The sequence below is a fragment of the Plecotus auritus genome (genome assembly GCF_963455305.1).
Source record: "Plecotus auritus genome assembly, chromosome: 11".
NCBI lineage: Eukaryota > Metazoa > Chordata > Mammalia > Chiroptera > Vespertilionidae > Plecotus > Plecotus auritus.
In genome coordinates, this window is record NC_137777.1 from 37,297,752 (window position 1) to 37,402,750 (window position 104,999).

General features: G+C 41.0%; 1 protein-coding gene across 1 annotated transcript; it reads left to right on the forward strand.

The window, feature by feature from the left end:
- Positions 1 to 21,702: 21,702 nt before the first annotated feature.
- Positions 21,703 to 93,488, forward strand: DNAJC5B (DnaJ heat shock protein family (Hsp40) member C5 beta). Its single transcript, XM_080646403.1, has 6 exons — positions 21,703 to 21,831; positions 54,562 to 54,681; positions 59,440 to 59,567; positions 83,520 to 83,733; positions 87,001 to 87,172; positions 92,191 to 93,488. The coding sequence occupies exons 3-6, from the start codon at positions 59,449 to 59,451 to the stop codon at positions 92,283 to 92,285; spliced, it is 600 nt and encodes a 199-aa protein (XP_080502529.1). The 5' UTR covers positions 21,703 to 21,831; positions 54,562 to 54,681; positions 59,440 to 59,448; the 3' UTR covers positions 92,286 to 93,488.
- Positions 93,489 to 104,999: the final 11,511 nt, after the last annotated feature.

Genomic DNA, 104,999 nt, shown 5'->3' on the forward strand with positions numbered 1-104,999 from the left:
CAATATTCTTTCCTCATTTACTTCATGGCTCATGTGTTCTGGAATGTTCTTAGTTTCCTGTGTGGCTCATGTGTTCACTTCCTGTTTGTCTCTGCTCAAATGTCATCACGGCACGGAGGCCTTGTCCTGACTTCCCATCTAAAATAATACCCGCCCCCCTCCAGATCTTTTGCCTTTGCCTCATTTCCTCCTCACCTGGCAGATCATATACTCATGGGTCCATTTCTGTCTCCTCCCACTAGAATTTGGAAGCTTCATGCGAGAACACCTTTATTTTCTTCACTACCAATCCTCACTCCCTGGAATGGTGCCTGATAGGTGCTCAGAAATATTCAATGAATGAACGATTGAATGTAGAAACTTAAATATGCACTTCTAAATCTGATGCTTAAAATGACATTTCTCAATCAGTAATTCAGTTCAGCTAGGTAACTGTTACTGTTAGACTACACAAGAAATTATGAAAGGAAATAGCTTTACTGTTTTTAATTTTATTGCATTTATCAACAAACTAAGCTTATATTTATAAACATTGTGACCCAGGGGTATATTTTCTTCACTTTTATTTACCCTTTTGATCCTCATTAATCTATTCAAAAATATGTTACTTCTTACTCAGCAATATTTTCTCCACAGGCTAAATAAGACAGAACATCTGCTTCCTAGATGTATATAATGAATCATAAAAATACACACCCAGGTCAGGTATAGCAAAAGCAGAGATCTTCAAACACACTAACATTTAACCTTTAAATGGATCTTTCTAGTAGGTTTTTGACAACCTGATAGCCAAAGTAGACTTATGAATTAATCTTTCTAAAGCCACCCACTAATCATTCATAAATAATTCTATTAAAAATATTTTTTTTCTCAGATCTAATAGAAAGTCCTAAGACAACACCATGAGAAAGAATACATCAAATGTGGGAATCTGTCATATTATATATTAGACACTAGATTCTAATCTTGGGATTTTTTTCTAAGCTCACAAAGTATACATGCACTTGTCACTCATGGGAGGATGATGATCAAAATAGATATAAAAGGTTATAAACAAAGATCAGAATAATAAAGAGGGGGCAGGGCAGGGGAGATGACAATGGTGATCCAGAATGTCCAGAGAAAGTTGTGTGGGTCATTGAACAATGATCGGGTCCATAGGTTAAGCCACCCAAACAAGATTTACACTTTATTCTTTAGTTATTGAAACATAAGGCAGAATCTCCTGCTGCTCACTCTCAGGTAAGAACTGTTACTAAAGCTTCTACAGAGAAGCCCCAAGGCCTCTTCCTCTCTTACCAGAAGCGAGATATAACAAATAGAACCCTGGTCTGGAGTCAGAAAACCACCCCCCTGGCCTTAGGAAAGTAACTCAACTTCTCTGACCCCCAGTTTCCTCATCTGTTAAATAGAGATGATAATAATGTTATATCATAAGGCGTTGTAATATTAAATGAGATAATATACATACATAAGTCTAAGCTCCAGACTGGTGAGTTAGTAAGTACTCAATAAGTTAATGTTAATGACTACTTTACATTTTTTCTGCACCCTCACTCTTTCTCTTTGCTCCCACTCTTTTCCTTTGTTTTTCCCTCACCACAGAACCCAATTGTAATGATTACTTGTAAATATTTATTGAGCATCAATCAACCACCATTAAATAATAGTTCAGAAGAGTCAATACACATGTAAAGATTTACTAAGCAATTATCAGAAGCAACAGGCTGAGAGACGCTGTGTACTTGGTCCCTGCCCAGTGGGTAAACAATCACGCAATGCAACAGTCTGGGGCAACACTGCCATTGAATTGCTGATGGTGGCTGTCCTTCCTGGAGAGTAAAGACCTGCAATGTTGGGTCCGAGGCTCCTGGTAAATGCTTCTAAGAGTGGGAGGTGGAAGGGGGCTCATTTCCCAGCCTCCTAGAGTCCCTGAGCTCAGGGGAGCAGGCTCTGTGAACTCTGGGGCAACGACTCTCTCAGGGCTGTTTCTGAGAAGTGGGCATATCTAGAAGAAGGCTGTGTCCTCCCAGAGATGTCCAGCTCAACTACAGCTAGACAGGGAGTTGCGAAAGCGGTTCATGAAACCCCCTCTCTGCTCTTTCCCTGCTCTTACCTTTGTCCTGGGCAGTCTGCTCCCCACTCTTACCACACCTTTAAAATTATACTTAGTCATTCTGAAATTCTTACAGTTTCCCGAAGGAGCCTTGTCTTCTCTGCTTCATTTATTAATGACCGAGGAAGCAGCTGTTTAATAATTTTCTTGACTTATCTCTTATTTATCAAGGCCCACCCAGCTCAGGTGCCACCTCTGGGCAGTCTTCCTTCATCCCCATCCTTACAAGGTGCCCATGTGTTCCCATGGCCTCAGTGCTCGTGGCCCTCGTCAGTCAGTACATAACTGCGACGACCTCCCACTCTCCTAGAAGTGCCTTGAGAGAAGAAGCCAGACTAAATAATCTCTGTGTCCTTGCCTTAACACAGTACAGTGCCTGATGCTTAGAAAGTGCTTAGCAAATGTTGGTGGAACAAATCATTAAGATTCTCCACTGCTAGACTCTCTGCTCTGTAAGTATGCTGTTGACTGCTCTCCCCCAAAAGTTCTTAAAATAGTGTTAAAAATTGCACACTTTCACCTGTCTTCTTGGGTTGACTAGATTAATGCCTATTTGGCAATGGAAGTTTGTAAGGAGACTTAAGTTCCTTGGAGGTAAGGGGTCTGTATATTTTATTTTTATTTTTAGGGTCCATGTATATTTTAAAAATTCACTGAAGACTTTGACCTGTGGTTACTGCTACATCCTTTCGTTCTTTTTAAAAAAATATATATTTTTATTGATTTCAGAGAGGGAGTGGGAGAGAGAGATAGAAATATTAATGATGAGAGAGAATCATTGATTGGCTGCCTCCTGCCTGCGCTGACCGGGAATTGAACTGTGACCTGTATCATAGGTTGATGCTCAACCACTGACCCACGCTGGCCGGGTGCCACACTTTTCTTGTATGCTGCTTATAGAGAATACAAGTACCCTGAACTACTTAGTGAAATGGCATAATTTTTAAATGACTAAAAATGATCATATATTATCCCACATTTTTGTCAGATGAAATAAAAGAGATATTCTGGGAGAGAAAAACACACACACAAAAACACCACCCCAAAAGGAAAACTAACCATTAATTTATTCACATACTAGTTCTCTCTACCCTTCAACAAGGGAGAACCACGTTTGTAAAAAAAGAGTGTAGACTGCCAAATGTTTCTTTTTTCTTTCCTGAGATAATATGTCCAGATATCACATGCCACATTGCTAGAGGCAGCAATTACAGAAGATGAGTAGGATACAGAAGCAGAAATTAATCCAACAAAAGAATATTCACTGGGCATCAGTGGCTGCTCCATTTGACTTCTGAGAAAGGGAGTCCTTGCTGAGTAATAGTAATGGTTTATTGAATACAAAACACTTCCTCTCAAATATGGCTCTACGATGTCACTTAATTTTCTTCAAAATAAACTCTTCCACCTACCTGTGCTTTAGGGTGCCCTTGGCATTGATGACTGGCCTTCCATGCATGACAACAGGTAGATCTGAGGAATTCCAAGTCTGACCTTCTTTCCAACAATATCATCACCTAGGATTTGTCAAATAAAATGGAGGAGAAAGGCTTTAAAAGCTTGAATTTTCTGGGAAAACTTCAAATAGGAGCATAAAAAATGCAATGAAAACAGAGCTGTTCAAATGCTTCTTGCATCCCCTGAGACATGTCCAAGAAAATGTCCTAAAAATCCTATATAATAAAAGCCCTGCCACCGAAACAGTGGACGACCAGAACGACCACAAAGACCAGAATGACCGTGGCCCCTTGCCCCAGGTGGCCCGCCCCCCAGCGGGGACCCCCGCCCTGATTGGGGCCCCCATCAGGGCAGGCTGGCCAGTCCCCACCTGTGCACTGGGCCTCTATCTATAATAATAAAAGGGTAATATGTTAATTAGACCGAACGTCTTCCAGATATCATTCCGGACGTCCTTGCTGACAAAGTCGGGGCCCGGGGAAAGCTGGCTGGGGTCCTGGGTGCCTGCAGGCAGCCAGAGGAAGGAAGCCCGGGTCCCGGGTGCCGGAGGGAAGCCAGTGCCAGCAGCCAGGGGAAGGAAGGCCTACTCTTGCACAAATTTTCGTGCATCAGGCCTCTAGTAGAAATATAAAACCCTACCCCGCCACCACTCCAGCCCAACCCACCAAAGGCTCCTGAAACCACAAAATTAGATCACTGATTCAGGCTAGCAGTTCAAAGTGTAAAGCCTCATTCACACGTGAGGAATTTGCACATTTCTCCTTCCCCTTGGACTCCAGGTCTCAGAGGAGGCATGCACGGTGTGGACATGCAAATGAAAGCTCAGAGAAGTCATGCTTTTGGGGTCCTGTGGTGCATCCAGGTGGAGACAAACTGATCACCAACAGCCAAGCACCAGTCTCTGTCCCTTCCTCATCTCCCGGCCTCAGCTCCAGACAGGCACTCCCCGTGGCAGGATACAAGGAGAGCCCCGTCTTGAATCTTCACAGAGACCAGACGGAAATGCTCAGGAGGCCAAGATAATGGAAACCTAAGGACCCAAAAGCTGGGGCCCATGCCGCCAGGGCCTGCTCAGCACAAGGCCAAGGGGAGCTCGGACCAAGTTCTGGTCCAATTCCTAACCCGGTCGCGACCTGCCATCCTGAGGCCGCAGCATGCGCTGGAGTGTGTAATAGTGGGTGGCGCTCTGGAGGCGGAGGGCTCACCCTAACCCCTGGGCACCAGGGACTCTCCGCCTGCGAGCCCTTCCCCCAGGCCCTCAGCCCCAACTGTGCCAGCAAAGCCCCTTTGCTGGGGTGGGATCGCAGGGGGAAGGCCGGGGGAGGAGTGGCTGGCCCGGAGCCTCTGCTGTGGCTGTTTGCACACATGTAATTAGCTCTAATTATCCAGGACTTTCAGTTCACTGACTCCGGGCCTGGGAGCTGCACCCGGGGTGGGCCCTTCTCACTGGACTGGGAAGCTCTATCCCTGTCCACAGCACCTTGTGTCATGTGTCTGTCTTGCCCTGTGCATCTCTCTCCCTGTTCCTTGCCCCCTGATCCTGTTTACTCATTCCCCATGTCTCACTGGGCCTTTTGTCTCTGTCTCTTATCAGATCTCTGCCTGTGGAGAACACCCCTGCTGAAGAACACACACCAACAGAATCCACCTTTTCAATAAAAAACGACAAGTGGGAAACAGAGTGAATTAAAAAGCATTAACTTAAAAACAATCCATGTGTCTGAAAATGCGTTCCAAAAGGCAGCTTTCCCCGGGCCCCGGCTTTCCCCGGGGGTGGCAGGGGCGGGGCATGTTAACCACACGTTCTGGAGCCTCAGACACAAAGTGCAGGGGGCTCAGCACCTCGCTATAGACCCCTCCCACTATCCACCTGGGATGGCAGGGTCTGGGGAAGGGACTTAGTCTATATTCACTCTCACGGACCCCCACCTGATTCCGTAGACCCTTTCCCTTGTTCTGGTATCTGCTGGTCCCTCTTACTCCACCAGTACCTCCAAACCTTCCTATGCTGACCCCAACTCTCCTTCTGCAACAGCCCTCCACCCCCACACAGATTTCACCCTCTCCCTCCCCCACCCCCCAGTCTGCTACCCCATACTTCTTCCTGCCCTGCCCTGCCCCACCTCCATTCTTCCCTCCTGCCCCAGACCACTCAGCAACCCTGGCTCCAGGAGAAATGGTTAGAACAAAGCTTTCCTTAGCCAGAAGAGACTCTCCAGGGAGCTGCATGCAGAAAGGCGCTCCCAGTCCTGTACCTTCAACTGCTCTGTCCTGCCAGATGCCAATCAGAAATTGTGTCTCTGGAGGCTGCTGTCCTTTGAAGCCCCTCATCAGGAGAAAACTCCCCCCGCCCAAAAAAAAAGTTCACCCCGCTGCCTCCCTTATCACTTTCAGCAACCCTCCTTTGCCCCTTTCCCTGATCTCTGGGTCAGTTTTGACCTAATTAATTAGATTTTTATTAGGCCTGGTTTATTTCCTCCGGCCACCAGACAAGATCTATTCCATTACTGGTACACAAAAATAGAGGGGGGGCAGAGCAGGGCAGGAAGAAGTATGGGGTAGCAGACTGGGGGGGGTGGGGGAGGGAGAGGGTGAAATCTGTGTGGGGATGGAGGGCTGTTGCAGAAGGAGAGTTGGGGTCAGCATAGGCAGGTTTGGAGGTACCGGGTGAACACTTTTAAAGAGGGTTTTAAAAAAATGCTAGTTATGATGATGATGACCAGGAAACAAAAATATGCAAATCCACCCCACAGTGGAACAACCAGAATGACTGCTCAACCAGTAACTATGAGGTGCACTGACCACCTCTCAGTCCCTCCCCCTGGCTGGCAGGCTCTGATCCCCCGATGGCAAACGGGGAACCAGGGTTGGGTGGCGGTGGGGGGCAGGGCTGGCTGCTGGTAGCCGGGGAAGATGGCCCTGATCACAGGCCAGGCCTAGGGACTGCACCCGCGCACGAATTTCATGCACCGGGCCTCTAGTGTCACCATATAGAGAGAGGACATTATCACTATCAGCAAAGAAACTTCCAAAGTACAAGAAGAGCTTTGACCAGCTAGGAGGTGGTATGATTGTTGTGAAAAAAGATATGGGCTTTGTAGTAACAGACCAGGTTCAACTCCTGCTCTCTCATTTAGTAGTGGTGTAACTTTGGGCAAATCAATTTTGTGAAGCCTATCTTTCCAACTTTTATTTGGATTTCTGACAGCCTCATGATTTTATTGCTCATTCATTAAAGTAATTAATAAATGCTTATTTATTAAGCAATTACTAGAAACTAGATACCATGCTGGGTACTAGAAATTCAACAATAAGGTACAATGGTTTCCCTCAAAGATTTGTTTCATTGTCTAGGAGCAGAGATAGTTGAATAAATAAAATAATTGCAGTGCATTGTGATAAATGCTTTGATACTGGTAAGTTCAAGGTAGTATGAAGGAGAAAGTGATCAGGTCCACTTAGGACAATCAAGGAAGGCTTTGAAGAAGAGATACAGTTTAGGCATGATTTAAAATGTGTTTTTATTGGCTTTTAGAGAGAGAGGAAGGAAGAGGGAAAGAGAGATAGAAACATTGATCTGCTGGGCCTCCTGCACACCCCCGACTAGGGATCGGCCCACAACCTGGGCATATGTCCTGACCAGGAATCAAACTGGCGACCTCTAGGTGCATGATCTGCTGCTCAACCAATTGAGCCACACAGGCTGAGCTTAAGCATCATTTAAATGTTTAACAGACAAGCAGAGGTGGTGAATGAAAAGATGTGCAAAAAACAACAACCAGAATGCTCAATGGCATGACATGGAAATTAGCTACTTCAAGAGTTCAGACACATCAAGTGGCTCAGCATGTCATTTTGAATGAACACGTAGACCATGGCAATACTTCTTAAGACCCCCATCTCTTCCCATTTCCCTCTCATCACAAACTGCTCCTTTAGTCCTCCTACCCATCCTGAAAAGCCTGCCCCCAATTTTAGCCCCCACATCTACTGCTCCTATCTCCTTTCCACTTCCTTCTTATTCTACATCATAATGTGGATGAAAAAGAGGTCACATACTAAACCTGACTAACTCAGGGAAGCCCATATGGCGGGCCTTACAAACTTAGAGACCTAAAGTGACCACATAGGATTGTCTGAAATTAAAATTTCCTAATAAAAGTGAGTCCTGGCAGGTAGTCATGTCCTAGGCCTAGGCCACTATCTTCCTTGACAAAGGTCAATATTTACCTTAACTGAGCCTGTCTATTGTCTTTTTGCATCCATAATAGCCTACCTTTGGAATGTTAGGGTAATTTCAGGCCATAATTTCCCACCAGAGCAGAAGACCACAGAACCCCTCATTGTTATTGTTATCATTATTGTGTTGTTAACTGTTTTTTTTTTAATAAATCTTTATTCAGATTATTACAATTATTTCTCCTTTTTCCCCCCATAGCTCCCCTCCACCCAGTTCCCACCCCACCTTCTGCCCTTACCTCCCCCCCACTGTCCTCATCCATAGGTGTATGATTTTTGTCCAGTCTCTTCCTGAACACCCCCATACCCCTTTCCCCCTGAGAATTATCAGTCCACTCCCTTTCTATGCCCCTGATTCTATTATATTCAACAGATTATTCTGTTCCTCAGGTTTTTAATTCACTTGATTTTTAGGTTCACTTGTTGATAGATATGTATTTGTTGTTCATAATTTTTATCTTTACTTTTTTCTTCTTCCTCTTCTTTAAGAATACCTTTCAGCATTTCATATAATACTGGTTTGGTGGTGATGAACTCCTTCAGCTTTTTCTTATCTGTGAAGCTCTTTATCTGCCCTTCAATTCTGAATGATAGCTTTGCTGGGTAGAGTAATCTTGGTTGTAGGTTCTTGCTATTCATCACATTGAAAATTTCTTGCCACTCCTGTCTGGCCTGCATAGTTTCTGTTGAGAAATCAGCTGACAATTGTATGGGTGCTCCCTTGTAGGTAACTAACTGTTTTTCTCTTGCTGCTTTTAATATTCTCTCTTTGTCTTTTGCTCTTGGCATTTTAATTATGATGTGTCTTGGTGTGGTCCTCTTTGGATTCCTTTTGTTTGGGGTTCTGTGGGCTTCCTGGACTTGTAAGTCTATTTCTTTCACCAGGCGGGGGAAGTTTTCGGTCATTATTTCTTCAAATAGGTTTTCAGTATCTTGCTCTCTCTCTTCTTCTGGCACCCCCATAATTCTGATGTTGGTACGCTTGAAGTTGTCCCAGAGTCTTCTTACACTATCTTCAACTTTTTGGATTTTTTTTTTTTTGCTTTTTGCTTTTTCAGTTGAGTGTTTTTTGCTTCTTTGTATTTCAATTCTTTGACTTGATTTTTGTGTTCCTCTAGTCTGTTTTTGGGTCTCTGTATAATATTTTTTATTTCAGTCAGTGTATGTTTAATTTCTAGTTGGTCCTTTTTCATATCTTCAAGGGTCTCGTTATATTTATCGGCCTTTTCTAGGATATTCTTGAAAAGCCTTATAACCGTGGTTTTGAATTCTATATCCAGTCATTTGTTTTCCTCCATTTCTTTCGTTTGTGATCTGATTCTTTGACGCCGCATTTTCACTGCTTCCCTGAGTTGGTAAGGTAGATTTGTGTGCTAGGTTTCCAATATGGCCCAGTGGGTCTGCCTCCCCAGTTAACCTGAGGTGGACACTGTTGGTGCACCCCTTTGTGGACTGTGTGTACAGCCTTGTTGTAATTAAGTCTTGATTGTTGTTGGTATCACTGGGAAGAATTGACCTCCAGGCCAGTTGGCTGTAAGGATCAGCTGTGTCTATGCTGGGAGAAGTTCGGTGCTGGAGATAGCCTTATACGATTAAACTTGCCAAATTGCAATAGCCTCTGTGCTCAGCTTGGATGGGGTGGAGTCTCAGGGTGGAGCACACAGTCTTGGCTTCCAGTCAGCCTTGCCCTTGTGCGCGTGCACGCCTGCAGACCTCTGCCTTCCCCAGCTCCCGAGTCTCTGCCCGAGAGTCCAGACTCTCCCCACAAGAGCGAGGGTCCCCAGGGGCTCGCCTGGAACTGGGGTTCACTGCAGTCAGAACTGGGGCTCAGTGCAGTCAGGAGCCTCTGACTCCCTTCCACTAGGGAAAGGCTGTGGCAACCTCCGCAGCCTTTGTGCGCACTGGCATGCGCGCGCCTTCAGACTTCTGCTTTCCCCAGCTCCCGAGTCTCCGCCAGAGAGTCCAGACTCCCCCCATAAGAGCGTGGGTCCCCAGGGGCTTGCCCGGAACTGGGGTTCAGTGCAGTCAGAACTGGGTTTCGGTGTGATTGGGGGCTTCCTTCCCCCTTCCGCCAGAGAAAGTCAGCCAGGCTCTTAGCCGCCCTTCCTCTCTGCGTGCACAAAGACCCTTTGCCGTACCTCCAATTCTCTGTGAGCTTTTCTCTTTCCTTCCATTTGTAGAATTTTCACTCAGCTAGCTTTCCTGTGGTTCTGGATGGTGTCCGTTCTGTCTTTTAGTTGTAGTTTTGAAATTGTGCGAGGCAGCAGTTTAGGTGCTTACCTATGCCGCCATCTTGGTTTCTCTCGTCTTGTTAACTGTTAACTATCCTATCCCCACCTATGTAAAAGAACTATGTGTCTATTCATTTTACTTTTTATCCAATCCCAGAGATTTCCTAACTTTGCTTTCTCCCACCTTCCTAATCTATCACCAATGGATTTCATGTAACCCCCTTATACCTCCTCCTTTAATTCTAGTGTACAAAATAAGGTGCAAAACTACCATCCGCTGCAGTGTTTTCTCAATCAGTTGAGATGTTGCTTCCCGGGATTTGTCATCAGTTTGGCTCAAATAAACTCATAAAAATTATCTACAGGTTTGGATGTTTTCTTACATTGACAATAAAATCCCCAAAGATAAGTCTGGTAAGCAGGAAGAGGATTCTCTGGAGGGTGAAGGGGGAGAAGAAATGAAACCTGCACAGTCAGGATCCTTTTAGAGGCCAGGCGGAAGGGAAAGGTTGGAAAGACTCATGTATTAATAATTTTGTTTTTGTTACAGTAGACTCAAAAGCCAGGCAGATCATCTAAATAAGTCATGCGTGCAAAGAGGGTTAGCAGAAAGTACAGATCCTTGTTCCAGGGAGTGAGATGGAAACAAAACAAGAAAAGAAGGTTCTAAGTAGTGGGTGAAACATTGCCTAGAGAAGTTCCCTGGGCTGCAGGGAACCACTGTGCAACCTGTATAGGTTCTAGTGCTCTCTGGCACAGGGAGAAATGAGCCATTAAAGGTTCTGGTAAGGCATGGACATCGTTGGAAGAAGGTATAGAGTGAGAAGGAAACAAGAGTCAGAAGCTTAGGTAGTAGGTCAAAGGAGAAAGTTAATGAAGGATTCTGATGAGACTGCCAGGAAGTGGAAGAGAGCCAGGTGTATGTGATGTCCTGGAAATCAGGAGGCATTTTTCAAGGAGATAGTCAGTGTCAAATGTCCCGTAATCATCAAATTGATAAAGAATAAAAAGTATCCATTGAGTCTGGTAATTAGGAGATCACTGGTAATTTTAACAAAAGCATCTTTAGCGATAAGGGCAAAAGCAAACTGCAATGTGCTCATAGAAAGTACCTCTCTCAGATGGGCTGTGAATATTAAATGAAGTAGTGTATTACCATATGGGAAGCACCTGACACAGTGCCAGGAACACTTTTAAAGAGGGTTTTAAAAAACACTAGTTATTATGATGATGACTTGGCAAACACAGGTTGAGCCTACATCTAGTTGACTCCCTGGCCTGACTCTTAACCAACAACTTGGTCAAGAACTGTAGTTACTGTTCTGAGTTCTATCACTAAATTCAATGTGACCTCGAGGTCACAACCTCTAAGTGCCCTTGTTTCCTTTTTGTAAAATGACAGGCTATGCACCAAATGATTTTTTAAATAAACTTTCCCAGCTCTGATGATCTCCGGGTCAGTTTTGACCTAATTAATTAGATTTTTATTCGGCCTGGTTTATTTCCTCTGGCCACCAGAGAAGATCTATCCCATTCCTGGTACATTCGAAACTGCTCCCACACAAACGGCCTTGTAATGACTGAGTGGTTTATGGTCTGAGAATGCAACCTATGTTTAATATTAACCTGAGCAAAGCATTCCTGTTATTTAAGTCAGTAGTTATAGAGCTTCTGCTCTGTCCCAGGCTACAGGCCATGGGGAATATAAAAAAGCATTATATCTGATCCTTGCCCTGAGGGAGACATCTAAAAATCCAGATACTACTATAAGGGATTATATAATGAAGTCTAAGCACTACAGGAGTTGAAAGAAAGGGACAATAAGAACATTTGAAGCAAGACATGAGAAAGAAGCTAAATCTTCAGCTCTTGCTATTTGTCATGAATTCCACAATTAAATGGGTGAGATTTGGGGCGCTATCTAAAATGCTGCTTGTCTTTGTTGGCACAAATGATGGAAAAGCAGATGCTCATAACTTCAGACTTTCCTTCCTATTCTCCCTGGGGTGTTCTTGTAAGGATGAATGGACAACAGGTGCACTACCTTGCACACATTTACCCATGTATACTTGCAGACAGCATGACAATCCCCATCATCCATACATTTGGGGACTCCCCACAGGAGATTAAATTCCTTTAAGGTGAGGTTCCTGCTCCTTTTGTCCATTGCATAAATATTTATGAAATAAATAAAAGAAATCGCCGAAACCGGTTTGGCTCAGTGGATAGAACGTCGGCCTGCGGACTGAAGGATCCCGGGTTCGATTCCGGTCAAGGGCATGTACCTTGGTTGCGGGCACATCCCCAGTGGGGGGTGTGCAGGAGGCGGCTGATCGATGTTTCTCTCTCATCGATGTTTCTAGCTCTCTATCTCTCTCCCTTTCTCTCTGTAAAAAATCAATAAAATATATTTTTTTTTTTAAAAAAAGAAATCATCGCCCTCCAGAATATAGGAGAAATAAAGGAAGTTTCCTTAACTGAAACTTTCAATGGCATTAAAACCTTAAAAATAGTGATGCTTATACTTTGGAAATTCTTTGATTTTCAATGTCAACCCAATCTGACTCCCTGATCTCACTCTCTGCAGAATGCTGCTTAAGCCCCACTGGCAGGGCTTCTTATCCAAAGAGCCATTGATAGAACCACTGCCAAAGACTTGCTGGAGCTGGACAAAAAACCAGTGGGTGTGGGTAGAAGAAAAGTTATGCTTGAATGAGAAGCAAACACCAGAAGAATTAATCTTACAAGCTCACCTTTGAGATCAGATAAAGACAGCTTTACTTCTTAAAGACAATATTCATTTCTATCAGTTCAATAAACTGCTCTTAGCAACACTGATAGTCATCTGTAATGGGCAGAAACAAAGAAGCCCTCTTAACAGTAAAATTTAAATTGTTTACTTATCTTACTTCAATTTATTGCCTCTTTCATGATGGTCTTTAGCTAAATGAGTCTAAAAAAATACTTGTTTATGTGTGTAAACAAGCCAGAAATTCTCAAGACTGTGGTCTAATGAAAGCAAATAAACAGGGTTTACAAAATAATTCAGTACACTGAAAGAGGCAGTGTTTGGGACATAAATTTAGATTTCTATAAACAAGAAATTAATAATCATAAGTCAAAATTCATAAGGATCACTAAAAGGACTAGAAGTGGAAAAATATCCTCCAGATTCAGAAACATCTCCTAGTCAATTGCAAAAAATAATTCTGTCTATGAATTATTACCATTTACTAGAGGCCCCATGCATGAAATTCGTGCACAGGGCCGAGGGGGGGGGGGGAAGGGGGGGGCGGTTGGTGTGTGTGTGTGTCCCTCAGCCCAGCCTGTACCATCTCCAATCTGGGACATCCCTCTCACAATCCAGGACTGCTGGCTACCACCGCTTGCCTGCCTGCCTGATTGCCCCTAACCGCTTCTGCCTGCCAGCCTGATCACCCCCTAACCACTCCCATGCCAGCCGGATCGACGCCTAACTGCTCCCCTACTGGCCCGATTGCCCCCAACTGCCCTCCCCTGCAGGCCTGATCGCCCCCAACTACCCTCCCCTGCCAGCCCAGTCGCCCAAACTGCCCTCTCCTGCCGGCCTGATCACCCCTAACTGCCCTCCCCTGCCAGCCCAGTCGCCCAAATTGCCCTCTCCTGCCAGCCTGATCACCCCTAACTGCCCTCCCCTGCTGCCCTGGTTGCCCCTAACTGCCCTCCCCTGCTGGCCATCTTGTGGCGGCCATCTTTTGACCACATGGGGGTGGCCATCTTGTGTGAGGGCGTGACAGTCAATTTGCATATTACCTCTTTATTATATAGGATATTCCAACATGTTTTTGCAAATGTTTACTGAGTTTCAACTATGTCCAATGAATAGTTCTCAAAACATATCCATCCAAAAATGCAATCAGACATTACACATTTATCAAGGACCGGGTAATGTAACAACAGTTATTATTGCCTGTCCAGCCTCTATATACTGCCCCTTCTTCTGTTAAGGACACCTGAATTTGCCTTTAGGGAGCCATTCTCCCCTACTCCACACCATGTGTTTCTATGGGACTAACACCACTCTTCTAGCTCCAAGGAAATTCAGGTGATCATGACCAGCTCAGTTTTTCTTTGGCCACAGTGATTGATTTAGAGATGGGCATAAATATAGACTAAAAAGGAGATTGGTTTGGCAATATAAGGCAGACCAATGAGACTAAATTCTGTATTTTTGTTAGAAAAACTTGGGCAAGAGGAGCTCTTTTCCCATCGATTGCAAGCTGTAAGGGTGATGAACTCAGACCCTGTTTAGAAAGACACTAACACAGAGAATGGAGAGTGACACCAAGTCTCAATGAAGGGGCTGGGTATTTGCCCCCAGATCTTCCTTCTTCTCCTCTCTACCTGCTGACTAAGAATGGACTCTAGTAACCTATCTTCCCCTCTGGCTTCCAGGTGGGAATACTGTCATATCAGACACATCAGATTACTTATTCCCCAATCCCTTCCCATGGGGTCTCCTTCAGCCTGATTGTCTCTCTACTGAAGGCTACAGTTCCTGTCAGGGGACTGCTGCCACAACTCTTTGTCTTCAGGTTTCAATAACCACTCTTGCTTCGCTCCTTCATGCCTAGAGATGGTGACAGTGTCCCAGTTACTTGCTCTGGTATTTCAGTATCCCTTGTAATCTTCCTGAACTCTGCCCTTATTATTGTAAATAGCCTTCTTAAAAACCTAGTTAGATGGCATCATCCATTTCCTGCCAGGACCCTGACAGATAAATTGACTTGAGTTCTGGATCCAGACATGCTTAATGATAGTGATACTTCTAACTTTTCAGTTACTTGAGCCAATAAATCCCCTTTTTCTTAAAGGCTGTTTGAACTTGGTTTTCTGCCACTTATAAGAGAGTTCTAATATAGTTTGTTAGGTTCTTTTGACCACATAGGCTTGCACAAGGCACTCTTAAAAAGGAAGGGGCACTATTATAAACTGAATTGGACCCCTCAAAGTCATATGTTGAAGTCCTAACCCTCTCAATATCTCAAAATGTGATTATATTTGGAGATAGGGTCTTTAAAGAGGTAATTAGGTTAAAATGAGGTAATTAGCATGAAGCCTAATCCAATCTAACTGCTATCTTTATAAAAGGAGATTAGGACACAGGCATGACAGTGGAAAGACATGGTGGGGACACAGGGAGAAGATATTCAACTATGAGCCAGGAAGAAACCAACCCTGCCAATACCTTGATATCAGACTTCTAGCCTTTAGAATTGGGAGAAATAAATTTCTGTTGTTTAAGCCACTTAGTCTGTGATACATTGTTGTAGGAGGTACCCATAAACTAGAACTGGGAAAGATACTGCTAGAGGCCAATGATAGTCTCCAGCCTTCTGAGCCAGCCTGGTCTATTAACTATGGCATCTGTGTCTCTGTAAATTGGTTCCATTCACCTTTATTACTCACTGGCCAGTCCTACTGTATTTCCCAATCCAAACTAATTGTCTTGGCTAACTACCATTGATACTATTGGGGCGAGACCTTTGCACGAACCCACCTTACGGGTTTCTAGCCAGCAATGGATAAGCTGCCTTTGGATCATATGCCTGGTCTGGTTCCACCAGTGGCTGTCAGGTATAGGAAACAATTACATGCTGGTTCTTTGCACAGAGTGGTGGGAGGGTCAGTTTCAGGGAGACAGAGAGGCTGGACACAGCTGGCACTTGACAAGCCCAGCATTTGGTCTCCTGGGCTGTGGCAATAATAATTACATGGAAACCTCAATACCAACACATATTGCTCAGATTTGGCTTCAATTTTTACGACTGTAGCCAATTCCTCATTTCAGTCACTCAGCACACATTCTTGACCTTGAGTTTTATGAGAGATCCCAGAATCCTTACACGAACCACACTGTTTTGCTTGAGTAAGCTTGATGTATTTGTTACTTGAAAGCAAAACAAAAAAAGCCTTGATTAAAATCATTTCAATAGGGAACAGCAATTTTGTTCCAGAAAGAGGGGTCTGTATATGAGTAAACATGGCTTTTATGGACTTGTCCTAACAATGCTATCAGCTTGGTGATCATGCTAGCTCCCTGCACCTCTTCATGAACAATACAAGAAACGGAAGGAATGCTAAAGAAAGTCTTCCACCTCCCAGTAGTGCTGCCAGAGAATCTTAAGAAGGTATCTCAGGAGGTCATCTACTCCGCCTCAGACAGGAACTGTTTTCTTTCAGTTTCAGAAATCCTAAAGGAGTGAATTATTTCCAATTTCCTGACTTCTCTTTCTTTATGTACTTCTCATACCACAGAGACAGGTTCTAGTGGCCGCAGGCCTTAGAGTTCACTATTTGTGGAGCTAATATCATGTATCCGGTAGTTTGATTACCTTTCTGTCAGTAGGCATTTCCCCATTTGGGGACGTCTGGCTTGGGGCAGGGATACGTTGGCCTGGGGCAAGGGCAATCTTGTGGGGCACTCGGGCTTTCAGGCTACTCTGCTGCCCACAGGCCTGTCCAGCAGAGTGTCCAGCCATTTCACTTGCATCCAGGAGCCTGGAGGTATGGGAGTCTGAGTGGGTGGGGGAAGCTTGACCCTTTACTGAATTTGAATATTTGGAGGCAAAAGGGGACACACATAGAAAGCCACCTTTTATTTACTAGATGCAAAGTATAAAAACACTGAAAGATTTAAGTCAAGAGAGCCACGAGATCAAATTTTCACCCCAGAAAGAACATTCTGGGTCAATTTGAAGTAGAGTAGCTTGGAGATGGGTAGGCTAGAGGTAGAGCCAGTCTTGAAAGCTGGTGCAGGAAGCCAAGCTAGAGGTGAGGATGACCTGAAGGAACTGGAACTAGTAGGGATGAGGAGAGGAGGGCACTGAGAAAAATGTAGGGGCTACAGGCAAGGTTAGGGCCTGCTGTCCAGTACCCCAGAAGGAGCAGTACAAAGGTACATCTGGCTTTGATATTGAGGAATGAGATGGGACGGTCAGGACCATGCCCAAGCAATTCTGCCTTCACTTCTTCACTCTGCCCGAGGCTAGGAAAGAACTTGGAGACCTATCAGGTAATTGTAAATTCCCTAAAAAGGCAAGAGGATCATCCCCCTTAGAAGAAAGTGGTGAAAGAGAACTCATCTGCAGCAGAGGTAGCAGGGCCAGAAGGAGAAAAATCTGGAGTTGGACACAGCTCGTGAAGAGCAAGACAGCGGCCCACAGGGAGTGCTGAGGAGCTTTCAGGAGTGAAGCTGAAAAGTCTTTGCACACCCTCAGAAATTAGGTATTGACGAAACCCAGCCCTGCTGTTTTTTTGTTTTGTTTTGTTTTGTTTTTTAGGGTAAGGAGCTACTTAAGGGAGATGAAAGGAGGGATTACAACTGTGAGTGGCAGCACAGTTTAAAAAAATTTTCCCCAACCATATTTGCATCCTTCCCTTCCTACTCCCCCTACATTTTAGTGACCATCCGAATGACAAATAATGAAGGCCAGCCCTTTCTAAGGTGAGGTAGATTATAGCATTTGCTCTCTCTCTTACCTCCATTGACTGGGTCTGACTGTGTGACTGACTCTGGCCAATAAAATGTGAGCAAAAGCTTAAATTGTGCTTGTGCGATTTGGCCTGGCCTTTTGCATTCCTGCCCTCTGCCCTAAAAAGAGCCTTCTCCATCCACCTGGGCCCTGCCTGGAATGAGAGCAGAGAAGCAGAACTGAACTACCTGCAGGCTGCAGCAGAGCCACTGTGGGCAGCTGCAGGCCCACGGGCAAGATGTCTTTGTTTTATTGGTCACCGAGATTTGGTGATTGTTTATTACACAGCATTAGCAAAGCAAAAGCTGACTAACAGGAATTGGTTCCTAAAAATGTGGTGCTGCTGTGATGGAAACTTAAAATATGCATCCTTGGTCTTGGAACTGAATAGCAGGCAGCAAGAAAATGTTGGAGACTAGAAAAATGATGATCCATGCTCTCTAGTAGCAGATATTTGGTAAAACTGTCATCTGTGATAATTTGAAGACAAAAATATATGTAATAAGGTATGATTCTGGTGACGAGATTTCAAGACAGACTGTTACCAGCATGAGTTGGCTACTGATTTTGTTACAGTTTTTCAGTAAACAACTGGCCTGCTTGCAGGCAGGGATGAAAGAGTAAAGAGTGACTCCAGAAATCCCGGGACTTGCAAATTTGAAAAATAGAACTGTTTCTCATCTTTAAATAGAAAAAGAAGAAATTAAGAAATGCTTAAGGCCACAAAAGCTGGTTAAGATGCTAAATAAGATCCGGTCTCAGGACAAAGATCAAATAAAAACTATCACCATATTCTTAGGTAAACCCTTGAAAGGATCAAGGTGGCACCCAGTATATTTTTTAATCTGGACAAAATGGCACATGAAAAAAGAGAGAGAGAGAGAGAGAGAGAGAGAGAGAGAGAGAGAGAGAGAGAGAGAGACTAGGTTCTACAAAGCCTGATAAGCTCTAACTACTTGTAATTAAGTTTAGAGAGAGGGAGACATGACTTAAAAATTATTGTGAATTTGGTTCTTGTCTCATTGTCTAACTGAATCACAAAGTTTTTAAAAAATCATTTTAAAGATAAATTTAAATCACAAAGTACCCTGGTCTGAAATAAAAGAGACTGTGACATTTTTTCCCCCTAAATGAGACTGTGACTCTTTGTGCCATAAAAAAATGATCTTAGGATAATAATAATGTATCAATATTGTTCATGAATTGTGACAAATGTACCACACTAATTTAATGTTTTTAATAATGGAAACCAGGTATTGGGTATATGAGAACACTTGAACTATCTTAGCAACTTTTGTGTAAATCTAAAATTATTCTTAATCAAAATTTTGTTTAAACAAAGAAAGAAACCTTAGCATCCCCAATATTCTGCCATCAGTAGCAGGATGAGAAAGCTGCTCACTGCTAGGGAGAACATATTCTCCTTCAGATATGGCCAGAAAGAATAATGGGAAATTATCTCCCAGAAGGTGAAGCCAAGGGCCACGAGAACAGTTGTAAGAAGATGTATTCCAGGGAACAGAACTGGAGCCTGGCCAAGGGAATCTACCTCAAAGTTGGGGATTTGGCAATATTTGCCCAGGAAGATTTCAGAATTTCTACAGACCAGTGACTACTTCCCCTGCTGCAATGGACTGTTTATTTTTGTTATCTCTGGTCTACTAAGGTTTATTAAGTGGGGAAATATTCCGCAAGTACTCATTTCTGTCTTCCCTTCCTCACCTATATGAAGAGTTTCTTACCCTCTCCATGGATGTTGAGGCTGGCCATATGAGTTGTCTTGGCCAATGAATGTGAGCAAAAGCTTTGAATGTGCTTGCACGATTTGACTTGACCTCTCAGGCTTTTGCATTCCTACCCTCTACCCAAAGAAGAGTTTGGCTCAGGAGCCCCTGTTCTTTCAACCTGGGTCCCAGAATGAAAGAATCATGGAACGTTCCTGAAACTGACCACAGCTAGGAGCAGGGCTGCTGCAGTTGCCCAGTCAACCCATAGGTATGATGTAAATGCTTTGTTATTGCAAACCATTGAGAATTTTTGGTACACAGCAAAAGATCATTAATATATCTGGCAAAGTTGCCCAATGAACCGAGGAATGACTCTGGATGGGATTTGAGGTGAGGGGTGGGTGAAGGAGAAAGTGCCAGGGCCCTTCCAAATAGTGATTGGCTCTATCTCCAAAATCAGGTTAGAGTATTTCAAACATCACATTCACAAGAGATACTAGAAATGTTCTCCAATGAATACAGTCCAGAATGTTATATAAACTTCAATAGTTTGTGATACTATTAAAACACACACAACAATTATAGTCCCAAACAAGGGCCAGTAATAAACTCCTTGGGAATGAGATTAAGATATGAAATACTAATGAATATTAGAACCTCTTAGATCATTTTAATGCAGAATACACAAATCTTAATGATACAATCTCAACTATGCTTTTTTGATAAATATCTTGAAGGCAATTATTAAAACAGATATCCAAGACAAAAATTAACTTCTATATTTATAGAACAAGATTAAAAAATAACTTGTTTATTTTTTGAGCCATAAGTTTGCACCTTGTTAAGACAAATATAGGTAGAATCAAAATTCTTTTATAGCAAACTTATTTGAGTTCACCAACAATGGCTTAATACTAATATATTTATTTTTTCTGATATAAACTTTATTACGTAATTTCATGCTAAGCAAGATTTGATACAGCAAATTACCAACATAACAAAATAAATCAGACTTACCCACAGAGTTTAAGGGGAACAGACCCATGTTCAATGACTGAAAACTATTTTAACAGGTTTTACTTATCTGAAAGACAATTTGAAAATGACATTTATTTTTTCACTTTTCCTGGCATTAACTAGGGACAATCTTGCCACAGACTACTTTACAAAGCTACAAGGAAGGAATACTCAACTTGATGTTCATGTGAAATATAATTACCCGCTTTTCTTCCTTTACAACATGTACTCCATAGACAGGATGACAAGCCAAGAAGTACATAATACACTGCCTGTCATTAATAATAAGTATGCTCTTTAGAAATTTATTTCACAATAACACTTGCTGAAACTATCCTTTGCTTGCTTTTTTGACTATTATAAATATTATAGCACCTCAACAAGTATTGCCTATTTCAAATCAAAGATAGAAATAGAAATTTATTGAATGAATGGACCAGGTACCATCATATATAAGAATTGTAAATTTTTTAAAATAAGGATTTTTAATATGTTTTTTTATTGATTTTTTTTTTTGAGAGAGAGAACGAGGAAGGGAGAGGAAGAGAGAAAAATATCAATGTGAGAGAGAAATATTGATCAGTTGCCTCTTGCACGCGCCCCAACCAGGGTTAACCCTGCAACCTGGGCATGTGCCCTGGCTGGGAATTGAACCTGTGACCTTCTGGTGCATAGGATCTTTCGGTGAATGTGACAACCAACTGAGCACACTGGCCAGGGCAGTATTGTAAATTTTAACATTTATAAAGTTTCATCTCTGCCCATGACCCTTAGGTGGTTACCCTGGTAGGCTCAGGGTTTCTATGCCAGTAGTGTAGACAGATGCAGGGCATCCATCTTGCCCTTAAGAATTATCACACATCCTTCAAGGCTTTGCACAAAGGTCACCTGCTGAATGAAGTCTTTCTTGAGTCTCCCAAGCATAAGTGATCTTTTCCCCCTTTAAATCCATAGAGCTAATAGTTAAAAGCACTGTACAGATGAGGAAACTGGGGAGGATTTGTATTCAGAATTTAACTCCAGAAATGGTTAAGACTTGGTTTGCATTTGAATTGTATATTGAACTCAGTTGGGAGTTCCTTCAGGTAGAGGAAAAATGCAGAGGGGAGCCATTCCAAAGTGAAAGGGAAAGTAATCAGAGATAGCTTAGTAGAAATGAAAAGCTGGGAGTTCAGTGGTTTCAAGGAAACATGCTGATTACACAGATCTCATGAGGAGGGAAAACTGTTAAAACCTTGTATCTTTATGATTCCCAAGCCCAGGTATGCCAGAAACACAGCTGGTGGGTAACCAGGAGTCCAGGCCCATCTGACTCTGAATTGCACATACTCTGTTTCCAGATGTCCTGGCAATGGCATTAGAATGAGAAAAGTCACATGATAATACTGTAAACAGTCTCTGAGGCAGGGACGCGAGTGGTTTGGTAGCTCTGAAAGAAGTCATGAGAGCATTTGGAAGTGATGCCATGAAGGGGTTATAATATACTATCAAGTCTGGGCACTTTGGATCCTCCTTGTCTTGCTTTGGAGGTAGGCACTGTGGCTTGAAAGAAAATTTAGTACATTATTCTTTCCAATAGCTTAGCTTGGAAAAGGAGGAAAGAGAACTGAAAGTAGCTGTATTGGCAGAGGGTCGGGGGTTAAAGGAGGTTTTGTATTTTTATAAATAGAAAGGACTTGAAACTGTTTTAATTTTGAGAAGAGAGGCTGTGGTAGAAATTAGCTAAAGTGGATGGTTAAAAGAGCAAGATCCTTAAACTAGCAGTATTGAGTGGGGCTCAGGGCAGAAAGGGAGGTATTAGCTGAAGGAAGGCATTAAGAGAGGGCATAGATGTGGATGCATTCAGAGTGCTGTGGGGTTGAAGTTGGGAGAGGTAGTATTTAATAACTTCAGAGTTTTTTTGCAGAGGAGATAAAGCTCCCTGCTAAGAGTGAAAGGGAAACAGGAAAGAGAGAGGGCTTCAGGAGACTGGAGAAAGTTTATAGAATGTACAGTGGACAATGGGACATCTGCCTTGTGATGGGGGCACAGTGGAGGTTGGAGACCATTTGTAGTAGAAGCAGTCTGAACGGTGCTGTGAGTTTCTTTAGCTGTGATAACTACTTGGGGTAAAGAAAGGGGAAAAGATTTATCCAGGGCTCAGCTGTTGCTGGGAGAGCTCAACAGGACAATGGAGCGAGGCATCTGAGGTGTGCCTGAGAGGGTGGCTGATAGGATGATGGCATCTTAGCTAAACAGGGGAAATGTGTATGGTCAACGGAATGCAGTCCTTTCTAAGGTTCAAAGAGCAGTTTTAATAGGAAATGGTGGGTTTGGAAGGACAGGAAGAGATGGTCAGAACAACTGGAATTAAAATTTTTAGAACTGGATGATATAACAAGACCTGATGGATCTGGAGTCAGCAAAGTTAAGTTGAAGAACTCTGAAGTTATTGGACTGGATCACCCATAAGATCATGAAAGCCACCTGTGACAATGGTAGGCAATAAGGTGTTAAAAATGACTTTTCCTTAATTTTAAAAAAGGTTTAATTGAAGTCTAATATAGTCTACCTTTATTTTTTAAAATTATACACTATTTTTTAAGATAAATTTTAGGTTTATAAAAAATTGAGCAAAAAGTCAGGAGTTCCCATATAATCTTTATTTTAACTATCTTATAATGTGTGTGGTTTAATCGTATGCTTTCTCAAAGCCTTGGGAGTAAATTACAATAAATGTCTAGCTTGACTGCCTTTTGTAGCACTAGCATTGTGACTTGATTAGGATCATGGATAATAAACTCTAACCCAGCAGTGCCTAAGAATTTCTTCTCACTTCTCACTCTCATCATCAGCTTTGTCAAAAAGTACCTGTCCTTTCACTCATTTCATATGCTGTCCACTTCATGAAGCTTTCTCTGATTGCCACATTAGGATGCCAGTTCTCTCTCTTTTAATATCTTATAGAACTTTGATAATAATTCTTTTATGATACATATACACTGCCTTCCAGTAGAGATTTTTTTGGTATTTTATTTATACAACATTAGGCTCTAAGCTCTCTGAGGACAATGTCTCTAGCACCTGGCATAGTGCCTTGCACATGGTAGGTTTACAATCAACATTTGTGGAAGTAAATGAAATATGAAGTGAAAATTCCAACTTCACAAAGGAGGTAAGCTAGGATATAAATATCCCTTCTTTCAACAAAGGGACTGTCTTCATGTTTTGATAATTTATTAGTTTCTTTAATGCATTTAATATGTAATTTATAAAATTTCAACTAAACTAGGAATAGTTCTGTTCCAAAATTTTAGTTAAACTAGGAAGTTTCTTTGCAAAAAATAAAGTACATGTATGTAACCACTTACTTTGGATTACCTGAAACAAATCTTGCTTTCATGTTCTTGTTAACACCAATGGTCTTTGTTCAGACCTTTCACTTTCTCTTGTTTATTTGTACTCCTCCCAGAAACCCTCACCCAGTTTTTAAGCCCAAACATATTACCTTCTCTGATGTAGGGGAAGGTATAAGTTATTTAGCTCATTCTGTCTGGGGTAGAGAGAGCACAACCTCTGGAGTCAAACATTTCTCAGGTTCAATCTTATCTCATTCACTCACTAGTATAGAGCTCAAGGAGGACTGTACTTCTCTGAACTATATCCTTACAGGTCAAATGGTATTAACTCACAAGACAGTGGTGAGGACAATATAATGTATGTCAAGTACCTAACCACAAAGCTCAATAAATATGTTCCATTATTCCTGCAACATGATTGTGTCAGCCTCTGTCATTGGTATAAGAAATAGAAAAATTTTCTGACAAGGTAGCTTGGTGGGAAAGTTAGAGCAGTATGAGTCTTTGGGAATGTAGATCTTCACAATATGTCTTACGTTTGCTTTAAAGCATTTTCAAAAGACCAGGCAGTCACATCCAAACAGAATTACACAAATGTAATACAACATCTATAGGTTTTTATTTTCTAAAATGTTTGTGTTACTGGTCCTATATAGAACTTTCTATTCTTCAGAGACGAGCCACATTTCAAAAGCGGTCCTCTGGGAATCACCTTACAGGATCTAAACCAAGAAGTCCCTGAGACTAATTACAATACAGCATAAAACATCTTTGCTAATGACTTGAGCATTGTATTTCTTGAATCTGTAATCACTTATTATTTTAACCTTTCAAAGCCAATAATTTTAAAGCATTCAACTCAAACTACTTTCATTGGGCTAGAAATGCTTTATTGCAGCTTGGCCGATATTTACTTGTACTAATGTCATTAGCGCAACTTAAAGATGAATTATGCTGGGGTATACAGCACTACCTTTGTTTTGAGAAAATACTATCATTTTATGAGTACATGAAGTGTGTCTCATGGGAACAAACATTAGCAACAAATATCCTTCTGATTCTCCAGGAATGCTTACATTTCTATTAAGCATAAGTAGTTTGTCTTGGAAAAAGGCCTGGATTTAGATTTACTTTTCCAGGATCATGTTGAAATCTCATAACATCCTTTGGAGAAGAGTCCAGCTCCAGTCACTAAGGCTGAATTAAAATCTCTAGCCCACAGTCTGTGCATATCCCTTACCTATCCCATAGCCTTAGCTTCTGGTAACCATTGTTATGTTAACACTCGTGTTCAGTGGGTCATTGAAATCAAATTAATGCAGTCATTTGAAAAGTCAGACATCAATTGTGTTCATTCATCAACATTCTCACATATAAAAGGTACGAAATAAAGGCAAAGTGATTCTGTTTAACTTGGAGAGTCCTGAATGGATGGACATAGATAGATTGCAAGTATTTTAGTGGGAAAATAAAACTATTTGTGAAATAAAATCCCAATTAAAGAAAATAAAAAGACAAAGTAAGAACAAAATTCCCTCATATGAAACTTCTTTCTGACTTTTTCATAGGTGAAGACACAGGATCCCAAACTGCATTTCCTGGGGATTTGGAAATGCTTTTAGATTCTCCCAAGTTTCTTGGGCTGAGGGCAGGTGTTCTCAATGATCTCAACCAGCAGCCCCATCTTTAACATTATGTCTTGGGCCTTCCCAGACCCCCAGAACCAGAAGCTTGAGGGTGGGCCAGCAATCTGTGTTTTAACAAGCGCTCCAGCCACTGATGTTCTGCTCTGAAGTTTGGAAACCCGTGTCCTATAGCAATTGTTCTCAAACCTTCCAGTGCAGCAAAATCCCCTGCAGGGTTTGCTTAAGCATGAAATCCAGTGGCAGTAAATCCAGGGATTTGTGTGGGAACCTACATTAATTATTTTTAAAGAAAAATGAGTGGTTCTGGTGTAGGTGGTTTGTAAACCACAATTTGAGAGATTTCTGGCTTTAAGTTTGACAAAACTTTTATTCCCCCTCCCCCTGCCTCAAAATTCCCTTCCACAACTGAGCAGAAGCCTTTGAACTCTAACTTCCAAATATCTATAACTTTCATTTAGCCTTAAGAATGCCTGCATATGGTGGTATTCCCTCATCCCATTGCCAGAGGGACCAGAAACCTCTGTGGGATCCAGCTGTGAGGCTTTGCCCACCTCATCCAACAGGTATGGCACATGTTTCATTCCAGAAACTTATGCTGTAGGACAGTGGTCGGCAAACTCATTAGTCAACAGAACCAAATATCAACAGTACAATGACTGAAATTTCTTTTTGAGAGCCGAAAACCAACTTCTGCGCATGGGCACGAAGTTTCAATCGCACTGTATGTGCGTACCCACACGTGGTATTTTGTGGAAAAGCCACACTCAAGGGGTCAAAGAGCCGCATGTGGCTCGCAAGCCGCAGTTTGCCGACCACTGCTGTAGGAGAAATGATGCAATCCATACATCAGCAGAATATAAAGGATTAAGCCGAAACCGGTTTGGCTCAGTGGATAGAGCGTCGGCCTGCGGATTGAGGGGTCCCGGGTTCGATTCCGGTCGGGGGCATGTACCTTGGTTGCAGGCACATCCCCAGTGGGAGGTGTGCAGGAGGCAGCTGATCGATGTTTCTCTCTCATCGATGTTTCTGGCTCTCTGTCCCTCTCCCTTCCTCTCTGTAAAATATCAATAAAATATATTTAAAAAACAAAACAAAACAAAACAAAAATAAATAAAGGATTAAGTCCATGGTCAGCCAAGATAAAACACAAGAGAATCTAATTTTTTCATGAGATGCTAGCTGGAGATAAATCACTTTGGGAAAAGGGAACTTGATCCTTGAATATCTTGCTATGAGAATGCTCTGTTCCAAGCAAGGTGACTTTTAAAAAAAGTTTTGGGAATTATTTCTTTAATCCATGGGTACTAGTAAAAATATTAATGAAAGTAGGGAAATTGTTGGTTTGTTTTATGCTTCTTTTAAAAAATATTTTTATTGATTTCAGAGAGGAAGAGAGAGATAGAAACATCAATAATGAGAGAGAATCATTGATCGGCTGCCTCCTGCACATCCCCCATGGGGGATCAAGCCTGAAACCTGGGCATGTGCCCTCAACTGGAATCGAACCTGGCCAGGACCCTTCAGTCTGCAGGCCGATGCTCTATCCACTGAGCCAAACCAGCTAGGGCTGTTTTATGCTTCTTCTAATGAATTTCTGCTTGCTCTATAGGTCTTTCCACTTTGTGTGGTAGGAGGAATAGGTATGGTAATAAATATTTTTGGATACCAAATAAATAAAAAGAAAGATGCATCCTGAATACTGGCCTCACACTATGCTATCTAGCTAGTTAGAATATACAAATCTATTATTATTATACAGGGTGAGGCAAAAGTAGGTTTACGGTTGTTTGGATGGAAAATAATACAATCCTATCTAATGAGGGGATATGCTAATTGATTGCCCCGCCCTCAAAGATGGAGGCACCCACAGCCAATAAGGAGAGAATATGCTAATTGACTGTCACACCCTCAAAGATGGAGGTGCCCACAGCCAATAAGGAGGGAATATACTAATTGACTGCCACACCCTCAAAGATGGTGGCGCCCACAGCCACAAGATGGCTGGCAGGGCAGGACAGTTGTGGGCGATCAGGCCAGCAGGGGAGGGCAGTTGGGGGGACCAGGCCTGCAGGGGAAGGCAGTTGAGGGGGATCAGGCCAGCAGGGAGGGCAGTTGGGGGTGACTGGGCCTGCAGGGGAGGGCAGTTGGGGGGGACCAGGTCTGTAGGGGAGGGCAGTTAGGAGCAACCAGGCCGGCAGGGGAGGGCAGTTAGGGGCGACTGGGCCGACATGGGAGGGCAGTTGGGGGCAACCGGGCCAGCAGGGGAGGGCAGTTGGGGTTGACTGGGCCATCAGGGGAGGGCAGTTGGGGGCAATCGGGCCGGTAGGGGAGCAGTAGGCATTGATCAGACTGGCAGGGGAGTGGTTAGGGGGTGATCAGGCTGGCAGGCAGAAGCTGTTAGGGGCAATCAGGCAGGCAGGCAGGTGAGCAGTTGGGAGCTAGCAGTCTGGGATTGTGGGAGGGATCGGGCCTAAACCGGTAGTTGGACATCCCCTGAGGGGTCTCAGATTGGAGAGGGTGCAGGCTGGGCTGAGGGACCCCCCCCTCCCAGTGTACTGGGCCTCTAGTAAATAATAATACAAAAATAAATTCTATGTTTCACATACTTACAACTATATTTCACATACTCACCCTGTATTTCTGTTTCAACTAAAGAACTGATATTCATTATATTTACAAGTATAGTCCTTTCCATATTTTTGTTTTTTCACTTTATTAGATTTTTAACAGCAAAAACAATAATGCTTGTTAAAGAAGTCAAACACTACAGAGATGTATATATGAACATAAATGTTCTATATCTCCCTCCAGTTTTATCTCCTAAGTATATGTACTTCAAGTAGCCCTTAGCTTAAGAACAATACATGTCTATTGCAAAACATTTAGAAAAGGTAGATAGGCAAAATAAGTGAATCATACTCCTGATATAGTCTCCCATTCTGATGTGACCACTGTTAATATTTTGGAGTAGATCTTTCAAAATTTCTCCAATATGTGTATTTTTTTAAAAAAATGATACCTACTTTTTTGCAATTTTTCTTTTTTGTTCACTAATATCTTGTGGTCATTCTTCTATATCATTAAAACGGAAACTCTTGTTATTTCCTAAAGCATGATATTTGATATGTGCCACAGTTGATGCATGAGCTGATTTTTTTTAGTGTTACATGAACACATTTTAAACATTTTTAATAGTTACTTTTTTGAGTAATTGAAAAAATATAACTAGTACATCAAACCTGTAATTTTATAGATACTCTTGCTTGTAACAAGGCTAGAGAAGATAGCATTGTGACAGCCAACTTTATCAAGAATGTGCAGATTACAGTGATACCCTCAGGCACGCCTGTGAATGTCTCAGATAACTTCTTGGAATTGCTGAGTGGTGCTCAACCTTATGAGACCTAGTGTTCCCTTTTAATGACTAAGTTTTAATTTCGCTTGTCATAGATGGCCTGTACATAATTTAATAAAAACTAGTCTAATGGACAAAAGGAGAAACAAAAGAAAATAATTTATATAAAAGAATATGCATTTCAATGAGTTAAATGCTTGGGCTTGACTACCATGGAGGACACAATGGGCTATTTGTCGAGAATGTGAAGCTGTAAGTACAGGTGACTTTCATGGTAACTCAAATACTGCCAGCAGCATGGCCATTGGTAATGTTGATTTTCCAAAATCAACAATGGACAATTTTTGATAAAGTTCTGAACAAAATAAAGTATGGTTTTCCCTGATGTACAAAGCAGTTGAATTTCTAGAAAAATCTGCATATATTAAAGCTGTGCAAAAATTTTGCATTTACATGTTAAATGGATTTAGGTCTGGCTCAGTAGGTTTTTCACCTTCTTGGATTTTCTGTAAGACATTTAAAATCACTTGGAATTACTAGTTAATTTCTGGTCACTTGGGACCATGCCTGGCATCAAAGGCTGTCTACTATCTCTGGCCCCTGTCCAGCAAAGCCATTAGTACCTCCACCCCCGCCTCCATTATTGCAAGAACCAAAAACACCCACAAGTTTCTGAATGCTTCCTAGGCAGTGCACAGTTCCTGAGAACCATTAGCGAAAATCAGGGTGGGTTAATATAGATTCTCCTATACTAACTGTCTATACGACAGCTGTGCTCTTTTTTAAAAAACTTTAATTTTTTATATATTGATTTGAGGGAGAGGGAGAGAGAGAGAGAGAGAGAGAGAGAGAGAGAGAGAGAGAGAGAGAGAGAGATGCATTCATTGGTTGATTCTTGTATGTGCCCTGACCAGAGATTGAACCACAACCTTGGCGTATGGAGCCAATGCTCCAGCCAACTGAGCTACAGGACCAGGGCAGCTATGTTCTTTTCTAAGGTACATCAAAGAGTCACTTTTGGAAGTTGACAATTATTTAGTATACAGATATGTATAAATATACAAAACTGAGATTTGGAATCAGACACACATTTCTTTTCCTTATTGAGACTGTAGTATATCAGTAATGAAAAAAAAGATTTTTTTATGCAGAAAGGTAAAGTTTGTGAGAGAAATAAAGGGCATTAATTGCAAATTGATTAAATCAGTCCTGTTTTTTGCTAGGTATCAGGACCAAATCAAAGCATTAATAGCATTACTTTGTTTTCTTTATATTTATTTTTTATGGTTATCTGACACTTAAGGTAATTATACTGTATTTCCACTTATCTATATATATATAAAAGCCTAATATGCAAATTGTCCTTTCTGGAGTTCAACTGGGAGACCGGGAGTTTGATTGCTCGCTGCGATGTGCACTGACCACCAGGGGGTGGTGCGGGATGAAGGAAGGCCCCAGCCAGCAGCCAGCAGCTGAAAGGAAGGCCCTGATAGGCCCTGATCACTGGCCAGCCCTAGGGACCCTACCCATGCATGAATTTTGTGCACCGGGCCTCTAGTATAGTGATAAAAAGTACCTTTTAATACCCTTTTATTATTATTGTTGTTGATTTTAGAGAGGGAGGAAAAAGACACATTGATTGGTTGCCTCCCGTATGCTCCCTGACCAGGGTTCCAACCAAAAGCCTGGGTATGTGCCCTGATGGGGAATCAGACCCCTGACCTTGTGGTGCACCAGATGACGCTCCAACCAACAGAGTCGCACCAGCCAGGGTTCAATACTCTTATTTCAATAAAATGTATAAGTTGCCCAGCCAGTGTGGCTCAGTGGTTAAGTGTAGACTATGAACCAGGAGGTCACGGTTCCATTCCGTGCCTGGGTTTTGAGCTCAAGCTCCGATAGGGAGTGTGCAGGAGGCAGCCAATCAATAATTCTCTCTCATCATTGATGATTCTCTCTCTGTCTCTCCCTCTCCTTTCTTCTCTGAAATAAATAAAAATATATTTAAAAAATAGTTTAATAAAATGTACAAGTTTATTTAAAAGAAAATGTTAAGTAGATATTGGTATAGATGGCAATATTCCAAAGATGGCATATAAATGATTAATAGAAAACCTCATCTATAACATTATTCTCGTGAGTTAAACATAATTCATTTTACCACTCTTCTAATGTTGAGCTTTTAACTTGTTTTCTATTATAAACAATGCTTCAAAGAATGTCTTATAGCTAAATATTGTTCCTATTCCATGACAATTCCCTTAGGAGAATTCACAGATGTGGAATTGTCAGCATAAGGGCAATGATTATACTAATAAGTTTTGAAATTAGTGTTCATTAACTATTTCTCTAAGTTTTTATGATGACATTTAGGAGGTCAGTAAAACAGTATTTATGACCCATGGGAATAATTTCTCCTTTGTTACTCAAAGGTTGCTTAATGCAATTGACTTTAATTGTGTTTTGGGGCCAAATGACAATTCCTCCCATCCTGGGGAAGCCCTGTGGTAGGGAAAATGCTTGGTTGGGAGATCTGGTTTGTAGTTAATATGACCCTTTCCACTTAATTAGCTTTGTGATCATGTGCAAGTCACAACCTCTCTAAGCTAATTTTCTCACACATAAAATTGCACTAAAAAAATAGTTTACCTCACTGAGCTGTGGTGATTAAATGAAATGATATATGTAAATATGGCTTGTAAATGCTAAAGCATGATATAAAATGTTAGTTGTTGGCATTATAAAAGTGCAATGTGTGTTCCCCTCTTGAGAGATTCTGAAAGCTCAATTCCCTGGCTTGACAGATACAAGTCATCTCATGCAATGCAGATAATTTTTAATACCATATGGGGATAGTGTCTAGAAAAGGTGAAGGGTCTGAAAGAAGAAAACTAAATTCCAGTGAGAATATTTCTTTACTGATTGTTCCTTCCCATTCCCTGCTCAACAAATACTAGAACCTGATATGGCACTCTAGTCAACACTAATCCTGGGCTTTTGAGCTTTGTTCCTTACTTGTTTTGTCAAATCTCATTGAAAACATTGGTTATGCAGAAGTCACATTACTTGTTAAAGTGGAATTGATCTGGTGGCTTGGAATTTCTGAGTTAGGGCTAGGACCAGAGATAGAGATTCCTGGCACCTATAAATCACTGGAAAAACTAAAGATTTTCACTGAGACTGTTCTCTTCCCATAATGCAAATTATTTGAATGGTGGGTTCAGGTAAAAATCATCTCATCAGCTGCCTACCAGAAAACTGGTGTTGACAAAACCCAGAGAGTTGAGCCCAGTGTGAATGTATAGTATGTTCAAGAAGGGTCCAAACACTGAGGGCATAATGGTTTTAGATTTAGCTCTGCCACTTAACCACCTGAGGCCTCAATTTCTTCATCTGTAAAATAAGGGAGATGAACCAGAATCTAGTCACCAGGTCTCCACAGTAAGATTCTAGAATTCTCGGGGTCAGTTTAGAAATTAGGAGGTTGACCTTCCAACCTCCCACCATGAATGGGAGAGGAGTGCAACAGCCAGAGGCTGTCAGCTGGGCCTTTGGGAGGAGCAAGGATTGTATCTGTGACATCACAATATCCAGCCCAGGCTCTACCTGACTACTGAGAAGACGGCAACAGGGGGTTCAGCTATTGGTATATTAGAGGTGAAACTGTACCTGACAGAGTTAGAAGGAATCAGCAAACCATGCCTCCAGTTCAGGTACGTGCCGTTTGCTAAGCTGAGAACAGAAATACCTGGTGTCTAAAGGAACAGGAGGAGAGGACCACAGTGTGAGTGTGTCTCTAGGTTTAGGAATAACAGTACATGCACAGAGATTGTGCACCAGATACTTAGGGTAATGTAAACATTCCACATAAGCAGGCCAAAGGTCAAAGGCAGTCCCACCAGAAGCAGAGCTGGGACATGTCCTTCTAACAGCCAGACTTCTTGTCATGATGCCAGACCACAAAGACATTTCCAAGACTGTTAGCCCTTTATGTCCTCTCCCCAACCACTGGGAAAATGCAAAAGGCACTGGCATCTAAAGAGATTAGTGTAAAGTTGCTTTCTAAAGTAGTCCATATTTATTGCTTAGTGATGTTTATTCCTTTATCAGTATGATTTTCTTTTAATAATTCTCCCCAGAATGACAGAGAAGAATAAACTAAACAAAAAATAAGTTAACTAAAAGAAGTGTTCTAATAGAAGACAGTACCAAAAAATACAAACAAAAGTAATAAAAGAAGGAAACAAAATTTATTAAGGGTTAGCAACTGAGATTGATTCAAAAGTCTGGTTTTGAAATTTCAAGGCATAAAAGGCAAAAGGCCACCCCCTATAAACAGTGAAAGAGAAGGGCCTTATGGTTGAGAAGTAATAAAACAGTGCAGCTGGAACCAACTCCAGCTCCTCCTCCTATAAGAAACTTACACCAGTGAAATCATCGCTGGGGATGTGGACAGTTCTGTTTTCTTTACCTTGCCTTGGGGTTTTGGCGTCTAAAGTATTTGTTTCTTCCTGGAGTCTTAGAGTCCTGAGAGGCTCCAAGTGACGGCAAATAGCTGTTCTGTTTACCAGTAGGGCGGAGCGCGGGGTGGGTGCCAGGCCCTGACTCATCTCCACTGGCCTCCCTCGGGTCTCAGCACACTGCGACCCCAAAGCCCAGTACAAGGCTCAGGAAGCACGCTCAGATTTGCTTGCAAGATCTGAGTTTATTGCCACACTCCTTCAGTGGAAGCAGCAGTCCAATGTTCTGACAGGTAGATTAGTTATCCACAGGGGACCTCAGCAGCAATGGACAATGGAGGGGCACCTAATCTCTACCCAAAGGACACAGTTTTAACACTCTTTGGCCTCTAGCACATCAGGAGTAAATATATCTCAAGAGTAAGGCCAATACTCTTACACTATAAAAGTAGAATAACCCAAAGCACGTAAATAAATCCAGAGGTCTGGATAAAAACAAAATGTACTTGCACACTAACTCTAGCACATAGTCAACTTCTAGCTAGAAAAACCTCCATGATTTTCACAATTAGATTATGATCAAACCTCTTAAGTCCTTGAAAATTAAAACCTCATTGGTCCAGGTTTTAGACTTTTCTTTTATAAGTCATTAAAAACTAAGTTTAGGTTTACCCTAAAATAATAAAATGCAGAATGTCCTAACTCATCTACATTTATATGTGTTGACTATAATGTTCTCTGACCATTGTGTTAGTCATGTATCACAGAAGTTTAGAGTTGCAGGAGAACTAAGAAATCATCCATTCCAACATCCTCATTTCCAGAAGAGGAACCAATACAGAGAGGTTAAGTGTCTCCACAGATCATTGAGCTGACTAGAACTGGCTTGGAGACTAAAGCTTAAGTCCTCTCACTGTCCACCTGGCGGCCTTTCCAATTCTCCCTGCTCTGAATTCATGCTGAATGAAGTTTCTGATTTGTATTTTAGTTATTTTAATTTCCAAGTTAGAATTTTCTAAGATGAGGAAGGAACCCTCACTTTGTCTCCTTGATGTGGTTATTGGTAAATTCAGACACTATTCACCAAAGCTCTCCTAGCCTCCACATAGTCTCCACAGTTCTAAACTTTGATTAAGGTCAGGAAAAGGCACTCAAGACCCTATCCACAAGGCTGATATAGCAATAAAAATAAATCCAGGGAAACTGACAGGCTACTATGACTTGAGGTCTGAATAGAAGTAGTCGATGGTGGGGGGGTGGGGGAAGCATTTATACAATTAATGAGCTTTTGCTTTATAATAAATATATAGTCTTCCTTTGGCATTGCCTTTTCTGGTTTTGGTAGATAACTTTGTTTACATGTATGTGTGTACAGTCTGTGATATGTGGGGCAGGCATGGGGCCATTATACCATCCATGGTAATTGACCTATTACCTAATATGTCTCCTATATAAGCATTCCCTGATTTATCCCATAAATTAATACTTTATTTGGAATTAACTTGGTAATTTAGGAGCTGCCTTAGATGTATCCAGGGTTTGTTTTATGTAGAGCAATATATGTCTTGCATCTCCAATTAATCCGTAAGTGTGAGCCTGGGCACTCCCTGGATAGAGATACTCAGAGCATTCTCTGATTGAATTTATTGCAAATATATTAATATTAGCCTAAGGTCCCCAAATCTTAAAGAAAATGAAATGAAATTAAGAATTGTTGAATACACGGATAGACCTTATTTATATATCCAAATATCTGAATATTTTGTAGGCCACTAGATACTTTTTTTTAGCCAACTAAAAAGTGCATATCTTGTAAGGATCTTCCATATGTTGCTGGTTTTCTACACAGATTGTCTTTAATAAAAGAGATTTATGAAATGATTACCAACAGGAAAGGATATTCAATCATGGCAAGGGTTTAAACAGGACTATAGCAACATCTTTCAGCTTCCATATTAATTTCAAAAGTTGTGTAATATATTGAGTAATTTTGCATTTACGACAGCATAAAACTGCAAGAGAAAGCTGATTGCAAAAAATGGAGGGATAAAATGAGCTTTAGTTTCAGATTCTTCATTGTGGATTTTGAATTCTTAAATCTCTGTAGTAAACTGAAACACAGGTATGCAAGTGAAATTTTGAAATGTTTTCTGTCAAGTTATCTGATAAGATGCATTTTGACAAGTATCATTTAACAGCTTTGAAAGAACAAAAACTAAAAGAAAGCTACCTCTTCAGAGATCCTGAGATATTTGATTCTTTCTCTTGCTGCCACCACCTGGGGTGTCTTGGCATCTGGCCATACCTGGATTTCTGACACATGCAGGACACTCCCCTTTGTCCCAGCCCAGCCCCCATGCCCAGTCTCCCAAGAATTGTGCAATGAGGCCTTTGTAACCCAAGGCCTGTGAAGTCTGGAAAGGAATGTGATCCAGAGCCAACACGCTACCAGGGCTGAGACGGAGCTCTCCTGCTGTTTACCCTGCGCCTGGGGAACCTCAGAGGACAGAGTGCACTAAAAGGAGCAGGAATGGAGCCCTTGGCAGGATCGTGAAGCAGATACTCTAGTGCCTTTTCCCTTTGTCTTTGCCAACCTCCAGAGGCGTGCTTCATGCTGCTCCTGAGAGTAGACTCGGATTTACTTTTGAGTCACTTCCTCTGCCATTCCTCTTTTGAAAGCTGAGTCGTAGGTCCCATTCTTTCAATGCCTCTGAACAGAGTGAAGGGTGATCCTAATGGAGGTGGGGGGAGAGGAGGGTGTTCCATATTAAATAGTGATGTTGATGGTAGAGTGCCCGAAACTGGTGGCAGGACAGCTGGAGAGATCTCTATGTGATATTCATAGGCCTATTGGTATTTGTCAATCGACAACACAAAACCAGCTTCCTTCCTCTTCACCCTACCTCCCCCACAGACATCATGACAAATCCACAGTCGGGCCACCGGCAACACCTGGGCTTGTCCCACCTCTTCTGCCAGGAATTATGCCCAAACATCACGAAGGCCACACAAGTGGACCTCTAACTAAAAGGAAGCACTAAAAAGAAATGGAAGACAACCCTCAGTCTTGCCATTTGAGCACTGTTTAAGACAACTGAGTATAATTAATGGTAAATGACAAGTTCTTTATTTTATCAATATTGCTTATCAACAAAAGGTGGTCCCAGGAAAACAGACTTTTTAGCCAGTTGAGAAGACAACTCACTTGGTAATTAGAATGCCAGTATTCTCCTCCTTTCAAGCATATTTAAAATGCTTTAAAGTCATCATTATTAGAAGAGGTAGAAAGCACTTTTTATGTTAGAATACGTTCCTTTATATGTTAGAAACTGATACCATCTCACTCCTCTAACCAACACATTACCCCCTGTTGTTCTCTGTTCTTTCAAAGAAGTTACTTTCCTGACTCTGTCTCTTCCCCCAAATGAATTCAGTGTCAGTTTCAATCTCATTTATATTCTTTGAAAACATAATATGGACCACACACTCTGACAACAACAAAATGAAATGTGTGGCATCAATTGGGCTCCCTAAGAATTTAGTTAGGCACACAAGAAATACACCTGTGAATAATTCAAAAGCAAAGAAAGAACTGCACAACTACTGAAAAATGTTTGCACTGTGGATTTCAAAGTATCCCAGGGCTCAGGGCCCAGCAGAGGCGAAACTGTCTCAAGTGCTCAGGGTGCTCATCGTGGCAGAGTTGGGACTTGAGAGGACTCTTGAAAGAAGAGAAACAGAATAGTGACTGACACCAGCATGGGGAGAAAAAACAAGTTCTAGTGCAACAGGTCTTCTCCCACTCACAGACCTTATGTCCATCATCCCTGTGCTTTTACAACCCCTTCTTTGCACGCAAGGCAAACAATTCACATGGCTTCTTTGGGATGTGGAAAACAGGAGTCATGGAAACACGAGGAAGGATGAGGCTAACTCTAACAGGTGGTTTCTGATTTTAATTATGGTCATGGGCTTCCTGACCTGATACCCTAAAGTCAACATGTTCCACACCTAATTAATTCTCTTCCTGCAACCTGCTCTTTCTTTGGACTCTACTCTCAGCCAATGACCTCAGCATGTTCACAGTTATTCTAGCTAGAATCACGACTCATCTCTGATCCCAGGGTCTCTCCTCTGCATTTGCTCATCAAGCCCAGGGCTTTATATATCCACATTTCTTTTGAATCCATTGCTCCCTGCCAGTTCTGCATGCTGCTGCTGCTGCCCTGGGCCAGGCTCTCATCAGCTCCCCAACTGCATTCCACTTCACTCTGTTGATCTCATCCTTCTAAAATAAGTACTAGACATTGTCACTCGCCAGTTCAAAATCAGTTTTCCCATTGTTTGAAAAATGAGGACTGAACTACTTATATTGGCTTTTGAGTTCTTTCACCTTCTCCAGCTTTGCTTGGCCACTCCTCCCCTCTGCCTCTCATTCTTCCAGTCTTCTCTTGCTTATTGACCAGATAGGTCCCTCCACTTTCCACTCTCTTGCCTGCCCAGCACTTTCTTGCCTCTATGGTCTTACTCATGCAAGAGTTGAATTCCTGCATGATTCCTCTTCAAAGGGAAGATAGCTTTCCTCATCCATTATTTATGATTTTCTCATGACATTCTTATTATTTATGACCCTTTTAATATATATATATATAATTGATTTTAGAGAGGAAGGGAGAGGGAGAGAGATAGAAACATCAATGATGAGAGAAAATCATTGATCAGCTGCCTCCTGCATGCCCCCAATGGGGGATTGAGCCCACAACCCAGGCATGTGCCCTTTCAGGGAATTGAACCATGACCTCCTGGTTCATAGGTCGACACTCAAACACTGAGCTACACCAGAGTGGCTGAAGGAGTGAGCCAGGTGGGTTTGGAAGACCAGAGAGAAGGAGGTAGAAGAATAGCAGGTGCAAAGACTTGGAGGAAAGATGGTGTGTTGAAGGAACCAACAAAAGCAAAGCTAGAATAGTGTAGAGTGGAAGGAATTGGAAAGAGATGGCACAGAGAAAGAGGCAGAAGCTGGCCCTGATAAGTTGCTGGGATTTTAGCTCAAGATCCATGGACAGCTTTAAAGAGTTATACTCAGGGGAGTAGCAGGATACTATTTGCATTTTAAGAGAATGTAGTGTATGGAGAACAGATGGAAGTGGAGAAAAATGGGAGAAGGAGGCAGGCAGTGTAAACCAAAGAAATGATGATCTTGGTCTAAGGTAGTTACGGTAGGGGGCGGGGGGCGGGGCGGGGAGGGGAGAAAGGAAGGCAATAGAAGTTAGAGGGCTTTAGAAAGGAGAGTTGATTTGGCCTGGTTGATGGACCAGGCATGGGTCAAACAGAGAAGAAATGAAGATAGACATATTTCTGGCTGGGCACAGAAATGATACTGTATAGATGCCATATCACTTCCCACTAATTGCAGCTTAGGAAACTGGACTTGGACTGATAGGAAACAGGAGGCAACAAGGACTTCTTGGCTTAGGTAAATCTAATTTTTGAAAGTGCAAACTGGAAGTGGTGTGGAGAATGGCTGCAAGGAGAAGACTGGTCTCAGATGGATGCCAAAGTGATGGGATAAGGTGGGTGTTAAATGCTGACAGGGCACAGCTGCTCAAAGTAGAGGGCCCCTCCCAGCACTGGTGATCCTGCCCCAAGCATCCTAATATATAAAAACCCTGGGTCGTAATGACCAGTAACAACTGGAGGCTGACCAACAGGAAGTCAGTGCTGGCCCTGCCCCCAAGCAAGCAGTAAGGGGCAATCAGGCAGGCAGGCAGAGTGATAAGGGGTGATCAGGTACCCAGGCCAGTGGTTAGGGGTGATCAGGTAGGCAGGCAAGCAGTTAGGGGTGATCAGGTAGGCAGACGGCCCCTCACCAGGCTGGCCCCACCCCCAAGCAAGTGGTTAGGGGCAATCAGGCAGGCAGGCAGAGTGATTAGGCGTGATCAGGTAGGCAGACAGCCTCTCGCAGGGCTGGCCCTGCCCCCCAGCAAAGAAAGAGGGGGGCCCAGGCCAGCCAAGCCATTGCACCCCAGCCTGTCACCTGCAGAGGGAGACCACTGGTGGCAGGGGAGGGGGGGGCAGTGCTGCACAGATGGCAAGCAGTGGCAGTGGCGGGGGGTGGGGCCAGCTGCCTGAAGCCTGGGGAAGGAAAGCCACAATAGATCCTGATCTCAGATCAGGCCTAGGGACCCTACCCACGGGGTCCCAGATTGTGAGAGGGTGCAGGCTGGGCTGAGGGACCCCCCCGAGTGCACGAATTTTCATGCACTGGGCCTCTAGTAGTTTAATAAAAGAGAAGTATTTTAATTGAAGAGTTGTATGGGCATGTATTAAAAAAAATTTAAGTAGTATAAAATGTTATGCTCTGAGAAACAATGCATCCCAGTCCTGGGCTTTTTCTTCCCTGGAACTTTGCATTTTATATACTCTCCAGAAATTTTCTACGTACACAAAAATGTGAGAACATGTATTATGTACACGCTCTCTCTGTCTGTGTGTATCCACTTTCTTTTTTATGAGGTTACTATACACACTCGTATGCCTTGTTATTTTTTAACTGTGAAACTGTATTAAGCCATTTTATATCAGCTCATGTACATCTATTTCATTACCTTTGATGTCTACCATGAATATACACAGACAGTTGTCTCACAAGCCCCCTATTGATGAATATTTAAGTCAAACATGGTTTTAAAGTCTCTTGTCTGTCCTCATTCCTGCCCCCTCTCCTCAGCTCTTGATGTGCTTGCTGCTTTAAACCACTCATGGTCTCACTCAGGGTGACTTTCTCCTTCCACCTTTTCACACAAATCTCTTTTCAGATCAGCAGTAAGAGGACTCCCCCTGCAGCCACAAGAATTTAGCACATCCTACCACTTTTCTTCTACCTGGGAGTCATCTGTGATGGTGGCAGGTATTTGGCTTATCAGATTCATATTCCACCAATCTCTTCTCTAAATTTGTAAAATGTGCTTTGAAAGTCCTGTACTTTTCCAGCCACACCAAGGGTGTTCTAAATTCTAAAATGTCACAGCTCACTGCCAATCAGTGACTAGTTCTTTGCAAGTAAGAACTAAGCTCAGATTTTTCCTGCTTCTCAGAGATGGAACTTTCAATAAGGCTGATCAAGAGCTCCTCAGATGCTTTGCTTTCTGAGGACGTGTCAGTTGATATGAGGCCTGAATCTCATTTGTTAAAGTCACCAGGGTTCCTAGGTGTTCAACAGACTTTGGTGAACAGACATCTGTTCCTGTAAGTATTGTTCCTGATAGTCTTCCTACTGTCTTTTTCTAAGAATTGTTGGACATTTTATCTTCTATTACCTTTCATAGTTTGGGCCTATCCTTTCTCCCCAACTCAGATTTTCGCTGAAAGCCTTGATTAGGAGATAAATCTCCTGCCTGCCAAGTCATTGATGGATCTCAAAGGCCTCATGGCATTCCTTGCAAGGTGTCTATTGTCTGGTAGCCAAGGTCATCAGGAGAAAACCAAATTGTGTTCTTTGACAGCATCCCCAGCTAGCTTCCTTTATTTTCCTGTCTTGAAGTCTGTACAAAAAGAGAAAATATTCCCTAGGGCCTTATGTTCTTTTCCCACCTGGAACAAAGTCAATGAACATACAGTTTCTTTTTATTGCATATTTCCTTTCCATATAAATCAATTTAAGGCCCTTCATGTCATCAGGAAGTAGTACATCTCCAGACTGACCAATCACAGTAGAAGTGCTCTGTCCTTCCCTGTCACTTCTGCTCTCTTCCACCATGCCTCAGGGAGATACAGGTTTATGTTATACTCTGTATGATGTTTGCATAATGAGAAAAACACATAATGATGCATTTCTCTGAACGTATCCCCATTGGTAAGTGGTGTATAACTACTTGCAGTAGGGTTGGTTTTTTTGTTTTATTCAGGCCATCAACTGATTAGGTGGAGAGTAATCTGCTTTATTCAGTCTCCTAATTCAAATGTTTATCTCATCCTAAAACACCTTTACAGACACACCCAGAATAATGTTTGACCAAATATCTAGGCACTCCATGCCTAGTCAAGTGGACACATAACATGAACCATCACACCAATATCACCAACAGGCCTAGTAATAATCTCTAATTGCCACAAAGACCCATGTGGAAAGTACTTTTATTCCCATTTCTCTAGATATTTATTTAACAAGTGTTTGTATATTTTAGAGATGAGAAACCAAGGTTTAGAGAGTTGAAATAACTTGCAGCACAGCTAGTAAATGGCAGAACCAGGATTCTAGTCTAGGTTTAAACGACTTCATCTGGCATTCTTCATCTGTGTAATCACTGCCTCTCTGCACTGGTGCTGTTATCCCCACAGATCCTGAGGCTCCATGCTTGAGGTGGGACAGGTCTGAAGGCATTATCTGTTGGTCAAAGCTCAATGGCAGTAGTGGGGAAGGGGGCTCATTTTTATCGTCACTTGTATGAACATATTGGACTTGAGTGCAACTTAGAGCTACTAGGAAGGTTCTGCTTTCCTTTGCCTTTGAGGCAATCCATAGAATATTAATAGTTCCTACCCTTTATTGAAAGCTATGTGCTTATGCTTTGCAAAGATGATCACTTACTGTTCACAATGACCCTATGTTCTTCCCACCACCCCACTCTGTTGTGGGCGGGGCAGGATAAGAGAGCCACCATGGGCTCTCAAGGGTGGGTACTGTGAGACATCCCTCTTAGCCAGGGATGAGCCACCAGGAACACCCCATATTCCTTTAAATGTCTCCATGGGGCAGACTAATCCTGTTCCATCCCTCCCCCAAATCTTCCCATAAAGCCAGTTTAAAATGTGCATGAATCAATAATTCTGCAGGTGTGTGCTGTCTGCTGATTCACCCAAGAAACAGGCCCGGGCTTTCCCTTCACTTGGTTTGCTCCTCATGCCTGACAGGTCACTGCTCCTCACTATCCATCCCCAATAGCCCTTTCTGGAAATGCTGTCCAGTTGAAAACTCAAACGCACTGTAAGTCCCGAGATCAATCTTATTTCAAGGAGACTCCTCTTACCCTCTTCCTACAGCACTCTCTGGGGTGCTTCCTGGGAGTCTGCTTGTGACAATCTAAGCAGTCTTTCCACTATTGCTGAGTTAGCTTTGGCCACAGCAAACCTTTTGTCTCAAAGAGGAGGAATCTGAGACTCAGGAGGGTGTGTCTTATTTAAGTTCACAGTTAAAAGTCAAGTAATCCATTTCCCAGGACCCCCTGGTGTACCCTATAGATATCAATTCTGATGGAGTGGGGGTTGGGCAGCCTCAGGTTTGACACTGGGTGGAGGAAGGCTCAAGGACAGCATGTCTCCAAGGCAGTGCTTGAGGGGCAGACTGCACCAAATGACAAGGAAGGTCAGCACCTCTTTCACATCTGCCGCACATACAGTGATGTACAATGATGTAGGTGCAGCACAAAGTAAAGTATTGGTAGAGAAATTGGGATAGGAAGTCATTTTCTATGAACAGAAGCAGATTCCCTTTGGTCTGCATGCTTCACCAGAAGGCTGGGGAAGGAGCTGAGATTCCTATCTGTCTGGAACTACCACGAGTGACTCACTATGGCCCCCATTCCCAATGGAAGTGGCTTTGGCATGTATCATGTATTTCTAGAAAATCAGTTCATCTTTAAGTTCCCTTGGACAAAGCATCCACTTTATTGCTTGACCTGAGATTCCTGGGATTGTGAGATCTATGTTCCTACCCAGACTCCACCACCCAGTGGATTCTCCATGGCACTTTTGTAAGCAAACGGGAGTGCATTAAGGATCTGTGGGATGATGTTTCCAGGTCAGACCCCTAGTTTGGCTCCTTCTGTCTCCTCTCTCTGGTGTTGTTTCCAGAGCCTGTGAACCAGGTGACAGGAGCTAAGGGTGAATGGGCCTTATTTCAGCCAAGGCTTTGAGAACACTCTATCGGATAAAAATTTACACAGGGAAACAATCACTGGTGGCAAGTTTCAAAAGAAAGGAAGGTAAAACTTCTTACTGCTTTCAAGATTATTCTACTTCTTAATTTTTTAAACATAAAGGGTAAGTGACTTTCAGGTACTTTGAGAGCAATAAGACCATTGTTGAGAAGGCAGCACACTCTAGAGGTGGATAAAGAATTTGGAAGATACCCAGAGACACAGGTGTTAGTTCTGGCTGCCAAGGACTTGTTGGTGCCTTTGGACAAAGCATCCACTTTATTGCTTGACCTGAGATTCCTGGAATTGGGAGATGTATGTTCCTACCCAGGCTCTGTTAGTAACTGTCTGATGTTGACATGAAACTCTCTGAGCCTCAGTTTCTTGGTTTGTAAAATGGGAATAACAACACTTTCTCTGTCTACCTGTCCCAGTTGTTGTATAGGCCAAACAAACCTATGTGAAAACACATTGTTAACATTAGAGTGCTCTGTATTTTTTCCTGTGATGTAGGACATACTAGTAATGTCTTTGGCTGAAAGTGAGGCACAAGATTGGTGGAGAATGGTAAAAGAACTAAGGTCCTCCTGAGACACACAGAAAGCCACAAGGCTGAGTTGCAGCTGGGACTGGAGACCATGGGTCTGTGGTGGCAACATTCACCACACCAGTAGATGTACAAGTGAATGTTGGCTGGGGTGGTGAAAGGAATTAGGGGTATTGACAAGGGAATGGTTACAATGGTGACCCTGGCGTCAACAGGGAAAGGGTTGAAGAAAGGGGCGCAGCTGATAGATTTGGGGAGCTGACAAGTGTTAGTGAGATGTAAATGCCACGTGTGCAATGGAGTTAGCTGAGGAAGTAGGCAATGGTGGGTATGAGGCTGGGGTTGAAAGTTTGAGAGCTGGAGGACATCTAGATATCTGAGTAGGACAAGGAGCCGTGAGGGAGGGGGTACTGGCTGGGAGGAGCACCCGGGAGTTGAAGGGCCCCAGGTTGGTGACAGGAGTTGGAATTAAGAGAATGAGAGCTGAGTGCTAGGGCCCTGAGAGAATATGGGTGAGTTATCAGACTTGGGGATAGCTACAGGGAGGACAAGGAACCTGTGGATGGAGGTGGATGGAGGAACATCGAAGGTGGGGGGTTAGCTGAGTGTCTGTAAAAGTTGAGAGGAGCATAATGCTGATGCTGCTTCAGGGCAAGAGTGGCCCAGAAAACAGAAAGGCCCAGAGGCATGCTCAGATTTAAAATTTGATAAGAATCACATAAAAAATAAGTAATTTTACATATATATGATCAAAAGTTATAGGGGCATTTTGGCCTCAATATGCAAATATATAAAAATTTTAATAGGTAACTCATTTTAGTCATTGATATTTTTAATATAACAGGCCCAATGGCATGCCAGTTAGTACCAGTGGATGAGGGCCACACATTGTTAAATTTTCTGGAATTTTGCAAGCTAGGTGTCATGTTAGTAGCTTGAAATAAGCCTGGGAAGAAATAGTTAGAGCATGAAAATCTTCAAACTAGGGCCTTTCCTCCCCTGGAAATCTGGTGGTTAAACATTTCCCAGCACACAACTGAATAGGCCTAAATATAACCTCTGCCTGACTTTGCAGTCCTGTTGTTGTGAGTTTAATTGTGTCACCAACAGTGGTAATCCTAACCCTTGGTACCTGTGAATGTGACCTTATTTGGAAAAGGACTTTTGCAGATGTTACTCAGGTGTAAATTTAGATGAGGTTGCACTGTAGTAGGGTGGGCCCTTAAGCCAATATGACTGGTGTCTTTGTAAGAAGAGGAGACAGAGGAAGGACACCATGTGAAGACACAGATGCAGGGGGAATGCCATGGTGATGGAGGCAGAGACTGAGGTACATACGCCAAGGATTGCAGCAATCCCAGAAGCCAAGAGGAAGTCATGAATCAGAGTCTCCCTCCGAGCTGCCAGAGGAACCAACCCTGCTGACACCTTGATTTTAGACTTCAACCCCCAGAACTGAGAGAGAATCCACTTCAGCTGTTTTACGTCGCCCGGTTCGTGCCACCTTGTTACAGCAGTGCTAGGAAACCGATATCCTGTCATGCCAGTGTCAAATTTGGGCATGAGGCAAGTGGAAGTTCCCCAATGTGAACTGTAAGGGGGAGCTCCCTGTTCCCTGAGCTCTGGCTCCCAGAAACCTTCCCTCCTACCTCCTCTAGCTCGGATATTCTATAATCTATATCGTCTGACCCTTCCTGTAGGCTGCCTTGTAGTGTGGGTTATGCTTTTAAGTGTAGACATGTGGCCTCCTCTTCTAGGTGGTGGCCAGAGGTTATAAACTCAGCTGCCTCATGGGTCAAGGTTGCTGAGTGGGATGCCAGGGGAACCATTTCAGACTGGAATGTGTGTCTGCCTTTAAATAAAATACTTTCTCCAGCCTGCTGGCCAGAGAAAACCCGATGAAGACCTGTTGTTTTGGGACCTCTGAATGTACCCAGAGAGAGGGGACATCTTTTGGCCTTTGCCTGCCTCCAACAGAAGCTAACGAACATTCATTACTATTTGTGAATTTGCTGCTTAGATCTCTCGGGTCTTGTCCTGCCCAGCCAATGAGTGAATGGGTCTGAGACCTTAGAAGCTCAACAATTGCCCAAAGTTTCTTTTCAAATAAAAGCTTCAAAAGAGATTTTTGTAAGGTTATATTTTATATCCCCCACTGACTCGACACTATTGCAAAACTTCAGCTTCAGAAGAATGCAACAAGAGGGCGGAGCCCCTTCTAGGCAAAGCTTGCCCTACCCTAATGTTTCAGTGAGTGTTTTTCTTGGCAATTCTTGGAATCTCAGGTGGCTGAGAGAGGGAGGTGTCAGGGACACTAGAGGGTGATTTGGGGTAAGGAGTATTTCCAAGTTGAAACTCCTGTTTACAGTTCATTTCTTTTTGAACACCAGAGGGCAATGCAGACCTACTGAATAGCTGACTACCTTGCTTTAAACTTGAAATCCTGGGAATCAGTATTTTCTTTTTCTTTTTTTTAATGTGAGAACCAATACTGAATTGAATATTTGTTCGTTGGACTATGTATTTTGCTCAGGCATATAAGAAAGTTACAGAGAAGGCTATTGAGACCACTTGGATGTCCAAGCTCTGGGGCCTGGAGCTGGGAGACCCATAGAAAGGTGCTGGGCAAGGTTGCAGCTTCCTCTGTGGGGAAGCTCTTGTCACTCATCCTCTCACTCCACCCTGAGACTTTCTAGTTCTGGTCGGCTCTGTGGGAAGATTTGGACTGTGTCCAAGGTAAGAGCTACTTTGTGTTAGGATCCAGCTTGTTACTCCCAGGGCCATTTTACTAGTAAATTGGTTCCATGAGATTATTCTACTTAGTGTCTGGAAGTGAGGCCTGGCCCTGAGCAAATGAAGGTCAAGAGAATGCATAGGTCCTAATGGTTATTATGGGCAGTGCTGGGGCTCTGGTGATGGTGGCCAGCTGACCAGGCTGTGTGTCTGTGGTCATGGACCAGCTCCTTCCAACACACTCTGACCGTGAGGAGAGTTCCACAGAATGTTCATGGTTTCTGGAGAATTAAGGAAAACTGTACATTCATCAAAGAATCTGGAAGGAGCAGAAGTAGAGCAGTTGGGAATATCTACGGGAATCTCAACAGTGGTGAGGGCCCTGGGAAGGGGAGACTGGGCTTGGCTTTGGAGCTCTGAGGCCTGTGGACAGGTGCCCCCTGGGCAGCAGGGATGAGACACCACTAGCATCAGAGCCCATCTAATTCTGTATGTCCAGAACTCTTGTGTGTGCAGTTGTAGAAGAATCTGCACCCTACTATGCGACTCACTTGGAAAGGGGCCTGTCCACCTTCTTCCCCTGGGAGAGGCGGCTCAGTGTTAGCCATGTGGCTCTGGGGACCAGCCAGTGGAATTCAGCAGAGAGCAAGACTGTTCTTTCCAATAGCGAGTTGTCAGCAACAAAGCACCCACTTATTACACAAGATAGAAAAAGGTCTTGAAGAACAAAAGCACTGCTAAAGAATTGACTACTATTTAGTGGCCCCAATGGTTCATCTGAACATGAAAACTGATAAAATGAGGGAGAATGTATATCTATAATAAAGGCACAAGGTCACTGTCATCTGACAACTAGGTTGAAATGCACCACTGAGAAGATCTGTGGACACTAGAAATTGGTGCAGGGCCATGGTCTGCATGGTGCAGTGGGCCCAGAAGGCAGACAGGACTTCCCTGCTCCCTAGGTCTGTGACCATTGTTGGGGCTGTTTGGCCATGTACACGAATAAGATAGGATTCTCTTTGTCATATACAATTCTATTGCTCAATTCAGCCTTTTTATTTAACAAGGATATAAAAGAACAGGATTTGCAGGCAGAACACTTAGATTGGACTCCCGTTCCAGCTTTTACTTCTCATTATCCATGTTCATGCTTAGGGAAGTCACATGACAACACTTAGTCAGTTATCTCTTTCTTAAAATGGGCATTGAGTACCAAACAATGTATACATGTGAAAATACTTGGGAAATTACCAAGTGTGATATAAGGACAGTTATTAATTTCTAGAGGGCATCCTTAGCATTTCCTTCTCTCAAATATTTGTCCATTACTTGGGCTGAGTGAAGCTTCATTTGAAAGGGGGCTTAATTAGAGTTAAGATAAAGATATATTTTTAGTCTAGTCTTACTACTACTAAAAAGCCAAATAAAAAGGAATGAGAACTAGTTTGGCTTCTGTGCACTCTACAATTTGTAGGCTGGTTAGCCACATTCAAATAACAATTTGCAGAACAATCACTGTTTATATTGGAAACACTACTGAAAGAACTTTGTCTTGAGCAAAAGTTTTTCTCTTCTATCTTTTTTAGCTACTTAACATAAGAGACATCTTGGGCTAATGTGAAAAGGGAATAACTATTGGCAAAGTCAAGGATCAAGGTTTTGTTTATAGACATTTTGTCAAATAAACACATCTGTTGGACCTGAAGCCTCCTTGGTTTATTACAGCAATTGTTTACTGTGAGTAAGCATCGAGGTGCTTAAATTTCACATCTGTGAAATACATATTACGTTTCCTAGCAGGAGAGAAGACTCAGTCAATATTTTTTCAGTAACACAGGTCTCATTCAGAGTTCTGTTTAATCAAATAGATATTGTCCTTGACACTGAACTACACGCTGGGCCTCATTAATGAACGTGCCTATTGGTAGTTCCTTGTTTAAAGCCATCACTCCATTTTTTTTTTTTCTTGAGCTTTAACACACACACCATCTGGTGCAGATTGATAAGGGAGTACAGCAGGCAGCAGTTCCCTGGAATGAGACTGTCAACTCCTGAAGCAAAGCTCTCTGATGCATTCTAAACTCACTGCCACTGTCAAGATTCATCCCCAGCTGCTCTGCTCCTGCTCCTTCCAGGCCCTTTGGTGAGCTGGACACAGCTTTCCTGATTGCTCCAGAAACCATGAACATTCTGCCAGACTATCCTCACTATCAGAAGGTGTAGATTCCTCCTCTGCAAAATCAGGATGTGGAAGTACCAACCTTATACTTTTGTAGGTTTTCAATGAAATAATCCAGTTACATGTTAGTTACTATTATCATCATTATCACCATCTCTGAATCCCTCACAACCCCCAGCATAGCGTCCTGCACTATGATAACAAGGGAGCAATTACCATTCACTGGATCCCATTCACTGATGAATTATACATTTGGAATGAAACTGATTAGATTGCACTTTCAATTTCTTTTTTAAAAAATCTATTGATTTCAAAGAGAAAAAGAGAGGGATATAATGACGAGAGAGAATCATTGATCTGCTGCCTTCTGCACTCCCTCACCTCTTTCCCCCCTCTTCCTACCAACACACACATACACTGGGGAGTGAGCCCAAAACCCAGGCATGTGCCCTGACTGGGAATCGAACCATGACCTCCTGGCTCATAGGTCGAGGATCAACCACTTATGCTAAAAGTGCAATTTCTTAAAGCACTTTTAGCATACCATGTTCTGATTTGGTGTGTGTGTGTGGGGGGGGGGGGGTGCGGTGCGGGGAAGAGGTACAGAGAGAGTAACTACTAACAATTGTTCAAACCACAACCCTAGAGAACAATCGTTAGATCTGTGCTTACAAAAGTTCCAAGTATCATTCTTGGTACACTGTACTAGACATTTGACAAAAGGTCTGAGAGATAAAGAGTTCCTATTTTATTGTTGGGGCTGTTTGGCCATGTACACGAATAAGATAGGATTGCAGAAAAGACACAGGCTTACAGTGACTTGCCTAGAGTCTAAGAAACAGGCATGTTGTTTTTGGATATTCCTTCTTCAGTTAAACTATGTGAAGCCAAATTTTATTTTGTGTTTAATCACATGGGAGCCATTATCTTCAGTAAATGTTTTCTTAGGACATCCAGGCAATGGAAAATTCCTCCAGAGGGCTGCTTAGTCGGCAGGTGTTTTCCATGTTACTTAACTGAAGAGCTCTCTGCTCGTCAGATGGAGTGAATAAGGGAAGTGGTTATCAGTGGCTCTCAACCCAGCAGCTCTTTAGAACTGCTCAGAGCCTAAAAAGTATCTGAGCCTGGCCCCACTCTGCAAAATTTTGCTTTGGGATAATCTGGCCAGGCATCAAAATTCCTAAAATCTTTTTTAAGTGACCCTAAGAAGTGTTTCCATCTAGTTCTTTCCCCTCAGCCTTCTGTGATTCTATGCTTTCTCCATATTTATAGATTCAGGCACATTAAAATTCCATCCTCCTTGTAATCTTCCTCAATAGGGACATTTTTTTAACTTCAGAAAATTATGAAACCTAATAGGAATTAACAAATTTGCTCTTCTGAAATATAAACACTTGATTTTATAGAAGAATTGCCAGGATTGTTCTGTAGTTACGTCTGAGATGCCATCGGAGTGGTTACCAAAAGCCTCTTAATTGTACAAAATCAAAGCTATAACCTGTCTGTCTTCTTTCTAAATTCATTTAACAGAATAAAGCTTTCCCAGATGATTCTTCCTTTTGAAATTTACAAAGTGATGGCCTGAATTCCATGTATTATTATAATAATACTAGAAGCCCAATGCACGAAATTCATGCAAGAGAAGGCCTTCCTTCCCCTGGCTGCGGGAACCGGCTTCCCTCTGGCACCTGGGACCCAGGCTTCCCTCGCAGCCCCAGCTTCCTCCGGAAGGTCGTCAGGTCTAATTAGCATATTACACTTTTATTATTATAGATAAACAATGTGGAGGGGTAATAGTAATAATGAGAGCAATAATAATGTCTTCGTTCATTGTGTTGGGCTGTTTAGATTAGGATTTCCTTTTGGGGCCATGTGCACTTGCACATCACATGTTCATAATGAGTAGTGTTTGCATCTGCTAAGATAGGAAGTTTACATTAAAGACTATGTACCCTAATGTTTATGATAGATTATTTTGGTTGAATATTCAAACTTGTCTAGCACCTGCTGCAGATTCTGTGCTCATACTTACCATTACTTATAATAACCCTAACCCTGTACGATAATTGAGACAGGTATATACAGTGTCTCTAGGAGCACCCTAGAGCAGTGGTCGGCAAACTCATTAGTCAACAGAGCGGCAAACCGTGGCTCATGAGCTGCATGTGGCTCACGAGCCGCAGTTTGCCGACCACTGCCCTAGAGCAATACTGAATAAAGGAATAGTGCAGATTCCATAAATAGAATATACCAGAGAAATTAGCATGTAACACACTTCATCCTCCCCCATCCCTCACCCCCACACCATTCTCTCTCCAATTTTCTACCTCACAGAAAGGCCACTTGGTTTCAATCTTGCAATATCTTCTAAGTCAGCCTCTTCAAATCCGAATGACTTAATTGGCAATGCTTTTACAATATATTTAGTGCATTTTGCTTTAGGGAATTATTTATGGGCTTACCATCAGTTATTTCCTTTTACAAACATCATTGAAGCTCACCACTTCTGGAAAGCCTCACCTGTTTAAGTGGAATATGATCCCATTAACCTCTGGCTGTATCTTCAGAGGATATATCAGAAGTCATAGTTGTATAGGCATATGCTGCCATCCTATGCACTATGTATGAAAGCACGTCAGCACGTCTCTTTTATTTCTCTAATTTTAGCACAAGGGCCATTGAACATGCTCTTTCACTTGCCTAGAATATATTTGATTCTACCAGCAACCTCAACATTTAATTCTTTTCATATCCCTGCTTGGTTATTTCTGTTCTGGGAGGCTTTTTCTGATCTCCCTTGTTCCACTGATTTGCATGGCCTTGTCGCATCTCTCCAAAGTATCACTTTTATATTTATTTGAGTAATCATTTCATTAATATCTCTCTCTCTTGGTAGGCTGTAACTCTGTGACCCACAAATCCAGAATCTGTGGTTGGTCTTGTTTACTAGTATATTTCTAGCATTTAGCCCCTGGATCCTAGTAGGTGACTAATTGTTGAACGACTAGATAAATAAGAAACTGTTTGCTCTTTGAAACATAGCTACAGTTCTACTTCACCTATGAGTTTTGCAATACTTAAAGAAATTTCGAAACTCGTTTTTTCAATATTTTAAAAATTAAAAGTAATGATTTAAGGAGAAAGTTAATTGTGCAAAATAATGAATTTTACTAAATAATTTATTACACTGAATTTGAAAAACTGTAATTTAAAAAAAGTCACCCTTAATCTCATCATATTAACCCATCAACTACTTTTATTTTATCAAAGGACATTGTCCTAAAGCTGCAGCGATTCTGGAACTTAGATTTAAATGTCTTTAGTTTCCTCCCCTCCCCCTAATTCTCTGCATGACAAAGGGCTGCTTCCTAAACTCTGGCTGGAAATCGGGATCTATGAGAAATAGCCTTTTGTTCCTTTATACTGTATCTAAAAACAAAGCAAAACAAAACAAAACAGTGCCATCTAGAGATCAGAGTGCTAAAATGTTCACACAAAATAGCCCCAGGCTAGGTGTCAAGCTAAGCAGCACCTTTCAACTCTGCTGAGCTTCAGGAGCCAGAAAGACCCACTGTGCCAAATTCAGGAGTAACACCTGACTCAGTTGATTTAAGACGTTTTCTGTCCGTAGGATCTTACCTGAAATCACAGAAACTATTCTCTCGTTTTTGCGTATGAGAGTTGGGTATTGTTTTAACAAGAGATCCCTTAATTCTTTAAAACCACCTCAGTCACCTTGACTAAAATGTGGGTAATTGTGACTCAGTTCTTATTGACTAAGATTAGGATAAAATGTTCAGATATAAAAATAGTTGAATTATATACTGAGCAATTACAGTTTCCTCCTTATTAATGTTACATGGTCTTTCCAGTAACTTTAAAGCAAATGATTATTTCTAGCCCTAGACCTAAAGAAAATAAAATCTAGAAGAACCTACTTTGACCCCGAATAGCAAAAGCAATCTTGAGAAAGAGTAACAATGCTGGAGGCATCATGCTCCCTGATTTCAAACTATATTGCAAAGCTATAATAATCATAACATATAGTATTGGCATTAAAAACAATACTATAAAGATGAAAGAGACACAAAGATGAAAGAGAATAGAGAGACCAGACATAAAGCCACACTTGTGTGGCCTATTAATTTATGACAAGGGAACCAGGAATATACAGTGGAGAAAGAACGGTCTCTTCAATAAATGATGTTAGGAAAACTGACAGCCACATGTGAAAGAATGGAACTGGATTCCTGTCTGAAACCAGATACAATAATCAACTCAAAATGGATTTAAATGTAAAAACTGAAACCATAAAATGCATAGAAGAAAAGACAGGCAGTAAGCTCCTTGACATTAGTCTTGGCAATGATATTTTGGATTTGACACTAAAAACAAAGGCAAGTAAAGCAAAAATTATCATGTAGGACTACATCAAATTAAAAAAATCCTGCACATCAAATAAAACCATCAACAAAATGAAAAGGCAACATACCAAATGGAAGAAAATATTTGCAAATCACATATCTGATAAAGGATTAATATCCCCAAAATACAAAGACCTCATACAACTCAACAGCAAAAAACCCCAAACAATCAGATTTAAAAATGGGCAGACAATCTGAATAGATATTTCTTCAAAGAAGACATACAGATGTCTAACAGGTACATTAAAAGATGCTCAATATTACTAATCATCAGGTAAATGCAAATCAAATCCATAATGAGATATTACCTCACACCTGTTAAAATGGCTATTATAAAAAAGGTAAGAAATAACAAGGGCTGGTAAGGATGTAGAGAAAACATAACCCTCTGTGCACTGTTGGTGGGATTGCAAATGGGCCTAGCCACTCTGGAAAACAGTATGAAGGTTCCTCTAAATACTAAGAATAGAACTATCATATGATCCAACAATTCCACTTCTGGGTATTTATCTGAAACAACCACAACAAATGAACAAAAAGGAAACACAAATTCTCAAAGATATATGCACCCCTATGTTCATTGCAGCATTATTTACAATAGCCAAGAAATGGGAATAACCTGTGTCCATCAATGGATGAACAGATAAAGAGAATGTGACACACACACACATACACACACACACTCACACACACTCACACTGGGGTCTCATTTGGCTATTAAAAAAAAAAGGAAATCTTGACATTTATGACAGCATGGATGGACCTTGATGGCATTATGCTAAGTGACATCAGACAGAGAAAGACAAATAACATATAATCTCTTTTATATGTTGAACTAGAGGCCCGGTGCATGAAATTCATGCATGGGTAGGGTCCCTAGGCCTGGCTGGTGATCAGGGCTGATAGCGGCCTTCCGGCTGCTGGCTGGGGCCTCCCTTCCCCAGCTGCTGGATGCTGGCCAGGGCCCCCTGGTGGTCAGTACACGTCATAGTGAGCGAAAGAACTCCAGGTCTCCCAGTTGAACTCCTGCGGGGACACCTTGCATATTAGCCTTTTATATACATAGATAAGGAAAATAAACCTAACCAAAACAGAACTCATAGATATAGAGAACAGATTGGCAGAGATGAGGGTTTGGGATTGGTCAAAATGGATGAAAGGGGTCAAAAGGTATAAACTTCCAGTTGTAAAATAAGTCATGGGGATGTAATATACAGCATGGTGCCTATAGTTAATACTGTATTGCACATTTGAAAGTTGCTAAGAGAATAGATCTTAAAAGTTCTCATCACAAGGAAAAATTTTGGTAACTATGTAAGGTGATGGATGTTAATTACACTTATTGTGGTGATCATTTAGCAATATATACAAAAATCAATCATTATGTTGTACATCTGAAACTAATATGTTTTGTTAATTATATCTCAATAAAAATATTATAAGAATTCACTTTGCATGTCAGGAGATTAGCATATTTTCTTAATTTAAAGTTCTGGTGAAAATCTGGTGGCAGGTCCATTGTAGCATTTGGTTAAACCAAGTACCAGCTGACTAATGAAGAAAATAGAGGTAGCATTATTTTGGGATCACTAGATGCCTTGTAATGGCAACCTTTATGGTCATGCATGTTTTATTCTCTCTTTGTTATGTTTTCCAGAGGGATAACCAATTGGCTGATAGAGTAACAAATGAAAAGTAACTTGACTCCATTGACCTGCTTAACTCCATATGGGAACGATGGGAAGGAGCAACTGTTTGCTTTGAAACAGTGGAACAGGTATGGAACAGCTCCTTTCAGTTTTGCCTTCTTTTATTTCTTTGCACATCTATTTCCAGACCAGTTAAAAACGTCACGTTGTTCCTGATTGAGAACACAGGATCGGAGTTATAGGAACAGGTACTGTGCGTATTGTAACATTTCTGAGTTGTGTGTCTTGAGGTTGCTGTTTATATAAGTACCAGTGCAATTAAGAGAGAATTATTTTTCAATAGTAAATAAGAAATCATGCGAGGGATAATTATTATTTTAAAACAGAATTAGCAGTTTGAATGTGTGTTTAGCTTTAAGATACACAATTTGAATAAGGAGATTTTGCTCCAATAAATAGAGTCCTATGGAGGAATTATGGAAGTAATAACAGAATAGTAGAGCATGTTGGTTTCCCCAATCCAAGCCATCAAAAGTGTTTTTGCTGTGTTTAATGATTATCTCCCCTGACCATTTTCCTTTTCTCAATTATGAAGGGACCCTGCCAAGAAAAGCATTGTTTGATTTTTTTCCCATTTTTCAGAATTCACATAATAGATATAGATTAAGCTTCTTTTACTGTGAAAGGAACATTTCAAGTGAACATAAAGAATTTAGAACAGCATTTGTAGAACCTTTAAAATATGCGTTTATTTTGAATTAGATACCTATCATCATCAGTGTGCTGAATCTTCTTTCAATTATACCTATAAGGGACAGGGTAGCTGTATATGGTTTGGTAGTGACTATATAGTAATCAATGCTTTAAGAAATTATGATGAATTCGTAATGCAGCTAGAACTTATTTAAGTCCAGAAGATTAAGTATCAAGTACTGGCTGATCAAGATTAAATTAATAACTGCATGACAACATTTTTTACTCCATTGGATAGCTTATGGATGAGAGACTATGAATAAATAATAATGACTTGAATTTTGCATAGGAATATTAGAATTCAAAGGTTACAGAAAAAGAATTCATAAAATTATATTTTATATAAGGAGTTAAATAAGGGTATGATTCCATTATTTAAGGTTATTTAAGGAGAGCTTTTAGGGAATGTTTTCACTATTACTCTGTAGTTTGTATGTTCTCAGAGCATAATATATTTTTACACATTAAAACAACTAAGGGTTTCAATGTATTACTCTATTGAATTTGAAACTAAATGTTGTTTATATCAATAATATATGAAGAGTCTGGTTTCTAGCTCAGCAAGGAAACAGAGAAAGTAGAGGTTGTTGCTGTTGGATGTGCAGAGAGCAACCTTGCAGTCTTTTTGGTTGCTTTATGTTTCAGTTTGTAGTTAGCCAACCACTAACCACACTGACTAACTTTAATTAAAGACATTTATCTGTCTGAAAGGAAATCTTTGGGGAATAAGGTAAAGAAGGTGATACATAGAATAAAAAATTTCCAAATTCCCTATAACAACCCATTCTGAATATTATTCAACCCACATCACAGAGCAAGTCAGTTATCATATTTCACTTAGGTACAGATTACAATGTGATTAGATTTATAATTGAAGAGATGATTTGAAAAAAATGCATAAACCAAAGGAATAGCCAGTTATGATGTCTTTTCTGGTGTGAGTTTTCATGTATGAAATTATTTGAGAGATGCAATCTGCCGTCCTTTTTTCCATTGGGAAGAGGAGTGTGTAGAGGGATGGCCGTAGGACAGGGAAGGATAAAACCCAGGCTGTTTCCAGTACTATTCTCTGGAAATGGTAGCCCCCAACTGATCCCATCTCTGTTGTTCCACACCTGAAATAACTTTGAAGGAGGCAGCCTTAGAAAAAAAAAATGTTCCAGTCAAACTGTCAAAATGTCCCTCTTCTTTCAACCCCCAAACCAGAAAATCTTCTTTTATTCAATTACCCAACAGACATTTATTGCATACTTAATAGGTGCCAGGCACAATGCCAGGACTCAAAGCTGAATCCCTGTCCTCCAGAAGATTCCTTCTTGTTCAGTTTGCCCTCTATACTTAGTACTAGTTTAACCCTGAACACTAGTTTCATTATTGGCTCTCAGTTTTGCATCCCATATTAATTTACAATCTCCCTAAAGACCAGGCCTGCACTACAGATTTTGAAAAATAAGTAATTGAATTGTCTGCTGTGGGTGTTAACATAATATGTTTAGCAGATTATCTTCAATACTATGTACATCTTTTTCCTGGATTAGTGACAGCAACACCCAAATATGAAGGAATCAAAGCTGGTCATAGAGTAGGATGCTCTCAAAGTGAAGATTGTGTATGTCTGTGCCTTGTTAAAATTGATTTTAGGACTATCAGTTGATTTTTGGGAACCCTGATATCTGTCTTATTTCATGATACAGACGAAGAGTGAATACATTTTCCCCTCAAATTACAACTTCCTTTTGAATGCTGAATATAGAGAAAAATAGATAAAGCAAAGGTTACTATTTGCCATACTTTTCTTCTTAGTGCTCTTGACTAGCTATCTATACACTTTCTTTATGGAAGCATGTTGACCCAAATTTATCTCTGCTCCTTTTTTAAAAAAATGTATTTTTATTGATTTCAAAGAGGAAAGGAGAGGGAGGAGAGAGAGAAACATCTATGATGAGAGAGAATCATTGATCGGCATGCCCCACACTGGAGATTGAGCCCGCAACCCGGGTATGCACCCCTACTGGGAATCACTGCTCCTTTTATCCATACTAGTAATGTCTACCCAATACATCTGAATCTGTTTGGTTTGAATCTCTTAGTATACCCTTGTAATTTCCCCCAAAGTATTCATCCCCAAATATCTAGAAGTCACATTCAATTTAAGGGAAGAGTACGTGCAGTGATTTAAGAAAAAAATCTACAATTATCCTGGTAAGTTTTATGTTATATTTTACCATAAAAGCAAAACATCAACAACAGCAACAGAAAAACACACACACATAAAAACTACTTGGATTGTCCGCTCCTCTGACCACAAGTTCCTTGAAAATCATCATTCATATCTTGCTTGGCTTTGGTCCTTGTGTAGCAGGTGTTATCAGTGAATGAATGTGAATGAATGACTATAGCAGGGCCCAGAATGTGGTGTCAGGGATATGGAGACACTCATGCTCAACTTGGGAAATCTATAGAAATAGTGGTGGCAGCAGCAGAGCCCAACGGGTACGTCCCAGTGTCAGGTGGGCTTGGTGGGAGCCAACTTTCCAGCTCTGCTCCCAGCAGGCTAATAACCAAACCAACACAGGCAAGAGCAGAGCTTTCCCAATGTTGCCTGGCAGATCAGGATGGTTTTAGAGGCCCCTGAGACTCCAGACTCAGTGAACATTGTACAGTGAGTGGCATTAAGTACAATCACTATGATTTTTAACCATCATCACTGTATTTTTCCAGAACTCTTTAATTATCCCAAAAAAGAAACTCCGTACCTAGTAAGCAATAACTCCCCATTCCCCACTCCCCTTCAGCCCCTGGTAACCTCTATTTTACTTTCTGTCTCTATGAATTTGCCTATTCAAGTTATCTCATATTAGAGAAACCATACAATATTTGTTCTTTTGTGACTGGGTTAGCATATTTCACTTAGCATAATGTTCAAGGTTCATCCATAATGTAGCATGTGTCAGAATTCCATTTCTTTTTATCACAGAAAAATATCCCATTGTATGTACCCACCACATTTTCATTAATCTCTTTATGAACATTTGGGTTGATTCCACCTTTTAGCTTTTATGAATAATTCTGCTATGAACAATGGTGTTCATTTTTGTTTAATATATTAATTGATTTAATTCTTGTGTTTAGGCTCAGTTTTTATCTTTATTTTTAGTAGTTTCCAATTTTTCTATAATAAGTAAATTATTTACAGATAGGGAAAGTCATGTAGCTGGGTCATGGCAAGGCCAACATTCCAACTCAGAGGGTCTGACTACAGTGCACTCTCTGATTTATACACTGTGCCGCCTTTAATAAAAATATTTACATTTTCCTTTGAACCTACTATATTCTGGGTACATCAAATGCATTATTTCTAAATCCTTAAGATATCTGTATGATGTCTTTTTTATCCTTATATTAGGTGAAGACATTAAGGCTTGGAGAGGTTAAGTGGTGGATGAAGGAATGCCCCTAGGTGTGCTTGCTACTCTGCCTGGCCCTTCCTAGAGCCAGAACATAGCAGGAAGATGGTTCCTTGGGACTTGGGATAGCACAACTCTTTCTGGATAGACTTCAGGGAAAGGAGCTATTCCAGGGGCAGAACCCATGAGTACTGTGGGGCCTCTGGTATCACATAGCTGCCCAGAAGTTCTACCCTGGCTCCCAGATAAGGCCAGGATTTTTTCCTTAATACTTACAAAAAGATGTTTCTGTAAACTCTTGCCCTATGTTAGGCCAATAGGTCAAGGCAAAATGGATGATTATTTCCATTTTTGGCTAACTTTGGAAAGCAGACAAAGAAGGAGTTCTACAAGTTCTACAGATTTATTTAAAAAGAAATCTACACATGCCTTATCTATGAGGATTGTTTCTCAATAATTCTGAATTAGTTGAATACTTATATGACATCTTGTTTCTATTTTGCCATATGGACAAAGCCATATTCCCTTTGCATAGCTGCCTGCAGCCTTTCATACTGACTTAAGTTCTCCTTTTGGCAATCCTAACCCTTTACTCCCCTCGTTTTGCAGCTGGTATAAAAATATACTTCAGGTTGTCATTTTGCAAAAGGTCAGAAATGAACTATCTTCCTTTTAGGATCCAGTATGCATAACCTTCATGGCTATTTACCCCTTTTGGTTTTACAGCTGGAGAAGATGGCATGTAACGTCCCTAACCAAAGACAGCGGACTATGTCAACCTCTGGAGAAGCTCTGTATGAAATTCTTGGTCTGCATAAGGGAGCATCAAATGAAGAAATTAAGAAAACCTACAGGTACAGAGGCAGTTCAATGATGACATTTTCTGTACTACTAGAGATAGTTATTTTGTGATTGGTAAGGGCCTTCAATTAAAGATATTTGCTCTCTGCTAAGACCAGGTAATCTCAGTTTGGGAGCTCATGTTCCCTGTTCCATAAAAACAGGCAGTTAGGAATAGAGAGGCAGACATTGATTTTATGAAAGAACTGTCTCATGATGCTGGGCCTTAGGAAAGGGCAGCCTATGTTCTAAGCCTACAATGAGAGAGGTAGGGGTGAGAGAAGCGGGGGTGGGGGTGGGGAGAGGAAGAAAGGAAGGGAAAGAGAGAAGGAGGAGGAAGAGGAGGAGGAGGAAGAGAAAGAGAAGGAGGAGGAGGAGGAGGAGGAGGGGGGATGGAGAGAGAGATCTCACTGTGAATGAATAGGAGTTGTGATTAAGCCCATCACCCATATAATATTGTTTCAACAAATTTTTTTCTTTTTAAAGGGGGGTTTGTTGCTGTACTGTATGCTATACTTTTTAACTCTTCAGTTTTGGTCTTTCATATCTGATCTAGTTTCAGGTTAGCTATTTTTGGGAAAATGTGAAATACCTTTTTATTTAAACCTCCAAGGATTTTTTTAAAAAAGGATTGAGTACAAAAATAATTTACTTATTACAGAAAAATTGGAACTACTAAAAATAAAAATAACATACATCCATAATTCTCTCTAATGATAATTATCATTGATATTTTTTCCTTCTATTTTTTTTCCTGTTTAGATATTTTAAACTTAAATTGGATTAATCTATATTCTCTTTCACTTTAACAAGGTCCTATCATAAAATTATACTGGTGTTATTAAATATTTTGATTTTTAATGATATGGATATTCTCTAATTACTTTGTTAGCTATTTTTAAAAACATGTACATTCTTTTAATTTTTCCCTAGAGTTAATTTCCTTGTACATAAAACATGAGGTACATATTCAATTATGTCCTTACTTATTGAGGAATAAAGTTGTGCTGTTAGAAAGAAAAATTAATCAAAATATAAATGAAAGTTTATTTTTAATCAATTAATTCTTATTTGGCCTTGAATTAGGTTTTTAAAACTTACGGGTTTTTTTTGATGTATGCAAGTTTAGAATTTTTTTTAAAAATATTTTATTGATATTTTACAGAGAGGAAGGAAGAGGGATAGAGAGTTAGAAACATCGATGAGAGAGAAACATCGATCAGCTGCCTCCTGCACACCTCCCACTGGGGATGTGCCCGCAACCAAGGTACATGCCCTTGACCGGAATCGAACCTGGGTCCTTTCAGTCCGCAGGCTGATGCTCTATCCACTGAGCCAAACCGGTTTCGGCACAAGTTTAGAATTTTTAAGTAGATAAATTTGTTAGTGATTTAGTGTATGGATTTTATTTTATCTGTCATGGTTAAAAAGCCTTCCCAATTACAATATTATAAAAATACTAAAGGCCTGGTGCATGAAATTTGTGCATGGGTAGGGTCCCTAGGCCTGGCCAGTGATCAGGGCTGATCGGGCCTTCCTTCCCCTGGCTGCTGGCCGAGGCCTTCCTTAGTTCTGCGCCACCTCCTGGTGGTCATTGCTTGTCATAGCGGGCGGTCGAACTCCCGAGGGGACAATTTGTATATTAGCCTTTTATTATATAGGATTAACTCATTTCTTCTAGTACATTTATGATTTTACATTTTTTATATTAAATCTTTGGTCAATTTGGAGTTAACATAAGGAATGAAGGTCTGATTTCACATTTATTTTTTCCTAAATCACTAGCCTACCAAAATTTATTGAATTCTCTATTTTTATCTATTGATGGAAAAATTCTTTAGCTTTGTATTGGAACCTTCACTATGTGGTAAACTGTAGGACCCAAAAGGCCTTCAAGGAGCATGTGTTGAAGAATAAGTGACAATGGAGGAAATTGCCATTTGAATCCAAACAGTTTTGTGAAAATGGTAAAGTTTGACCAAAGTCCGTATCAATTTTCCAGCTTATATTTCACTTAAGGTAGTGGGGAGAGAAAGAGTCTTTGCCATTTTATTGTGTCCTAGAGCTATCCAGGTGTGTGCCTGGGAGCTGCTCAGCCCTATGCCTGGATATCCTTGGATGAGGGCCACTAAACTTGACTTTTAAGGCTTTGGTGCTGAGACATTGTGCGGGGGGTGGGAGTTGGGAATTAAAGTAATTGTATTATAAGCTTAATATCTACAAAGATTCTCTCCAAAGTGAGAAAAAAAGTGATGTCTAACTACCTTGTAAGTTTTAAAATCCACTTTACAAATGTGACTTTTAATTGCCTTTATTAATTTTGTAAGCTAAAATTTCAGGTCATATCCTAATTAAGGCACTAATTATGCCGAACTATTTGCAAGTTTAATAATTACAACCTAAAGTCTTTTCATGTAGTCAACATCTTCCTATTAATTTTGTTTTAATGTCATACAAATACTATTTTTTCAGCTGATTAGGGTACTAGCATGCTGCCCAAAGCATCTGCTTCTATCTAAATTACACATTTGTATTCTGGAAGTTATTCAAAGTGTATGAGCAGGCTGAAAAACTACTCATAATATCATTGTTATATTCAGGGATCTGAATTAAAGCAGTCAAAATGTAGTGAAATTAAAAGTCAGTGAAATTTAATAAAATTACCAACTGTTGAATCCATATGCTGCTTGACCTCTGTTGTAATCCTTGGTTGTGCTCTTGAAAACAAGGCTGAGTTAGAAGACATTTTTTTTCTTCATTTACATTTTATTTTTATTTTAGAATAGATAATATATTCACCTGATTAAAATGAGATCAAACAAACAGGTATACAAAAAATCTCCCTCATACATCAGATCTCCAAGTTCTCTCTCAGGGGAAAGCAATTCCTTGTGTATCCTTCTAGAGAGATCATCTACCTATATAAGCGTATATCCAGACTTTCTCATCTGGGCAAGACAGTACATGTTTGTCTCTCTCTGATCTTCCCTGCTAAACATGACTAAAAAGCCTTAGAAATAATGCAAGAGACAAGTAAAAGAGAACCCTGAAAGGTAGAAAGAGAAGATTAATTGGTTAGGGACCACAAGCTAGAAACTGCACGTTAAATCCAGAGTAGCTGCCAATTAAAATAAAAAATATATAAATAGGAATCAGAGTCTCTTAATACAACAGCCAAAATGTCCACATGAATATCACTCATTGTACCAAAACCCAAGAAAATCACAAGTTACATGAGAAAAGATAATCATCTGACTTCCACAATGAGATGAATCAGATATTGGACTTACCTGGTGAGTATTTTAAAGTAACTATAATAAAAAAGATTCAGCAAGCAATTACAAATTCTCTTGAAACAAATGAAAAAAAAAATAGAAAGTTCACCAAAGAAATAGAAATTATAAAAAAAGAACCAAGTGGAAATTATAGAACTGAAAAATAGCAGAAATGCTATAACAAACTAGAAGAGCTCTGTAGTAGAGGGAGCTGACTGAGGATAGAATCAGCGAAGTTGAGGACAGATCGATGGAACTTGGCCAGGCTGAACAACAGAGAGAAAATAAACTGAAAATAAACAACAGAGTCTCAGGAACCTGTATGGCTATAACAAAAGATCCAACATGTATAGCATTAGAGTCCTAAAAGGGAAAGAAAGAGAATGGGATCAAAAGAGTGTTCAGAAAAATGACTAAAAATTCCCCGAGCTTGGCAAAATCTATAAACCTATAGATCAAGAAGCTGAGTGAACCATAAATAGGATAAATCTAGAGAAATCCATGCCAAGACACATCATAATTAAACTTCTGAAAACTAAAGACAAAGAAAACACCTCAAAAGCAGACAGAGAAATAACACATTATTTATGAGGGAACATCAATTCAAATAATAGCAGATTTTTCATCTGAAACAACAGAGGCCAAAAAGAAGTGACACAACATTTTTCAAGTGTTAAAAATAAAGAGCTGTCAACTCTGAATTCTGTATTTGGTGATACTATATTTCAGAAATTAAGGGAAAATAAAAGTATTCTCAGATAAAGAAAGAAAACGATGAAGAAAGGAATCTTGGATCATCAGGAAGGGAGAAAGGAAAATGAAGAATGCAGAAATATGGATAAATAAAATAGATTATCCTCCTCATGAGTTTTCTAAATTACATATGATGATTAGTATAAAAATTATAACATTATCTGATACTCAAGACAATTATATCTAAAATTGAGGAGGATAATGAGACCCAAATGGGAGTCAAGTTTCTGCACTTTACTCAAATTGGTAAAACAATATCAGTAAACTGTGATATAAATATGAAAATTTTATTCAAGTAACCTACAGGAAGACAAGGGAAATGGAGGAGTGAGAAACAGAGGACACAAACAGAAAACAAATAATAAAATGATAGACTTAAGCCCTGACATAGTAAGTATATTAAAGGTAAATGGTCTAAACATATATTATATTTTCCTTCCTTGTTATACAAATGGTGGTGTACTATAACTCCTATCCTGTACTTTTCATTGTTCTCTTAACAATATACCTTGGAGATCATTCTCAGGAATGATCAGTTCATAAAAAGTTTCATTCTTTTCATATTGCAACATCATGTACCATAACAAAGATGTCCAATGATTTAATCAGTTCCCTGTTGATAAATATTTAGATTGTTTTAAATCAAGTCTTCCTTTTAAAACCAACTTAGAGCTTCTCAGGAAAACCCCATGGTCCCAGAAAAGTAGATAGAGATAGGGAGAGGGAAACTATCTTTGTTCTGCCCACTTCCCAGTTTTTGCTCTGCCCCTATTCCAAATTCCTGGAGCAATGATCTAATCCCAGCTGGGCCAGATGCTCAGCCAAGTCTAGCTGGCTCTGACTAGAGAACTGGAATCACAAATACCCACTACCTTAGCAAGGACTGTAGGATCCAACTCTGTGGGAAGAAAAAGGGGCAATGTTCTCTAAGCGTGGGTATAGAGTTGGGAAGGAAATTACCAATATTTCTAGTTCTTTATTCCCTTAAACATTCACATAAATAGTAGCCTCATAGACCTAGCTCAGCCCCTTCTTATGTTTATTTATAAGTCTTTATCATAAAATCTTTCTCTGAGTAAAGCATCTATTTTTCATATGTCATCTTTTTTTCTGCAACAGTACAACCATGTTTCATTTGTTAGCTGATAAATAGGAGTCCCCAGCTACCTCAGAGGGCTGCTGGGAGGAGTGACAAGAGGAAGGCTTCTGTATCAATCCATTATGTACTGAAGCTCTTGTCTCACTGAGATTTTTGTAAAGATAAATGAGATCATTTTTTCTCAAAGTGTGTGGAGCTCTTTGTGGAAGACTACAATAAAAATACCAGGTACAATTATGAATGGATAGATATCCTCATCATCCTTAAAAGTCTATTATTATCCTGCCATTTGCTGCTACTGTTCAAAAACCATTTATCCAGCATAAAGTGACGTTTTGCTCCATGTCAAAAGTGCCATATCATAGGGTGAGACTCATGGTGTGAGTCTCATCCATGGCCTTCATTATGGAATAAATCTGCCTTTCACATTGTACAGCATAATCATTCCAAGGAGCTTAAAGTTTAAGGCTCATTTAATCCAATTTTTTCATGGCTGGGTCACACCACTTAATCATAACAGTGTTTGCATGAGATAAGCAAATATTTTCCCCTATTCTCCCACTGCCTAAAAGTCTTTACTCCCCCTTTTCATGCTGTCTGAAGGAGACTCATTTTAGTTAATCAAATACACCTGGAAAGGCTAAGCGGTTACTTATCTTGCACATATTTGCTGTAACTTTAAACTGGCATGTTTCCCTCTTTTACCTAATTTAAGTAGTCTCTCTGAGGCAACAGGAATTTGCATTAGGAAGCTGGGGAGGAAGGGGAGGGAGGAGGAGAGAGACACTAGTGAATGGTGGGACAACTGGTGAGAGGGTTGGTTGGTGAAATAAGAGACTTAAAGCTTGTTCTCTAATCCCCAATACCAGGCTTTGGGCCTTTTCAAGTGAGTCAAGAACTTGAGTTCCCTGTAAAGTCTTCACCACCAAGTCCTTTTAGGAGTCTCCCCTGGGAAAGTCTCCCAGGATCCAGGAATGAGTTCATCCTCATGTAGCAGTGTTGTTCCAACAAACCAAGTTTCCACCCTGTGAATGATACTGCTTTCATTCACTCAGTGGGCGTGTCCATGGTCACTGCAGGCACAACTCGGCATGCTAGGCTCTGCTGCTGCAGCTCCGCTGGTTCTCAGCTGGGCAGGGCTGCTCTGCTGCTATTTTGTGCCACCCCACCAGGCCCGGCAGGGATAGCAGGTTTCCTTGCTAAATAGTCGGTGACCAAGTCTTCAAATTACTCTTCCAGGCCAAGAAGCCACCTATGCTATTTATCTGGAGACTTGAGGGAATCACCAGTGCCTGCTGGTCTGTGCACCACTAAGAGGTAGAGGCTGCATATAGGGGATAGCTCCCTCCTTCTTGGGATACCTTCTGTTAGAGCCTCCAGGGAGTGTCAAAGTTTGAGAGAAAAGCTCCTTCCATCTTTTCTTATAGGTCTCTTTCTAAAGGACCCAAACACGTGCTCAGAGGTGAGTCAGAGACCAGCAGTAATGACTCTATACTTAGACTCTCCATGCTCTCTGATCCATAAAGCTTTGCTCCTAGGTCAAGCTCATTATGCTTGGCTCTTTCTTTCCCGAGATGGCATTCTTTTCAAGGAGTCTCTGCCATCCCCAGATAGGCTTCCATCAGGCTGCCCAATGGTTCATCAGATATACCCAGCTGTGGCTGCCCCATCAGGGTATATGACATGGATTTCTTTTTGGAGGGCTCTTCAGGCTTGGGGGACTTCTGGGAGGCTGCCTCTAGGCCTCCAAGCATGCCTTGATGTGCTCAAACTCCCAGCCATGAACAGTAGTCTGAACTGGCTCAAAGATGCATCCACCTCCATACCATAGCTCTATAACAAACAAGGCTACCTCTTCTGTATTCTCCTTAGTAACTTGAATGAGGTAAATAAAGTTTGCTGCTCAGCAAGTACTTTAGGTGTGTGATTAGATCCTTTTTTTCTTGATATTGACTGGTACATAAAAATCCTTCAGTCCAAAGTCAGTAGATGTTGATCTATACCTCATATTGCTACCTGATTATAGCAGAAGCTAAGAACGATGATGAGAGCATTTAGCAGCCCCTAGTATGTCTAGAATCTCTCAAAATCATTAATGGCTTTCTAGCAGCAAGTTCTGTTCATTATTCAACAAATATTTATTGAGCACCTACTATGTGCTAGGCAAACAGACAAAATCCCTGCACTCCTGAAGCCTATATTCTGGGCTGGGGGAGTAGGGAAGCTTAATAATAAGTAAATAAGTAAAACATACAGTCTATCAGATGTTGTAAGTGCTGTGCAGAAAAGCAAAGCAGGTAGGAGGTGCTGGGAGTGGTGCTGGAAGTTACACAATCTCTTCAAGGTGTTTCACATAGATTTTAACACCAAAATCCCTTGGTTGCAGTGAATTCTAAGTATAAAGTAGAAGTTAAAAGCACAGGGTATGAATTCAGAAAAATCTGGATTTAAATCCCATCTTAGACTCACTTTCTTCAAAATACAGATAATGTACTGAGCTCAGAGGACTGCTGAGGATTAAATGAGATGATACATGTAAAGTATTTAGCCAAGGTCTGGCACATGGGTACTGGGTGATACAAAGAATACTTAAGAAGTCATACAAAAAATACATAAGAAGTAATAGAGAGAAACCAAGATGGCGGCATAGGTAAGCACCTAAACCGCTGCCTAGCACAATTTCAAAACTACAACTAAAAGACAGAACGGACACCATCCAGAACCACAGGAAAGCTGGCTGAGTGAAAATTCTACAACTAGAAGGAAAGAGAAAAGCTCACAGAGAATTGGTGGTACGGCAAAGGGTCTTTGTGCGTGCAGAGAGGAAAGGCAGCTGAGAGCCTGGCTGACTTTCTCTGGCGGAAGGGGGAAGGAAGCCCCCGATCGCACTGAACCCCAGTTCTGACTGCACTGAACCCCAGTTCCGGGCGAGACCCTGGGGACCCACACTCTTACGGGGGGAGTCTGGACTCTCCGGCGGAGACTTGGGAGCCTGGGAAGGCAGAGGTCTGAAGGCGCACGTGCGCGCAAGGGCAAGGCTGACTGGAAGCCAAGACTGTCTGCTCCACCCTGAGACTCCACCCCATCCAAGCTGAGCACAGAGGCTATTGCAATTTGGCAAGTCTAATCCTATAAGGCTGTCTCCATCACTGAACTTCTCCCAGCATAGACACAGCTGATCCTTACAGCCAACTGGCCTGGAGGTCAATTCCTCCCAGTGATACCAACAACAATCAAGACTTAATTACAACAAGGCTGTACACACAGTCCACAAAGGGGTGCACCAACAGTGTCCACCTCAGGTTAACTGGGGAGGCAGACCCACTGGGCCATATTGGAAACCTAGCATACAAATCTACCTTACCAACTCAGGGAAGCAGTGAAAATGCGGTGTCAAAGAAACAGATCACAAACGAAAGAAATGGAGGAAAACAAACGACTGGATATAGAATTCAAAACCACGGTTATAAGGCTTTTCAAGAATATCCTAGAAAAGGTCGATAAATATAATGAGACCCTTGAAGATATGAAAAGGACCAACTAGAAATTAAACATACACTGAATGAAATAAAAAATATTATACAGAGACCCAAAAACAGACTAGAGGAACACAAAAATCAAGTCAAAGAATTGAAATACAAAGAAGCAAAAAACACTCAACCGAAAAAGCAAAAAGCAAAAAAAAAATCCAAAAAGTTGAAGATAGTGTAAGAAGCCTCTGGGACAACTTCAAGCGTACCAACATCAGAATTATGGGGGTGCCAGAAGAAGAGAGAGAGCAAGATACTGAAAACCTATTTGAAGAAATAATGACCGAAAACTTCCCCCACCTGTTGAAAGAAATAGACTTACAAGTCCAGAAAGCGCACAGAACCCCAAACAAAAGGAATCCAAAGAGGACCACACCAAGACACATCATAATTAAAATGCCAAGAGCAAAAGACAAAGAGAGAATATTAAAAGCAGCAAGAGAAAAACAGTTAGTTACCTACAAGGGAGCACCCATACGACTGTCAGCTGATTTCTCAACAGAAACTATGCAGGCCAGACGGGAGTGGCAAGAAATTTTCAATGTGATGAATAGCAAGAACCTACAACCAAGATTACTCTACCCAGCAAAGCTATCATTCAGAATTGAAGAGCAGATAAAGAGCTTCACAGATAAGAAAAAGCTAAAGGAGTTCATCACCACCAAACCAGTATTATATGAAATGCTGAAAGGTATTCTTAAAGAAGAGGAAGAAGAAAAAAGTAAAGATAAAAATTATGAACAACAAATACATATCTATCAGCAAGTGAACCTAAAAATCAAGGGAATTAAAAACCTGAGGAACAGAATAATCTGGTGAATATAATAGAATCAGGGGCATAGAAAGGGAGTGGACTGATAATTCTCAGGGGGAAAGGGGTATGGGGGGTTCCTGAAGAGACTGGACAAAAATCATACACCTGTGGATGAGGACAGTGGGGGGGAGGTAAGGGCAGAAGGTGGTGTGGGAACTGGGTGAAGGGGAGCTATGGGGGGAAAAAGGAGAAACAATTGTAATAATCTGAATAAAGATTTATTAAAAAAAAAAAAGAAGTAATAGAAATATCCCTGTAGAATGGCATTCTTCAAACTAGTTAGGGCCTGGGTGCAAGGAAACTGTTTTAGGAGTATGTGTATGTGTGTGTGTGTGTGTGTGGTGGTGGGGGGGATATTTAGATTTCTGTGACATTTAAATTCCATTGCATACATTTAAAAGGGTATTAAAACTGTTTTATTTTAACATGCCAATGTTTGTACTATGCTGAAAATTTTGTACTCTTTGCATCTGTTTATTCTCATAAAAAAAATTTAGATACTGCCCTGGCTGGTGTCTCAGTGGTTAGAGTGTCAGCCCACACACTGAAGGGTTGCAGGTAAGGGCATATATCTGGGTTGCAAGTTCAATTTCTGGCCCCAGTTGGGGTGCATGTGGAGGGAGGAAACCAATCAATGTGTCTCTTTCATGTCGATGTTTCTTTCTCTCTCTCTCTCTTTCTCTCTCACTTTCCCTTCCTCCTTTTCTCCCGTCCTCCCTCTCTCTCTAAATATCAAAGGGAAAAATATCTTCGGGTAAACATTAACAAATAAACAAACACAAAAATTAGATAACAAGTTTAGAATGTGGAGAGAATGGTCTTTCAAAATTTTAAGGGGGATATAAGCAAAAAGTTAGAATCAGAGAGGGAATGCAGGAGAGAGGGAAGGAGGGACCCAAACATTACACCCAAAATGATTACAAGGGGTTGGGGGAAGGAGGCCTTTGGGGGCCTTCTTTGAGGCCCTCCATGTGCTCCATGGCCCACAGTGATGTCCAATCCGAGCATCAGAGAGGTTTTAGTTCCTTCCTTTCCTGCCTCTCCCACTCCATCAGTTCTCTGAGGGAAGGCACTGTGCTTTGTCTTCCTCACACTTCCACCCCTAGCACCATGCTAATGTTACCAAATATAAGAATAAATTGGTCAGTAAATAGATTTTTGCCTCTGTTTTTCTCTCTTTGATTATATTCTCAGTTTCTTCAGGATCATTCTCAAAGGTTTTGTCACCTCGCTGGATATGGAGTCATTTACTGACCCAGTAAATAGAGAGGGCAGACTAGCAAGGAAAGGCAATGGTTTCAGTCTGGGACCTGCTCACTTTGTACGGTTGTGGGACCTTCCAGTAGAAGTAGTTAGTGGATTAGTAAGGGAAAACTAGAAAATACAGCCAGTTATGCAATTTGGAGAATTTGAATCTTGAGTATTCAAAATCTCATGTGTAACTTCAATGTTAGTTTTTATTTACACTGATATGTACATTGTTGAAGTTAGATAAGAACAAGGAATTGGATGCCTAAAAGGGAGGCTGACTGCTTTCCCTTGGTACAAGAAACTAACAAAATGCTGACCTACTTTCTGAATGAGATCTAACTCTCCCTTAACATATCAGAGACCATAAAATCAGAGTGAACTAGTTTTATACATCAGCACCTGGATCTCTGTGCCTCATGGATGAGCTTAATTTCTCCTTGTTGGCAAGGTCCCAAATATCCTTGTATAGAGCAGCAGTAATTAAATTGATTCTTCTATTCTATTTCATTCAATTTCACCTGGAACTTTCTGAAATTCATCTTCCATCTCTAAAGAGGTGAGTTGCCTCAGAGTAGACAAAAGTGAGTCAAAAGTCATTTTCACAAGGAGCAGGAAGGAGTGTCATTTCCATAGTGATTTGTGGCAACCCCAAGCGGTGGTGCTTTTACCCATCTTTATTAGCAATTACAGGTCATAACAGAGGCTGATGATGAATAAAGTGTAAATGTCAGGGGAATACATAGCTAATAGAAGAATGGTAAATATTTACAAGGCAAGATGATGATTCAAGCTCACAAGATAAACTGAAATTAATCTCTATCAAGCACTAATTTGTTTCCTGAATTCTAAAATCTTCCACTAAGAACAAGAGAATGAGACTAAGTCAGAGTTATTTTCCAGCTCTTGCATACCCTGCCTTCTCCCATGGCAAATTTTCCGCTTGATATTCTTATTTCTTCATGCAACTTCAACTTCATTGTTCCTGGGCACAAGAATCGTAATGATCAATGACTTTTTTTTTTCACTCATTTACTCAATACCTATTTAGTATTGAATACTTATTCATATTATACCTATCCATATCTATAGCTTGTACCATTTAAAGAGCTTATCTTATAGAAAGTTAGATTTAGTAAGGTTTAAAAGATACCTACTGAAAGATAAGCCAAATAAAGGAGTCAGTTGTGGATGCAGTAGATTAACTTGAGCATAGGATTCATATTAATCATTTAAATGAAAGTTAATGCTTCATTCAATCATTCATTCCTGTCCCAGACTCCATGCTAGGTTCTGGGAATACAATTATAAGTAAACCCTGGTTACTGATCTCATGTAACTTGAGGTCTAGTGGAGGAAACAGAAATTAATCAAATGATGACAAAAAATGAGTGCCTAATTACAGATGAGATACAGTGCCCCGGAGGAAAAAGCATGGTTTCACCAGAGTATATAGCAAAGACAGCTGATCTGGACTAGGGATTAGAGAAGTCTTCCCCAAGAAAGTAAATGCAGTCTTAATTTTAGTACAGTTTACACCAACTTATATCAAAGGCAATAAAATAAAAGCCACAAGGACAAATCACATTCCAACATACTAGTATATGTAATGCTTACTATGTGCCAGGCACTATGCTTGGTGATTTGTAGTCATTGTTATACTAGAGGCCCAGTGCATGAAATTCGTGCATGGGGGATGTGCCCCTCAGCCCAGCCTGCACCCTCTCCAATCTGGGACCCTTTGAGGGATGTCCGACTGCCCGTTTAGGCCTGATCCCAGTAGGATTGAGCCTAAACGGGCAGTTGGACATTCCACTCACAATCCAGGACTGCTGGCTCCCAACTGCTTGCCTGCCTGCCTGCCTGATTGCCCCTAACCGCTTCTGCCTGCCAGCCTGATCACCCCCTAACCACTTTCTGACAGCCTGATTGCTGCCTAAGTGCTCCCCTGCCAGCCTGTTTGCCCCTAACTGCCCTCCGCTGCAGGCCTGGTCACCCTTAACTGCCCTCCCCTGCAGGCCTGGTCACCCCTAACTGCTCTCCCCTGCAGGCCTGGTCCCTCCCCAACTGCTCTCCCCTGCAGGCCTGGGTCCCCCCCAACTGCCCTTCCCTGCAGGCCCGGTCACCCCCAACTTCCCTCCTCTGCTGACCTGGTCACCCCTAACTGCCCTCCCCTGCAGGCTTGATTGCCCACAACTGCCTTCCCTTGCAGGCTTGGTCCCTCCCAACTGCCCTCCCCTGCTGGCCATCTTGTGGTGGCCATCTTGTGTCCACATGGGGGCATCCATCTTTGACCACATAGGGGCAGCCATCTTGTGTGTTGGAGTGATGGTTAATTTGCATATTACTCTTTTATTAGACAGAATAGAGGCCTGGTGCGTGGGCCAGCTGGTTTGCCCTGAAGGGTGTCCCGGATCAGGGTGGGGGTTCCCTTGGGGTGTGAGGCGGCCTGGGTGAGGGGCCTGTGGTGATTTGCAGGCTGGCCACACCCCTGGCAACCCAAGTGGAGGCCTCGGTACCTGGGGTTTATTTATCTTCTATAATTGAAACTTCATAGCCTTGAGTGGAGGCCTGGGCCCGCTAGGGTGTGCGGAAAGCTTGGCTTCCTCCATTGCCAGGGAAACCCAAGCCTCCTGCTCGCTCTGTGGCTGCAGCCATCTGGATTGGGTTAATTTACATACTCGCTCCTGATTGGCTGGCGGGGTGGCTTGTGGGTATAGCGGAGTGATGGTTAATTTGCATATTACTCTTTTATTAGATAGGATTTGATTCTCATATTTCTGTATTATAGGTACTTTTATTGTCTTCATTTTACACTTTAAGAAACAGGTTTAGAAATGTAGGTTAAGTAGCTGTCACACACAGTAAGTACTAGCACTTGGGTTGCTTTTCTCCAGAGCCCACTGCTCTTAACAATAACATTTCTGAGTTTAAAACAACTGCCATGAATCCAAAGTATTCAAAGGCCAGAACCTGAGTGATGGGCAATATTGAAGGATGATGCAAAGGTGAATGTCTGAGAAGCCTGGAGATGAAATTCAGGGTTCTTAGTTCCAGGCTGGGATTTAAATACAGAAGTAGAGAAAGGATCCAGAATGAGCACCAAGCTTTAAGTTCCAGACAGTGTGAGGCAGTGGGTTCACTCTCAGCACACCTAGGGAATGACTGCACATACCACGTAATGTGACATCTTTCCTTGCATTGAGATAGACATGGATTCTGGTATCTACTAGCAAAGTTCATATTATACATCTAATGGTTAAAATAGTTAGATCCACAAGGGAGTCCTTATAAGTCCTAAGGTAATTAATGCACCTCTTGCAGCAATACTAACTACTAAACCGAACTGCTTCTTTTTTTTTTTTTAATATATTTTATTGATATTTTTACAGAGAGGAAGGGAGAGGGATAGAGAGCTAGAAACATCGATGAGAGAGAAACATCGATCAGCTGCCTCCTGCACACCTCCCACTGGGGATGTGCCCGCAACCAAGGTACATGCCCTTGACCGGAATCAAACCCGGGATCCTTCAGTCCGCAGGCCGACGCTCTATCCACTGAGCCAAACCGGTTTCGGCCCGAACTGCTTCTTAAGTCATCTTTTGATTTAAAAAAATCATGGCTTTACTCAGCAAATGTTACTTGCCATATCCTATACCTTTAGCTATGCCTGATGGACTTGGTGTTTAATAACTAGTTGGTGAATAAATGCATGTATGAAAACATAAATGAATAAATCAGTGAGAAAAAGCAATGCTTCCTGGGTGCATTAGCAATGGGGGTCAAACCAAATAATCTAATACACCCATAAGGAAATTATGTGAACATAAATTTGAAAGCAAGAATATGAAGATACAATACTGTTTGACCTCAATGAAAATTGTTATACCTATTGCATACCTGTTATATCTTAAGTCTGCTTTATATCTATCAGTAATCTTAAAACAAAAGCATTTATAATAAAAAAAGGTGTAATATGCTAATTAGATTGATGTCCTTCCAGAGTCCCTCCTGATGAAGCCGGGGCTGCAAGGGAAGCCCGGGTCCTGGGTGCCAGAGGGAAGCATGTGCCGGCAACCAGGGGAAGGAAGGCCTAGTAAATAATAAGAGTATACTTTCAAAGGGATATGTTTCTATAAATTTTAATACATTTTAGTGAAATTGATATAGATATTAAAACTATTGATAGGTAGTAATATCAGTGAAAATGATGGCATAAGAAACTCTAAATTTCTGATCCTTTATAAAAGCTTCTAAATTTCTGAAAAAAAGCTGTCAGAATAAACCTTTTCAGAATCTGGGGAAACTAACCAACTATAAGACATAGTTGAAAGAAATTGAAGAAGACACAAACAGAAAGATATTCCATGCTCATGGATTGAAATAATTAATATTGTTAAAATGTCCATATTGCCCAAAGCAATCTATAGATTCAATGCAATCTCTATCAAATTCCAAAAGCACTTTTCACAGAAATAGAACAAAGAATCCTAAAACAGGTATGGAACCACAAAAGATCCTGACTAACCAAAGCAATATTGAGAAAGAAGAACAAAGCTGGAGGCAACATGATCCTTGACTTCATACCTTATTATGAAGCTATAGTAATCAAAACAATATGGTATTAGCAGAAAAACAGACATACAGATCAATGAAGAGAGCCCAGAAGTAAAACTGCTTGTATAGTTCAATTAATTTATGAAAAAGGAGCCAGGAATGTACAATGGGGAAAGGACAGTTTCTTTAATAAATGGAACAGCCACATGCAAAAAAATGAACTGGACCACTATCTTACATCATACACAAATTACTTCAAAATGGATTAAAGACTTGAATGTAAGAGCTGAAACCATAAAATTACAAGATGGAAAAATAAGTGGTAGGCTCCTTGACATCAGTTTTGGCGATAATTTTTTTTTTATTTGACACCAACAGCAAGACAACTAAAGCAAAAATAAACAAGTGGGACTATATCAAACTACAATGTTTCTGCAAAGCAAAGAACACCATCAACTAAATGAAAAGGCAACTTACTGAATGGGAGAAAATATTTGCAAGCCATATATCTGGTAATAATTTAATATCAGATATATAATACATATAACTCAATAGCAAAAAAACAAAACCCAAAACCCATCTGATTAAAAAATGGGCGAAGAATCTGAATAAACATGGTTTTCCAAAAAAGACATATAGCTGGTACATGAGGTGCTCAATATCACTAATCATCAGGTAAATAATAATAGCAAGTGGCATTTTAACTTTTCAAAAGTTTAAGTATTTTTAACTCTCATATTAAAAACATACTCAAGCATAATGCCTCATAAAGTCAAGTAAAAATCTGGGATTATTTGCCAGGAATCATTGAAGTACATTGGAGTCACTGTCTTGACCACCACTAGAGGTCAGCACTTGACTCTCAATGTGTTTCTACATGATGGAAAAGACCAATTCTCTGAAACAGATCACCATTTATGGTTCCTATTGTTATCTCATGCAGTCTGTCTTGAATAACCAATGTGACTGTGGTTCCAAGACAACACCCAATTTCCGGGGTGAGATTATCAGATATTCCAACTGTAAATTTGAAGAAATCATACGACCGTGTAATGTGCCTTCAGGGGGCCCTTTGCTTTTGGTATGATTCAATTACTTGAGTTGTACATTATGGTATCAGGTATTCAGAAATAATTTTGTAGCAGAGGTAGTACTGGCATCATTATTTGTTATTTAAATTCTATTCTGTCCCTTGACTCTACACTAATCCTGGACCAGTGGATCCTGCTTCCTTGAGCCCCATTAATACTCTCGTTTCAGCTCTCAGTAGCATACTGCTTTTTTTTTTTTTTAGAGCTTTTTGTAGGGAGTGAAACTGTACTGGGTACAAACACATGAAATGTTTGTAGGGGGTTTGAAAGACTTGAGGGCTGATCAAGGGAAAAGATGTGATCAAGAAAGCTAGTAACACACAACATGCTTTATTGAGTGGTGCTTCCACAGGATCACAGGAGAGGGGAAGCCCCTCACAGAATGAGACCTTTCAGAGACTAACAGCATAGGGACACACTCAGAATAGGAAACGGGCAAAGACACTCCCAACAGAAGGAGAAGGTGGGAAGGAAACACTATCTAGGTAATGTCACTCAGAAGCTTAGTGAGAAGTCTTGAAGTCAGAGAGCTCCAGTGGGCCATGGCACCTTGAGTCTTATAACCACATGGTTGTATCTTATCAATGGCCAGCAGCTGTAGGGTGAGGTCTTGCAATATATAAAGCAGGCAGGCTCTAAAAAGCTAACAATCTTCTTGTTTGGGTTATTTTTAAAATACTTGAATGTATAAAAATTGGAGTTTGACACCAGTAGGCTTTTGAACTAATGGGTCTTAGCCTGCAATAAAGAAGTAAATAAAGGCCTGGCTGGTGTGGCTCAGTTGGTTAGAGCATTATCCCATGTACTGAAGGTTGCAGGTTTGATTCCTGGTCAGTGCACATACCTAGGTTGTGGGCTCTATCCCCAGGTGGGGCCCCTATGAGCCACAACCAATCAATGTATCTCTCTCAATTGATGTTTCTACCTCTCTCCCTTTAAAAAGGAAACAAATGAACAACATAGGGGTCAACATAGAGGTGCTTGGCTCATTTATATAACAGTGGTATGAAGTTTTTTGCGCAGTTTATATTTGAAAGGAGAAAACATAAACATAAAAAGTAAGCAGAAGTTTCTGAATTAAGACTTTCTGAGTATTACTGGCTAGGTAATTTGTGCCAGTTCTCCCTTCTGCTGAGAACAACTAGAAAAACTAAAAGGAAAGGAAAGTTCTATTTCTAAATATACATCTTAAAATCATTTGAGAGTAAAGAATTACTGCTGACTAGGTCAAAATATGGGAGAAAAGAAGCTGAGAGGCTGAGCAGGACTCTACAAAGGGGGGAAAGTTTTGGACCCTAGTCTAACAAGAATGGAAATCTTGCAATTCTATTTAGACTCCCAAGTGCGGCACCCCAGGAGAAAGGGCAGCAAGGAAGTAAACCATCTGTGGTTGACAATGACTTTAGTGAGCCTCCCAAACTATGCCCTCTGGTATTCATGTCTTTGTGGAGCCCTTTTGAATCTGGCTGGTTCTCTGAGCTGATTTAACGAATAGAATGTGGCAGAAGTGGTATTTTACTAAAACTTTGAAAGGTCTAGCAGCTTCTACTTTTGCAATCTGGCTTAAGCTAGCCACTGAAAAAATATGACTACCCTGAGACCATCATGTTGTGAGGCACCTCTCCTAGCCATGTGGAGAAGCAAGTCCCCAGCCCACAGCCCCAGCTGAACTCTAGCTGCAGCCAACACCACTTCCCAGCAGGTCAGCAAGGCCACCTTGGAAGCAGATCCTTCATCTCCAATTGAGCAGTCCTGGCCAAAGCCAGATAGAGCAAGGAAAGTGTCCCCACCAAGTCCAACCCAATTACAACACTGTAGGCAAATAAGTAAAATGCTTGTTGCTTTAAGCTACTAAATTTTACTGTAGCTTTATTACACATACATAGATCATGGAAACACCAGGATTGCATGGATTGTAACCAAACTTTGAGCCATTGGTTGACCAAGAAAATCTCAATCCCTAATATGGATTAAAATGATCCCAATTTTGTAAGTGTGTCCAGACTTCTGAAAGTAGGAAATAAAAATGCTGTCTGGTATAAGATAACATCTTAGTTCTCCAAATACTTCTTTAAAAGTTTTTAAAATATATATCTGGCACACAAAGATGATCAAGTACTCAAGCCAAGACAATATGAACAAGAATAGCAGAAATGAGAAAACAGAAACAGAACTGTGGAAAACTCAAGTATTAAAATGATCAGATAGAGATTTAAAAATAACTATCAGGATCAAGAAAGATAAATTACAACAATGAGAATTTTCAGAGAGAATTGAAAATTATGAAAATATTTCAGATTTTTAAAATAAATAGGTAAGTTTTATAACTAAAAGATACAATGACCAAAATCAAGAACTCAAAGGTACGGTTTTACAGATTAGAGAGCTGACTGGAAGATAGGTCAGAAAAAATAGAATTAGAAAAGGAGAGGAAACAATGCAAGAAAGATAAAATGCATAGAGGATCCATTAACATGGCCTTTGATAAATGCAATTGGAGTCTGAAAGGAGAGTAGAAAGAGAATTAAGGAGAAAGCCATTTGAAACCATAATATATGTGAACTTTCCAGGTTTGTGAATGATATCAATCCCTAAATACCAGAAGCCCAGTAAAAGCCAAGCAGAATAAAAAAAAAAAAATTATACCCAAGCACATCACATAAAAACTGCAGAAAATCAAAGAGGAAAAGCCTGACATTCCAATCCCATGGAGATAGATTTGGACTTAGATTTGGACTAGAGCTAGAGCAACATGGTCAGAATCAAGTCTTAGGTGACTCAGAAACTGGTAGAGTAGTAGGTAGATCTCACCTGAGTGTTAGGTGGTGTAAGGAAGAGAACTGGGAGGAACATTACAATTCTTAGAATTATTCCACTGCCTCAAAATAGATAGCTCTTAGGGGCCTTAGGAAATCACAACTATAAACCTATGTTTGGCTTATCTGTCACTCACTGAATTCACTATGCATTTCAGTTTATAGCTGTCATTGGATTTTGAAGTAGAAATAAAAATAAAGGCATTGTTGCTACTTCTAATATTAGTTATAGCTATACCAGTTTAATAGGTGACTAATGGGATAGAGAGATTTAGAATTACAGGCTCTGATTTAATATTATGTCACTTTTAAGTATAAAAATAGAAATTATAAGAAATATATTTAAAATAAGTAAAGGTACATTTAAATGTACTCCAAGCACTTCCTTTCAACCCTAAATTCTACACGTTTCTTGCTCCATAGACAATTCCCAAGGGGGTGGGTCACTGATCAACTATCTCCTTGAGCAATTGTGTAATTTTGGCAGCTGTCTCTGCTAGCCATATTTCCAGAGGATTCCTCAGAGCCAAGAGTATCTGCCAAGAGGAGTCAAAATGCTGCTGGCAACCAAGAATTGGACTTGTTACAAATGGAGGTGTTCCAGCTCTCTGACTTTGCCAACTCCATTGTTAGAGGAATGTGAAAAATGGTTGAGAGCATCTGCCCTTGTGAGCTGACAAAGATCCAAGCAGCTTAAAATATGATAGGAAGCCAGGCTTCTCTGGCCAACTCTTGGGCGGTGTGTATCAGTCTACAACTGAACACTAGAAACAAAGAAATATATGTAAAGAGCCATTTTCCAGGGATTTCTTTGTTTCTACGCAGAAGTTACAGGATCTCTGGAACTAGTAGGGAAAATGATGCAATTGTATTCCAGGGCACAGAGTGAGAATTCCAGGAATATTGAACCATTAAAATTAATGTGCTTAAAGAATCCACATGAGGTTTTTTGATGGTGAATGTTGTATCATGAAAGTTTGAGAACTTTTTTCCTTCCTTATCCCCCTTCTAATTTGTCATGAGCCATTTAAGGGAACAAACTCTAAACTTTCAGCTATTAAAACAAAAAACAAAACATAGAATCGCCTATAATCCCAATGTACATCTATAAACCCAGTTAATAACCTTCCATTTTCCTTTCTATTCTACTTATTTTTATGCTTTATTTTTCCCTATATAAAGACATATACACAACTAGAGTCCTAATGCATGAATTCGTGCATGGGTGGGGTCCCTTGGTCTGGCTGGTGATCAGGGCCATCTCACCGGGGGGAGGAACTGCAGGAGGTTGGCCAGCCAGAGGAGGTTGGCTGTTTAAGTGCACTGACCACCAGGGGGAAGCTCCTGTGTTGAGCGTCTGCCCCTGGTGGTTAGTGTGTGTCATAACCACTGGTCAACCAGTCATTCAGCCATTTGATCACTTAGGCTTTTATATATATGTACTAGAGGCCCGGTGCACAAAGATTCATGCAAGAATAGGCCTTCCTCCCCCTGGCTGCCGGCACCAACTTCCCTCCGGCACCCAGGACCTGGCTGCTTCGCTCCTGCTGCTGCCAGGCACCTGGGACCCAGGCTGCTTCGCTCCGGCCGCTGCCAGGCACCGGGACCTGGGCTGCTTCACTCTAGCCACCACCGCCACCCACTGGGGCCGTGCTCTGAGCTGCGCCATGGCCGCTTGGAGCATGCCTCCACCCCTGGTGTGTGTCTGCTGGGGCTGGGGGCGGCACGCAGTCCCCTCCCACCCATCTGCATGCGCAGCTCCTCCTGAGCCATCTTGATGCAGCCTTCTCCTGAGCTGGTCATGACCGTTACAGCATCCCAGCCTAATTTGCATATTACCTCCCCCCCCCCCTCTCTCTCTCTCTCTCTATATATATATATATATATACATATATATATAAATTATAAGAAATATATTTAAAATAAGTGAGTAAAGGTACATTTAAATGTACTCCAAACACTTCCTTTCAACTCTAAATTCTACATGTTTCTTGTTCCATAGACAGTTCCCAAGGGGGTGGGTCTATATGTGTATATAGATTGTCTGTGTGTGTGTATAGATGCATGTGTTTATGTGTGGCGGGGAGGTTGCATGTCAAAGTCACCAAAGATTTCTATATAACTAAATCCAGTGATCAATTCTTAATCCTCATCATACCTAACCTGTCAATAGCATTTGACACAGCTTACCTTCTTCAAATCCTTTGCTCACCGGGACCCCAAGATCCCATATTCTCTGGATTTTTTCCTTTTACAACATTAGTCTTTCTTTTTGTCATCTCCTTTGTTGGTTCCTCCTTCCTAAAGTTCAGTCTTTGGACTGCTGTTGGAACTACTCGCTTGGGAATCTTTTCCCGTTCCATGATTCTAAATACTATCTATCTGCTGAGAACTCCCAAACGTACCTGTCCCATAATTCTCATGTGAACTCCAGGCTCATAGATCTCTCCACCTCCATCTCCACTTGGAAGTCTAATAGGCATCTCAGAGGTGTCCAAAAGAGAATTCCAAATCCTAGCAAACCATTTCCTACTACAAAAAAAAAAATGTCTTGCCAACCCTTTAACAGTAACTCCAAATTTCCCATTGCTCAGGCCAAATTTTTGGTGCATTTCTGGGTCCTCTTTTTCTTTCACATTTCACATCCAATCCAGCTAGTCTTCAGAATATATCCAGAATCCAACCACTTCTCATTACATCCTCTACACTACCACACTTGTCTGAATCACTATAAACTTCTAAAAGAGTCTCCCTGCTTTCACCTTTGTCCTCTCCAAGACTGAATGGTTCTTCTGAAACTAAAGCCAGATCATACCACTCTCCTCAAAACACTCCAATGGTTTCCCACATTACCTGGACCAAAAGCCAAAGTCCTTACAATGGCCTAATAATAATCTGTGTGCCTTACTTCCTTAAGTTTAAAAATATATAGGAGGCAGCATATTGGTGGTTAAGAGCATGTGCTTAGGGTTAGATTGCCTGTCTTCAAAGTCTGGCTCTAATTGTTAGCTGTGTGAAATGGGGTAAGTTACTTAACTTCTTGTTGACTAAATTTCTTCATTTGTTAAATGAAATTATCATACCTATCTCATAGAGTTTGGTGAATATTAATGAATTAATATTTATAACATCCTTACAATAGTGCTGGCATATAGTAAATATAAAAGTTTTTTAAAATGACAAAATAGGCATTTTGTGCTATTAGCACAAGATCTCATCATAAATTCTGCACATAAAAATGTCTCCAATGGTTCCATCTATAAGAATTTCTAGATACCCCAAACACCCCTCAAAAAGATGAAAAATGTTTTGGTTAATCAAATTTAAAATGAACCATCATTGTTTTATTCTTTTTGTTTATCCTGAGTTCAAACCTAGAATGGATTACATACCAAGATTTGTACTTTTAAATATTTTGGTATTTTTTAAGCATCCTGACACTGAGCTACTTTATTATTCACTTACTTCCTAACCCAACAATACTTTCATTCATAAAATAGGTGTGACTCCCCCACTCAACTTATTGTATAGCTTGCTTTATAAGATATACTTTACTTTTCTGCCCTTATTATTGCATTAAAATAAAACAATTTACTCTAAAAGTGATAAAATAAACAAAACCATATGGTGTATTCTTACATATACCTATGATAGGCACAGTAGGGAGAAAAAGTCATGTGGACTTTCCAGTAGAGAGTCATAAAATTAATTGACTTTGTATTGGAAAAACTACTATAGATTCAATTCTATACATGGCTTTAATCAATATTTAAATCTCTCTGGAGAGGGCTACCAGCCAGAGTCTATTATAAGCTCACTTCTTACATCCATTTTACAGTTTTATTTGTACTGGAGTATAACCGAAGATAAAAAATATTCCCAATCAGTCCCTCTCCCTCCCCCCATACACAAACGAGGAAGCACAATGCATACCCACACCCCTTACAAACCGCTTTATGGTCCACAGAGACAGGGCCTTTTACTCACAAGTAAATTTCTATGGATTATTTGAAGTGGAAAGACCAATTTGAAAAGAGGTAAGATATATATTTGAATACAAGGTCAGTCACAGTATTTATTCAGAAAAACAAAAGGGATTTGTGGAAGATTTGTTGAAGGGGTTATAATGTATCTAAGGAAATAAAAATTAGAAAAATCCTTAATAGGTGAATTTAACTTTTAGAATATGTGGTGTGAAGATTTGTTAATTCTGGAAAATTCTTCCAGTTGTAAATGAAATTTTTGGTGTAAACTGGTCCTGTTGCTCTTAAAGTTCCATGCATGTTGCATGGTGAGGTGGGGTAGTGATCAGCTTCCAGGTAATAATAAATTTCAAATGTCTGCCAACAGCAAGATGTCTCAGCCCCAACAACCAAGCATTTGAGAATCCCTTTGAGGATGTGAGAGGAGAAACAAGAGAGATTTAATTAGCACTTGCTCAGTTAAATCAACATTATCATTTCACAGTATTTATTTTTTAAATTTATTTTTTAATCCTCACCCAAGGATATTTTTTCCATTGATTTTTAGAGAGAGTGGGAGGGAGAGGGAGAGACAGAGAGAAACACTGATGTGAGAAAGACACCAATGTGAAAGAAACACATCAGAATAGAACCCGGGACCTTTCAGTCCACAGTCCGACTGACGCTCTATCCACTGAGCCACACCAGCTAGGGCTCATTTCATAGTATTAGATCTATAAAGGATGTACAAATGAATAGTGACCTTCTAAAATGCCATTGTAATTCTTGTCAAATGACATTTCCCTTACTTTTTTTAAAAGAAAGTTGGCCCTGAAACACCATCCAGACAAGAATCCAGATGACCCAGCTGCTGCTGACAAGTTTAAGGAAATCAACAATGCCCACACAATACTTACTGATATGTCCAAGAGAATCATATATGACAAGTACGGATCACTGGGACTCTATGTGGCCGAGCAATTTGGAGATGAAAATGTTAATACCTACTTTATGCTTTCAAGTTGGTGGGCAAAGGTGAATCATATTTTTTTTCCTTCAAAACCAATTTCCCGTTAGATCATGATATTATTCATGCTTTTAGACTCGATTTCAAAGAAAGCCTAACCTTATATATTATTAAACTCTTGTAAATAAAAGGAGATACAGCTTTGATGGAAAATTGTTATTTGAGGATTGTTTTTGCTTTAGCTCATCAAATGATTGTAATATACAGCACGACTTAAAATAATTCCAGACATTAATTACATTTGCATTTGAAGCTTCAGGTTAATTCTGACTGCCTTCTCTTCCTCCATAGTGACTAATTAAGAACTAACTCATTGCTCAAAACGGAAAATAATTTATTAGTGTGATGACTGTCTAATAAATTATTATTAACAAATTTAGCCATGTACTTTACTATTTATAGCATAAAATACATCAGCAAACACAATACTTGGGAGAGTGTGTGGTAATGATGTCATGGACTCTCGTGGAGCCTGTGGTGAGGTAGTGAAGGAAATGAGGGGGAAAGAGGAGAATTAAGTAGTGGAGGAGAGGGAGTTGGAGAGACAGAGAGGGAAGGAGAGAAAAAAGACATCTGGTCAAGAAAAGGCAACATTTTTAAGGACTTACTGCAATCAGAACTGATTTTTGACATCAATTTTGTGCAGTTTCCTAGTAATCCCTACTATATGTATGTTTGGTGATGGTTTTATATTTGTTTATGAGTTTTAATATCTTCTGATAAAAATGTATTTGCATATGAACATATATATAGTCCACCAGCATATTACTGGACAATTCACATACATATGAGCAGTTCACACATTTTGTGAAATCATATGAACTTACATTCATGAGTTGTAATTAATAATTTATAAAGCTGTGGATTTCCAAAAAGGCATGCTCTGTAGTATTCTGATTGCTACTTTCTTCCACTAAAATAAATATTGCTAAATTGAAGCGTTTTATATATGCAGGAAGAGAATGTTTCTGTACATAAGCATGGAGAGAGGCTGCAACTTAAAGCCTCATTTGCCTCCTGCAGGCCCATACTTCCTTTTCTGTGGGATAACTGGGATTCCCACTAAAATCCCCTTTCTCCATTGTTGAAGACTTGGGAGGGAGACAAGTTCCTGCCAAGCAGATCTGGAACTTGGAATGAGAGTGTTCTGACTGACAATGTCATTTCTGATGATAGATTAAACATTCATGTAACAACATGGGCTTTTTGTGGGCTTGCCTGGGGACCTAACCTCCAGGCATGACACTTCTCCCATAGGAAGGTCCATCTGGAGTTCTAGATTATTTGCACACTAGCACCTGATTGCATATGGGAGCCCACCTGCATAAAAATGAGAATAGGTGTTTTTTTTTGCTCAGGAAGTTGACAAAATTGATGAAAATTCATAGACAAGCAGATGTCCAGTAGTATAAGCGGTATATAAAGTAATTCCTGATGTGGTTTTTAAAAAATAGGGCTACAAAAAATTCTACCTTCCTCTTCTGCTTGTGCCAAAGCCTAATTGCACAGTGCCCATGAGAGTGGCCTGGCACACAGTGATCATGTATTAAGTATGCACTGTACGAATAAATCTGTACTATTAAAATATGCATTTTAAAAATATTGGACACCCACTTGCACCTAGCACTGTGCTAAGCACTGAAAGGGATAAACAAGACAAACAATCTAGGTGAAACAACTAAAGAACAAAACAGTATATGAATTAAAGAAAATTTTCAGAGAAGAGAAAATTCTGGGAATTGCATTGTAAACATTTTTAAAAGGATGAGAGGAGGAGCTTGTTGGGGCAATGACTCAAGAGTACTGCACAGGAGGGTCTTGGAGGCAGTTGGAGAGGAGGAGGGTGTTGCAGGTTTGTTTTTTCAAGATATATTTTTATTGATTTTCAGAGAGGAAGGGAGAGAGAAAAAGAGATAGAAACACCAATGATAAGAATCATTGATCAGCTGCCTCCTGCTTGCCCCACACTGGGGACCAAACCCACAACCCAGGCATTGCCCTGACTGGGAATTGAACCGTGACCTCCTGATTCATAGGTAGACATTCAACCAAGGAGCCATACCGGCTGGGCTGCAGTTTTATTTTTAGAGTAATTTACCTAAGTCCATGAAACTGTAGACTATTCAGAGCAAAAAGATGCTAGGTGTGAGGATGTAACTAAAGCTCCCTCACTCTAAGCCACCCCACAACTGGGGCCAGAGTCAGATAGATGGAGTGCTGGGCTGGGAAGCCGGGATGGGGCAGGTGAGGTTCCTCAACCTAAAAGATTCCACCTTAAGTCACTGAATAACTGCAGACACACACAGTGATCTTTATCCCCTTTGTTTCTTTTATTAGATAAAATCTGCATTCTGATTCAAAGATGTATAAACTACTTAAGCACCACGGTAGAAGTTTGTATGGAGTACAAAGGAGGGGAGGGGATCAGAAAACATGTCAGGCAGAGGATCTTTGAGATGACTCTGAAACACGGAGTGGGTAATTGTTACATGGCTAGGTGGGTACATCTAGGCAGACGAATCCACAGGGAGAGCAAAGCTATGGCAGGTATGGCAGGTATGGCAGGAACAGGGCAGGCTGGTGCAGGAGAAGGGTTGGCAAAGGCCAGATGACCATAATAAGGAGCTCCAGCCTTATCTGAGAGGCTGCAGAGTAGCTGCCTGGGTTCAAGAGAATATATATATTTCAGGAAGCTCCAGCAGCAACACATAGGGTGGATTAGGAGGCAGGGAAGCCAGTTATGAGGTTACTAAAACATCCAAAACAGAGATAACAGGACCTGTTCTAAAGCCCTACCAGCCAGGATAGAGACAGGGGAGAGTGTAAGATATACTGAGAAGAGAAAGTCTGCAGACTAAGAGGAATGTGGGTGGGGGAGGGGGAGCTATCAATAGCTCCTCCAGTGAGAAAGATTCTGTCCCCTTGGTTAGATCATGAGACCTGTAGATTTTTTGCTTGTTGGTTGGTTGGGTTTGTTTTGTTTGCTTTACTCTTAATAATGATCACCATAACTTAAGAATAAAAAAGAAAATGTCATGCATCATTACTTTGGCTACAAGCCATTTCCTCTGGGTTTTAACTTACTAGGTAAAACTCTATGTGGAATTTTTGTTTCCAAGGAAACTAAAAAAAATTGCATGCAATAGGGATGAGAGTGCAGGGTGAACTGCAATGTCTTCAGGTCTCTGGAGGTACATGAGTACACACTTGATTTCTGGAGTTCTCACATACCCCACTACCCCTCACCCCTGTTTTGCTTTTTCTGTTTCTCCTAGGCCCTTTTTGTCATTATTGGCCTCTTGACCGGCTGCTATTTTTGCTGCTGTCTGTGCTGTTGTTGCAACTGCTGCTGTGGACGCTGCCGGCCCAAATCATCGGAGCCAGAAGAGGACTTCTATGTGTCCCCAGAGGATCTTGAGGAGCAGATCAAGACTGATATGGAAAAAGGTAGAGTAAGATGAGAGCAGAGGTAGTGGGTGTCCCTTCATAGGCCTGGCCAAGCACCAGGTCCCATGGTGATGGTTATCACTAAAGTGAGAGAAATCCATCAACCAAGTTGGGGAAGCCCTACAGACTGTCAGCTTCTTTTGCAGAGGATGAAAGAATAGTTACTTTTAGCAGCAACAGAGAAAAACAGAGCCTGACACCATTAGAAAGAAATATGCTGATCTAGTACAATATGCAAAGCTAGTATAATTCATGGTCTCATTACAAGAGTGTGGCTCTGGGTTCAGGGAGGATTGGGAGTGCCCAGGGGTAGGAGAACCAAGGTAGAAATTTCTCCCAGGAGAAGCATTTCAGCCTGTTACTTTAGGATCTTTATTCAAATAGAAGGGAATGGACATCAAAAGTCAGCAACCTGTCACTTTTCTTCTTTTTGATTATTTGATAATGAGTTTAGGTAGATTTGGGGGAGCATAGTCTTTTTTTCCCTCGAAATGTAGCTTCCTTCCAAACCTACGCTTTAGAGCTTGCCCTAAACCAGCATCAAGAATATTATCCTATGTAAATAGGGCTATTTCCTTTGTTAAATCACCCCCACATGTCTGTATATGTGTGTGTGCGTGTGTGTATATGTATATATATCTCTATGAGATATTACTTGAGTTCACTTTGCCCAGAAATGATAACGAAAAAATGTAGCAAATGATAAAATCTCACAGAATTTACAACACCAGGAATATTTCACATTCTCTGAAAAATGACTTTGTTTAAACAAGCTAGAGTCAAACCTGCCATTGTCCTTTATCTTGTAGCCATAATTCTACTGTCATTTTCTCCTGTAGAATGCATCATTATTCTGAATTATGGACTATCACTAAATCACAACAGCCAAATAAGAGAGTTACTTGGTAATTCAGACAGTGGCCCAGTGTTGTCAGAACTGCTGAAATTAGGAATGGTGCACTTTGGACTGTACCATACTCTGATTCTTTGCATCACAATGAAACAAATTCCATGACATCAAGCAGCAGACTGCTTAAAGGCTTGCATGCATCTTTTATTCCCAATCAAATGTGATGCTAAGTAGTATCCAGTTATTACCCACCCTGACTCCAGCTTCAAGGAAGGAGTCTTCAATCATGTGAATTATGCTTAGTCTCACACCATTTTAGGATTAGGGGGTCAGAGAGGATGGAAGGGATTTTCCTGTAACCTGTGACCCCTTCTTATGGGGACCACTGGGTGTCCAGTCCAGCAAATGGGGATTGCTATTACAATTTTTTATTACTGCCCCTGGAGCCAAAGTATGGGCTGAAGGTGAAATGTGATCACAAGTTTCCTTTGCCTTATTTGGGATATAAAAGAACAAGTCTTTTAATGGAGGCATAAATATCAAAAAGCACAAGCAAGCAGTATTACTCATACATGGGTTAAAAAGAGATACAAATATGCAAACCCCTCTTCAGAAAAGGGCCAGTGAATGGCCTTGGCATAACTTGTCCAAGAATGATGAGCCCAGTGTATTAATCCCAACTGCTCTTTAAGGCAGGTAAAATGTTGAAAGATCATGTCAGAGGTCTCTGGTCCCATTGTTCATAGGATCTCCCATAATATCCATCAATCCTATCCAGTACTCACTCACTGACAGAGGATAGGAAGGAGAGCACTGTTATCGTCATCCACTGTAAAGAGCAACCTTAACTTGTCTTTTATACTGTGGAACCCAAAACCAGGTGAATTGAACTTAGATATCACAAATCCAGTGTTCACACTTCTCTGAAAAGCCTCAAAGTTTTTCCTCTTTTAATTTTTAAAATTCTGACTGGGGCTGGGGATGGAATCTGCAACCCAAGTACATGCCCTTGACCAGTAATTAAACATATGAATCTTTGGTGCGTGGGCTGGTGCTCTAACCACTGAACACACCAGCCAAGGCAAAGTTTTTCCTCTTTTAAATTAGATCAAAGTTCCACCAGGTCATTTCAGCGGACATTTTTTGCAGATTTCTTTTCTGGAACAGAAATTCATCCTTGGTGCCAAATTCCACCCAGGTTTCCTTCCTGCAGGGTGACTGGTGATAAATCTATGTGTCTCTCACTGTTCTCAGTTCTGATGCCCCCCAGAGCTACCAATTCCATTGCAGAGGTCAGATTCTAGACTAAGTAAATTATGATCCCATTTTACTGTATTACTAAGTATCACATTATCTCACTTATAAGTGGAATATAATGAAGAAAATAAACTGACAAATAAAATAGACCATCCTCCCAAAAAAGACTTAACCAAGAGGAAAAGGCTTTATTCCACACCTAAATATCTAAAAGCTCCAATGCAGAATTAACCCAGGTTTTGTAGGGCTTGAAACTTATACAATTTGGGGGGCAGTCCTCTTTATGAAAAAGAACACAAAATTACAAATGCAAAATTAAATCAGAAAGTAAATATTTATTTAGAATGAGAAGAAGAAATCACAACAAATTGCAAAGCTTAAAAACTGCCAAATAACATAACTATCACAAAATCTAGAAAAACAGCAATAGTTTAATTAGCTGCCTGGTACATCTCTATAATACTTTTACCCTATGCTTTCTGGGTGCATATTCTTTGCTTGCCTCTTCATTTAACAATACTTTCATAATATCATTTTCTGTAAGAAGAATAGAAAAATAATTTTTTCTTCTAGCATGTTCAATCAATTTGTTTTTATGATTGTAGATTAGAAAGTTACAGTTTTGCAACTCATTATTGCTAATGTCTAAATGTTTGGGAATTGTCAAATCTGCGAAAATTAGTTGATTTCATATATAACATAAAATTTGGAAAAAAATTTCCATACACCATTTTATGACTGCACATTTCAAACCTTGTTTCCCCTCCATCACCCAATACTGCTAGGGTCAGAGCCCACTGACACATTCATATTGTGTGACACCACCTCTGGTGTGAATCTTCATGCCCCCTCAACAAGTGAATTGGCATAGTGAGTTACAAGATTATCCCTAAAGCATCCCTATGCCAGTATGGCTACCAATAATTATACACAGAGTTTCTGCAAACCACAAAATCATATCTCACTAAACCCAAAGGAAACCTATCCCCAACTATATTTCCCCTTAACTGAATCTCCAAAATGTCCATAGCCTCTCTGTTGCCACTCATCAAGAAGAAAAGCATGATGGAGGAAAAGTAAAGTGGAAAGAGACAGTGTTTTGTTATGATTAAAATATTACACTTTTGCAAATCTACAAAAAATGTGAACATATCTCTAGGGTCCTTGAAGCTTAACTTTCATTAACTGCAATAAATCCACCACCACTGCTCCTCATTTCATTATGAGAATTTATGCCTTATTTGAAGGGAAGTGCATTAGTTAGTTTCAGACTTTCATTCCACAAATTCAAAGACTTAAAGTAGTTTACTGGTATAATTAATGCAATTTAAGGCTTGTGAAGATGAAAACGAAGATTTCATGTGAAGACTATACTTTCTGGACCCTGATCCTATTAATGGATTATGGTCCCTTCTGTTCTGCAAAAGAAGGCCCACTTAAAGTTGTTTAAGAAAAGGCACTTGAAAGTAGCTTGGATATCAAGTTACTCATGACAAATGATAAGCAGCATACATCAAGATTTGAGTCCATTAGAAGGCACATGTAAGACATTGGAGCTTTGCGTATTTTATTTTGGTGATTCTGAAATAGAATAAAAGACATTGGAGCTTTGCGTATTTTATTTTGGTGATTCTGAAATAGAATAAAATATAGCAAACATATTCTCACTTAGAGGATTTTTTATTATCCTATGTTTAATCTAATCATAAAATCCTAAGATTTTCGAGTTGGAAGGAGTCCAAGGTGTCTACCTTCATCTCCCCACAATTTTTCTAGCAGACTGCGGCCCAACCTCATTTGAAAGCTACCAATGATGGGGAGGTTTGGGACCTTGTATGAAAAGTAAGACATACTCATAAAAATTCAACCACCACAGCGGGGTACAGAGTCAAAGAAAGGCAAGTTTATATCAACCTCCTGGCACCAGCTCATCAAGGATCACAACTTAAAAAAATTTTGTGTAACTATTTAGGGGGTTTTGTTTGTTTTACAAAAATGTTATAGCTATATATTGGGGTTTTTTTTTTCCCTGCTGCTGTGCAGAGAAAAAATTTTGATGAAAAATTTATTAATGTTTTTAATGGATTATTCTTTTGATGTCATGTCTAAGAACTCTTAGCCTAAGCCTATGTCTTGAAGATTTTCTTCATTGTTTTCTAAAAGTTTTATGTTTAACATTTAGATCTATACCCATTTTGGGTTCACTTTTGTATAAGGTGTGAGGTTTAGGTGGAGACTTTTTTTTTTCATATAGAGGGAGTAGGAAGGGAAGTTGAAGATCAGTGAAAAAGAGGAAGAATTTAATATCTTCCTTGGAGCCCTTTTTCTGGTGTATAAAGTGTGGTGAATGCTGAACAGCAAATGTAGTAAATGTCTCAGTACCAAAACTCAGACTAACAAATTTCCTTGCAGATTTAGAGGTGTGGTGATTTATAGAGCACATGACCATTTTGAGTATTGGCTTCCTATGTAGGGGGCTTCCTATTAGACTCTTTAAGCAAACTCTGGGTTTTGGCCTCTCTCCCGACGAGAGCCTTATATGTTATTGTGCATTGCACAACTCTAGAGGGCATTTTTCATATAATATATATTATAGTCTATATGATAGGTAGTGGGCCTATCTTCATTCCCATAAGATGGTAAAAACTAAGCCACGTTCAGCAATTGCCTCAAACTGAAAGCTGGGTTCAGTGCTTTGGTTTTATATTTCTATAGAAGTATATTTCTATAGAAGAGTAAGGACAGTGACTCCTCCCTTCTGAAGTCCTTTAAATGATAACCATCCTCAATATCTTACAAATTGAATTGACTTACCAATCATCATTTCAACAAAAATATCTACCACTTGCCCCATTAAAGAAAACATAGCATGGTAAGAGGGTATTTATTGTTTTGCTTTGTTTATTTTTAGATTTGGACTTTCCCATTGTTCTTCAGCCTACAAATGCAAATGAGAAAACACAGCTAATCAGAGAAGGACCTCGAAGTTATTGCACAGACTCTTAATATTGAGCCCATTGAGGGTCTGCGGTACCTTCTGTTGGTTCACCCATGCCTCCAGGTTGTCATGGGGAGAGGACAGGGGGCATGAAATGCTGTGAACTTTTCCACCTTTGTATTTTATTTTTAGGTTAGGGAAAGACAACTTTCCCTACATAACTTTCCAGTATGCAGACTTACTCTTTGAGTAGAATTCCTAATGAAACATTCCATTTCAATGAATAAAGACTTGAAGAGTTGTTCTATGCTCCTTGCATGAGGTAAAACAGTGGCACTGGACAAGCTTTATGAGCCTGCCCTTTAGGTGAGCCAGACCTCACTCCTTACAGACTAAAAAAATATTCTGAAACAAAGGCCACTTTTCATCTATTTAGCTAAATGCAATATTCATATTTGCCATAAATATCAGCAAAATATATATGAGAATATAGGAGGAATTTTTCATGTGTGGAAAATATTCAACATGGCTACAGAAACATTTAAAGAGGCAGAAAAAAATTATTAGGTAAAAAAGACAAACCATATTATTTTAAAGTACATTTTTGAAAGATTTAAAATTTTAATTTGTTGAAAACTGACAAATAAAACCAGGAAGAAACAGGTTTTGTGTGTACTTTTAGACTGGCATAGAAACAAAAACAAAACTCCAACCTGGTTAAATGTTATAAATGATCCAGAAAATCATTATGAGCTCAAGCCAGTCCCAAACAATGTGTTGATCATTTTTATGCAAAAATTATTTCTGTATAACTGGCCTAGATTAGCTAAACTAAAGAAAAACAACAACACAAGAGGTAAAGGGTAGAATTCTAAATTCTATAGCCTAAATTTAAAGGCATATCACTTATCCCATTTTTGGTGGGATTAATTACATTGATGCGAAAATGTTTATCTCTGTGCATGTTAAACATTTAAACTTAGAGGTTATCTTTACATTTTCTTATTTGATCCAGATATTCATTATGTGCTATTTCTGAACAGTACAGCAGCAAAAGTGTTTGCTTTTCAAGGTCTTTCTTAGATCTTTCTATGACATTGCATTTTCAAGATCTTGTTGTGTTTTTATATGATATTATGAAATGCCTTTTTTTTCTGTTTCTTATTCCACTACCACCAAATAACAGTTAATTAAGGTTAAATATACATTGTGAGAATTGGTGTGATACCTCTTACAGTTCTGATGTCATTAAAACTCTGCTCTAACTCTTGAGTTACTGGAATTTTTTTTTTTTAAATCGACATAATCAAGTAGAAAGGGCCCTGGTTTGAAAGTTATGAACTTTCTAATCTCAGTTCTAATTAACTATCCCTTTGATCAAGAGAGATGAAAATAATATAGCTAATCTCCCTATGACTCTGCTTTCATATCTGCTGTCATCTTCAGTAAGACCAGATGAAAGAGTTGAGGTTAAAGAACTCTGACAAGTCAAGTGTTTAACAAATATAAGGTGATCTTGCATAAATTTTTATATGTTGGTACTCATAGAAAAATGTGATGTGAATTTCTTCCATATATAAACTCTCACTCAACAAGACCTATGAACATACCCAATACTAACAGCCCAAGTGACAAGCTCAGAACTCTGAGATAAATAGCTCTACCTGTGGATAATTTGAGGACTGCAAAGGTCAGGCCTATCCTATATAATTAAAGACTAATATGCAAATCAACCAAATGGTGGAATGACCGGTTGCTATGACGTGCACTGACCACCAGGGGGCAAATGCTCAATGCCGGAGCTGCCCCCTGGTGGTCAGTGTGCTCCCACAGGGGTAGCGCTGCTCAGCCAGAAGCCGGGCTCATGGCTGGTGAGCACAGCGGCAGTGGTGGGAGCCTCTCCCACCTCCACGGCAGCGCTAAGGATGTACGACTGATGGCTTAGGCCTGTGAGAGGGCGCAGGCTGGACTGAGGGACCCTGCTGAGTGCATGTATTTTATGCACCGGGCCTCTAGTTTTATAATGACAACCTGCACATAACAAACCTCGGCTTCTCTTACTCTCCCAAACCTCATTTTTCTCTCTCATAAAGAATTTTTTACTTCCACTCCCAGCTGCTCAGGGAGCTGGTACAAGAATGGTTAAGATGAGAAGAGGACATGAATCAGAATCAGAATCAGAATCAAATAGTGAAATTAAATTCCTAAAGGGGTCCTGACCAATATTTCTCACAAAGGCTAGTTTCTAGTTACAATGATGTGTGGCAAATGCAAGCACATGAATGCCTATGAATGAGGAAATGAATTACACAGAATGTCCCTTATCTACAGACACAAGGATCATCAACTCTTAATCTGAGGAGGGGCCACTTAAACATCTTTTGGGAGTTAAGGGGCAGCAGCTGCCATCTGGAATCACCAGCAGTTATTCTGAATCCACAAACATCTTAGCAGAGAAACGTCAAGGAAAGAAGGGATATGCTGACCATGATCCTCAGCAATTGTTGCATGACCCTGGTTCATGCACGGTCAAATGAACCACCCACTTTAGCGGCTCACTACCTAATCCTGGTCTCCAGGATACCTGAGTAGGGGATTTCATATAAAGTTTTATAGTTCATCCATTTATTTTTGCTGTCTTACATTAGAACACAATAAAAATATGCATTTTTCTTCACCAAAATGCGCATTTCTTAATTCTTTGAGAATAAATGACATTCTACTTCTACATTTCAAATGACATGCAGGCTAAAACACATTTGATATGGCCTAGCCTGGATATACATGATCATCTCACCTACAGAGAATTCCAATGAAGGCTACATGATCTCTGTGGTAGGCACAATAATGGCCTCCCAAAATGCGCATGTCCTAATTTCCAGAACCTGTGAATATATCACCTTTCATAGTAAAAAGAACCTTGCAAATGTGATTATTAAGAACCTTGAGATGGGGTGATTATCCTGGGTTATAAAACTGGGCTCAATATAATCATGTGGGTCCTTAAAAATGGAGAGAGAACCTTTCCTGGCTATGGAGAGGCAGAGATGTGACTACAGAGGAATGGTCAGAAAAAATGCACTTGAAGATCAGAGAATGGTCAGAGATATGATTTCAAGGGGGAAGAGGTTGGGGCCATGAGTCAAGGTATACAGGCAGCTCTAAAAGCTGAAAAAGTCAAGAAAATGATTCTCCTCTAGAGCCTCCAGAAAGAAACACAACTCTGTTACCATCTTGATTTTAGCCCGGTGACAGTGTCAAACTTCTGACCTTCAGAAGTTTAGTGATGAATCAGTGCTCCCCACTTGTTTCTTCATTGTCTCCTTGTCCATTCTCTTCCCCATTTCTCAGTACTCCATCCCCTTCCCTGTCCCCCTCCTTCTCCCATTTCTACCTTTCTTCCATTTGACCTTCATTTCTCTTTTTTATCTCCTAATCTCTCTGCTCACCACAGTCAACTTTCCACCTTAACTTTTACTAGTCTTTTATTTATTTTTAATAATTCTTTATTGTTGAAACTTACATATATCCCCTTTCCCCCCATTGACCTCCTCCAGCCCACCCCCACCCCCTGCCCCAGGCCCTCACCACTCCATTGTCTGTGTCCATGGGCCATACGTACACTATGCTGAGTGGCTAGATTATTATGATCTCTGAACGCATAATAATCTGGCCAGTCAAAAAATATATATATATAAATACACACACACCCCCCCACATACACTATCTAATCAAAGAGTAATATGCAAATTGACCGTACCTCTGCTACACCCACAAGCCACGCCCACCAGCCAATCAGGAGCAAGTATACAAATTAACCCAACCAAGATGGCTGCGGCCACAGAGCGAACAGGAGGCTTGGGTTTCCCTGGCAATGGAGGAAGCCAAGCTTTCTGCCTGCCCTGGCCTGCCTTAGCCTCCGCTTAAGGCTACAAAGTTTCAATTATAGAAGATAAATAAATCCCAACAAAAATGGTGGCAGCCATGGAGCTGGAGAGAGCAGGAGGCTTGAGTTGCCCCTGGCGATGGAGGAAGCCAAGTTTCTGCAGCCCTGGCCTGCCTTGGCCTCCACTTAAGGCTAAAAAGTTTCAATTATAGAAGATAAATAAATCGCAACAAAAATGGCTGTGGCCACTGAGTGAGCAGGAGGCTTGGCTCCGCTCAAGGCTACAAAGTTTCAATTACAGAAGATAAATAAATCCCAGATACCAGGGCCTCCGCTTGGGTTGCTGGGGAGTGTGGCCAGCCTGCAAACCACCACAGGCCCCTCGCCCAGGCCACCCCATGCCTCAAGGGAACCCCCACCCTGATCCGGGACACCCTTCAGGGCAAACCAGCTGGCCCCCACCCATGCACCAGGCTTCTACCTATCTAATCCTGCTATCTAATAAAAGAATAATATGCAAATTGACCATCACTCCAACACACAAGATGGCTGCCCCCATGTGGTCAAAGATGACTGACCCCATGTGGACACAAGATGGCCACCACAAGATGGCCAGCAGGGGAGGACAGTTGGGAGGGACCAGGCCTGCAAGGGAGGGCAGTTCGGGGCAATCAAGCCTGCAGGGGAGGGCAGTTAGGGGTGACCTGGCCAGCAGAGGAGGGAAGTTGGGGGCAACTGGGCCTGCAGGGAAGGGCAGTTGGGGGGGGACCCAGGCCTGCAGGGGAGAGCAGTTGGGGAGGACCAGGCCTGCAGGGGAGAGCAGTTAGGGGTGACCAGGCCTGCAGGGGAGGGCAGTTAGGGGTGACCAGGCCTGCAGGGAAGGGCAGTTAGGGGCAAACAGGCTGGCAGGGGAGCAGTTAGGCAGCAATCAGGCTGTCAGGGGAGTGGTTAGGGAGTGATCAGGCTTGCAGGCAGAAGCGAATAGGGGCAATCAGGCAGGCAGGCAGGTGAGCAGTTGGGAGCCAGCAGTTCTGGATTGTGAGAGGGATGTCCGACTGCCCGTTTAGGTGGGATTGGGCCTAAACGGGCAGTCGGACATCCCTCAAGGGGTCCCAGATTGGAGAGGGTGCAGGCTGGGCTGAGGGACACACAGCCCCGTGCACAAATTTCATGTACCGGGCCTCTAGTGTGTGTGTGTGTGTGTGTGTGTGTGTGTGTGTATGAGGCCCGTGCATGAATTCGTACATGGGTTGGGTCCGGCCAGCCTGGCCAGGGGCAGGGGACATGGGCGGTTGGCCGGCCTGCCTGCTGTTTGAACTCCTGGTCGAGGGGACAATTTGCATATTAGCCTTTTATTATATAGAATATACACTGAGTGGCCAGATTATTATGCATTCAGAGATCATAATAATCTGGCCACTCATTGTATATGCATAGAAGGTCCTTGGTTGATTACCTCTCACTCACCCATCCTTCCTTACCTTCCCTCTGAGATTTCACACTCTGTTCCATGCTTCCATGTCTCTGGATCCACTCCATTCATCAGTTTATTTTGTTACTTAGATTCCACATATGAGTGAGATCATGTAATACTTGTCTTCCTCTGACTAATTTCACTGAGCATGATACTCTCTAGGACTCTCCATGCTGTCCCAAAAGCATTTACTGGTCTTTTAGATAAATTGAACTATTATAAATATACCACAACTGGTGGGGGAGGGAGAGATTGGAAATAGTCTGGGTAACAGAATATTCTTAAAGAAATATCTTTTCCCCCTTAACTTCAAGCACAAATAATCACAATGCTAACAGGCAAAGGGGGAACAAAATTACTTTTCAAACAATTCTCTGAGTGTACTGACCAATAGAAATAATTTATAATGACCACATTCATTATTTAAATGTATAGAAAGGTAATTTATTGAAACATTATTTTTGTTTTATCCTTAGTGCTTTAGCAGAGTCAAAGGAATAAGGATTCCACGACTGAGTTGCATCTTTAAAAGTCACTCTCTTGTTACTACAGCATTAGAGGTTTTAAAAGAAAGGTAGCCAGACACCTGGAAAACAATACCCAGGCTCTTGTTTTGGAGCGTGGGCTGTTTAGAAGGTCTATTAGAAAGGTGTGTACTGAAATTTGAGGAAGAGAAATACCCTCATCATGAATGGCCTCTAGATTAAAGATGGGTTTGGGAATTTTGGCAGGTGTGTGTGTGTGTGTGTGTGTGTTCCCAGAGTAGCCCACACTTGTGTCCCTACAGAGGAGAGCCTCTATGATGAGGTAACACTTGGATGCCTGGTTGACAAAATTAAGCCATGGCTTTGCAGCCATAATGAAAGATTGCTGTGCCAACATCTGGCTTCCTCAGGGAACCACACAGGGTTGGACACTAAGACCTCAGGGAAAAAACACCACCACCAGACTGAGGCAAGATTAGGGGCTTGAAACTCACTTGGAAGACAGAGACGTAACCCCCTGCTGATCCCCTACAACCAAAGGATGGGGAGGGACTCTCAAAACCTGGCTGAGGCATACAGTGTTTAACTGCAGCTCTGAGTCAGAGTTAGGTTAATTCAGAAATGTAATGTACTTAGAGCATGGAGACTTCCCCAGACTTTTTCTGAAATGTCACTCTCCATAGGCTTTCCTGGACCACCCTGCTTAGAATTATAACACCCAACTCACTCATTCTTCTCTATTTTTTTTCTCCTTAGTACCTTCTACCAACATAATTTTTATCTTGATTATTGTTTGTCTCCCACACCACAAGGGCAAAGATTTTTGTCTGTTTTTATGTCCTGCTGAATCCTTAGTACTTAAAAAAGTGCCTGACATAGGATAGACAGTCAGGGACATTTTGTAAAATGACTAAGTTAACTTGTGTCATAGAATAGAGAAGTCCCTACTGCTAGAAACACAAAAGCTGCCAGAATCCTTAGTTTTTAAGGGAGGCTTAGCATTAAATTAAAGCAAAAGTTAAATATGTTAGCTCAGCACCCAATCAAGGCTCTGATCTAATTACAGAGTTGTTGTTTTTTTAAAGTTCAGCACCCTGCCCTCCCTTCTCGCTGATATAAAGAAAAATGTCCATTTCCAGGGTACCAGTCTTCCAAGCAGAGAAACCTCCTCCTGCTCTCCAAAAGCCTCCCTTTCCAGTCTGCAGCCCTCCTACGCACCTAAGTCACATTAATCTTCATATTGTTCCTGAGCAGTTCTAGACTATGAAACACCAAAAATTTAGATTATACATACTTGGATTACCAGTTCTGTTAAACACATCCATTTCCAAATTATAGATGGCTCAGATTAGCATTGATTTCCAAAACTACATCTTACATCTGTATTTTGCACGGTGCTAAAAACAAAGTAGGAAACTAATAAGTACCTATAAATTAATTCTCACAATATATAATATTTCTGAGAAAAGCTTTTTTCCAAAAGGAGACTTAAACATCTTCAGTGCCAGATGAATGGGTAGAAGTGTGACACAACTTTTTGGAATTTTTTTTTTTTAATATATTTTATTGATATTTTACAGAGAGGAAGGGAGAGGGACAGAGAGCTAGAAACATCGATGAGAGAGAAACATCGATCAGCTGCCTCCTGCACACCCCCTACTGGGGATGTGCCCGCAACCAAGGTACATGCCCTTGACCGGAATTGAACCCGGGACCCTTCAGTCCGCAGGCCGACGCTCTATCCACTGAGCCAAACCGGCTTTGGCCTTTTTGGAATTTTTATGCTATTCCAGGGCTGTCCCCAAGAAGCAAAACTAAATTCCTAGAATCATATTATCAGCACTTACAGGACAGATGTTAACACATTCTGCTCACCACTGGGCTGTCAACTGAGCTTTCTAATAGTTAAAAATCCAGTTATCAGCTTGCCAATGCCCGAGAGCCCACCAGACACGTCTTTGTTCTCAGGGCCAGAAAGAAGGGATCTTACCTTGGGAGGGTTTTTTCCCTTTACTTCCGAGCAATCTGCTCTGGTATCCAAGTATCTCCACTTCTGAGATGTCCAAATTCATTTTTGTCAGACAAAGTTTCATTTTTTCCTGGTGAAGAAGAATTGGGGAAAATTTTTAGGGCAGATTTTTACTTCAGTAATGAAATTCCAACATTTAAAGTTTTTACCTATTTGTACACATATATGTTCACTATTTACTAAACTGTCATTTTTCAGGGGTAATTATTATAATTGCAGAAGGTAACATTTTAAAGCTAGTCTAGGTTTAAAAGTAACAAATGAAAGCCATCAGACAATGAAAATATTGTTGATATATTGATTAACTTATTAGCATAACAGTTCTATGTAAAATGCCTTCATTTAAAAAGTTTATTGTGCCCTAGCTGGTTTGTCACAGTGGATAGAGTGTTGGCCTGAGGACTGAAGGGTCCGGGGTTCCGGTCAAGGGCACATGCCTGGGTTTCGGGCTCGATTTCCAAACAGCTTTCTTGGACACAGTACATATTTACAGAAAGCCACAGATGAGAATTCAGTAAATCTGACTTCAGCCCCACTCCCTCAATCTGGGGGGTCATCCTGAAGAAATTATTATTATTTCTTGGTAGAGCTTCCTGATCTATAGAACAGTTTCCTTGAAAATGCTTTCTTATGCATACGTGTAAGGTACATTTCAAGCTGTACCTTGAAATAACTTCTGTGGAGCACCACTGTTAACAAATTCTAGGGATTTTATTTTTGGGTTCTAGAGTTAAGAGAGTTCACTTTAATAAATGGAACCTTCTTTTACTCCCAGAACATACTGGTCATCGTCTGACCAAGCCTAGCCTCAAAAGCCACCTTTCAAGCTCCTTCCTCCTAGGAAGCAGTCCAGTAGTCCAATCTCTGTAATCCAATTGTTCAACTGGGGACAGGGAGACCAAGTAATACTAAGGATAGAGTCCTGGCTGGTGAATCAGGATATCTGAGACCTCATCTGCCATTGTGCATTGTTATTGAAGGTAAGTCATTTCACATCTCTGGGTATCAGTTTCTCTATTTTAAAACAATTTTTACTACATGCAAACAATACAAAAGAATGCAGGAAAGAAGCAAATTTCTCTTTCCTCACCATCCCTATATTAGTTTGCTAGGATTACCATAACAAAATACCAGACTGAGTAGCTTAAACAATAGAAATTTATTTTCTCATAGTTGCAGAGGCCAGAAGTGCAAGATCAAGATGTCCGGGGGGTGGGGGAGGGAACTTGATTTCTTATGAGGTCTCTCTCCTTGGCTTGCAGATGGTCATCTTCCTGCTATGTGTTCACATAGTCTTCTCTCTGTGTGTGCATGTTTGGTGTCGCTTTCTCTTTTTATAAAAACTCTAATCACATTGGTTTATGGCCCACCAAATCAACTCTCTTTTAATTACCTCTTTAAAGGCCATATCTCCAAATACAGTCACATTATGAGGTACTGAGGGTTAGGGCTTTAATATTAGAATTTGGGCAGGGGGACTCAAATTAGCCTGTAACACATGACATCAATTGTGCCCAATTTCAGTTTGCTTTCATTTGGACCATGAGTTCTTCATAAAGCTCTTTGTTTTGTTTCTTTTTTGTGTGTGTTTTGTTTTTTAGAAATTCCTAATCCTATATAATAAAATCCTAATATGCAAATCGACTGAATAGCAGAACCACCAGTTACTATGACATTCAACGCAGGAGCTGCCCCCTGGTGGTCAGTGTGCTCCCGCAGGGGGAGCGCCACTCAGCCAGAAGCTGGGCTCATGGCTGGGAGCGCAGTGGTGGTGGCAGGAGCCTCTCCCGCCTCTGAGGCAGTGCTAAGGACCTCTCGGGGGATGTATGACTGCCAGCATAGGCCTGCTCCCTCCCGGGCCTAAACCAGCAGGTGGACATCCCCCAAGGGGTCCCGGACTGTGAAAGGGTGCAGGTTGGGCTGAGGGACCCCCCACCCAAGTGCACAAATTTTCGTGCACTGGGCCTCTAGTTATCTTTATAATTACCTCTTTGTATATAACAAATGGCTCCTGTTAACCTCCTTAATGGAGGTGAGGGGCTGGAGATTGATTTCATCAAGATCTTTTGATGTAGTGATTTGGTATATAATCACAGAAGTAAAAATCTCAGGTTTGTTGATTCTACCTTCGTTAGTTTTCCATACTGCAAAAGTCTTTTTTCTTTTTGTATATCTTTATTATCTTTTCACTGGGATCCTAGGAAGGAGGGGATACAATCATATATTCCCAACCATAAGCCTAGAGGTGAGCTGCCCTGATGGTTGCATATAATTTTGACCTTGGATACATTTCATGGGACAGGGGTGTGCATCTAACTGAGGCCAGACAATGAAGAGTTTTGCAGTCAGGACTGAAAAAGAGAAGTGAGTCTCTAGTTGATAAAGGTCTTAGTCCGTTTGGGTTGCTATAACAAGAGAGACACCACAGACTGGGTGGCTTATAAACAATATTTATTTCTCACAGTTCTGGAGGCTGAACGTCCACGATCAGGCTGCCAGCATGGTCAGGTTCTAGTGAAGACCCTCTTCCCACTTGCAAACTTTTTAACTTCTGTGTCCTCACATAGTGGAAGAGAGGAGGGATCTCTCTGGAACCTCTTTTATTTTTTTAAATTTTTATTTTTTAAATCTATATTGTTGAAAGTATTACCATATGTCCCCTTTTTTTCTCTTATTGACCCCTTTTAGCCCACCCCGCCCGGACCCTCTTTTATAAGCGCACTAATCCTGTTTGTAAGGGCTCTGTCCTCATGACTAATCACCTCCCATAGGCCCCCACCTCTTATTGAGCATTTGGTTTTCAACACGTGAATTTGAGGAGACACAAGTACTCAGTCTACAGTAGTGGTCGGCAAACCGCGGCTCACGAGCCACATGCGGCTCTTTGGCCCCTTGAGTGTGGCTCTTCCACAAAATACCACGGCCTGGGCAAGTCTATTTTGAATAAGTGGCGTTAGAAGAAGTTTAAGTTTAAAAAATTTGGCTCTCAAAAGAAATTTCAATCGTTGTACTGTTGATATTTGGCTCTGTTGACTAATGAGTTTGCCTACCACTCGTCTACAGCAACAGACTGTGAGAGATAAAGGTCAGGAACTTTTGGGGGGAGGCAGCACCATGTTTTCAACTTTGCACTAGAGCAACGATTTTCAACCTTTTTCATCTCCTGGTACACCTAAACTAAAAATTACTAAAATTCTGTGGCATACCAAAAAATATATTTTTGCTAATCTGACAAAAAAAAATAGGTATAATTAGATTCATTCACACTGACGGCTATTGTTGTTGGCTGTTGTCATATTTTTATTTGACAATATAAGGGAAAAGAGGTCAGTGCCCCTAACTAAATAGTCAGGTTTTGCATGTATTACAAATTCTTGAGGCATACTGTTGAAGATCGCTACACTAGAGAAGTTTAAGAGGAGCTGAGAAGCACTGGGAGAAAAACCATAAGAAGGCCCAGTTTTATTTCCTCCTTGGTTTTCCTGGGACACCCTGTGTCTTTATAAGAAGTGTCTCCTTTGCTTACACTAACTGTGTGAATTTCTGTCACAAGTACGAGAGCCAGAAATCTTGCACCATCTTGGCCCTCTTGGCATGTGGTCTGGCTGGCTGTTGGAGGAAAGGGTGCATCCAAATGGGGTTCTATAAGGGTACAGGGTCTCTGCCACAGTGCAACAAGTGAAAGGTACAAATAAGATGGAGGCTCTTTTCTCTTAGCTTAAGTTTACAAGTATCTGTCCATAAATTGAGGGGAGGGGTATAACATATCTCCCAACTTCCCACAGAGATAATACTTCTTTAAAATTCTCAGAAACACTACTAACTTCAAAGATATGAGTTTGTTACCTGTGAAAAACGGCAAAATGTTCAGTAAGAAACAAATAAAACCCACCATTGTTTTGTTCAAATAGTCTGTGCTTGTCCCCCAAGCCCTAAATTTTTAACTGCTTTTAACCATATTTGTGTAGCCTTAAAAGGAAATCGTTTTCCCACTTAAAAACCAGCCCTTTCCTGATCTCTTCCCGAACTTCGCATTTTATTAAAGCTTTTATTTTTGGGAATTGCTATCTTAACTTGGAGAGTCTTTAAGAAAGAATTCTACACTCCTCTCCACAAATAAGATGAATACAGTTAAAAAATAAAATAAAAAGACTTTTGCTCAAACCGATATAAGGCCCTCTTGGTTAAAAGGCTCTTGAGAGCAGAACCGAAGCCCTTGGATGAGTTTCACGTTGTGCTTACAGCCGAGGAGGGGCTCAGTACCTTTAAAAATTAAATAAATAAAACAGGCCCCAGATAAAAAAGTCGTTTAAATAACCTTAACTTCTGGCCGCCCGCACCGCCGGGGCTGGGTGGGGCTTTCTCCAGTGACGCGGTGGCCGGGAAGTCTCCCACTACCTGTCCCTGCCCGAGCGCTCGCGCTCCAGCGGAAGCAGGGGTGAGTGGGAACCCGCTTTGTCACGGGAAGTGTGTGCGGGCCTCACCTGGCGGCTTCCTACCTGGGCCCACGAGACCACGTGGCCCCTCTGTCCTCCACGGCTCGCAGGGCGGCTGACCTCGGGGTCGCGTTAGTGTGCCAAACGCTCAACCTCTCCCAAGTTCGACGGTGCGAAGTGCCAAAGTGCCGTAGTTTACTTGGGGCATTTGTGGTTTGGAGGAGCCAGAGAAAGTGATGACCTCGGGGGCGAGTGTGGGGGATTATTCTGATAATCTGTGGTTTTAAAACGTGAGGTAACAAAATGTCGAGCCAGGCAGGAGTCGAACCTACAATCTTCTGATCCGTAGTCAGACGCGTTATCCATTGCGCCACTGGCCCCTTCCGCTGGGGTACAGTGGGGGGTATACAGACCATAGAGTCGTGAGCCTTATCAAGCGGTCACCACCCGAGAGGCAGTAGTAAAGGAAAAG

Coding starts and splice junctions, on each gene's coding strand:
- DNAJC5B (XM_080646403.1), top strand. CDS start 59,449: ATGGCATGTAACGTCCCTAACCAAAGACAGCGGACTATGTCAACCTCT. Junction 59,568..83,519: donor GAAATTAAGAAAACCTACAG/GTACAGAGGCAG, acceptor TTTTTTTAAAAG/AAAGTTGGCCCTGAAACACC. Junction 83,734..87,000: donor TTTCAAGTTGGTGGGCAAAG/GTGAATCATATT, acceptor TGTTTCTCCTAG/GCCCTTTTTGTCATTATTGG.